Here is a 144179-nt window from a genome sequence, read left to right as displayed (position 1 = left end):
AATGCACAAGGAATAAGTCAGCACTGGATTTGGCTCATTGTGCTATAGTATTCATCATTCATTACAACCCTAATCAGAAGACAGATGGCTAAATTATGGTCTCAGTTATTCCTTTGCAACCCCCCTGAAGCCAACCCAATAGTATAGGTATAAATCAAAGGATCAGATCACTTAGAATCAAAATTGCTGCCAGAATTGCCTGAAACAAAGTAACTTTGAAGTTACTGAGATAGTGCATTCCAACTGAAACTGAAGATACTGGGTGTAATTTAGAAGTGCTGTATAAGATGATGTATGTTAGATTCCTTATATTAGACCCCATTAAGTTCAGCTATCCTTAGACTCTCTCTGTCAATGTGAGTGTAACTTGTAAATCAAGCAGATGGTAGAAGATGTAAAGAGGTGTACTTTAAAGTGGGGGATTATGTTGCACCCAATTAACCTCTCTTATACCTCTGAGGAGTGGTCTAATTTATACCCTTCTCTCCACTTTTCTCTTTGGCCCACTAACTAAATCTTAAACTACACAGAAATAGATCTATGGCTCAAGACATTTGTTTCTGAAGCTTTGGTTACATTTATTTCATGTAGTACGTCTTCAGTTTCCTGCCTTCATCCATTTCAATAACTGATAGCTATGAACTCCAAAATCTTGATCATTACTGGCCAAGAGCTCAAATCTTTTTATACACATGCATAGTTCCATTGACAATGAATTGAGATGAGCCTATAGATCCCTAAAAGAATCCCAGGGACAGAAGGAGAAAATAAACCAGAAAAGATTTTAGACAGTTCCTCCTTAGATTTATTTCAGAGTGTTATTTGCGTTAGTCTGTATCAGTAAAAAGAACAAGGAGTACTTGTGGCACCTTAGAGACTAACAAATGTATTTGAGCATAAGCTTTCATGGGCTAAAACCCACTTCATCGGATGCATGCAGTGGAAAATACAGTAGGAAGATATATATACACACAGAGGACATGAAAAAATAGGTATTTCTATACTAACTATAACGAGAGTAATCAGTTAAGGTGGGCTATTATCAGCAGGAGAAAAAAAAAAACTTTTGTAGTGATAATCATAATGGGCCACCCCATAATGGGCCATTCTGATTATCATGACAAACGTTTTTTTTCTCCTGCTGATAATAGCCCACCTTAACGGATTACTCTAATTTAAGGTAGTATGGCAACACCCATTTTTTCATGTCCTCTGTGTATATGTATCGTCCTATTGTATTTTCCACTGCATGCATCTGATGAAGTGGGTTTTAGCTCACGAAAGCTTATGTTCAAATAAATTTGTTAGTCTCTAAGGTGCCACAAATACTCCTCGTTCTTAGATTTGTTTCTTTTATGATTATGAGAGCTAGCAAACACAATTCTTACAACAAAATAGACTTAAGGAGGCCAAAGAACAAAAGTGCTTTCAACATAGTGCAGTTGTTATGGTACATGTAATTCATGAAAACACAGTATGCTTCCAAACATATGACAAGTCAATGATGAAAACCCATGACGCAGCCAGGGAATTATATTTTGTATTCTACCGCCTCAACACAAATCCTGTCATTCTACCCTGTTTGCCAATTACATTCCAGTAGGAAAACTGACCAGCCAGTACTTTTCCAGAATATGCCATTGCCAGTTACTGAAATTACAGCCTTTCGCCATATGACATCCAAAACCAAAACAACAACAAAAGGAAACCAGTCAGGGCACTGCTGTTATTTGTAGAGCTTTATGGAACTAAGCCAATCAGGCTAAATTCAACTGTCACCCAGTCAACTGTGCCATAGCAACTGAACTGTTTTAGGCTAACAATTCTGCAGAAGAATCCATCTGCCTGGAGTCCCACTGTTCTCTTTGTACTCTTTGCATGTGTAAGAGTTCATGCAGGTGCATCCCTTTGGACAGGGCCGGCTTTAGGAAGTGCGGGGCCCAATTCGAACATTTTCGGTGGGGCCCCGACAGGGATTACTTTAAAAAAAAAAAAACACGTAAAAAACACCTTTCATTTCTTCCACGTATTATTTACTTTCCATAACTATATAAATAATAAAATTATATATTACATACATTGCGTAATGTATGTGGATGCATGCTAAGCCTACCTAAAGTTATTGACACACACCCCGGGACCCCTGCCCCATCCACCCCCTTCCCTGTCCCCTACTGTCCCCTGCCACTCCATCCAACCCTTCCTCTCATTCCTGATGGCCCACTGGGACCCCTGCCCCATCCAACCACCCCTTCTCCCTGTCCCCTGACTGCCCCTGGAACCCCTGCCCCTGACTGCCCCCCACCGCCCAACCCAACCCCTGCTCCTTCCTGACTGCCCCCCCAGGACCCTTGCCCCCATTCAATCCCCCTGTTCCCTGCCCTCTGACTGCCCAACCCCTATCCACCCCCACACAACCCTCCGAACTCCCCTGTCCTCTTCCAACACCTGCTCCCTGCCCCCTAACCGCGCTGCCTGGAGCTGCTCGGCCAGGTCTGGGTCCGGGCCGGGTCCGCTCGGTCCGGGCTGGGTCCAGGGCCAGGTCCGGGTCTGGACTGGGTCTGCTCGGCCCGGGCCTGGGGCTGGGTCTGGGCCTGGGCCGGGTCCGCTCGGTCTGGGCCTGGGTCTGGGTCTGGGCCTGGGCCGGGTCCGCTCGGTCTGGGCCTGGGCCGGAGCCGCTGGGCCAGGGCCAGGCCGGAGCCTCTCGGTCCGCGCTGGCGCCGGCGCCGCAGGGCCCGAGCTGAGCCAGGCCAGAGCCGCTCGGCCAGGTCCACGTCCGGGCCGGGGCCGGGCCCGGGGCCGCCAGGCCGGAGCCTCTCGGGCCGGGCCGGCGCCACTTGGTTGGGGCCGGCGCCGCAGGGCCCCAGCTGAGCCGGGCCAGAGCCACTCGGCCAGGTCCACGTCCGGGCCGGGGCTGGGCCCGGGGCCGGGCCGGAGCCTCTCGGGCCGGGCCGGGCCGGCGCCACAGGGCCCGAACTGAGCCGGGCCGGAGCCTCTCTAGCAAACAGGATTCCAAGATCAAAAGATGTATGCTTTTTAATTAAATAAAATGGTAATTGTTTTGGTGCAAAAAAATCTCCCAGAAGTAAATGGCGCCTGAATAGATGAATGAATCGCCTGTGGGTTCCTCTTTGGTTGATTTGCATTCTATTCATACTCTCCCCCCCCCCCATCCTCAGCATAAAAACACAATTCTTCCTTCAGTAAGGGAAAGATGGTAGTTGTATCCATTAGTTAGATTAAATTGTGGAAAATTAGAAAGCACTACCTGATCCTTAGGTGCAGATTCTAGCAGATTATCAAACAAATCAGATTTCAGGTTAAATAACATCCGTATACCCATCTAGTGGATGTGAAAGCTTACATACTTGAAATGAATAAGTGCAACTGACAGCAGAAGATTTTTCTTTACTGGTTTCACTTAAAATTAGCAAACTTTAAAATGCTTAGAGCAGGTACATTCTACTTTCTTTATACTGTATTGTGACCCTAAGTGTCCATTTATGCCAACGGGAGAAGGGCACACTGTGGTTATGTAACAATACATGCCAGACAATCTCACTATGCCCAAGAAACTGCTGTCAGAATATTTAGCCAGACAGTGTCTTGTAAGGTATCAGAGGCTAAATGGTGGTACACTGGTCACAGATATCATTGTGTGGTATATGTATGGGTTGTGTATAAAGAGTTATGTATGTGTTCTGGAAATATGTTCTTAAAATGTTTTGGAGGCAGTTGATAAAAAAAAGTCTGCCATAGATCAAGGAATATGAATTTACCTGGTCTGCAGCAATCAAGCTAAAAAGGAAGGAGAGAAGAAAACAGCATGGCTTGATTACAAGCATAGGACAGTGAAAGTACATTTGCATCTAAAATAAACAAAGTGATCAAGCCAATCAAGAAAGCAAATTTACCAGAGGATGAAGAAGGGGCTTAGTGCCTGCACACTGCAGAACAAGCAGCAGGATAGAGGTCTTGAGGAGTTTGCTGGTGAGGCAGACAGACTGGCATGACAGGGAGCTGAGACACAGTTGAAGCTCTAGAAGACCTCTCTCTCTTGCTGAAACAAAGGGGTAACACAGCAACTTAATGGTGCTGGGTCCCCTGAGAGAGCATCACATGTACTAACAAAGACTTATGTATCATCGCAGCCCCTAGGTCCTCAGTCATGGTACAGGATGCAGTTGTGCTAGGTTCTGCACAATCACAGAACAAAGAGACAGTCCCTGGCCCAAAGAGCTTACAATCTAAGTATAAGACAAAAGACAACAAATGCATTCAAAGAGAACTATGGGGAAGCACAAGGAAACAATGAGACAGTACTGGTCAGCATGAGAGGCAGTGGTTTCAGCACACCAGCTACCTAACCATTGTTAAGTTTTTTATGCTTCTTGGCAAAGGAGAGTTTTAAGGAGGGATTTGAAGGAAGGCAATGAAGTGATTTTGCAGATATATAGGAGGAGTACCTCCAAAAGTGAGGAGCAGCATGGGAAAAAAGTGCAAAGGTGCTTGTTTGAAAGTTTAACAAGTGGCATCATGGACAGATGGAAGGTGGGAGTCAACCTTTCAGAACTGAATGAGAGACGATAGATAGGGAGGGACATGCTGTGAAGGGCCTTGAAAGTGATGACAAGTAACTTATGTTTGATACGATAGAGAAGAGGAAGTGAGTGCAGGGATGCAAAGAGGGTCAAAAGAAATGGGAAGTGTACACTATATTTAGCGATATCACAGCAAAGGACCATAATGACTGGCCCATAAGACCTAATTCCTAAAGTGCGTTCTGCAAATGATATTTCTAAGCTTAGTGCAAAACCATTGGGGCATTCTACAAAATTTCATTCATGCTGATAATAAGGATATGTTGGACTGCAAAGGAATGGTCATAAGGGAGGAAGAAAAAACAGAAAAATAATGCTAGTAGAGAATGATTTTCTCAGAAATCAATCGTTTGGATTATATTCCTTGGAAGTGCTTTTAAAAATTGCAGTCAACTATTTTTTATTTGCTTATCTTTTTAATAGTAGCAAAACCCACCTAAAAGACTTTGCCTCCTTTAATCATATCTCATTGGTACCAATCACCATCACTTTATAAATATTATATATATATCAATTTAGACAGCACTCAAATACAAGCTAGATCCTTTATAGAGCAAATAAGACAAGACACAGAGCTGGCCCAAATGCTGACCTATGTAATTAGCTTCACCACAGAAAGCAATCATCATGCTATTATTTTTGTAATCATTTTTCTGTGGAACTAAACCAATCTTATTAACCTATTTAGTAAGTAAACTTTCACATTCAGTCAACATGCTCTCAGTGCAAGGAGTTTCTTGGCACCCTGCCAGCCAGCACAGCATACTTCTCCCTGTGTGCCTGGCCAGCTTGTGGCAATATTAAAGAAGGTACTAACAGTGATTCTCCCAAGTGACAGTGACCCCCTCATAATTTGTCCCCCACACTTTAAAATCCAACAGTTTCACCAAGTACAAAAATCTCTTGTGTCTTCTGTTAAAACTTGTAAGCTACTGTCTGTAGAAACCATTGATTGTATCTGTCCTGTGAAAGATACTTTATTACTATGTAAAACTTACAAACAAATTAATTGACTTTGTTCTTGAAGTAATTGATACAATGTAAATGAACACTATAAACCGTTAAGTGACTTTCACTTCATAGTAACAGCAACGGCTTCTAGGAACAGAGCCCCACCCTCTGTGATGAATTTAGCACACACCCCGAAAGTGGTGGAGACACTAAATTAAAATATGGTTAAGATATGGAATGTATGTTGATGAATGCTTGATGTACATAAATGGTTAGGGAGGTGCCAGCCTAGAAAGGAGTATCCATCGGCCGAAGAATGTGTCAAGTAGGACCACCAGACAACCCCCTGAGGGTAAACTGGGATCCACCCGATCACCTGGAAGGATGAGAAACACAAACTTTGGACAGTGTGGAGCCACCAGGAATCTGCCACTTTGGACAGGAATGTGCCATCTGCTGGTTGAGTCAGCAACAGCAGGATGAAACAGTTCCCATAGACTAACATAGGAATTAATTCCTATAAGAATGGACTGTAAAGACTGATGACTTTGAGTCTCTGGTTCTGCTGCCAACCCCCAGGAGCATCAGGTGCACCTGACACAGACTTGGCTCCATCCTCATGGCCAAGATACCTGGCCAGTAACTTGGTATGAGCAACTTCTAGGCTGGTAACTATAACACCTATACAGAACTTAAATGACTTAAATGAACGATTGTGTAAATGAATATATATATGTATGTATGTATATATGTGTGTGTGTGTGTGTGTGTGTGTGTGTGTGTGTGTGTGTGTGTGTGTGTGTGTGTGTGTGTGTGTGTAAGGAATAAATAGTGATAGGAATAAGTAGTCAAACGACGTTGTTTACTTTTATCTTTTGCTTTATCATTATATTTACAATAAATGTGGCATCTTTGCCTTATCCCTCTTAATAAGATCCTGCTGGTTTTTATTCTATTGGTATAACAAGCTTGGCTAACTGATGCTGAGCTGAGTGGATCTATGGCCCTGTCTACACACAGTTCTCTTTAAGATGGCCAGCTCTCAAAGTGCTACAAGAATGGAGCAAGTCCTGCATCCCGGGGAGCGCTAGAAACATATTGTGCCCAATGACTGCAAATTTGCAGTAGTTGTGGGAAAAATCTTCTGGCACCCTTCTCTCCCGTGCTCTTTGTCTGAGCCGCTGGGCAAAATTTGGCCATATATTTAAAAGTTTATTTTGGATCTATTACTCTCAGAATGAGGAGCAGAACTTTAAGTCTCCCCCTCCCCCCCTAAAAAAACACCAAGACTCAGTATTGTGCAAGTTGCGAATATAAATAGATATGCTGCTGCCTGCAGCTGGTTTAGACACCAGGTGTGAAGTATGGGCCCTACTGAAGTTAATGGCAAAACTCTCATTGACTTCATTAAAGCCAGAATTCCTGTTGTATATAGGAAATTTGAAGAAAAGATTATGTACATTTTACAAAATAAATTATACAATTTACAATGCATATGACTTTCAGTGTAAGGTACATCAGAATATAGGCAACCAGCAGCTATGGTACTATACAGAGACAATCACAGTTTACTAGTGATTGCAAATTACATTGGGCCAGCAATGGAGTTGATACACAAATGAATGGTCTGACATGATTAACAGAGGTGATCAGATGAGATTAGGGGACCATCAATTAAGTGTCGCCATTCTACTCATCCTTTAAGTTTCACTGATTGGCCTATAATGACAGTTTTTATTTTAGTTAATGTTTAAATTTAGACTGAATAATCTACAATATTTGCAATGATTATGAGGTTATGGTTGAACATATATTATAGATGTGTGGCCTAATTTTCATGCGTGTTTGCTGCACAATTACCTTTATTACATAAACAAGCCAGATACCAAATGAACCTAATTAGCCATTTATACCAGATTTGGAAACAGAAGCTTTGAGACAACCTTATCCATGCTAAATACAAAGCTGCAGCTTACCAGTGACCACCAGTATAAAATACCCCAATCATACATTTGTAGCTCAATGATCGGTGCTTCAGAGATATCATTTGCCAATCTTGGATTTAAAGTATCATAGCATCCTAAACTTGCTGCCTTTGAGCCCAAATTCACTCGAGATGCTATTTCTTGGAGCTACCCTGGACAAAAAAAGTGATCACTTCAAATTCAGTCAACTTTTAGGTGAAATACAGTAGCCATTCTGCAATACTATACCCATGGTTTTACAAAACAAAGTGAAGAATAATTTTTCCTGTTGAAACTGCAAAGGAGACTTTTAGATGCAGTACAATAGATTTAATACTTGGAAGTTATTCAGGATATCACAGTGAAAAAAACTCTTAGTCTTGGGAAAAGCCTAATGTAGGATATAATTATCACAAGTTCTCAGGTCTCCAGATTAAGGGCTTATTTGAAAGATGGAGGAAAATCAAAATGCAGAGTAGTGGAGACCAAATAATAAAAAGATTACAGTGTAAAATAACTATTGTGTATAGTACAAAGCCATATATAGATGTGAATCGGGACAAATGTTCATTCATTGGGAGACAAATCAGTAGCTTCTTTATTATTTCTTTTTGTTGTGTAGAATAAAGGTATAGAATTTTATCTCTGTTATAACAGTGTTAGGATCTGAGAGCCATGTACATGCAAATAGGACTTGTTTGTCAGAGACGAAAAATGTTCTTGCAAGCAACTACCATGCTAATTAGAAGCCATCTGGGTTCATGAAATAACATAATACTTCCAAGATATACACAGGCCAAAAAGATGCATTTTTCGGTTACACCAATAGAAACACTTATGCCTATATATTAAAGCTCTGATAATTAATATACAAAATTAACTGTATCCTGTTGCATGTTCACTGGGCCTCTCAAGGAAAAGAAACAAATGAAAACTATTGACATGCTAGTGTCAAACTATAAAAGACTGTTCAAAATGAACAGCTACTCAACAAACACACATTTACCTGGCAAAATCACGTTGGCACGTTACATCTTTTATCTTCCATGCAGCTCTCTCTCTCATACACACACACACAGTAGAGCTTCTGAAAAGAAAATGCACTATATTGATGCTCATACTTATATAACACACACTTGCTAGTGGGTTAAAGTCCCCTCTGTGTCCAGTGTACAAAAGATGTGAATTTATTATACCCCTGTGACACTCTGCACCCCATATTCACCATAGGGGTATGATTATGAAATGCTTATGACATAATTATGATGCACGTTGTACAAAATGTGTCATGTAAGGTGTCAACGGAAAAGTTATGATTTGCTGAATATGATTATCCTATTTGTATGCCTGTATCATTTTGGTATCTGTAGTATGAATATTGACTATGCATCTGTATTTCAAATGTGCTTGCTCTGGGTAACACCCACAAAGCTTTACTTCTGGTCTGGCCAGCACATTGTGAAGGAACTATTCAAGTTGAATGGCCCATCAAAGAACACTTACCTCACAATGGATCATGGAAGAAGCCTATCCACACCTGATGGACCTTCCTGAGGATGTTCTAGCTAGAATATGAATATTGACCCCTGCTAGGAATCAGCAAAGCATGTAAGGGCATAGGACTAGACCACATGATACTTAACTCCATTTTGGTACCTGTATTTTTCCACAAACTAGGCTGGAAACTTAGCTTGGAATAAAGGGGTTCCCGCCCTATGGAAGAAACTATAAAAGGGATCTCACTCCCTCTACAACTCAACACCTGGAAACACCTTAGGAACAAAGACTGAACTGGGGGAAGTGCTGGTCCCAGGCAGGAAAGAAGACAGACCTGCGTGTGTATGAAACTACTTGTACGATCTAACAGGGTGAGACACTGCTTGATTCAAATCCTGTCTAGTGTATGAGACGTAAATTGTGATTTTGCTTATTTATTAGGTAATGTTCTCATCTGTACGCTATTACTTATAATCACTTAACATCTATTTTTCTGTAGTTAATAAATCTATTTATATGTTTTACCTAAAACAGTGTGGTTTGAGTGAAGTGTTTGGGGGAAAACCTCAGCTCAGTTTAGTGCATGTCCATTTTACCAGTCAGGCTTTTATGAGGGCAGGATGGTACAGATCTGCGGTCCGAAGGTGGGGAGCTGGGCATATTTTGGTTAGAGCCTCTCTATTGTTGGTTCATGCAGTGGCTGGCATAGAATTCATGAACACAGCTGGGTGTGCCCCTGCCTCTGGATGTTTGTGTGAGGGCAAGCTTGGAGGGCTTTGCAGCTTGTCACAATGTCACAGTGTGAGAGAGAACCCAGATTGATAAAACAGTGGGCTCAGCAGTACCCCAGTTCAAGGTTGTACCTGGGGGAGGGGAGGAGGGGACTGTTACAACCCCTAGCTATAAAGCTTTAGCCAGCTGATCCTTTTAGCTCTGAAGGTCCCATTTCAATCCCCAGTGTATCAGCAAGATGGCAGCTGTCCCATGTTCAATACTGATATTTGTTTGCAAATGTCAGTGGGGCTGATCAGACAGTAAATAGAAAAGAAGACAAGAAAAAAAACTACGATTTTTTTTTTTAAGGAAACATGTCAGAGAACAAAAGCTTTTAAAGTTACTTTACTTGTAGTTACCACATTTCAGGACTATATAATTTGAGTTGACTTTTAAATATCTCCTTATAAAACGGTACTTTCAAAGTGTGATATACAGGGAAACTGAAACAATTTGTCTGACACATATCCCTCCTTAGTCCCTTGAATTTTCAAATTTTAAGGTAAAATAACCCTTTAAATGGAGTTGCTGTAGACTATCTAGAAAGCGATTATTAATCTACATTTCAACTAGTTTGTGATGAGACCATCACAAATAGCTTTGTTAGCCAAGGAACACAGCCTAAATCACGGTTGGTAGATTTCACCAGGGCCTGAGGAAATGCATCCTAGAATACTAAAGTTTCAGAGTTGTTAGGCTCTAAGGTACCACAAGTACTCCTGTTCTTCTTTTTTTAGAATACTCAAGGAGCTGACCGATAAGATATCTGAGACCTTTAGTGATTATCTTTAAGAAGTCATGGAAGATGGGAGAGATTCCAGAAGACTGGAAAAGTATAGTGCCCATCTATAAAAAGGGAAATAAGAAAAACCTAGGGAATTACAGAGCAGTAAGTAACTTCTGTACCCGGAAAGATAATGGAGCAAATAATTAAGCAATCAATTTGCAAACATCTAGAAAATAATAAGGTGATAAGTAACAGTCAGCATGGATTTGTCAAAAACAAAATCATGTCAAACCAACCTGATAGTTTCTTTGACAGGGTAACAAGCCTTCTGGATGCGGGGAAGCGGTAGACGTGGTATATCTGGATTTTAGTAAAGTTTTTGATACTGTCCCTCAGGACCTTCTCATAAATAAACTAGCGAAATGCATTCTGGATGGAGCTACTATAAGGTGGGTGCAAAACTGGTTGGAAAACCATTTCCACAGAGTAGTTATCAGTGGTTCACAGTCACGCTGAAAATTGCATAATGAGTGGGGTCCCGCAGGGATCAGTTTTGAGTCTGGTTCTGTTCAATATCTTCATCAATGATTTAGATAATGGCATACAGAGTACACTTATAAAGTTTGTGGATGATACCAAGCTGAGAGGGGTTGTAAAATGATCTGGACAAACTGGAGAAATGGGCTGAAGTAAATAGGATGAAATTCAATAATGACAAATGCAAAGTACTCTATTTAGGAAGGAACAATCAGTTGCACACACAAAATGGGAAATGACTGCCTAGGAAGGAGTACTGCAGAAAGGGATCTGTGGGTCATAGTGGACTACAAGCTACATATGAGTCAACAGTGTAATGCTGTTGCAAAAAAAGCGAACATCATTCTGGGATATATTAGCAGGAGTGTTGTAAGCAAGACACGAGAAGTAATTTTTCCACTCTACTCCAAGCTGATTAGGTCTCAACTGGAGTATTGTGTCCAGTTCTGAGCACCATATTTCAGGAAGGATGTGGACAAGTTGGAGATTGTCCAGAGAAGAACAATAAAAATGATTAAAGGTCTAGAAAACATGACGAATGAGAAAAGATTGAAAAAATGTCAGGAATGGTCTAGATAATTAGTCCTGCCACAAGAGCAGGGAACCTGACTAGGTGACCCCTCAAGGTTCCTTCCAGTTTTATGATTATTCTCTTTACGAAAAAAAAAAAGTATCCCTAAAACAACAACAAAAAGCTGCAATGTTGGAAAAGAATTTAAATGCTGAAGTCAGGAAATTATCAGAATTTGCACCTACAATATATAATTGTGCTTTTTTGGATTCACATCTACTTTTGCTGTATAAAATTCTTCAGCTCAATTTCAGAGTTCACTTCTCAGTTGGTCAAAGAAAAAACTTAAATGCAGTTTGAGGTTGTATTACTGATTTATTCTGGTTAACTGTAGTCTGCCCTTAGGGATTGAGAGAAGAGTTATTAAAATGTTTAATCACGATGACTCTTTGTAATTATCAGTAGGTGGTGACTTCTCTGGCTGGACAAAAGATCCAGTTCTCAATCTCGTATCCGGCCCAGGTGTTTCCAACTTGAGAGAAGTCATTTGCTGAAGGCATCAGACAATGTTTTCATTCAGTTTGGATGAAAGGCCTACTGACTCCTTTGGAAAAGTGGTTATGGACTTCTTCTTCTTAGCATATGTGCAATGTGCCTAATGGGGCAAGTGACCAGTATTCATCATCAAATTTGGTCTTCTGGTTGGATCATTAGCTTCCCCAAGCTGGGATGGATACTGACGGGGAGTAAGATGTGAATGCTGATGTTATAGACTAAATCAGCATGGACTAAATAAGCTTTCTAGGAAAAGTTAATGTGGTCCAGAGTACAAGCTGTCCTTTATATCTGACTTTTTCCATAATCCATTGAAGATACAGGGTATTTCTTTTGTATTTTTAAGTGATTATAATTACCATGAGTCTTACTTCCAGCTTTCACAATTTATAAATCTCCACATGCCAACCTCTCGGAATATCTCACCTCTGGAATTTTGACAAGTTTAAGCAACTGATAAACAAATTCAGCCTGTGTTCAGTTGGAGCTCCCTGTTTTGAAGTTATTCTGTTTGGTAGGGTGTAACCTCTTTGGCTGACATTGCAAAATTCTGCAATTCCTCTAATACACAAAGGTCCCTTGGGTACAAAGAGAATTGTGGAATTTTCTGGTCTTTATGCAAGACATCTCTACTCATTCAGTAACAGTTTTATAGTCTATGTAACTGCATTGCAATTGTGACAGACCCAGACCAGTGGGGTACAGGAGTCTGGTAGAGGGCAAATATACTGGTCACTGGATGAGTAGTTTTCTGTTCCCTGAGTGACCAGAGAAGGGGCTGCACTAGAGTAATCAGGAACCTGCTAGAACCAGTTCAGACAGGCAGGCTAATTAGGACACCTGGAGCCAATTAAGAAGCTGCTAGAATCAATTAAGGCAGGCTAATCAAGGCACCTGGGTTTTAAAAGGAGCTCACTTCAGTTTGTGGTGCGAGTGTGAGGAACTGGGAGCAAGAGGTGCAAGGAGCTGAGAGTGAGAGGGTGTGCTGCTGGAGGACTGAGGAGCACAAGCATTATCAGACACCAGGAGGAAGGTCCTGTGGTGAGAATAAGGAAGGTGTTTGGAGGAGGCCATGGAGAAGTAGCCCAGGGAGTTGTAGCTGTCATGCAGCTGTTACAGGAGGCACTATAGACAGCTGCAGTCCACAGGGCCCTGGGCTGGAACCCGGAGTAGAGGGTGGGCCCGGGTTCCCCCCAAACCTCCCAATTGACCTGGACTGTGGGTTCTTCCAGAGGAGAAGGTCTCTGGGCTGTTCCCCAACCCACATAGTGAATCTCTGCGGCAAGAAAATCTGCCAATAAGTGCAGGACCCACCAAGATAGAGGAGGAACTTTGTCACACAATATAAAGGCATTTGAGTAATGTGTCTGCCCATTGGCTAAGCTTGGTTCAACACCGGCCAGATGTCATAGCTGAATAAATGATTAACTTTGGTTTCAATTTCTATTTGTTCCCTTTCTTCATAGATGACATTGAATCACTTCTCCACGTACTTCTGATCCCCGTGAATATTTACATCTTAATGAAGCAAATGACAAACCTTTAAAGCCATTAAGTTCCCTATGACATGTTTTGGCTGGATTTACTTTGAAGATGTACACTTCACATTGACTTTTCAACATAATGTTTTACCCAACCTGAAATATAAAACAAATATACTGTCCACAGCCAACATTCATTACCGTGTTCATTATCTGTTATTCAATGCTATTTCAAATATGGAAAGATATATATTTTATGAGATATGGTCTCTTAGCTTCTGTTTAAAACTAACTCATTTTAAGGCTTGTGTGCAGAATGCTTTAAAATTTTAAATACTTAAGTCTCAATGTTTTAAATCCATCTAAAACTTCTGTACAATCATACTTTCTTAGTAATATTTAATTATTTCCATTCACCAACTGCATATGTTTTAAAAAAGTATTAAATTATTATTCCATATCTCTTAACAAGAGATTATGTGGGTAACTAAAATAAGACAAAAAGGAAGTTTAATGATAACCTTGCAGTTTAGCCAGTTATTTCTCGCTTTAAAATATCAGTGAATTTATGGGTCAGATTGTGGCTAGCTCTGTTTAAATAGCCCAGGTGGCACAGAAAGCACAAGGACCCTTTACTTCCTCATTGTGCTCTGTGGAGAGGCAGCATTGCCATAAATTTCCCAAAAAATGCCAGGAAAGGGAGGTGTTAGATGGGCTGCTACGAAAGGGGGAGCATGCTGCATCCTTTCATGGGAGAATACAAGAAAGAGAATTACCATGGCCTTTCCTCAAGAGGAATTCTGGATAATGAGGTACCATTCATATTTGGACTCCCACTCCAGCAGGGCCCACCTACATACCCTGCAGTGTAAGCTGTGGATTTAAGAACATCTACTGTATTCTCTATTCCGAACTGGTCAAAAATATATGAATTTCCACACCACTTTTTGTCAAAATTTTGACCAGCTGTAGTCCTGCATTTTTTGCACCACAGAAGACTTGACACTTGTGTAGTGTTTACAATAATACTATAGATACAGTGGTGATGCATACTATTAGTAAATAAAATGAACACTTCATCTCCACTGTGATCTAGCTAAAGCCCATTTTTAGAGTTAGCAAATGCAAAGGACTATTCCCCTTTATGATAGAAAAATCTAAGGATTTTATATTTCCACCCATCACTGTAGCATGAGAGGAATCATAAATCAAGAGGGTGTTTTTCTAGTGGGGTCATAAGAAAATAAAAACGGTCATACTGGGTCAGACCAAAGGTCCACCTAGCCCAGTATCCAGTTTTCCAACAGTGGTTAATGCCAGGTGCCCCAGAGGGAATGAACAAAACAGGTAATCATCAAGTGATCCAGGGACCTGCAGAGCTCAGTTCTTGGCTCTATGCTATTTAACGTTTGTATCAATGACCTGGAGGAAATCATAACCGATACAGTTTGCAGATAAAACAAAAATAGGGGGAGTGGTAAACAATGAAGAGGACAGGTCACTGACACGGAGCAATCCGGATCATTTGCTAGCAAATAATAACCATTTTAATACAGCTCAATGGATGTGTATATATCTAGGAACAAAACATGTAGGTCATACTTACACAGTGGAGAGGTTCAATCCTGGGAAGCAGTGACTCTGAAAAAGATTTGGGTGTCATGGAGAATAATCAGTTGAACATGAATTCCTAGTGCAATGCTATGGCCAAAAGAACTAATTCATCCTTGGCTGCATAAACAGGAGAATCTCCACTAGGAGTAAAAAGGTTATTTTCCCTCTATATTTGGCACTGAGTGCAACTACTGCTAGAATACTATGTCCAGTGCTCGTGTTCACAATTCAAGAAAGATGTTTATAAATTGAAGAAGATTCACAGACGAGCCACGAGAATGATTAAAGGATTCATAAACATGCCTTATAGAATAGAGTTGATAGGCTCAATCTATTTAGCTTAATAAAGAGAAGGTTAAGGGGTGACTCAGTTACGGTTTGTAAGCAACTGCATGAGGAACAAATATTTGATAATCATCTCTTCAATCTAGCAGAGAAAGGTATAGCATGGTCCAATGGATGAAAGCTGAAGCTAGACAAATTCAGACTGTAAATAAGGTGTACATTTTTAACAGTGAGGTTAATTAACCATTGGAACAATTTACCAAGGATTGTGGCAGGTTTCAGAGTAGCAGCCATGTTAGTCTGTATCCGCAAAAAGAACAGGAGTACTTGTGGCACCTTAGAGACTAACAAATTTATTAGAGCATAAGCTTTCGTGGACTACAGCCCACTTCTTCGGATGCATACCAAGGATTGTGGGGGATTCTCAATCACTGACAATTTTAAAATTAAGATTGGATATGTTTTCTAAGAGATACACCCCAGGAATTATTTTGGGCACATTCTTTGGGCCTGTATTATACATGAAGTCAGACTAGATGTTAACAATGGCCCTTTACGGCCTTGGAATCTTTGAATCGATATAAAATCAATACCTGTCATAGACCAAATTGTAGACGGTCAGACCTAGTGGTCATAACAGTGGTGGTTAGGTCAGGAGTCAGCAGCCAGGAACTGGGGATGAGAGCCAAAGCCAGAGTCAGGAGTCAAGCCAATGGTCAGAGCCAGAGTCAATAGCCAGGGTGTAAAGTTTATTTATTGTCTATGCAGGGTTTATTTCTTTATGAGAGGCAGCCCATGTCCCATTTATTTGCACTCGCGTTGCGAGCCAAGATCTATCACGGTTACTTACCTAAAAGATCATCTCCTATATCCAGATCCATGTTCCTCCTGTGTCCCACCAGAGCACAGTTGAAGGTCCGGATTTGACTGGTAGCTGTGGCAGATATAAGACACGTCCAGCTGTCTGTTCATCTCCAGCAGTGCACCAGAAATCATCTACCTATAAATAAAGTTCTGTCAGGAAGCTCACAGTTTGTTAAGGGTTTATAGTGGGTCCTTGGCTTCATTGCCTTTGGGAACAAACAATGAGCTGTTTTACAATTTCCTGTCATACTGTTAAATTTGTCTTGTCTCTTCCCAATAAATCTCTTTTAGGTTTTTACCTTAACATTGAGTTCGTATGTAGAGATACTATTCCTGAGTCCAGAAAACAGCATTTCATTCTGTTTAATTTCCCTTGATAAGAAGGGATGGGGCATACAAGCAGGAACAAAGGAGGAACCAGAAACAGTACAGGAAGGCAGGACTCAGGAATCGGGTGAGAAGGCAGGGTCCACTGCAACAACCAGATACAGATTTATCTAGTTTCTCAGCAACTTCCTGTGCCTCCTTCTGGTTAAATAGTGAGTCTGAGCCTATTGGAGGGGCCAGCCAACTCCTCCAGTTTGGAGTTTCATGGGCAGGGCTATGGTGAGATGGAGTCCACCAGCCCATGCTCCTTGCGGATATCAGTGAGCTATCAGGTGATGGCTGCAATGTGAGGACTCCTGGGGACCTGGGTTGGAGACCAGTGCTCTCTTGCAATAGCAGCATCCCAAATATAATTTATGCTTCTGAATCCCAAGGAGACTCCTAGGAATTTTAGGCTCAGCAGATTTTCTCCCCAGAAATCTCCAGGCAGTGATAGAGAAATTCATCACCATTTCTCTTTCCCATGTATAAAGTTATTGTACAAGAAAAAAATCCAGCTTCTGGATTCATCATTCTCAGATTTTCAATTCTAGCCTGGTTGTCAAGATCATCCATTTTATACAGATATTTTCTCCTAAGCAATTAATTAAATATTTAGCTATATCCAACATGGAAAGTTGGAGCTATTTAGTTTTCAACATTTTGTAATATCTGGGGAAAGGATGCCATTTGTTTATGATGAACTTGCAGGGAGTCTATTATTTTTAGGAAGTAAATGCCTGATACAAACCACACTGAAGTCAAGGGAAAGACTTCCAATTGGCTCTGGATTAGGTCCTAAATCCATTCTCTTCATTAGAACTTGTTTTAAACCCAGCTGCCTTTCCCATAGCCCGGAGTACTTAAAATGGAGGCAGCTCTAACTGAAAGCTCTTTTTTTTCCCCATTATTGTCTGTTTGAATTTGAAAAAAATGAAAAATAAAGACATTTTGGTGCCAGTTGAGTCTTATTTCCCAGTATTTGGCTAACCAGAGGCATTGAAATTCAATCATCCCCTCCATTTCCGTCACTGGCCTCAGGAACCCTGAAGAGAAAATAGCAACAAAGAGACAGAAGGTACATCTACGTCCCAATGTATGCTTCCATAATCTGAATTTAAGCTCTGATCCTGGTAATTGATATATGTGAGTGGACCATTTCATCCACAGAGAGTGCAATTCACTTTTATGGGACTCCAGCTAGGTGTAAGGTCCAACCACGCAGATCAGATTGCAGGACTGGGGCATTAAAACATGTATTCATTAATAATTAAAATATCAATCCTTCATACGTTTACATGACAAGATATATGGATTTTCAAAGTTTTTCAATTGCCAGTTTTCTTTTCATATCAAAGTGACACAAATTCATAAATGATGTGAACTGGCAGGAAGATATTACTTGAAGCTTTAGAACTGCATACCATTGTTAAGCTTGACCCAAATTGATAGACATAATTGGCTCAAGAAGGAGAGACTATATTTGTACTAATTTTCTATACTAGAAGATGGAATCTCTACTCAGCACTACGTAGAAAAGTAAAATATAACTTATAATGGCAGCCTAAGTTCTGTCTTTTCACTTGACTATCATTCCTTTGAAAAATGTAAATGTAAAAGGTTTCTTCATCCCCTTTTTTGGCTTAAAAACTAGAGACACCAGTTATCCTATAATATCCTTGGTTATACCCACTCATCATTGACCTGTACTTTACTGCTCATTTCATTTTCAATTGTTGATGCTCATTATTTCACAGTGGACATTCATCATACCTATTGCAAACAGAAAGTCACTCAATACTGGAGCATTTCTAAAAATCCTGTTACCAATTATACTAGGAACTATAAATAGGAAATAACCTAATCCCAGTCATTGTAACTCATCTAGGGTGAAATTCTGGCACTGTCAAAGTCAATGGGAATTTTACCAATGATTTCAATAGGGCCAAGATTAATACACTTTCTTCATTCCAGCTTCAAATATTTAGGTTTTTTTTTTTTTTTGGTGAATAGTAATTTGAATTAGCTATAACTGTGCAGATGAGAGCTACCTTAAAGCCCCAAATCAGAATATTTTGACATTTCATTCCCTGTAAATCAGACTTTATGTAATTAGCCTCTTACCAGCCAGCCAGCACCCAGGAGTCCCCGGTGTTCTGATTTTTCCAATGGTGTTCTCTTAAGAAGCTGTCAAAATGTATCTTGTTCAATAGATGAAGAGATTAATTTTCCTGTCAATGGAATATTTAATTATACTGGGGTGTTTTTCCTTTAAAAGAAAATACTATGAAGAAAATGGTATCTGACAAAGAAACATGGTACAGTAACTCCTCACTTAACGTTGTAGTTATATTCCTGAAAAATACAAATTTAAGTGAAACGATGTTAAGCGAATCCGATTTCCCCATAAGAATTAATGTAAATGAGGGGGTTAGGTTCCAGGGAAATTTGTTTCACTAGACAAAAGACTATATATATATATATATACACATACATACACACACACACACACACACAGAGTATAAGATTTAAACAAACAATTTAATACTGGTGTTGCCGGCCCAAAAGGCCCGAGGGGGCAACAGGGTTCGTTGCCCGGTGTACGTCGCACCAATAGACACACCACGGTGGAGAAGCAAACCAAATTTGTTCAAGAGCTCTGAATAGGCACTAGGAGACCAGCATGTCTCAAATCAAGCGCAGCAAATACAAGCAAGTTTCTCATTTTATATTCCAAGCTGTTTGTGTGCAAGCTTTTGTTCTGTTCCCCCCCCTACACCTCCCTTCCCAACAGCAGTTACAGCAGGCATTACATTGTGGCGTGTTAGAAAAGTTCTCGTCTGCATGTTTATCTTTGGCCTTGCAAGATCTACATAGTAGGCCTCTCCCTCCTCCTTCCCCCCTCGTTATCACTACTGCTTCTGCTAGTGTGAGCGAAACTGCAGCTGTCTGCTAAAAAAAGCTGACCGTTACATATTCTGCTTCAGCATTTAGGCTGTTAGCATGGAGGCTGGTTAAAGTTCACAAGATGGAGTTACTGTGGCTCACTTAGACCCAGAGCAGGGGGGTTTCATCGGCACTTAGGGCCTTCCACCCCTCCGAGTTACCTGGTAGCTATGCCTAGTGACGCCAACAATTGTACACAGTGATGATGATTGTGAAGCTTGGTTGAGGTGGAGGAGTCAGAGGGTGGGATATTTTCCTTACTGCTAAATGATGAACTAGCAATTGGCTGAGAACTCAAGGGTTAACTCTCTCTCTACACAAGGCAGCAGGAATGGAGTGAGATATGCACATTTCCCTTAAGTACACTTCCTTGTTAATTAGATCAGCTTGCTGAGATGCAGCTACTGCAAGCTCCCTCCCTCCTGAGTCCTGTCTGTCCCCCCTGCTCTATGGAAGATGGGGTAAGTGGAGTGCAGGAGCAGGGGGGAGGGGGACACCCTGACATTAGCCCCCCTCTTTCTTCCCGTCCCTCTCCCCCCGCTCAGCAAGCAGGAGTCTCGGGGAGCAGCTCCAAGGCAGAGGGCAGGAGCAGCACATGGCAGTGGGAGGAGGGGGACTGCTGAACTCCAGGCAGCTGCTGCACAGGGAACTTAGGGGAGCGGGGAGTTGATAGGGGGCTGCTGATCCACCCTGGTTCCAAGCCCCCACCAGCTAGCTGCAACGGGCTGCTCTTCCTGCAAGCAGTAGACAAAGCAGGCGGCTGCCAAACGACATTAGAAGGGAGCATTACACAACTTTAAACGAGTATGTTCCCTAATTGATCAGCAACGTAACAATGAAACAACATTAACCAGGATGACTTTAAGTGAGAAGTTACTGTATTACTTTTATGTACATTTTATATTATGTTATTACACACAAAAAAGGGTGTGGCATTCTTTTAATTAAAGTTTGCATCTGTTGTCATTTGGGATTATTTTGGGATAAATCAGGAGTGGTTTTGGCTCAAGATACCTTTTGTAGATTTCTCTCTCACATGGGGGGGGGGGTGTGTAGAGAGCGAGAGAGAGAGAGAGCACACACGCGAATATGAAGGCTACAAAGTTATCTTGCTCCCAGAAGCAAAATACCAGCCCTCCCACATACATACACGCTCGTGCAGATGGTGACAAATTGCTGTAATGTGCTTCCTGAGGCTAATTCATCCAAGCAGGCACACAGATTTATGCTGCACCAACTGAAACCCAGCATCACAGAGTATACCACATAATTCAATCCACAGGCCACATAAGCATGAATAACTGTTTTGAGGCTCAGATCAGAGAAACATGGCCATATGTCTTATCATATGCATATGAAAAAAGGCATTTTGGTCACTTATGCCATTTTAGCTTCCTGTGGTATATGAGAATACCAAACTGCAATCTTGCATCACAAATGAAGGGTAGGAACATTTTTTAAGACCCTTCCCTTAACATACGAGCATCACCTCATTCTTGCCTGAATTAAGATCTCACCATCTCTATCTCATCCCAGTTCAAGTTTCTGCAAAGCAGTGGGAAAACAAAAACCTCACACCATCTGGATCTGATGAAAACAAGACTGAGCTGTATGTAGTTTGCATACTGATCACTTGAATAGATACAGGTTCACATACCGTATATTTGCTTGAATAAAAGCCATTAATTTGCTTTGCTGTTGCTTACAGGTTTTTTTTCAATTTACAGGTTAAGGACATAGAAACAATTGGTGAGATCACTAGATTCAAGAGACTGCTTATTGAGCAAGGATTTAACAACTGTTTGCTTGAGGACTATCTATCCTGACTAGTAAAATAATGTAGAGTTATTGGAAGACCTTAGGCTACCAACCCCACTTCTTTCTACTAGCCAAGTATTGTAAGATTCCAATTCCCATGTCACAAGGTTCCCCAGAAATCTAGAACCTCAATTTGTGACACTGCTTTAAATTCAGTCAGTCCAGACCAAATCCAGGCAGGTTTGTCCATGTAGCACAATAAATAGAAAACTTCTCCCAATCAGAATAGTCCAATATTTTTTCCAAATGGAAACAGTAAAAATTTACCAAGCTGTCAACTACCTGGAACAGTTCTGCTGGCAGGATTTCACAGACACATTGTTGTGTTTGAGAACTAGATGGTGTGGCAGAGGTTAAGAAAACTAGGAGCATAGGATTATAAATACTTGTCATGCCATAATTAATTTGAATTAGAGCATTATCCCTGAAGGATCATACTGAAGGACCAATGCCTCCATGAGTGTAGATGATCTGTCTCAATCTGTTATTTTAGGCTAATTTCAAAAATATCAATGTTAATAACAAACTTTACACTTTCAGAGCAATAACACTGGTCTACAATTTTTGAGAAGTCGTCTGCTTCAGAGATAAAATGTGCTATTTATTATGTATTTTGATGTGCTGAATTCAAATATGACAATTAAAACAACTGATTGGCTATTGTTTCTAAGATATTGATGTTTTTACATTTTATGTCTATGTATATTGTGTAGATAGTAGAGTTTTAATCATAAATTGTAAACCTAGGTCTTTTCATGTGTTTATGGTTGCTTTACATGATAATATTTCACCTGTCCTGTTTATGTAACACTTTAAAAATCAGCAGAAGGGCTATATAAATAAAATTTATTATGAAACAAAAGGCAAAAAACTATTCTGTACATACTTTAGTCCTATTCAGTGTCTATTTGGTGCTTCTTGGCTTGTCTCTTGTATTCATTCAATGGAGCATCTCTTGTCACTGTCCAGCAATAGTCTGCAAGCATTGATGGGCTCCATTTGCCCTGATAGCATTTCTCCATTGTTGCAATGTCCTGGTGAAATCGCTCGCCGTGCTCGTCGCTCACTGCTCCGCAGTTCGGTGGAAAAAAATCTAGATGAGAGTGCAAAAAATGTATCTTTAGTGACATGTTGCAACCAAGGCTTTTGTATGCCTTGAGGAGGTTTTCCACCAACAACCTGTAGTTGACTGCCTTGTTGTTTCCGAGAAAATTTATTGCCACTAACTGGAAGGCTTTCCATGCCATCTTTTCCTTGCCACGCAGTGCATGGTCAAATGCATCATCTCGAAGAAGTTCACAAATCTGAGGACCAACAAAGACATCTTCCTTTATCTTAGCTTCACTTAACCTTGGAAATTTTCCATGGAGGTTCTTGAAAGCTGCTTGTGTTTTGTCCATGGCCTTGACAAAGTTCTTCATCAGACCCAGCTTGATGTGTAAGGGTGGTAACAAAATCTTCCTTGATTCAACAAGTGGTGGATGCTGAACACTTTTCCTCCCAGGCTCCAATGACTGTCAGAGTGGCCAGTCTTTCTTGATGTAGTGGGAATCTCTTGCACGACTATCCCATTCATAGAGAAAACAGCAGTACTTTGTGTATCCAATCTGCAGACCAAGCAAGAGAGCAACAACCTTCAAATCGCCATAAAGCTGCCACTGATATTGGTGATAGTTTATGCACCTCAAAAGTTGTTTCATGTTGTCCTAGGTTTCCTTCATATGGACTGCATGACCAACTGGAATTGATGGCAAAACATTGCCATTATGCAGTAATGACTCGTCTTCAATGAATCAATGAACAGTCTCCACTCATCTGGATCGTGAACAATGGTGAGGGCTGCCATCACACCATCGATGTTGTTACAGACTACAAGGTCACCTTCCATGAAGAAGAATGGGACAAGATCCTTTTGACGGTCACGGAACATGGAAACCCTAACATCACCTGCCAGCAGATTCCACTGCTGTAGTGTGGATCCCAACAGCTCTGCCTTTCTCTTGGGTAATTCCAAATCCCTGACAAGGTCATTCAGTTCACCTTGTGTTATGAGGTGTGGGTTCAGAGGAGGAGGATGGGAGAAAATGTGGGTCCTGTGACATTGATGGTTCAGGACCAGAAGTTTCATCCTCTTCCTCGTCTGACTCAAGTGAGAATGATTCTGGTGCATCAGGAACCGGCAGTCCTTCTCCGTGGGGTACTGGGCGTATAGCTGATGGAATGTTTGGATAATGCACAGCCCACTTTTTCTTCTTTGACACACCTTTCCCAACTGGATGCACCATGCAGAAGTAACAATTGCTGGTATGATCTGTTGGCTCTCTCCAAACCATTGGCACTGCAAAAGACATAGATTTTCTTTTCCTGTTCAACCACTGGCGGGCGAAGATTTGTTGCACAAGTGTTGCAGCATATGTGTGGGGCCCACCTCTTGTCCTGATCTCCAATTTTGCAACCAAAATAAAGGTGATAGGCTTTCTTAACCATAGTGGTTATACTGCGCTTTTGTGATGGAAAAGTCACTTCACCACAATCGTAGTAGAAGTTATCTGCACTGTTGACACAAGTACGAGGCATCTCTGCTCACTTTGTCTAAACAGAAATGTGTCCGTTTGCAAAATCAAACACTGACAAATAAGAGAGCACCACACTGTATGATTTCTAGCTCTGATATAGGGCAATTTGTTCAGCAGAGTGATGTAAGCTTCATTATGATTGCATCATCCATGATTTCTAGGAATAACATGATGCAATTCATATCATGTATGACGCAATACCAGCTTCAGATTGCATCATGCATTGTTTTGCCTAAAAAGTAAGTACTGTCCAAACCCAGTCATAGATTTATTCATAGATCCAGTCAAAGATGTATTTTAGTCATTTCTGGTTTAAATTCCTTCCCTTTTTAACTCACTTATCCTCCGCTGTTCCCAAGTCAAGGGTTGTATATACTGACCTAATAGCATATCTTGAAAACCAGAGCCAATCAACAATTTTAAGCATCATTTTCATTCTCAGTGACCCAGAATTAGTAAAGTTTGACTACATTTATTTCAGAAGCATTTTTGCTGTAGAGCAGTTAATTAGTGTCTCCCAAGGACCTAGAAAGGTGAATGAGCAAGGCCACAACAAATTCAAATACAGCAATATAATTAGGTACTTTGAAAGCATTCAGTAATTACATTCTTATAAAGAACTGGTATTGCTATCATGTAATATTCACTCTAGGTATGAAAATATATAGCTTAGAATTGTAGATGGATGAAATGATGCAAGTTGTTACAGTTTATACCACTAAAGTAGCATAACATTTTGTTTGTTTTTTTTCTTGCCCATAGCAGAGCAAGACAAATTCATTTAACATGACTAGATGTACAACAGATTTCTGGGTCACATTTTATCAGGTTTCAAACCATTTCTTGGATCAGTACATGACAAGAGAAATTCTTCATCAATATCCCCAAACATTTATTACAGAAGATAGGTAGATTTGAATTGAATGCTTACATTTTCTGAGGTTCTTTGAGTTAAAATTGCAGTGACCTGTATGTGCAAAAGGTAACTAGACAATAACCACTTCACAACTTATTTGCTAGAAAAGAGTTAAACTAACAGACATCACACTATATAATATAAAAAACTACTCTGGTGACATTGATGTTCCAATACCATTAACCTGGATTTCCAGTTTATACATATGATAGACATTTCAAATAAGATAAAAAGCAGTAGATGATTAAGAACTGGTTACAAAACAAATTTCAAATGAGGGAATGTACAGAATAAATATCATGGGGGTAATAAATGAAACTGTGCAGAATCAGTATCTGGGCTGTATCCTGGTGCAGGGATCATTAACTATCTGTTCTGTTCTATATAGGCTTTAATGTACCAGGCGCCTCACAGTAGTATCTGTGCAACTTCTAGTAATGCATTAAGCAACATGGCTGCATATCTGTCACGTGTTATTTGTTTTCTCATCCTCTCCCCAGAAGTAGTTGCATGTGTAGTGCTTTGGTCTCTCTCTCTCTCTCTCTCTCACACACACACACACACACACACACACACACACACACACACACACACACACACTTTAGCCCAGTGGGTAAGTGAGAGAGCCGCATGGTTGAATCTCCACCCCAGTGAAGGGACTGGACCTCAACTCCCCACCCTGGTGTACATTTTGTTCTCAATCTCTCCTGCTGAAGCTCTTCCGCTTTGCATAAGTATAGTCATATTAATTAGGTCCAAGAGAGAGAACGAGAGTGTTTTATAGCCTGGTGATTAAGGCACTCACCTGGGAGGCAGGGGATGGAAATTCAAATTTCAATTTTCAGGTGAGTGCCTTAATCAAAGGCCATACAGATGCTCTCACTCTCTTTCACGTTGTATAAATACTCTTTGGCTTCAACAGAAGTGACTGAGAGTAACTGAACCTACAACAGCTTGTAGCCTGGCATTTAGGATATGCACCTAAGAGGGGAAAGATCTGAGTTCAAGTCCCTGCTTGATTCAGACCTGGGTCTTCCACATGCTAGGCAAATATCCTGACATCTAGGCAAAAGGTTACAGGGGAATACACACTTCTCCAATTTGCCAAAAAAATCCAAATATTTTCTGAACCGAATATTTTTTCTGATTTGAGGGGTGAGGGGAGCATGGGATTGCTGGTCAATCAATCAAACAAAAAAAATCAACAATTCACGCAGCTCTATTCAGCAGTGTATATCTCAGTTTATAGTGGCATTGCCTATCTCAAGTTTGCACGGATGCATCTGTACCTGTGTTTTGTCACCAATGCCTGTAACCACAGCAAATCTCTAGAGTTAATAAGGACTAAGTGAAACTCAAAAGAATTCACTATTTCAATTATTATACTCGGTCATATTATGACATGTCAGTAGTAATCATGGATCTTATTCTATTACTGGCATCTTATGAAATAATATAAAAATAATATAAAATTGCGGGAGGGGGCGGGGAGACAAAATAAATGTTGAAACAAGAATTTAGAATCTCAAAATGATTTTTTAATCAAAATAATTTTTTTCCAGAAATTCTGCTTCAGAGGAAAGTTGGGAAATCTCTTTTCATTCCACTTCAACCTAATTTTGATTTTCAAAATATTTGTTTCCTGTGAGCCAGAACTTCTGAGTTTTGATCAGTTGCTGCCCTGTTCAAGTGGCGTACCCAGACTTGTAGGGATTCCCTATTGGCAAGAGGTAAGCTCAGACTCAATGGCTCAGGGCCTCAAAGTGATTAGCACCTTGCTTTGAGGATCTGGGCTAAGTCAAGGACATTTTTGAAGCACATGCAGAATTGTGCCGAGAGAGGGGAGACCATTTCATTGTGCTTGCAATCCCCACTGCCAATCGACCATCAACCTTTCACATGCCACAGATCCCACTAATTCCTGGCCCTCCAGCCACAAAGGGTATGTCTACACAGCAGAGAAAAACCCACAACCGGCCCATGCCAGCCGACAAGGGCTCACGGGGCTCAGGCTGTGGGGCTGTTTCATTCCTCTGTAGATGTCTGGGATCAGGCTGGAGCTAGAGCTCTGGAACCCTCCCATCCTGCAGGGTCCTGTATAGACTGTCCAAAGACTGACTGCCAGCATCTGTTCTTAACTCCTCCTCTCCAAGCAAGAGGAGTCACCTCTATGATACCTTCATTTGCCCTTCCCCAACAGAACTGTAGCATGCCCAGGGGTTCCCTGGTCCCTCTCCAACTGCTTCTTGTAATTTCTGAAGTGATGAGTCTCATGACCCAGTGATTTAAGTTTAATGGATATGTGCTGCCTACACCTACTGTTACAAGTCAGTGCTGTGTTACCACCCCACTATCAGCCTTCCTAACTAAGGGGCTCCTCTCTTATAGCTGGAGCTGGTGAAGTGTTTGTACTTCTTAGGAATGGCATAACTGACACAACTGATGCAGTGTTTGGAGCTACCTTAAATGGGGGATATGGCTTTACAGGAGTAGTGAGGGTTGGAAAATATTGCCACCTGAGCACTCATTTTTGTCCCAGTATTGCTTTGGGCATCCAGCACTTGGAGCAAATTTTCAGAGCTGAGCATCACCCATTTTTGGCTTTGAAAATTACCTTTTGGGTCTGAGCACCCAATATGTATGATGCCTCTGATTTTCAAAAGTGCTGAACAACCACAGAGCCTATGAACTTCAACTGGTGCTCTCTGTCTCTAATATCAAGTTCACTCTGCACACCCAAACAAGAAAATCCCCCTCCACTTAAATGCTTCTTGAAGCCATTCTCAATTGGCATCTGCTAGGTAGTTTTGCGTGGCAGTTTTTATAATTAAGTGGGATTGGGTTAGAAAAACCAAACCCAATGACAAAGGAAAATCAATGCTGATTGCTCAGTTTTGTATAACAAATGTTTTCTGAATATTATTGCATTGTAATTGGATAAGTTTTTTGTCTGAATGGAATGTGAACAATATCCTCAGCAAATGGACTGGTAAATCCTTTTAAGTTATGGTCTTTATCCCAGCAGATGAAATACATTTTGTAATGCCTAGTGTGAAATACCTGGAAATGGATGAAAGCCTTCTTTTGCATCTCTCTGTTCCAACTTCTGCGAGTAGTACCAATCCAATCACTTGCAGCACTGGCTTGGGAACACTTGAGGTTTTCAGTGAGCGGCTGACAGTTTATTGCTTTCTGGTGAATGCAAATTCATATTAAGGAACCCATGTGTCCTGGAGGCATGCATAGTGAGTGACAGAATATCAGGCTCCAATACTGGTGTGTCTCTGTAAAATTCCACTGGATAATACTTTCACTGATTGTAAACAGTGTGTAACAGAACATGTGCCATGAAAGCTGACAGGTTCCACAGCACTAACATATGCCCCAGAATTTTTAAAGAGATTTCTACAGATTGAAGTGCATTAGAGTCCACAATATTTCCAGTACATGAATGGTCTATCTAGAGATCTTTGCTCAAACTTTAGTTTTGAACACAAAATCTTATTTTTAAAGATAAAAATTGCTCTCTGCCTCACAATGGCACGTGCAAAATGGCTCAGCACACTGTGCACTCAGCGCAGGGCCCAGGTGTCAGCTGCAGTGTGCATCTAGCTATGACATGCAAGCCCACTAATTACAAGATCATTGTATGCACAGTCCATGTGTTCCTGCTTAAATGTGGTCAGGCTATGACCAGTGTGCCTTGCCTTCCACCAGCCCAGCTTCATAGACTATGTGTTTGGGGATGCCAAAGATAGAAAGGTGGTAGAACTGACTTTCCCCCTTCTGAAATTATATTAATTATTGTGGGCATTGTGGTCACATCCAGGAGCCCCAGTGATGGCCTATGACCCTTTTGTGCTAGGCACTGTGCAAACACAGAACAAATGGATGGTCCCTGCCCTAAAGTGCTTACAATCTAAACTAAGTTTATAGGAATCTGTTTGCTATATGGGTGTAAGGGGGCTGCTTCTGTGAGGTGCTGAGAACACTTTAGAATGCTCAGCACCTTTCAGAAGGTGTAGTCCACCTCACAGGATTGGGTTTAACAAATCTAACTGGAGGGATTAGAAGCCAACTCACCATCTGGACCCAAAATTTCTCCCAATTCAATAGGAATTTGGAAATGATTTCAACAGGCTCAGAAGCAGTGCCTTTGTGTCAACATATTGTAGAGTGTGTTCATTACTTACCACATTTTACTTTTTTTTCTTGTTCCAAGCCAATACAGTGCCTTTCTTCCTCATTCTTCTCTTAGGTTGTGCTACTATCTCTTCCTACTTTGTTCCTGTAGCCTGGAATGACGGGGTTGTTTTCATACAGGAGAAATACATCTACAGAATAAGTCTAGCAGGTTGAAACTTCAGTATTTTTAGCTGTGTTGCTAAGATTATGAATGCCCTGGCTGGACCATTTTCCATATTGGGAAGGAGCTTATTAATATATTAATATTCAACATGAAGGTTTACACCTTCCAGCCACATCCAGCAATTGTCACTGTCAGAGGTAGAGCCCAAACTAGATGGGTTAATTAACTATTTGCCATTGTGGCCACTGTGAATATCTGAGGTTCTGTGTATTCTTAAAAGTAAATGAAAATTCTATGAGGTGACTTTAAAGATGTTAAACTGTGTCTACATTAGATAGTAAGAGGAGTTCAAACTGGGTTAGCCATCTTGAGATACCCAATTTGATTTTTAATATCTTAGGAAGACCAGGCCTGATCAGGTCTGATTCTCCATTACCCTACCCATTGTGCAGTCACCCACACATGTGCAAATTGGGTTAGAGTTACTAGTGAATGGAAGTGGGTCTGGTCCTGGAAGATACCAAGCACTTTCTGAGGGCCTTCAACTCCACTGACATCAGTGGGAGTTTAGGGTGCTGAGCAGCTCACTGCATTAGGACAGAAGAGCCTGATCTTGTGCCTGCTGAAGTCAGATGAAGTCAATGGAAAGTCTCCTGTTTACTTTAGTGGGCACTGGATTCATTTTTAGTAAGTAACAGCTTAAGTTGGGTACCTCAATTTAGGGGAAATAAGTTGGGATAATAATCTTTGCATTTTGTCATTATGGTCTTTTATTAGTGTCCACCTGCTAGTGAAACTATAGTTAAAGCTGCTAAACAATTTCTGGTATGACCCTCTGTTTTCACTTGCTCATAAAAGTTTTTAAAAAAATATTTGAGGGCTGAAATTTAACATGCTTTTTCCTCAACTGAAAAGGGTTAGTAGGGCAGGTTCCACTGAACGGTGACTACACAAAGACCATCTGGCCATTTTTGAGAGACTGAAAGACTATGGATCTCCCAAATTCATTAAAAAAATTGCTAGACATTCCTGCTCCCTACTCCCTCAAGCCACTCCAAACAGACAAATACTTAAAACTTGAAATAAGATCTATAAGAAGCGCCTGTTGAGGTTTCTGTCCATCTTTTCATCAAAGCTGATTAGATGAAAGGGTTCTAAGTGAGAGAAAAATTATTTGGCATTTTCACAGTTCTATTCTGTTCTGCATAGGTTCCATACTATCTGAGACCAGATCCACATACAGACTTATATTGCTATAACTATGTCACTGAAGGATGTGAAAAATGCACACCCCTGAGCAATGTAGTTACACTGCCCTAACCCCCAATGTAGATAGCGCTGTGTTGGTGAGAGCATTTCTCCTGTCAACATAGGGTAGGTGGCTTAACTACGATGATGGGAGAAGCTCTCCCATCGGCATAGAAGCATCTTCACTTAAGTGCTACAGTGGAACAGCTTCATCAGTACAGCTGCACTGATGCAGCATTTTAAGTGTAGACCTGCCCTGAGTAGCCCCATAACAAACATTTTAATTCCCCTCCTGAGCCTAAGGGACATAGGCTGCTAGAATGATTTGCAAAAGGGATATTTATCTTATAGAAATATACACAGCAGAAGTCTTCCTTAAAATAAAATAAAATTTAAAAGTGCTGACTGAACACGGGGAACGAAATCACAATTTTTAATTTTAGCACCTATCATTTTAAGGTCTCCACAATTACTGCTACATTCTGCTATGTGATGAAATTTCTTCACTTCCTTCTTTCTCAACTGTCAAGATGCATCCATTGTAGGGCTTGTCTATAATAGAGTTGTTTTTAAGCTGATTGCCAATTAACTCAAATTAACTAATAGTTGTATGTGCTAGTTTGGATACTGCAACGTCTCTAAAGCTAATAAGACTATTTCTGTGAGTAAAACCATATGGAAGTGCTTATAGAATCAGGGCCTAGACCAATGTTGTACATACCTATATAAAAGCAATCAGATTAGGCTTTGGGTACAAATTTATCTTGCAGACAAGTCTTCAATATATGAATTGTTTCATTACTGCCTAGATGCCAAATATGCCAAGAAATATCAGACAAAACACACCACTTGTGTGTTCCATTGAGATTTTAGTGGAACATCAGAACAAAGGAACGTGAAAACAAAAATGCAGGAGAGCAACTAATAATGTCTCCCTTGGCACATGAAACACACACAGTGCAGTGACCTTAGCTCTGAGAGTAAAGAAATTAAATTAATCCAATCAGCCAGAGAACTTCATTTGAGCTCAAATACTTAAACAGTAAGGGTAACCTCTTGTTCTGTGTAGCATCAAATTTCATTTTTAAGTATGGTCTATGGTGTGTGTGTGTGTGTGTAAGTAAATGTAGGACTGAGTACTTCCCTCAATCCACCTCAGAACCCCCTCTAATGTCAATAATATATTTAAACAAAGATCTGGGGTAGAATATGGCTTTTATGCAGTAACTAAAACTTTCCATTGTTATCAGTATTTGTTCAGTATCTTGCTGCTGCATTCAGTATCACTCAATGAGAAAATATGCTCACCTTAAGATTACTGCTACCTCTGATATTGGTCCTCTTCCTTCCCCATTCTCAGGGGAATAGCTAAGCAGGGGCTACGCCACTACACCACTGAATTGGTGGTTTTACAAGTGAATGGAGAGAGTAGCTCAGTGATACCTTCCGTGACAGTTCAAAGTCCTTCGGTATGGAGCAAGGAAATCAAAAGAACAATGATGCTTCCTCACTCCCCAATATAAAATTATATTCTGCACCACACCAAGAGAAGCAAAACAAAGTCATTAACTTGTTTAATTTCTTTATGTCCAAACTCAAACATTCTTTTCATTATAAATATCATTGAACTCAAAACCACAGGATCCAGAGACCAGAGCTGGGGTTTTGTGGTACTCTTGTGCCAGGGCGTGTCATGGTTTGGAAGTGTTTTGGAAGTTTTTTTTGTGTGCAATTGCAGCTGTTAGATTTGTTCTTCATTTACACAGTAGAATTTAGGGGCTGGAGCAAAAATTGGAAAGAACAAACGGTGCAGTTCACACCAAGATTCTTGGGTTAAGGAAACAAAAAGTTTCCCCTGCAACAATAATGGCAGCAACAATACTGCTGCTTTTCACTCACATCACAATAGTAAATCTAAACATTGATTTATAGCAGACAGAGGAAGCCCCCACAAACAGTCATGCATATGCACTGTCCCTTGTATGGGAGCTTAATAGGTCTGACAAACAATATATTTAAGCAAGTGTTGCAGACATGGACATTGCCAGACTGCGTGGTATTGTTGACACATCTTCAATTACATCTGAGCCTTGAGCTGTCTGTGCACACACACACCAGGTCTTTTAACTCACTTGAGTGATTTTCCTAGCGACTTAAGTGTAGCACAGACAGCATACATAGTTGTGATGTCCAAGCCTCTGGAGCAGAGCAGGTCCTTGGGTGGTTTAAACCCTGACGTGATTGATTTCTGGTGCAAGGGAGGCCTACTGGGTGAGGGTGGCAGTTAGGGCTCCCCGCCCCCAAACTGGAATCCAAGGACTCCTTTCCCACTCTCTTTTTTCCCCAGATTTGGGCAAGTTGGCTTTCCTCTGCAGCTGCTGGTTCCAATTTGTTGGTAATGATTGTTTGGACATTACAGGGAAGAGAGTTGGCTTCTCTATGACTTTGGTAGCTGAGGTTAACTAAATGGGTTCACTCCTAACGAAGCTGAGTGCTTCACGTTAACTGGGCTCCTCCTGCTGAGAAGCAAAATGGTGGGGTTTTCCCCCTCTCCTACCCCTGCAGAGAGAACTGGGGGGAGAGGCTGCATCTCCTTCTGCTGCTGGAAGCTGACTCTCTTGCTTCCCCCTCTCCCCTCCCAAGCACTGTGCTGATTTGGGCTAGCTGCCCAGGTTTGGATGTTCTTTACCTCGTGTAGGCTATTCTGGGTGTTAGGCTGATTGCTTAGGCATGTCCATCAGGCTCCTATCCCAGCAACAACTTCTCTCTTTCTCTGCTTCAGCTCCCACTGAGAGCCTGGGTCTCAATCACACAGGTTAGGCAGTTTCAGTTTCCCCAACCACTGACCCAGTGCTTCTGATATGGGAACTGCTTTTCTCAAGAATCTCCAATGGAAAGTGGGTTAACAAATGGGTTTACATTTATTATTATATATTGTGGTAGCCTCTGTGGGTCCCAGTTATGAATTGGTAGATGCAGTAACACATGTAATTAAAAAGACACAGTCTGTGCCTCAAAGAACTTACTGTCTTAGAATATAATAGAGAAACAAGAGGTGGAAACAGAAACAGGGCAAAATTAACACCATGATATTGTGATGTTTAGTACAATAAACAGCAGTCACAGCATCTCGATTCCCTAGTCATTCTCAATTGTTCTGTAGGCTTCCCATTAGAGGTGAGTTTTAAGAAAGGGTGTGAAGGAGGTTAAGATGTTGGCTTTACAGACTTTTATGGGGAGCTACTGCCAAGTGCAAGGTGCAGTATGGGAGAAAGCATGAAGGCACTTGTGGAAATATTTGTCTAATGGATGATGAAGACTGGCATCACGGGCCAAATGAAGATAAGGCCAGGGCAACAGCTTGATAATAAATTGCAGTTTATACACAGGGTAAGGTGGAGCAGCAGAATTTTGAAGTGACCCAAGAGGGTCAAAATTGCATTTGCTGAGTCAAGAAAGGAGGAGGTAGCAGTAGTCAAGATGCAAGATGGCAAAGTCATGAAGGCTTGGATAGCAAGGGAAGAAAGAGTGGGAATGAGAGCAATGCTGAAGGAGACAAGGTAATGGTCAGAAAAGGAATTCTATAGCAGCAGTGGAGAGTGGGCCGGAGAGCTGATCCCAGTTTGTAGGTTGTATCAGGAGGTGAGGGTGAGGAGATAGGCTTGGGGTCAGATGGGAAATTTCTTTGTACAAAGTTTGGAATTGCACAATTTTATAAGATCCGTGATAACTCAGAAAACTCTTCATTTTTGCTACATTAACTGGAAAGTTCGTGGGTGTCAACAGGGACCTATTATGTAAAGAGGGAGAGAGGCCAAGCAAACACAAAACTAAGACCTGATCCTTGTTTGCAAGACAGTGATTCTGCAAAGCACAACAAAAGCAGATCTATACACAATTCTGAAATGTTCAGTATTTTGTTTTGTTTCCTTCGTGCTGGAGGGTTAGACAGCATCTTAACACAGTCACTGATGTGTTAACCAACTTATTACAGGAAGTGAGTGACACCTACATGTCTTCCCAACACCCTACAGTAGTTACCCAGCCTATCCTCCCTTCATTGTTACTCTGCATGTTCCCCATATCTCCACCTTTCTTCCCTCTACATTTCCTTTTCTCCGGCAACTCTCACTCCTACCCCACTAAAATAGTCAGCACTGAAATAATAATTTTTGACATTTAACACATCACTGTTAGGCTCTAGAGATAACACCCCAAAGATATTCATGGAGGATGAGATAAACAATCACTCTGAGAAGTGTGACTAAGTTGTCTGAAGAATCAGGGAATCAGATAGAATCCATTTACACCTTGCTTCTATTTGGATGGGCTTACATTGCAACCATGAGTCCTAGAAACTTACTTCTTTCATAGTGACTTATTTTATTTTAATGAAAGCTGAGATTCTGTGGACTTGGAACATGTTGTTTGCGCCAGGGAAATACAAGGAGTGATTGGTTGACACTATCACCTAAAAGGAAGTACAAAGCACTACAGCCAACAAAAACAAAAACCCCTCAACACTATTGTAATTCCACTTGGTACAAAAAAAACACCATGAGAAATAAGCAAGTTGGGTTGAAATCTTGTCTATATTAGAAAAATTGCACCCGGTTAACTAAATTGATTTAATTAAACTAGTGCAAACCTAAAATGTAAACACACATAAATCAGTTTAACTCTTGCTTATATCAGTATAGCTTACATCAGTAAGCTAGAGTTAAGTAAACTGATTTACCCAGAAGTTAAATCAGCTTAAGTGCATCTACATTAGGGTTTTACACCACTTTAACTAGATCAGTTTGAATTCAATTTAGTCAAACAGATGAAACTTTATTAATATAGTCCAGCCCTCAGTCTAGTTCTGAGAGGACAAGTTTCAAGTTCATAAATATCTCCAGTGCCACACTTAGCACTCTTGTGAGTATTAGCAGAGAAGCATAGGCAATCTTTCACTGCTGTTCTTTGTGTTGTACTTTTATTGTGGGTGTTCTATATACAGCTGGTTGAAATGTTTTAGACAGAAGTTTTCTGTCAAAAATAGGCAGTTTTGTCAAACATCAAAGGTTTTTGTGGGAATATACTGATTTTGATGAAACTTTTGAAGGGGAAAAGGTGAAACTTTTTGTTTTGGCAATGTCAAAATGTTTCATTTCATTTTTACTTTTACATAATATGAACATATTTATTTCAATATACTATATCATATTTATATATTATATTTAATATTCCATGTATATAATAGAACCTTTTAATATATTATAAAGGGTGAAATGTTGGAGGGCAGGGGTGATTCTAAAGTATTTGTTTGCTTCCGCTTTCCTGAAAGTGGAATATTGAGTATAACCTTGTAGAAACAGGTTGGTAAATTTCTGTGTAAGGTTGTTTTGCTTCAGTAAATGAAAACATTTTCTTAAAACTCAAGGTAAGAAATTATTATACATTGTTTTATGTATCTTTATATAAAAAGTTACAAGTAGCAAGCATATGACACAAAGAAATGGAACAGTAACAACAGTAATTGTGAATGCATGCTTTTTACAATGTATCTAATAAAAGAGATTTTTTTTGCCAACTCAAATATTCAGTAACATACATGCAGATTATTTTCTCAGTGGTCAAATTCAGTCATTTTGCTAGATGCATATCCAACAAACATTTCTATTGAAGTGATTATGAATGGCTAAATACCTGATTTCAATAAATTGTTCCTGAAATTGGGTATCTTACTTCGTAATCAAATTTAAAGAGAGGAAAAAAAGAAAAAGAAAAATGACTAATAATGATAATATTTAGAGTCTTATTGCCATCTAATAATTTTACTCAGTACAGTTTGCTGAACTTTATCATATCATGATATCATGAGAAAAGGTGATCAGAGAGTCCATAAAACCTCTAGCTGGTGTTTCCATGGTCCATAGTTTCACATTTCATTGTAGCATGTTCAAAATCACTCAGGAGCGCACTATTCTCAAGCAGTCTATATAATGAAAACAATGTACATATAACAAAAGTTCAATGTATAATCATCTTCTTTCACGTATTACACAATAGACAAGCTGATAAAGACATAAATGTATTAACTGAAATAATACTAACATAAAAAGTAAAACTAGGATAGTTTCAGCCAGGAACTAATTTCTTCTTCAAGTTTCCAGTAAATCTCAAAATGTATTTAAAAACTAAGGAGCACTTTGTGGCCAGCAACGAAATTACAAAAGAAACATGTTATTATGCAATGGGAATATCTTGCTGAGGAAGTAAGAAACGTCTATAACTCTTAGGTTTGGATAAAGGCAGTGGAATGAAATTTAGAAATATATCCACTTTTTTTCCAGACAGTTGAAATAATTCACTATAGATTTTTCTTTTCACAGTCCCCATGTTTGTGTAAATAGTTCTTCTCTGAAAACAAAACACAGTTAAGACATTTTCTCCCTATAAAGGAAAACATAGGTACACAAATATATTTATCTATGTAAAAAACATTAAAGCATTTACACTTTCTCCCTACAAAATAGATATTTACACTTATAAACATCTGTATAATAATTGTATATATAACAATTGTGTATAGCCTATAATCTAGCTGTAACTTCATTATGAAAGTTGAGATGATATTTATTCAGATAAATGGTGGTGGTAATAAATTAATTTCCAATGAACAGCCTAATAAATGACAAGTAAAATGATCTGCAAATGGTAAATATTAAAATGACACCACTGACTCCCAAAACTAACAAAACTCTGCCTCACCACACTTGACTGTTGAATTATTCAAATGAATTGACAACAGGTAGCTTCATATCTTCATAACTAAAATAAGTTAGGCTGCCAGATTTTACATACTGTATCACATGATAGGACTTTTAAAATGTAATTTTCATAAATGAAACATGAAACACCACATCCATGCAAAGCATCTGTCTTTATAATGTGCTTAAAATGCAGATCATAGTTAGCAGTGGGATGTAACAAAGCTATCAAGTATAAGAATTTTAATAGATGTAATGTTTAGTTTATATCGTTAAGCAGTCATCTGCAATTTTAAATTCTCTCTATATATACACATTAAAAACTGACTCTCTATATACAAAGATTTTACCTCGCTAGCATATATCTTAAAAACTATCAAACTTTTTCAAATAAAACAATATATAATGGAATGCAACAGATGGTGCACGTGGCATTCATGTATGTTTACTTACCTTGAATTTGTCTTTTAGACCCTAGTTGTGTTGTACTCAGACTCATGTTTGCTTAGAGACCCAATGAGGCAGAACCTGGAATGTTATGGCTATTTCATTCAACATAATAATGTTTGCATAGAAAAAAAGAAATATATGCATATATACACTTAATAAAAAATATATATCTTGATAATTTCATCAATTTGTACCAATAGCGTGAAGCGATTTACACTGGCATGCAACTAGATTAAAGTAACAGATGAGTTTTTAAGAGACGTAGATAGCTTAAATGTGCATGCGCAAACACACACACACACACACACACACACACCATGTAGGGCATATAAAACACAAAAGCACAACAATAATGTATGCAAGGCAAAACACAAATACATATAAAAAGTTTCTGAGTACTCTTTTCCAAATAAGTCATTCATAAGTGTTTCTGTTTTCCTTTTTCTTTACTTGTAAACTTTTAATCATTCTTATTTACAGGCATTCAAGATGCAATACACAGTAAAAATAGCTTCTGTATTTAAATAATGCCAGACTTTGCTTTTTTTCATTGATTAGAAAGACTCTTCTCAACAACATTTTTATATGTAAATATATAAGAATATTCTATAAGCATTGAAATGTCTCATTTTAAGTGTGTGTGTGAGAGAGATATTAATATGACAAGCAGCAATCTCCTGGTTAATAACAGAACAAGTATTGTAATTTTTCAAAATATTGTCATTCAATTTATAGAAAACAGTGTTTCATAAGAAAGTGGGTTTCCTTCTCTCTGAAGAGTGTTTTGCATTGGTCTGTCATGCACCAAAATAAGTCAAAATTCCCCTTTTTTACTCATTTGGATGTTACTCTTGGATTATGGACAGTACTCAAGGCCACCTCTTAGCTATAAGGAAACCACATGCATGTAGTTCTTTCAAAAAACTAGATTTTATCAAAAACTTCTTTGGTTTAGTAAACATTGTACCCACTCTTAGTTGAGAGGTAGGGGGTGTGTGTGTGTGAGTGAGAAAGAAAGAAAGAAAGAAAGAAAGAAAGAAAGAAAGAAAGAAAGAAAGGGGTGAGGGGCTTCAGGAAGGGAGAAAGTGGAGATAGAGAGAGGGGGGAAAAAAGAGAGAGAGGAGAGAGAGAGAGGAGAAAATATAATGGCCTAACCTACAAATAAAAGAAACACATAAAAAAATGAGGAAAACAAGAATATTTTAGGGGCAATCAAGTCCTTATGCAATAGTCTTCATCAAAAATCTATTGATACTGACCGCTGGACAGATTTATCATGTCTTGACAGCCTGTGACTTGTAGTTGGTACCTCTTCAATTTCATCTATCTCAGACGCATCTGCAGCATCTTGTGAGTAGCTATGCTTCATGACAAGGATATTTCTCCTGTTCATGGGCTGGATGAGGGGCTTTACAGGCTGGGGTTGTATTTCTGTCAAGATAGAAGCATCTCTTGTGCTGAGGTTACTACGGCTGCCCTTAGTGCTAGACAGTTGTGATCCACAGTGATGGTCATGAATGCATTTTGAAGATGATCGCCGCAGTTTATGATAATTTTCAAAGTCATCTGCAACATCTGCAAGGTCAGCTGCAGCCCCTGTCCCTCTAAGAGTACATAACTCATAATGAGGAGGTTCAAACACCTCCTGGAATACTGTTTGATCAAAGTCTGTTTTCCTTTGGACAAATTTTTTACGAGGTTGTTTGATCTGTACTATAACAGAGATAACAAGGAGGATGATCACAATGCAAGAGGTCACCCCAATTATAGTCCCACTGGTATTGGTAAGTTGGTCCAAAATGTTAGCCTTTCTTTTTTCTGTGTAAAGAAGAAAAGCACAGCATTAATATCCAATTTAAAAAGAAACACAGCCATCACAGTTTTGATGCTTAGCATAATGTTGTTTCTATTCTGTGTTTGAGTTTACAGAAGCAATTTTGTAAAAACAATTAAAATGTGGTATTAATAAAAGATAAAGCAATCATATAGAGATACCACAACCTTTCCCCTTTGCCAAGTGATAATCAGGATGTAACCAAACTCAAAGATATGAAAGGCTAATTTCGTTTTTAAACACTGTCTTCAGTTTCATCCCCAAATCCCCATTGTATTCCAAAACAAATCATGAGTCCGCTACACAACACTTCTGTTTTACTTCCATCTCCCCTCACTAGATATAGGAGATTGGGAAATGAGATCAATGAAAGCAGGAACAGTTTATGGGGATTTAAAAATAAATATTTATTTGCATTTGGAACTCATCTGAACTCCTAATATTAATGAGCTGAGCTGATGGTATTCAAAGATTGAGCTGAATCAGGAGAAAACGGAGGAGTTAATCAAAATAAGATTTCCAGGAAAAATCCTCTATCAGCCATTATTTATTTTATTTCCTATAACCGGCTTAATGAGTATGAGCCTTCAGAACACCACTGGCCCCAACTCAAAGGTTGATCCTACACACTATCTGTACCTTACTATGGGCTGCCAAGTGCCTATCTCGCCCATTGTTACTATAGGGAAGAAAGAGAAATTCTCCCTGCCTGCTAAAATACCTGTCCCAGCATTCAGTGGACTCTCAGAAAGGGAATTTAATTTCATCTCCCTTTTCTATGTATTCCTCTGTGGTTTGCTTCCTAATTTACAGGTGCCTGGGTGGGCTGATGATGGAGCTCAATGGGAGTTGAAAGAGTTCAGCACCTCTCACTAACAGGAACTTTAGGTACATGACTTTCAGTGGGAAATAGTGAATAAGGTTTAACTTTTAATTCAGCCTCATTTCTACTGTCATGCATTGGTGTTACTTCAAAATCAAAAGCATTCACAACAAATCAGCGACACCCACTGCTTGGCCTGCAAGCACCTTTTCTTGTGGCCTTCATGGTATTCAAAGTGATGCTTCACTCCCCATTGGACTGCTACTGTAAATTGGTTCCAGGGTCCTCCAACCAAGTGAAGAAGACCTGGCAGCAGCACCAGATTCAAAAAGCAGAAGCACCACAATCAGCCTATTTGTTTGCTGGATCCAGCAAATCTACTTCTCTAGTAGTAAGAAATATAATGGGGAATAAATAAAACCATGAATTAGTGGTAACGGTACAGCTTCAGCATGGCACGTAGACAGTGGGAGATGAGATTCATTCTAGAAATTAAAGGGAGGAGTGGGTCTCCCCCCTCTTGTTTTTAACTTATGAAGAAAAAAGAAAAGTGATATAGCTTTTCCTCAACTGTAAGCCTAGCTTCTGCAAGGAATATTACTCATTTTAAGTGCCTCATTGTGTTCATTGCCGGTATGAGTCCATTTACATTTTATTTTCTTTCTTTGCTTGTCAGAGGATTTTACAGACTTCAGTGGACTTATAAGCTGACTGTTAAGCCACCCTCATTTTTTCCCCTTGATTGGTTCCTAAATTTGGCTTATCCCATGTTTCCAGGATCAAATCTGCAGTGACAGAATAAGCAAATGGTGTCCACAGCCTCAAAGGAGAGTTAGTTAAATTATTTTTTCTGAAGAAAACAAATGCTGAATTTTTCAAAAGTAAAGGGAATCTGACATAGGCCACCTGGAAATCAATGCCACCACCTGATCAGGAGTGCCAATATCTCTCCATGACATAGACATCATGCCTGCTTTCCTGTATCTATTCTTTACATTTCAACTTGACTGTGAGATTATACATGGATTTGGCTATTTGATACAGAATTACTCCTGCTGCGCCTGGGGTTTCAGTGCTGCTGTTATTAGCAACAGGCATCACAACTGGAAAAACTGATTTCAAACATGATAAGGGATGCTTTTTCCCTTCTTCCCCAGCCATCCACATTGATGTCAAAGTAGCTAGTGATAGCTTAAACCAGGGATCGGCAACGTTCGGCATGCAGCTCGCCAGGGTAAGCACCCTAGCAGGCCGGGCCAGTTTATTTACCTGCTGACGCGGCAGGTTCGGCTGATCGCGGCCCCCACTCGCCGCGGTTCGCTGTCCCTGGCCAATGGGGGCGGCGAGAAGCGGCGCGGACCGAGGAATGTGCTGGCTGCGGCTTCCCGCCGCCCCCATTGGCCCGGGATGGTGAACTGCGGCCAGTGGGGGCCGCAATCGGCCGAATCTGTCACGTCAGCAGGTAAATAAACTGGCCTGGCCCTCTAGGGTTCTTATGCTAGCGAGCCGCGTGCCTAACGTCGCCGACCCCTGGCTTAAACCTTTCTTTCTCCTCCTAGCCCACTTCATAAAAGAGCAAATACACCTTTATGCCCCACCTCCTGCCCCACTACTGTAAAGGTATCTATGACATGGACTCCAAAGCAGAACAACAGACTTTAAACCTCACATATACATGAGAGACAGCCAATGGGTCACAAGCTATATAACCAAGTTAAAAGCAAAGCAAAATGGCAACATTTTATGCAGGTTCACCAGTGTTTTCATCCCTTTACTTTTTCTTGGTTGCCTGCTGTATACTGCACCCTATTTGCCCTTGCTTGAAGCCTTAACCCATAGGTCTGGCACATAGGTTAATAAGTCACTGAGTATAATCATGCTGTTCCCTACATAGTTAAATATCTTGACAATTCCAGTTTTATATACCTATAAATTACCTTTACAGTGGTTCTCATCCCAAGGATACACACAGTTCTGGAGTCCATTGCAGACCAATGTATTATTAATACACATATTACTATGGCAAAAAAATGAGTTGGCTTCACAGGGGGCTAAAAACAAAAAGAAGGAAAACCAATATTAAGCAGTAAGTCACTCACCTTTCAATACTAAGAACACCTAGGAATGACGTAATCTTAAACAGCAATTAACTATATGACAGAGGTTCCTCAGAAGCAGTAATTCTTTATTATACTAGTTGCACCACTTAACTCTCAAATCATTCACAGCATACTAATCTGGGGCACAGGATTTCTCTCATGTTTAAGATGGATGGGACTACTGCCCAATTTTTTTTTATTCTAATAAATATTTCAGTTTAGAATGTGTAGAAACTCAGTTCTAGATAAAATACTGATATTAATGCTTTAAGAGATTGATCTACCTATGTACTTATTTGACTTATATTACCAGCATCTGAACATAGCCATTCCACAGGAGATAAAATACTCTGAATGATAAGAAAGGAGAACTACAATGCAAATTCGTCCTTCTGATAACACATGTACAAAGATTATAAAGCTCTATGAGCCAGGAGTAGTGCATAGTTCCTCTAAGGTGCATAGGCTGGTGGGATCAAGTCAATAATACTACTAAAGTCTCAAGATGAAAGTTGTTCTGAAGGCCATATACTATCAGTTTGCACATGCAAAATCAGTGCCATCAACAGGAATTGTACATGCTTATAAATGAACTATGCCATTCAACTGCTGAAAGTCCTCGTGTATTAGGCTGGTAAGAATTCTCCTTCAAAATGCTTTAAAATGGTAAAATTAAAATATTTAATGCTATATACATAAAATGTCATTTCAGTAACATTTCTTTTATTAAAAGAAGAAATTCAAAGAATGTTTTAGCATTTTTAATGGCAATTGTTTAGTTATATCAGAGTAAAACCAATATAAACACATTAGTTTAAGCAAATGTTTGTGGTCATATAACACTGAAAGCATTTGCTTAAAAAAACTGAAAGTTGTTAAATGATCTAATCACGTTGATTAATCTGAAAGGATTGTGATGGTCACAATAATGACTTTAGAAGTCAACTGCTGTTCTCATGAGAGCATGTGTCCTATGCTTTTTTTAAGTAGGATTTATGGTCACACACATGCTTGGTATTGAGACAGACGTATTTTAGAGCAGTTGCAGATTTACAGACTAAGAACAGTAGAAAAGGATTTATACTGTGGAACTTCATGACTTTCTATATCACATAAAAAGAAATCCACTTTTTAAAAAGTGCCTAACTGCAGATTTCCATAATTGACTGTAACGGCTTCTTCAGAGCTGTTACAGTCTGTTAAGCAAATAATAAATGTTATCAAAACTTGTACATTTCCCAAAAAAATACAGTCACCCAATAGAACATAACAGCTATAATCTGTATTTTTAATTTTAGCACATACACCAAAAGCGACTTAATTAGCCAAGCAGATTATAATGACTCCAATAAAGCAGGTATGCTCCATCAGCTAAATAATATGCCTTTTAAAAAAGCATAAATATGTATCTGTCTGATCATAAATATGTATTTCTGTGATAGCACCTTAATGTTTTTAAAAGGTCTTTCATGTTTACCCTCAGACTTCCCCCCCCCGCCTTGTTTTCATCATCGTGTTGCTCTTAAAAAAAGCCAACCCTATAAATTGGTACAGTAAAATGTACAATACTTGTCAAAGTACAGCTGGGTGAAAACTTGCCCTACTTGGCTTACATGGACTCCAGAGGTTGGGGGATCTATACTTCTGTTTGAATCGTTGAAGGTTCCACCCCCATGACCATTTGAGTTTGGAATTTAAACACCACATTTCATAACCAAAGTTCAGCTAAGCTGAAATGGCTGGATTTCACCTGGCTTCCACAGAAAACCAACAGACCAGAGCAGCTTTGCTAAAATCTTAGTCCAGTTTGTTCAAAAGGTTGGGAAAAACTTCCCAACCTTGCCATGGCCCCAGGCTGAGTTTTAAGTTTGTTACAAGGAGGTTGATATTCTAAATTAGACAGAAACACCACAATAGCTGATCATCAAGCTTGAGAGCAGTAAGAGTGAGAGACTGTGTTGCAGTAGCACATACCTGCTGGTAGGGATGCACACCTATCAGCAGATATGTGCTACTGCCGTAGTCTCTCTCTCTCTCTGCTGCTACTGTTGTGTGGAGCCACCTGGCGGTGAGGGCTGGTGGAGACACCATGTTATGTCAAACAATTGCCTCCATCTGAGATATTATTGCATTTGTACATTATAGCATCAGTCAGAGATCCCAATCAAAATAAGGAGCCCTATTGTACTGGGAGCTATACACTGTATATATACAAAGACAGTCCCTGATTCTAAGAGCTTATGCTCCAAGGAAAAAAAATTCACACAGCCAGGCATGCTGAGGTATGTAGATATATGGCAAGGAGGAAGTAGAACACAGGGGAAGGGGACCAAAAAAGAATAGATTGGGAGAGAAGAAAACAGGAAGGGAAAGGAGAGACAGTAAGAAGTTTGAAACAACAAATTAGAATAATCAAAACCTGTGGTGAGAAAAGAACAGCAAAGCTAGTCTCAGAGCATGGAGAGAAAGGTCTAAAGCAGCATTCTGTCCCTGAGAGTGTAGAAACACTTAGATGCCTATGTCTTGTTCTGGCCTTAGTAAATCCTAGCTGCTGTGGTCCTAAGCACCAGAGAGGAGACTAATGATGGAAAATCAACCCCAATAAGGGGAATTTGAGGAGTGGTTTGAGGGAAGAATGGGATGTCACAACGCACAGAAATAGAGGCAGATCCAAGTGTGAGAATGGAGGGGGGGGGGATAAAGAGTGCAAGGAGGAGATAAAAGCAGCATTAAGGAGAGAGAGAGGAGCATGGGGTACACCAGAAAAAAAGCTAGGCAGAAGTGACAGCTGAGATGTAGGCAGGGCTGGAAAGGGGATGACAAGAATTTTATATAGAATGAAACAGGAAATCATTGAAGAAATTCAAGGATGGGAGACAATATGGTGAGAGAAGCAGCAGAAGATAATTTCTAGCAGCAGAATTTTAAATAAACTAGAGCAAAAAGAGGTGAGAAACATGGAGGCTAGAAATTAATAAGTTACAGTTGTCAAGGGATAGACAAGACAAGCCTTAGTGTTTCAGGACAGAAGTTCAGGACAGGGGTTAGTCTATGGGGCTGAAGGTAACAGACAGATCTAGGAGGAGTATGTAGAAGAGACCTTTAAACTGGACAGGAAGGACATCATTAGTGATGCCCCTACTGAGGGCAGTTTCAGAAAAGCAGCAAGGGTGAGGAACAGGTTAGAGGCTTTCAAAGTGAGGCTGGGACTTTAGTGTACTAAGAACCAGTATGTTAAGAAGCTTAAAAGTGAAATGGAGGAGGAGCTGAACAAGGGTTTTTTAAAGGCAGAGGAAACAAGATCAAACTAAGGAAAAGAGAAAGGAGTAAGAGGCTGAGAATAAAAGAAAGAACAGCTGAGCGATGGAACTATGGAGGAAGGAGGAAGCAGGTGGAGGATAGGTCATGGGGTTAAATGTGTAGAAAAGAAGGACAGCCTCAGAGCCAGTCTAGATGAAGATGAACACAGTAACAGCAATCAGAAACCCAAATGTAACAAATTCATAAATCTAAAAAATAAGAATATACACCATGTTTTAGATGTTTAAAGTAGTCAGCTTCTCAATATGATGCCCTGAATTTTGGGAAAAGCGTAAAACAGTCAATTAATCTTTGGGATTTTTTGATTAGCAGTTCTTCTGGGAGCAAAGGATGAGATCTAGCAACATTGAGGGTTTATCACTCCCCCAGTACATAGGGGAATTTGCTCCAAAGTGACTTCTGCATTTTAAAGAGATAGAGCAGTGAAACTCAGCAGAGGACTTTCTGAGCCTCACTACTCCAGAATGTGGGCATCTCAGTCACTCCAGAAAGTAAAAGAGAAGACTAGGGCTGACTGGGCCTGATATGGCATCCCCTGAATATAGTGAAGAGATTTAGCTGGTCATTAGAGTCCCCTGAAGAAGATGGCACAGAAGATAGAATGAAGATGGCATCAGGTAGAGTGAGATGGTTGATCATAGGATTTGATGAGATGCCTGAAAGTTTCAGAAATTGACAGTGAAATAGATCAGAGTTCATGTTGTGTGTTACTAATGTTAGGGGAGATTTTAAATTTGGGGGTAGAGTTTTATTGCTCACAAAAAAGTAGCTTTTTATATCACCAGCTACAGCTAAGTGCAATGTGAGAAAACATAGCACATGCTTCTCCACACAACTCTGCAAATGCTCCTGTAAAATGCTTGCTATTCCAGACTGGAACCTCTCACTGCAGACTTCCAAGTTAGGTGTGATTCCATTAGTTCCCAAATGAAAATTGAATAGTAGACTGACATACCCACACTTATTTTCCCCCTGCATCCCAGAAAAGACTTAGATAAAGATCTCAGAAGGAGATTGGACTAGAAGTTCATAATGTATACTCATTTAGCACAATGACCAAATTATAACACAACCCATCATATTAGCTAACTTGCTCTATTTTTCTTTTGTAACTTTAAAACTTTACAATTTTAACTCAAAACACAAGAAAATTCTAGTTTTAAATAGTCCATATCAAACTAATGCACCAGTTAAAGGCAGTTTTAAAACCAATACTTTTCCCAACTGCCATTTGAATTGCTGCCCAGTCATTTAAGCATTATTTCACTGCAGTGCTACAATGTATGCCATGTTACAAACACAGAGAATCTTTGCTTTCTGCTTGATTCACATCCTCTCAGCTATTGAAAATGTTGGACACAAGATGGTGCACTAACACCAGAGGATCTAAAAACACATTCAACGCTCAGAATATGAAGTAAATGGGTGACCTCGCAGAAAGAAAAAAAAATAAACCGTTTCTTCTTACAGCACTCGTTAGGGACAATGACTAAAACCCCAATATATAAAAGGTACAAAATGGCCTCTCCCCTGCAGGCCTAGTGTTTGGGGGTACTCATCTGCAAAGTTGGACACCCAAGTTCGAATCTCTGCTACCGAATCAGGCACCACCTCCTTCTGTTTTGTAAATGGAGCCTAAGTCCCCTTGTGAATCTACTCTGTTTTCCCCAAAAAACTATTCAGTAAATTTGTGTCAAATTATTAAATATTTTGGTCAACATCAAACTACACTTTTCAGCAAATAAACCAATCGTCCAAAATTTTTTGCACAGCTCTAATTGAGAGTCATTCCATATGCCCAGTTTACATAATACAAAACAAATGAAAGCAGTATTTTTTTATTTGTTCAAAGCCTAATTTGCTGCTTTTACCTCTAGATAAGGTAAAGTAAAGCAAACAGTCCTCTCAGAAAGAAACATTTTATATATAATTCAAGCAACTATGATTCAGGAATCGCCTAAACCTCTACTACAATCCAAAGAGTATATGATACACACACATTTATATGCAGTATATTTGATGTCTATGTATAATGTGAGTGAAATATACTATTTACCTTCCCTTCACCAAATTTCTCTAAGTTTACATGGCTATTCTAAAAAACAAACACTATTATACAGCAGTGTCAAAATATTTGTACAAGGTCAAATCCTGACTTGTCATTGAACGGGGGGGTGGGGGGCAGAGCTTCACAACTGAGCTGAGCTCAGTTACCATGGAATGGATAGTGAATTCTCAGAGGCTTGCCCTCTTCAGGAAAAGCAATGGGGCAGCTCGGCCTCATCCTCCCCCTGCCATCTCTCTTCTCCTAGGATATTTCTTCACTGCACAGTTAACCCAGACTCTTACCTGTGTTCTAGCCCAAACCTCCCGCCTAACTATCCACACAAAAAAGCCTCTGACTCAGGTTTGGAGGTGCTTTAATACTGGGCCAGCTGGGGGTGTGGGTTAGAATCTGTGCTCTGCTTTAAACTCAGACTGGAACCCCCCACTTTGTGGTCAGGATGCAGGCTAAATCACTCAAGAGCCAACTGTCCTCCAGCACTTTTACATAATTCTCCTGAAGGACAGACCAACTGGTTCTCTTGTAACTGATAGTTGACTGGAAAAGAATCAAAGTCTTAACACAAAGAACCATGAGATACGCCCTGAGACAAAGCTGAATGTAGAAATAATGGTAGGGTTTTGCAATGGGATTCCTATACACAGGTGCTCAAACCAAGGTGTCGGTCACCAGGGTGATCTCTGCAGTGAAGATGAAAGCCCAGAAGCTGAGCTAGTGACTCTATCCCCCACTACAGCACATAGCATTGGGGGTGTTGGGAATCATAGAATATCAGGGTTGGAAGGGACCTCAGGAGGTCACCTAGGCCAACCCCCTGCTCAAAAGGCCAATCCCCAGACAGATTTTTTGCCCCAGAACCCTAAATAGCCCCCTCAAGGATTGAACTCACAACCCTGGATTTAGCAGGCCAATGCTCAACCCCCTGAGCTATTCCTCCCACCGAAGTGAGTTCACATTTCACACAACCCCCCCTTGAGCATCAAATAAGTCACAGCACTGTGCACAAGATATTTACATTTAGCCAACAGCTCAATTGGGGCTGTTTATTCCTCACTCCTCCTTACTGGAGAAGGACGACTTTCTTTTTGCAAGATCATGAGAAGAAAAATCTTTCAGGTATTCTTTCCACCATCCTTGAAACAGCGAGTAAAGGTTTTTCCTTCATACTCCGGAGAAAAAATGCTATACATCTTCCACTTCATTTATGCCATTCAAATTGTTAAAATAGCACACACTACAATACACTTGTTTTTAATCATGAAGGTGATATAACCTGTATTTTCCTTTCCTAACATTAATGACAGCATACTACAAAAAAAAAAAAAAAAAAAAAAAAAAACCCAACCCAACACCTTCATTGCCATTAGGAACTTGTCAATAACAATATTTTACTTAATGCCAATCTGTCTTGTTTATGGCCACCCTGAAGCACCTTTAGTCAGTTTACATATTATTTTATTATTGGTTTGATAGTACTCAAAGCCCCAGTCAGGGACCAGGACCCCATTATGCTAAGTAACGTACAAATACAGGACAGAAATACTGTGTTTGCCCCAAAGAGTTTACAATTTAAGTAAAAGGGAATTTTGCTAAGGGTTAGCAGTAGATATACATCAGTGTTTAGGGTTTTTTTTAATTTAATTTAATTTGTAACTGTTTGATTAACATTAAATAATGTGGATTATGGTCAAGATTCTGCCACTCTTACATGATAGGTCAGGTATCAATTTTGATGGCATAAATAGGCCCAAAGAGTCAAAGGTGTTAACATGATTCTGTCCAACACTTTTAAATAAGAATCACGGTTTGGTATACAAAGGCCTCAGCCTGCTTAGTGCCATGGCAAACAAATCATGACAAATCCTTTTAACCCTTTAATAAAGATACTGAAAAAGAAGGAAAAACAGGTAAAACCATTGTAATGTAAAGTATTAACAAAGGTTTTCATTTTAACAACACCCCTTATTCCCTTTCCCTCCTGTTATGGAGAGATTTTAGAAGGAAATCCTTATAATAGTTTGAGATGGTGTTAAAGGTGATAACTTTATTTTTTTGCGTGGGAGAAGAGATGAAGTTATTGGAGATGGGATGGAGATGTTGTTATTCATGCTGCTGTTAAAGTTTAGTCCCAGTTTCTAGAAGACAAAACAAAACAAATACAAAGGGAAGGGAAAAGACAGTAAATGCAGCTTTTTCTCTGGTGTTGACCTATTTTCAACCTTACTACTGGAAAGCCAGAGGCACAGCACTCAGCCTTAAGAGCCACTCCAGGGCCTGGGAAACTTGTACCAGCATCAGGCTATTTAGAGCATTGCTTTTAGCTACCTCTTTTTCTTTACAGGCTTCCAGAAATGTTGCAAAATATACAGTCATGGCTGGCTAAGCCAGACTCTTATTAGACAGAAGGCACAAGGCAAGAGATAGGAAAGAAGAAATTAGGTAAGGAAGTAAAAGGACACATGGAGGTGGGGGAGCAACAAAGTCTCACATCCCAGATGCTGTTTGGGATTTAGCAAGAGCTAGTGGTGTCATCTGACTCTCTGGTCAGAACATCCCTCAGGATTAGGCTGAGAAAGGTCCAACATTGTTACAGTGTATCTTGGGGGTCCCAGGAGATCGCAGAAATGGCAGCCAGGATGGTGAAGCTCAATCTTTTCACTTGTTTCAGTCAGCAATTGTTGCATTCGCTTCCATCAAAGTTTCTTCCAAAGTCTCCTTTTTGGAGAACCACAAAAGGGAGTGATGGGTGAAATAGGTCATCTTTCTTTATTTTGTCCACCAATTAGGCCTATTTTCTAACACACCAATTTTGGTTCATTGACTTCCAGTCCCACGTTTGTCTTGTTTATAAGGCATAATTCAAGGACTATGTTAAGATCATATCAGTAGGCCTTTTTGTTTAGACTAATTCAGTCTGTCTCCCTTTTACACCTTTTCCCACCACCATTTATTGTTATAGGGTATTGTGAAAATTTATAAATCCACTTTCCCAGAGCTGGCTCATGAGTTGGATAGGCCAATTATCACTACAGCCATTCTTTATTCCATTAATAGTCCCATGGAGACCAACAGAACTATGTGCCGCATACTACTTAATGTGGGTTATGGTAGCAGAATCATGTCCTGAGTAAGGAAATGGAAAACCCTAAGAGGACAAACTCTGCCCTAAGTTATGTGCATGCAACCTGACTGAAGCCAATGGTGTTGCAAGAGTGTAAATCTGGGCAGAATATGGCCCATAAGACTTCAAAATTCTCCTCAGATACATCCCTGATTCTCTCATTGAAGTCAACTGGGAAGACAGAATCGAGCCTATTGTATATTAAAGTATATTTTTAATAGCATAACTAGTAACCCAAAATACTAGGGAATGCAGCCACATGGGATAAGAGAGTGAAACCTCATTGAAGTCAAGAGGGTTGCATCAATGTAACTGTCAGCAGAACCTGGACTCTCATCTCTCAGTTCCTCTGTACTCCCACAGTGCAGAGTCAACACTTCAGCATCCATTACACTGGTCTACTATTTTTGAGAAGTCGTCTGCTTCAGAGATAAAATGTGCTATTTATTATGTATTTTGATGTGCTGAATTCAAATATGACAATTAAAACAACTGATTGGCTACTGTTTCTAAGATATTTATGTTTTTACATTTTATGTCTATGTATATTGTGTAGATAGTAGAGTTTTAATCATAAATTATAAACCTAGGTCTTTTCATGTGATTATGGTTGCTTTACATGATAATATTTCACCTGTCCTGTTTATGTAACACTTTAAAAATCAGCAAAAGGGTTATATAAATAAAATTTATTATGAAACAAAAGGCAAAAAACTATTATGTACATAGTTTAGTCCTATTCAGTGTCTACTCGGCGCTTCTTGGCTTGTCTCTTGTATTCATTCAATGGAGCATCTCTTGTCACTGTCCAGCAATAGTCTGCAAGCATTGATGGGCTACATTTGCCCTGATAGCGTTTCTCCATTGTTGCAATATCCTGGTGAAATCACTCGCCGTGCTCGTCGCTCACTGCTCCACAGTTCAGTGGAAAAAAATCTAGATGAGAGTGCAAAAAATGTATCTTTAGTGATATGTTGCAACCAAGGCTTTTGTATGCCTTGAGGAGGTTTTCCACCAACAACCTGTAGTTGTCTGCCTTGTTGTTTCCGAGAAAATGTATTGCCACTAACTGGAAGGCTTTCCATGCCGTCTTTTCCTTGCCACGTAGTGCATGGTCAAATGCATCATCTCGAAGAAGTTCACGAATCTGAGGACCAACAAAGACACCTTCCTTTATCTTAGCTTCACTTAACTTTGGAAATTTTCCATGGAGGTACTTGAAAGCTGCTTGTATTTTGTCAATGGCCTTGACAAAGTACTTCATCAGACCCAGCTTGATGTGTAAGGGTGGTAACAAAATCTTCCTTGATTCAACAAGTGGTGGATGCTGAACACTTTTCCTCCCAGGCTCCAATGACTGTCGGAGTGGCCAGTCTTTCTTGAAGTAGTGGGAATCTCTTGCAAAACTATTCACAGAGAAAACAGCAGTACTTTGTGTATCCAGTCTGCAGATCAAGCAAGAAAGCAACAACCTTCAAATCGCTATAAAGCTGCCACTGATGTTGGTCATAGTTTATGCACCTCCAAAGTTGTTTCATGTTGTCCTAGGTTTACTTCATATGGACTGCATGACCAACTGGAATTGATGGCAAAACATTGCCATTATGCAGTAAAACAGCTTTAAGACTCGTCTTCGATAAATCAATGAACAGTCTCCACTCATCTGGGTCGTGAACGATGTTGAGGGCTGCCATCAACCATCGATGTTGTTGCAGGCTACAAGATCACCTTCCATGAAGAAGAATGGGACAAGATCCTTTTGACGGTCACGGAACATGGAAACCCTAACATCACCTGCCAGGAGATTCCACTGCTGTAGTCTGGAGCCCAACAGCTCTGCCTTACTCTTGGGTAGTTCCAAATCCCTGACAAGGTCATTCAGTTCACCTTGCGTTATGAGGTGTGGTTCAGAGGAGGAGGATTGGAGAAAATGTGGGTCCTGTGACATTGATGGTTCAGGACCAGAAATTTCATCCTCTTCCTCTTCCTCGTCTGACTCAAGTGAGAATGATTCTGGTGCATCAGGAACCGGCAGTCCTTCTCTGTGGGGTACTGGGCGTATAGCTGATGGAATGTTTGGATAAAGCACAGTCCACTTTCTCTTCTTTGACACACCTTTCCCAACTGGAGGCACCATGCAGAAGTAACAATTGCTGGTATGATGTGTTGGCTCTCTCCAAATCATTGGCACTGCAAAAGGCACAGATTTCCTTTTCCTGTTCAACCACTGGCGGGCGAAGATTTGTTGCACAAGTGTTGCAGCATATGTGTGGGACCCACCTCTTGTCCTGATCTCCAATTTTGCAACCAAAATAAAGGTGATAGGCTTTCTTAACCATAGAGGTTATACTGCGCTTTTGTGATGCAAAAATCACTTCACCACAAACATAGCAGAAGTTATCTGCACAGTTCACACAAGTACGAGGCATCTCTGCTCACTTTGGCTAAACAGAAATGTGTCCCTTTGCAAAATCAAACACTGACAAATAAGAGAGCACCACACTGTATGATTTCTAGAGCTGATATAGGACAATTTGTTCAGCAGAGTGATGTAGGCTTCGTTATGATTGCATCATCCATGACTTCTAGGAATAACATGATGCAATTCATATCATGTATGATGCAATACCAGCTTCAGATTGCATCATGCATTGTTTTGCCTAAAAAGCAAGTACTGTCCAAACCCAGTCATAGATTTATTCATAGATCCAGTCAAAGCTGTATTTTAGTCATTTCTGGTTTAAATTGAGATCCCTTCCCTTTATAACTCACTTATCCTCCGCCATTCCCAAGTCAAGGGTCGTATATACTGACCCAATAGCATTTCTTGAAAACTAGAGCCAATCAACCATTTTAAGCATCATCTTCGTTCTCAGTGACCCAGAATTAGTAAAGTTTGACTACATTTATTTCAGAAGCATTTTGGCTGTAGAGCAGTGTTATTGATTTGATCTTTGGTTTAGTTTTATAAATTGGGCTAGAAATGAGAAGTTTCTCTCTTTTGCGCCATGCCTGAGAAAAAACTGTCTTTCCATTTTCTCCAGCTGATGGATGTAATGAATATTTTATTTTTCACCATCTGCATAACTCAAAAATAGGTGAACAGATTTCACTCAACTTTCTTAAAATGCTCCAAATATGGAAAATTTCAGCTTGGAAGAGGAGAATTTTTCAGAAAGCTGGGAGCTTCTGAAGAATAATCTCTGTGCAGCCTCAACTACCATACATGCACACAAACATTTGGTTCAGAAATGTTCTGCATATCTACATACACGTTTATTGTAATACACACATGCATATGGACTATTTATATTGACACACACAGAGTCTATGTCTAGATCATGACATTTGATTTTTTTTTCAGAAGAATTAGATGTTATAACCTAGCTCCTGGGGTTTGATTGTTTTGCACAGAGTGTAGGTCGAGAGAGTGCATACAAAGGTGGCTTAATTTATCCCCAAAGGGACAAAGATCAGTTGAGGATCAGTCTAGCAAAGGGAGTCCCAAACATTCCCTCTTTCTCCTACTATGCTAGTGGGAAGGAGTGAGAGTAGCAGGAGTTTTGTCTATTTAACACTAAGTTCTTCAGCGCAGAGACTTTTTCTTACTATGTACATTTTACAGTGATTAACACACACTTGGTTATGAACTAACATAATAAACAATAAAGTCCCTACACTGTCTCTATCCGATTGGAGGATTGCCTTTACACTGGGCAATCCTTTTTGGGCAGGCTAGTTTGGCTGGAAGGACGGATTTGGCTGGTAGCAGTGCACAAGTAAATCAGGTCCTATATTCCACTGTCAGAATATGTTTGGGTTTAGAGAAGGAAACTAGGAAGAATTGTAGAGCCTCCTTTAAGACAGCCAAGCATAATAGGTCTTCTAAAAGGCTCAGTGCAATCCTTTTTTAAACTGAGGATGGTGATAAAGGGAGGTGAAAGAATGATATTTTCTGATGGGGGTTGGATGAAGGAGATTCCCTTATTGGCAAGCATGTCCAGTGCACTCAGGATTATGGATAGAGGGATGCAGTACTAATAAATAGCTGTCAGAAGTGATAGAATGAGCATCTTGTCTGTTGTGCATACAGAGGGATTTTCTCTTATCCATATATCCAGGTTCTGAGAGTCTGCTTTTAGGTTAAAGTGTAGGTATGGCTATTCAGAAGCAAAGCTCACTGAAGGGGCTGTAGCTGTCTGTAGAAAGTATGTCTGTCATTAATCAGGCTGGAGATCACTGTCAGAGTTAAGGTAGGTGAAGTGAACAGTCAGTCAGTGGGGGAGAAAACACCTATAGTATTTATAAGGATAGTTCAGGGGAAAATAATTTTTCAAGTCTCACCTGAACATGCAAACAAACATCTTTTTTTTTTTAAACTTTTTTGCCCTTTCATTACGCTCCTGTTATTCCAATTTTAAATATAAATTAAAATTTATATTTAAAGTATGCAGCAGTCACTGACCATCACATTTAGGAATTATTAAGTACTATTGGGGCATGGTAAAAGGGCGTTTTAAAATGAAGTCATATTTTGAAAGAATACAAAATGGGATTGGACCATAGCCAGATGAATTGAACAGACAGAGCTTAAATGGACAAAACTCAATATTTGATACAGCTGATGATTCTACTCACTGAATACTGAGTTAATATTGAGTTAATACTGACGTGTTAAGAGTCATATTAGAATCAGTCACTCAGTTCTGTTGGTACAATCCATTTAGACTCGCTTTGTATGCCCTTACTTCAGACACTAGTGTCCAATTGTGATACCACTGTCATTCCTCTGCAGAACAACAGCAAATGTTCAGGGTCTTGCAGGACTGCTTCCTACTGGAGGAGAAACCAGTGATGCAGAGTTTGTGTATATTCTAAAGCATAAACTTGTTTTAGTTACACATATACGCCAGTCCTGGTACACAGGTACTTAAACAGCATGCAGGCAGAGCCTTCTTTCAGATTTCTCTACCTAGAATTAATGCCCAGTTCCCAGGGAGCTACTGTGACTAAATAATTGATTCTAATGAGAAACTGAGGCAGAAAGCAAATTCTCCTGCTACTTGCAAACCATCAAGACCACTGCCATTAACAAACCCTTGCATAACAAAAACATGCAATTTGGAGGGATAGCTCAGTGGTTTGAGCATTGGCCTGCTAAACCCAGGGTTGTGAGTTCAATCCTTGAGGGGGCCACTTAGGGATCTGGGGCAAAATCAGTACTTAGTCCTGCTAGTGAAGGCAGGGGACTGGACTTGATGACATTTCAAGGTCCCTTCCAGTTCTAGGAGATAGTATTAAATTTAAATTTATAGAGATATCCTATCACATTATATGGTCCAAAGCGTGAACATTGCACACTAAGAAATGGAACGTGAAAGGCTTTGTGTCACAGTGCCATTTGGTGACCCCTACCATAATATGTAAGAACATTCTACTTTGCCACTCTTTCATCATTTTATTTTGTCTAAGCACATGTGAAATTAATAATAATAATGCGAAACCCTTACTAAAATGAGATCAATGAGGAAGACCCATGGCACAGTGAAATGCCACCTGCCCAGCTAAGGAATTGCCTTTTTTCCCCTTCCTTCTTGGCTCTGAGTGAATAGAACAGCTATTTCTCGGTTAGTCTCACAGCACTGACCAAGGTGTCCCCTCCGATCCTTGTGGCTTCCCTTTCCCTGATCTTTATGTTGCGCGCCTATGAAAGCTGCAAATCTCATCCTCTGTGTGTGGATGATCTCATCATTTCCATGTGCTGCTAAAAGATTTAGACTTTTCATCCCCACATGTTGTGTCTTATAGTTGGCATATCAGATATCTGCTTTAACTTTGAACTCAGACACAACAATCTTCTATGTACATAACCATCTCTGGACAACTGATGTGGTACATGTATCTGATGGCAGAATTTAGCCTTTAATGTGTCCTAAGATTTTAACATGTCAATGACAGTTTAGAGGAAATTGACCAGTTAATATGACATGGAAATATTTTAAACTGTCCTGCCAGAATATGGTTTAACACCTGATGATGTTTATTATAAAGTGGCTACTCACCAGTTGTTTTTTTGGGGGGGGGGGGGAGGAGAAGAGGGCTGAGCAATGTTTACGGACCTGTTTCCAGGTTTCATGGAATACAAATTTAAAAAAATGGTTTTCCATGGCTATGATTGAATTTCAAAGCCTTGTAAACATATACTTGCTCAAATCTTGGTCATAAATTGATGATCGTATGCATTACTCTTTGGTTCTTTAGAAGCAGTGAATCCTCAATGCCTATTTCTCTGTTTCTAAGGTAACAGAGAAAGACTTTTTTTTTTTCTTTTTTTCCAGTGAATCAGACCTTGAATATTCAAGACTTCTCCAGCCAGGGAAACAAAGCAAAAAGCGGTAATATCTCAATAGAGGATTCTCTCTATATTTTAGACACAGGCTTGATTTATAGACTAGAGAAACACAAACTACCCTTAAGGCTGCAATGTGAGAGAACTGTGACAAACACAGTTGCAGGTCAGTAGAGCGTCAGGAATTTTTAATCAGAGTCAAATTAAGGAATTACAAAGGCTCACCGCTACTGTCTCATTGCTTCATCATAGGGTACATACAGAATGCAGATGAAGAATGTATTTGATGGGATTATGCACACATTCTAGTCACTGATTGCATTCTGGTAAACCAAATCTTTTTATTTGTGGAACTCTGGCTATCTGGCTTCATGTTATTGCTATTGCCTATATTCGTGTTACCTACCCTTTCCTCCCCAGGACACTTATTACTTACTTCACCGTACTGTACATCAGATGTGAGATGCAAAGCACTAAAGATTATATTTTTGAATATAGCATTAATCATTATTTATAAATAAATAAATAACATATAGTTTCCTAAAAAACAACCATGTTATTTTCATTAATCAAAAACATATGCTCTTATCACAACTGGTTTAAATTAATCATTTTTGGTAGCTGGCAGTGTTGATTCTATTTTCCTCTTACTTTGAGTGCAAGAGTTGTTGCTGTTTTTATTCTACAAATTAAACAACAAGAAGCTGCCAAAAATGAATATTATTCAAATTTAAGTTTTTGTATCTTTTATAAACCATAACTTCATGTAAAGTTTCTGGATAACTTCTATGGTTACTAAAAAATTAAATCAAAGGATTTAAACCATCATCCCTTGCTTAACAGGAGATGATGTACCTGCTTGTTAATAATATACACATCATCTAGTGATAAAATAATTATATTGCAGTTCTCCAGTGCCCTTCATCTTAATATATCAAAGCACTTTGTAAACAGTCAGTGATTAGGCCTCACAGAAACCTCTGTTCAGTTTGATCAGCCTCGCCTTAAATAAATGAAAACTGAGGTAGCCAGAGGTTAAGAGACTTGCCCGAGGTCATAGAACAACTGAGTTTTAAAATTAATATCCAGACGTTCTGCTTCCCAGTCCTGTACTCTAACCACTGTCTCACTAATCATCACACAGTGTAACATATGAAATAAAAACCTGGTTTGCAATTTTAATAGTTTGTTAAGGAACTTCTTTCAGTTCTTACTCTGTATGAAGAAAGTGTCATTAACAGTTTATGAGACTTGTATTATTTGACATATTGAAACATAGAGTGCTTAGAGTCTTACGTTCTTGGAAAGATGTGAAGAGCATCTGGAATCGGCTGTTTCGACTGCCTTCGTCTGCCCACATGCGGATTACCCCAAGACCTGTACGCAGCATCACATCATTAGCAACAGTGCTACAAAATTTAGCTTTTAAATCCTCCACCGAGCTACTTCCATCATAGACAGCCACAAAATTCCTTTTGCATTCATTTGAATTCTGCATTTCATAGTCCAAGAATCGTAAATAGATCTACAAAAGAACAAAACAAAAAAGAACTGTATAAACCAAAATAGGAACAAGAACAATTAAACAGCACTTCTCCCTGTGGTGAAAAATAGACACTTGAACTATATTCAGATCACGACCTTTTTGTTATTAGAGGTGACAAAACACAGGCCACTTTTATTATTTTTGCATTAATACAGTAACTGAGTACTGTTTATTCTTCATCACATTTTGCTTTGTTCTAAAGTCTAGTCCAGAGGAGGTCCAAATGCTTCTTTTTTTGCCTATTCTGAGACCCCCGGCTTCCAATTTAAACTCCTAAATGTATTCCTTTTAGGAGAAGCAAGTGTGTCCTCTAATCATCCAGCCTGATGACAGTCAGAAACTTCTTCCTGTACTGACACAATATTGCTCAATTACTCACCCAGCAAGAAGAATAATAAGGCAAATACTTGCAGCTCCCTCCAGCGAGTCAATGTGTGTCATCCTTGTGACATGGCTAAGCTCCACTGACTCAGGAAGTGAGAATCTAGAAACCATTCAGAACCCAAACATTAATCTTTTCATGTTTCCTCAAGCAGTCTGGTCACCATCTCGGTCTTTTTCAACAAAGCTCATTAAGTCAACAGGGATGAAACCAACAGTGTTCCAGAGAAATTAATCTAAAACCCTATGAGGCTTTAATAAGAAAGGAATATCTTTTTCTGAACTTTAAGCCATCTTATCAAATGTAACTAAAATAATCATCCTGCCTAAAGAATCCAGTAAATTTGTTTATTAATTTTAAGGAAAACTTATTCTCAATTAAAATCTATATGACCTCCAATAGAGGAAGCCATATTACTGATTTGAGAGCCTTTCCTAATAAATTAAAGCAAAATCAAACATACCAGTATTACAGAAAGTAAATTAGAGGTTAGGCAGGCACATGATATACAACTAGACCATACAGGATAACTAGCACACCTTAGGCAAATATTGAAGAAAGCTAGATTACAGCAGAAATAATAAAAAATAAAAATAAAAATCAATCTATACATGTATTTGAACCCAATGATTGAATGTATTCCAAAGCTGCATCTTTATTTTGAAACAAAAACAAACAAAAAGGACCCCTCCGACTGAAGTAGCAATCAGCATTACTTCTCTCTCCAATGAACTTTCTGCACAAAAAAATCTCGACTTCAAACAGTTCTTCCCATGAAAAGACAGAAGGGGAGGAGCACGATCTCTCTAGTTTTGTGGCTTCAAGCAAGTATATAAGCACAACTCCTCCCAGACAACATGGAGGAATCTAGATGTTACGACACTCATGTTTCAAAACTCCTATTGCTTATGTAAGCAGAGTCAGGATGAGCTTTACCCTGACATCTTGTGGTGAATTATGGCGAGTGTGGAAAAGAACTCCAGGGGCTGATCTTGTTTGCATAGGCACACCCACTCACCTGGCATGAAACAACAGCAACTGAAAGTGGTTACTTTGGCTGGTGTGGGATCCCCAGTTTTCTCTATTGTTGGGGCAGGAAGAATAAAGTTTTGTTACCCTGATTCTGTGAATCAAGGCCAGTGGAACTGTTATATGACAGAAGGACTGAGTGAGTCCTTCACCATTACCTAAGTAGCACTTGCTTGACAAGGGACATGGGTTACAAAACCAAGTAAATTGAGAGAGGACGGGAACAGGTATTTGTACTGGATGGCATGGGCCCCCTCTGAGGGTTTGAAACACCAATTGTACTATCTCCTCTCTCCACTGTTGAATGCCAGAGCTAACTTTGATTCCATTAGGAGTCTAGTTACAGGCTGCTGAGCTGAATTCACTTTGGGCCAATGGTGCACCAGCACTGGGGCTCCCCTACTATGAGCTGAAATTGCTAAGAGCTGAAATCACAAAAGAGCTAAAGTTATTAAGAGCTGAGATCACTGAGTGCTGTGTTAACTAGTGGGGGAGCCTGAAACTATATTGCTAAGCAGCTGGCGGAGCAATTTGTGGGGACGATTGGAGGAGCAGCGAGCGGCACGGAGCCTTTCGGGGCTGGTTGGAGCGGCCCAAGGAACGGTGAGCGGAGCTGTTTGCAGGGACGGGTGGAGCGGCTCACAGGTCGGTGAGCAGAGCGGAGCAACTTGCAGAGCGGAGCAGTTTGTGGGACGGCGGGAAGTGGACTGGCTCGTGGTGAAGGCTGTGGCGGAACCCCACGGAGAGACGGCCAGCCGGCCTCAGATCACGTAAGGTGCCCCTTAACACCCTGCATCCCCCCCCCCCTTTTACTCTGGGGCTGCACTGACCAAGGACAGAGACTTTGGGGTCTGTTGCACTTTTGGGACTTTGGGTGGTTGCTGGACCCAAGAGACATTGGGGGTGTTGGACTTTGGGGACTCTGGGTGATTTTTGGGTTGCTGGATTCAAGAACCAAAGGGAAAGGACACAGCCCAATTTGCTGGGGTGGGTTTTTTGCTCATGGTTTGTGTTACGAATCCTGTTTGTGGTGTTTTTCCAATTTAATGCTGATGTCGTCTACCTCATGTTATTAAACATTTTCTGTTACACTCAGACTCCGTGCTTGCGAGAGGGGAAGTATTGCCTCTTAGAGGCACCCAGGGGGTGGTATGTAATTATCCCAGGTCACTGGGTGGGGGCTCGAGCCGGTTTTGCATTGCGTTATTGAAATGGAACCCCTAGATACAGAACCCGGCCCTTGTTGCTGCCAACTTAGATGGGCAGAAGGGTTACATTTAGAATGAATGGGCACTATTTAACAGCCTCCCACTTCACAGTGTATATTTCCAAATCACCTATTAATTTTTTTAGATACTATATTGGAATCCATTGGTACTTTTTATGCCTGACAAGTAGTCTCTCTTTAGAGAATGCAATAGAGATTCCTGTGGCACCTTTAAGACTAACAGATGTATTGGAGCATAAGCTTTCGTGGGTGAATGCCCACTTCGTCGGACGTGCAAATTGGCAAAGACAGTTACCAGCCATACTGTACTGTCTGTTGCTTTGCAAGTTGGCAAAGATGGTTACCAGTTATACTGTACCGTCTGCTGCGGGTCATGGGTGCTCCTGGCCGGCCTCAGTGAGGTTGGTCGGGGGCGCCTGGACAAAAATGGGAATGATTCCCCAGGTCATTCTCTTCTTTAAGTTTTGTCTAATGGAGAGTCAGTCCTGCCTAGAATATCAGGCAAGCCTACTAAAGAACCAGAGAGGCAAACGGCCGCTCCGGGTCAGAGCCCCAGACATCCCGCAGAAATGATGAGCTGCATGCCATTCTAGGGGGTGCCCCTACAACAACCCCACCCATTGCTTCCCTCCACTCCTACCCCTCCCGGGCTACCTTGGCAGTTATCCCCCCATTTGTGTGATGAAATAATAAAGAATTCATGAATTTGAAACAACACTGACTTTATTGCCTCAGCAAGCAGAGATCAAAGGGGGGAGGGGAGCACAGCTGGTTTACAGCGAAGTTGAGTGAACCACCATTCTGCACTTGCTCAGCCTATAGCTGAAAATGGGAATCTGTGATAAGCACTAGGATAGAAGCACAGGCAAGACTGAATCTCCATTTGTGTGTGGGCCTTTGGTTGACACTGGTAAAATATAAAATGTCCCAGGATATGTATGTTGGGGGACAGTTCTAAATGGCAGCTTAATTTTTTTATTTGCAGCAAAATGTAGAGGTCTAAGTATCTGATTGTGAGCCCTGGGAGCAAGGGGTAGGTGCGACTGCGTGGTGCTGCCAACTGGGAGAGCAGCCTGAGGCAGAAGCCTCCAGCTGGCATGATATTCCAGGCAGGACTGAAGCTCCATTATACAAAACTTAGAGAAGAGAATGACCTGGAGTCATTCCCTTTTTTGTCTAGGCGCCCCCGACCGACCTCACCAAGGCCAGCCAGGAGCACCCATGGGACGATGATGATGGTTACCAGTCATACTGCACCGTCTGCCGTCTGCAAGACAAGGCAAGGGGATGCTGCTGTGTAGCGCTGCAGCACCGCGTCTGCCAGCAGCATCCAGTAGACATACGGTGACAGTGAAAAAAGGCGAGAAACCATTTTTTCCTCTTTGCTTACATGGGTGGTGGTGGTGGCTGACAACATACACCCTGAACCACCCGCGACAATGTTTTTGACCCTTCAGGCATTGGGAGCTCAACCCAGAATTCAAATGGTTTTCGGAGAGTGCGGGAACTGAGGGATAGCTACAGTCATCAGTCGCCCCTCCCTCCACGAGCGTCCATTTCATTCTTTGGCTTTCTGGTACACTTGTCTCAGCTCCTTAAGTTTCATGCAGCACTGTGTTGAGTCCCTGTTGTGGCCTCTGTCTATCATGGCCTTGGAGATTTTTTCAAATGTTTTGGCATTTCGTCTTTTGGAACGGAGTTCTGATAGAACAGATTCATCTCCCCATACAGAGATCAGATTTAGTATCTCCTGTATGGTCCATGCTGGAGCTCTTTTTTGATTCTGGGACTGCATGGTCACCTGTGCCGATGAGTTCTGCATGGTCACCTGTGCTGATCAGCTTGCCACGCTGGGCAAACAGGAAATGAAATTCAAAAGTTCGCGGGGCTTTTCCTGTCTACCGGGCCAGTGCATCCGAGTTCAGATTGCTGTCCAGAGTGGTCACAACAGTGCACTGTGGGATAGCTCCTGGAGGCCAATACCATTGAATTGTGTCCACACTAACCCTAATTCAAACCGGCAATGTCGATTTCAGCGCTATTCCCCTCATTGGGGAGGAGTACAGAAATCGATTTTAAGAGCCCTTTATGTCGACAAAAATGGCTTCGTTATGTGGACGGGTGCATGGTTAATTCGATTTAATGCTGCTAAATTCGATCTAAACTCATAGTGTAGAGCAGGCCTTTGTATCCAGTAGTCTTTTACAAGCTCCAGGCTTCTCTTTGCCAGGAAGACTCAGCATATCTGTAAGAGGAGCTATAAACAAGCAAGAGAGTCACCAACAAGCACCCAGTCAGATCTCTACAGGCCACCAGCAGATGACTGCGAATCCTGGGCAACTACTTTTCTTTTAAAAGGCCAGATTGTGAGTGACTCCTGGCATTCCTGTGGAGCAAGGAGAAGCAAACAAGAATCCTTCCGCCTCCCTGCATGGTTGTGAAGGGCCTCTCAACAGTAGCAGCCCATATGCTCTGGAAGCATATGCCCCTGCCAAAGTAAGACTCTGGAAAAAAAGGGGTGGGTGGGATAGACAGGGTCATGCCACTTCTGTACTGATGGCTCGTACACTGTGGAGAACAATCTGTCACATGCTACTGAATAGAGCAGATTGCTCGCCCCCTGTGCACAAGGAGAAGCACAACAGAAATTGAAGCACAATCCCCACCAGTGCTCGTCCTGCACTGGTGTAGTTCTGCATGAACTCCTGCTCAGGATGGAGACGTAAATGTTTATCTTACTTTCCTATGCTCCTCCACCTTAGACGGGTACTATGGCTACAGGTTATGGTAAAGGAGCTCTGATAGCCTTCATCACATCATTGCAGTTAATAACTATATTTGTACCCCAACTGCACTCTCCACCAGGAAACAGCATTTGAAAGCATGGCTGAATCTTTCACACCAACTACTCTCCCATTCCAAAAAAATACACAAATACATTATTGTAAAAGCTAAATAATCATAGTAAGGCTAGTTTAGGGGTAACAACTTTCATTCCCAACAACAAAATCAGGGGCAATTTTCATCACTTTTACATACTACCATTCTCACAATATGTTGTAACACTCAGTGCAATTTCTTCATCCCTTCACTATAGGCATTCACTTCACATGTTCCTCTATTTCTGCAGGCTTCTGTTTTAAAGACCTCCAGTGGCCTACCATCCTTTAGCCTTATAAAAAAAACTAGCCTGTTTCTGAAAGTAGGTTAATATGGCAGCAGACAAGGAACAAAAAGCATGGTAATGTGGATTTTCACCTCCCTGTTGTTTACAAACAAGCTAACAATCTGAACTTCATAAATGAAATATATTTGTTTCCTAGTCCCAATTCTGTTTTCAGTCACAGGACTTCAGCTCTGGCATTACCGGTGTATCTGGGAGCACGGTTTGGCATAGTAAATATAGATTGGTCAGAAATCAACATTGATGCATTGGATTCAAATAATTAGCTTAAAACTGCATGTCAACTGTGCAAAAGAAAGAGCAGCTCCAAAAACAAAATGCAGATTTGTACATTAAAGCCAAGGAGGACCTGGTCCTGTGAGTTTCCATTCTCAATGACCATCACAGGAGTTGAGTGCATTCAGAACTTCACATGAGGAAACCAAGGCTTGATCCAAAGCTTATTGAAATCAATCAGGGCCGTTCATTTGACTTCAGTTGGGTTTGGATCAGTCCCACAATGCTTCTCAAGATCAAAGACCTACATTATTCAGTGCATGACTAAAAATTGAATCCCAATTAAAAAGACTCTGACAACTTGGTATCTGGTCAGCTAAAAAAAAGAGCTAAAAGTAATCTCAGGTACTAGACCCGCTCCTTCATGCCTCTACCAATTTGTGTTGTTTTATGATTATATATTTCTATATTTCTCTAACCTGATGTGTGAAACACCCACACAAATAGTGGAAGCTGACTAGCAAACTGAATATGCTGGAAGAAAGAGTAAAACTGACTGTGCTATCTAATTCACAATGCTCATGATCGAAAACCCCAGTCAGCAGCAAGATTTTTACTGAACTTTGGGTCAGGCTTAAAGTGATCCAACTGAAAATGAGAATTTTTTTCTTATTTTTCTAATCTCATTTATTCTGATTTTAAGTGCTATTTGTAATGCCAGAACATAAGAAACTTTCACACAAAAGTTAACAGAGTCCTTTAAAATAAATGTAAGGCCTGCTCTATCCTCCATTCAGGTTTGGGAGTTTTGCCATTGATTTCAATGTGGAATAACTAGGTTGCTAGTATTTTAAGTAAGCACTTGCACATGACCATATTAAGCATTATGAGGTCTTTTCTTAATTAACAACACAATATGCTATAAAGTAGAAACATAACCATTGTATCTTCTTTTTCCACATTTATGTCAGAAAATGTCAATGAAACCCTTTTCTTCAAACCACCAATTCCATGTTATATTGGAGGGTGGGGAGAAATGTACCAGCACAGTTTTAGAGCATTCGTTTTTACAGAGCATTGAGATGTCGCTGCAAATGCCAATGCTATTAGCAACAAAAATGATAAAGCTTCACTGCAGCTGTGGCATATATAATTTATATCCCCTGATCGCATTATGGTTTAAATAATTGTCTTGTCACCTTTAAGTTTGTATTTTTATCATAATAATGAAAAAAGAAATGTTGGTTAAATTGTACTGTTTTTTATTTAGCTTTGAAAGTAACGGAAAGCCCTGACTGAATATATTAAAGGAAAAGAGAGATTGTAAACTATGAATAATATATAACTTCAGTAAAAAAGTCAGATTATAATCTCTTCATTGTGAATCACTTTTGATGAGTTCTTTTTTAATCATTCACCAAAGGTTTGGTCTGACAATGTGATTGATTAGGCAGGTTAGGAAAAGCTTCAAACCACTTCCCAGAATAACTGCCTTAATACTTGTGTGCAGAAAATCAGTTCTTTATAAGGCACCAAAACAAAGCTCATAATAAAGAAAGTATTTGTTCAACTGCCAAGAATAATGTATGTGAAAGAAAAGCTCCTTTCAGTCTAGATCTGACTTCAAAATCCTGTACACCTGTCTCTCTGCTGCAGCTAATTCCCCTGGTGTCTAGGTGGTGTAGGTGGGCCTATGCCACTCTCCTGTGCAGCTCCTGGAATAGGACCGTATCAAGGATGAGGAGAGGTGAGTGGCTGGAGCACTTTGCATTCTGGCTATTCTGAACTGTGGAACAAAACAAAGGCATCGGTGCAAAGCTGCTATAAATCAGAGCAGCATTGGGAGCTGCCCTAACTTATTCTGCAGGTTATGCCAGCTCCAGAAGCAGCCCAGAATTAGTGAAGCACAAATGTCTTTTTTTTATGATACACCTATCAATAACTAATTTCACAGTATGGTGCAATAATCATTTTCAGTCTACACATTCAACATCAGTCATAGCTCTTTATTCTGGCAGAGAACGGGAATCCCGTCTATTTAGTGGAAAACCTGTATTTATATTGCAATTATATGAAAATAACCTAATAAATAGGAGCTTAAAGTGGGTATCTGCAATAATCCTGTTCCATCCTTTGCCACACAACTATTCCAAATTTCCTCCAAACTTTCATTGAATAGAGAAATGCTGCCACGAATCTGTCATCTAATTTTATGTAACTCTTGGGCAACTTTTCATTTTGGGTACTGAATGCCAAATGTTATAATAGATAGGTACATTGTGTTCATTCTGTTCCGTAATAACACACAAAATGATCTATCTCTCAGCTTTCCAAAGTTGGTGTGCACATAGACTCTAGTTTGCAAAGCCTGGACTCTTTGCAGTTCTGCTGAGGGGGTAGTGCCCTCACATCACTGGTAAAAGACATTTTTGGAACCTCAACTGCTGTGCTGCCTTTAGAAGATGTGTATGAAAATAGGTGACGAGCGCAAAGTTATTCCACTCCAGAAGAGAGGAGAAATGGTGTGCTAGCCATCTGTAATTAATCCAAGTGTTCACTGATGAGTAAGCTGCAAAAATAATGTAATGGTGGCTGAAAGATAAAACCAAAAAAAAAAAAATTGTTTACGGTTAAACCCTAACTGAATGTTTTATTACTATTTTGTTTCATTTTAACCATTTTGTTTTTTTTTCTTTTTTAAAATAAAACTAGCTAAATTTCAAAACATTGAAACACTGGCTTGAAACTAAAAGTCAAGATGTTTCATTTCAAAAACATCAAAATGAAACATCTTGACTTTGAAAAAAGTCATCAAAGCTATTAGTTAAATTCAATCTAAATTTCTGAATATTTTTTGTTGATCTCAAACTGGGTGAATCAACTATTTATCTGAAAAAAATTGTCCAGCTCTACTGAGTTGGGCCTGGACAAATGAGACACTATAATAAAACCAAAGAAGGAACCCACTGGATTAAGGGGGAAACATCCTTTTTCTATATTTTATTTGAGAAACAATGACAAAAACATTGACAACTGTGGAGGAAAAGTAAGAATGGGGAGTCTATTCATCAGTGGCTCATTCTCAGAAGTATAGGGCTCAGACTAAAGATATATGAATTTACCGTGGCTCTGTTTTCACTGATTTCTAGAACGACAAACAGAAGATGATACTATTGGATTTGGCAATGTTTTTTAAACATTACATATTCTGACCACATGATCTTAGTGTCAACATAAAGATGGGATATAAAATATGGAAAATAAAGGGATACATCACCTCACAGTTAACGAGCTCTCCTGATTCTTTAAAGCTCAGAGTAAAGACGTGTTGGAGAAAATTACCCATTATGCTGCCCACATTGTTATTTATAGCAAATGAAGGTTACTGTGACAGTGAGGTGACAAATTACCTTCCAATGCTGAAGGAAAATAACAGTTTAAAAGTTCAACACTTAGAAATTGCTAAGCAAGACCCGTGTGTACAAAGAAATATACACCATATTCGTATTCTTAAATTAAGTGCCAAATCAGTGAGCAGATGCAGGACTGACCTTGGATCGTGGTGGTGCTCGGATGTACCATTTACAGTCAACCGCCTCCGTATCAGAAGCTTTTCCTTCCTTCACAATTTGCACAGATTCCACAATTCCTTCAGGTCCTCCCATCTCAAACTCACAAACTGAATAACAAAATACCACAAAAATGAAACCTGAACAGCAAGCAAAAAATATTTTCTACAGCAGAAGGCAAAGTCCTCCAAGTTTTATGAAATATCTAGCATACCAACCTGGCAATGGTTTCAAAACTCCCAGGTCCTTAAAGTCCGGATCTTAAAAATTTAGAAAGGAGAAAATCAGTCTCGTTCAATATTTTGGTTATAACATTTTGTTGAGTTTCATTAGAATATTACAAGCAATTGTGGGAGAATCTCTCTACACTTATTTCCCAGAAACTTTTAAAGACCACAGCAACAATTGATAATGCAAAACATGTTGCCAGTTTACTATTAAGCTCTTTTTATTTTCCATTATGAAAATCTGCTATAGGCATAATTTTCTTTGTCTCCATCCCAATTTCTTATCACTAAACACGAGAGATGTTTTCAGGATACACCAGTGGGCAAGAGCACCAGACAGCCATCCCTTTGGTGTTTTGATGCAGCTATCTAATGCAAGTGGTTATCTTTCCAGACATTGCACACCGGATCCCTTTGCCTACTTCACAAACCCTTGCACAGCATGGTTACCATAGCTAAAGGAACTCACACTGCAGTTTATGATATCTGAATGATCTGTGACCCCAATTGATAGTGCACTAGTTGAGCCACTGTCTTTGCCAAAAATCAGCCCTGTGGCTGTTAATAAATAAATACCAGTTTGCCACGGGATACATTGAGTGAACAAAGTTAATGAATATAATGCAGCTTGCTGTTTTAGTGCATACACACACAACTATCTTTAATCTCTGAGAAACTTTGTACCCTATTTATAGCCAAGTGCATGATTTACATAAAACGAGATTGGTCTCAGCCCTGTGCCCTAGTAGACAAGTGTCCACATTATACAAATCAGCATTTCACAAAGTTTGGCACAGTCCGAAGACACTGTTCAAGAGAAGCCCAAAACTGAAATGTGAAAGGACTAAAATATTTCAAGACAGGATAATCCCTTGAGATTAGATTAGTCATTGTTCAGGAATCAATCATCATTCTCCTTGACATGCATATTCCAGCTTCCAATAGGCTGTCTCTTTATCTTCATGAGAAAGAAAACAAGAAAAAAAAAAAAAGGTGCGGGTCTTGATATTTTTGTCAAAATTCATAAGATTTGGTCTCCCCAGATTGGTGACAAATACTTATGACACACACTTTGTCACAACTTCTCCTGGACTTTTTAGAATTCTGAGCCACCTTTTGCCCAGACTTCATTGGAATAGTTCAAGATATAAGCTCTGATAGAGTTTGAATCTATGTATTCAATAGATTTTATTTTATTGTCTCAGAATTAGATCACTGTATCAAAAGCTTAAAAGCATGAAAAAATGTCTTCAGAAATATGGAAATGCTGTGCAATTTCTGCAATGCCATCTCAACCAGGGCTAGTCCATACAAGGAGAAGAAGAACAAGAAAGAATGTTCAGTATATTGGATCAGTTACAATATATTGGCTTTAAAAATTAAATGCGTAAAATCACCTTGTGACACCATGTGTCTGTACACTTTAGTGTGTGCTTATGTTCTTTGCAATGATCTTTTGTTGTTTCAGAATATAGGTCTTAGTTACATGCCCATAAACTAAAGGGACTGCAAATATATCTCAGCAGACAATCAGCATTAATTGTTAAGAAGACATTTAAAAAAAAAAAACCCTAAATTTAATTAAATATACCAGTTAATGAATTTAGATACCAATACCTATAGCTGAAAGCAGGACATTTATATAACTGGAATCTATTTAATTAAACTACAAACTCAAATTAACATCCGAAACCAGAGAGTCCTATGTACAATGCAGCCATTCAGTTTTCTCTAACAGATGGTTTTAAATCTTCATGGGCTGGATTCTCAGGTCTGCTGAGGCAACTTTAAGGCCACTTTGTGTTGCTTATGTGGTGCACTGTGCCAGGAGAAGGGCAGTAGAGAATTCTTCCTGTACCAGTTAACTCTTGAGTGGCAGAGGTGACTCTGTCACCTCCTGCTCCAGATGCCCCCTCACAACGTAAGGAGGGGAGGAGCATGATGTAGGTGGGAGAGAGCCTGGCAAAGATGAACTCTGTTACACAAATCCTTGTAGGCATAAGTTACGGCTGCCCCTATGCACACACATTTCGCTTAAGGGCTGAGAGACTCTGAATCACGGAGCAACAACAACTTGCCCGGGGACCCTATCTCAGATGGAGTGGAGACTCAGGTCCAAGCGGTTTTATTAATTTTAATCTACAAGTGGGGGGTTATTTGGAATATTCATAAGAAGATTTAAATAAGTTGGGGCAGTACAAGTGTCCATCAAGGCCTCATCAACTTCTTGTCTTCAGTTAGCAACAGGGAGCACCACCATACCCACACATACACCCTTCTTGAGGGTTGCCACAGCTGCTCCCAGAATGAGGGTCATTCTGGTCATATGTTATGTTTGCTGAGGATAGGGGGCAGGCCCCTCAAGGCCTCTCTTGCCCCTCCCCAGAGTCTCTGACAGTTCCATACACTTTTACAGAGGTGGCAAGAGGCAGAAATGTGGCAAGATTTCCAAGCTGGAAGGAAAAAAAAAAACATTTTTTCTTTTTTTTTTCTCTCGACCCCTTCTCCCCCCGCCCCAACTGAACTTCTAAACTGGAAGATAATAGCACCGGTCTAAATGTATCAAGATAAAGTGGGACACTTCTGTAGTTTCTTGATGTAAAACTCACTCCACATGCTATTTCACTAGATGACCTTCTCCTGTGTTACTTGTTCTTTCTTTCGAGTGGCTTGTAGATTTTAAGGCCAGAAGGGACCATAATGATCATCTAGCCTGATCTGCTGCATAACACAGGCCCAGTAATTTCACCCAGTAATTCTTGTATCAAGTCCAATCAAAGCCAGAGTACAGGCTCACTTGTTCCAACAGGATTTTAATTAACTCATGTGGAAGTTCCTTCGGCTTGATTTTCAGAGACGCTGGAAACCTGTGGCTCCCATTGACATCTACAGGAGATGTGGCTGCTCAGGACTTTTGAAAGCTTTATTCTGAAGCTTTTCTGTAGCAAAATAATGAGGTTTGATTTTGAGATTAAAGAAAAACTAAGGTGCTCAAGTGCTACTCCACATAGGCTCCATAAAATATAAATATTGGATACACAAATACATAATAAATAAATAAAGCAACAACCTAGAATAGAAGTTATACATTATAGATGAGGCTGAAATTTGAACCATGTTCAAACAGTTTGTTATTTGAATAACAAATAGCTAGTAGATTTATTATTTGTTTTTGAAGTAATATAACACTAAATGGCTTATTTTAGAGACTGCTGTTTATGATTTAATAAAACAGATGGTGCTTGTTTTATTATTAGTTCTGCTCAGTCAGAGTAAAGCAGAGCAGAACCTTTGTTAAGTTATTTATATACTGAGTGGCCAAACCTTCTGATTGGTGACAAACATCCTGTTGCTTGCAGCTGGAAGAAACAATGGGAAAATCCAGGAGGATCTACAAGGCAGCAAAACAGGATAGGATAGAGGAATCATTAAGCAGGTCCTCAAGGAATCAATTCTGAAGCACTTAGAGGAGAGGAAAGTGATCAGGAACAATCAGCATGGATTCACCAAGGGCAAGTCATGCCTGACTAACCTAATTGCCTTCTATGAGGAGATAACTGACTCTGTGGATGAGGGGAAAGCAGTGGATGTGTTATTCCTTGACTTTAGCAAAGCTTTTGATATGGTCTCCCACAGTATTCTTGCCACCAAGTTAAAGAAGTATGGGATGGATGAATGGACTATAAGGTGGATAGAAAGCTGGCTAGATCATTGGGCTCAATGGGTAGTGATCAACAGCTCCATGTCTAGCTGGCAGCCAGTTTCAAGTGGAATGCCCCAGGGGTCGGTCCTGGGACCGGTTTTGTTCAATATCTTCATTAATGATCTGGAGGATGGCATGGACTGCACTCTCAGCAAGTTTTCAGATGACACTAAACTGGGAAGAGTGGTAGATACGCTGGAGGGTAGGTATAGGATACAGAGGGACCTAGACAAATTAGAGGATTGGGCCAAAAGAAACCTGATGAGGTTCAACAAAGACAAGTGCAGAGTCCTGCACTTAGGACGGAAGAATCCCATGCACTGTTGCAGACTAGGGACCGAATGGCTAGGAAGCAGTTCTGTAGAAAAGGACCTAGGGGTTACAGTGGATGAGAAGCTGGATATGAGTCAACAGTGTGCTCTTGTTGCCAAGAAGGCTAACAGCATTTTGGGCTATATAAGTAGAGGCATTGCCAGCAGATCGAGGGATGTGATCGTTCCCCTCTATTCGACATTGGTGAGGCCTCATCTGGAGTACTGTGTCCAGTTTTGGGCCCCACACTACAAGAAGGATGTGGAAAAATTGGAAAGAGTCCAGTGGAGGGCAACAAAAATGATTGGGGGCTGGAGCACATGACTTATGAGGAGAGGCTGAGGGAACTGGGATTGTTTAGTCTGCAGAAGAGAAGAATGAGGGGGGATTTGATAGCTGCTTTCAACTACCTGAAAAGGGGTTCCAAAGAGGATGGATCTAAACTGTTCTCAGTGGTACCTGATGACAGACCAAGGAGTAATGGTCTCAAGTTTCAGTTGGGGATATTAGGATTCAGGTTGGATATTAGGAAAAACTTTTTCACTAGGAGGGTGGTGAAGCACTGAAATGGGTTACCTAGGGAGGTGGTGGAATCTCCTTCCTTAGAGGTTTTTAAGGTCAGGCTTGACAAAGCCCTGGCTGGGATGATTTAGTTGCGAATTGGTCCTGCTTTGAGCAGGGGGTTGGACTAGGTGACCTCCTGAGGTCCCTTCCAACTGTGATATTCTATGATTCTATGAACCTTTAAGGGAAATTGGAATGCATCAGAAAGTCTCTGGAGGGGCAGATGTCTTGCAATCTCTATAAATATAGCATGGAGAAAAGCATGAAGAATCTCCATGGGAGGGTGCAGGAATGCATTTGAGTCTGTAAACGGAAAGTTTTGTTGCATATTGGGTTTGCTTTAAAAAAAGATCATATTGAGTATTTACAGGAGCAGCAAAGGTCTCTGAAAGGAATGAGAGGTGTCAAGGCACCTTTAAAGTGAATGGTGTTGCAGCCCATTTCACAATTAATGGAATTCCTAGAAATCAAATACATATAATACTCACTGGAAAGACTGAGGAGCAGAAGTACAGCTATGGCTTCTTATGAGAGAGTAAAGGAGAGATTTGAGATGTTTACAGTCGGTTGCAGGAGAACAAGAAAGGTGTGGGAGTTCATCGGGATCCATAAAGAGAGGGTGGGGGTTATCTATGGAATTTGTAAAAAATGGATTACAACTCTTACATAGGAGGTGTATGAGAACACTGTGGATCTCAATAGGAGACAGGGGAGGAGAACATTTAAGGTATTTCCACAGGCAGGAGCTTATCAAGGATCACAATAGTGGGCATGTCAGTTAATTCTTCAAAAACTTAAATCAACATCATCATTTTTTCCAGACAGTTTAAGCAAACTGTAGCCTCCCGTGCAGCTCTATAGCCACACACATGCACACCCATAGCAGGTCACTGCAGCCTGGCCAATAACTAAACTGCCTAGTTAATGTTTTGGTCAGACAACTTATGAAGTAATGCCTGATTCACTTTTTTTTTTACTCATAACAAAATAAATCTAGGGCCAAATCCCATGCGGTGATGAGTGTTTTCAACTCCCGCTGACTTCAGTAGATGCCAAGCACCCACAGCACTTCACAAGAGTGTTCAAAATTAGCAACTTCACACAGTTTCAAACTTCACATACTTATACCAAGAAGACATGATGGACAACATTGTTATTTACTTATTATTTAAACATATATGTAGCAAATTCAGCAACAAAAATGTACAATTACTATAATGTCATAATATGCAAGCAAAACAAACTCTCCAAAACATGTTCAAAATAATTCTGCACCAACTCAACATTCTGGAGGAAAAAAGTACAAAATATGCCCAATATAACTTTTCAATGGATACACACCACAGATTCCACAATGCCTACTGTAGATGTTTCTCCACTGTGCTGAACTAAAACCAAAGTTTCACATAACACACACCACCACAAAGGAGACATCGCTCATGACAACAAGCAGCATAACACCAGATTCCATGTTGTATACAAATTTGAAAAACAAACATATTTCACATTACAGCACAGATTTCACAGACTTTCCAAATTCAAAAACAAACATTTGGTATATATTCTGGAATTTGTATAACTGCATGCTTTATGTTAATGTATGATGTATTTGGAGCATGTGTTGGGAAAAAGTTGGGAGAAAGTAAAAACTATTTTGCAACTGCATTATGGAATCTATCTTGCTGTTATTTCTACATTCTTTCCAACAAGAAAGCAACATATCTGGCTTCTTAAATGCTTGGAAACTATGACATTTAAATACAAGGAGGGGTAAGCAATGAGCTAGGCCAATGGCTTGGATTTGAAATGGTGTGGTCATACATTAGAATGTGTTGCTCAGACATCTTATGAAATACCTGGTTCACCATCTCTTATTTGTAAAACTCTAGGGACAAGTGACCTTCACTCCCATTGACTTCAGCGTGAACAGTTTGGTTCTGTTCAGGTAGTGACTAACGCCCTTCTGATAATCAGGGTATGGAAGACAGTTTCCTGCCTATCTGATGTGGTTGGGGAGGAGGGTGGTAAACACAGATGAATGGTCTGGTTAATATGAAATTGAGAAGCTACTTTAGGTAGAAACTTAGGGTATGGTCATAATGAGATCTTTTCCTTGAAGAACATTGTAAAGCCCCCAGTTGTCCAATCTTCTAGGCAGATAAACATAAACAGATGTAGCAATTCACACACATCTAATGGCTTGAAAGGATGTTTCATAAAGCAACTAAGAATAAGATTCAAATCCCATATTGGAATAGGTTCTCTAATCTGTGGGAAAAGATTATCAATCCTCAGAGGAATCTTGATATTGTGGGGTGAGTAAAAATGGAAAAGCCATCAACAAGAGCAGGAAAGGCTGTTAGAGCCGCCAAGTGAACCTGATAACAGACCTGATTTTTTTTTAAATGTCAGCAGATAGTTTATGATGGTGGGAAGAGAAGAATGAACAGGAGAAATGTGTCAGCTGGTACACCAAAGATATCTCATTCACTTTAGAAGATGATATTGTCTCAGACACTGTTTTTTACCACCATCTCTTGCACCTCTATTGAACAGGAAGTGTCAATCATCAATTTACAGAACTTTCAGATTAGGATGAAGTGTCTGACTGGCATGCTGAGACAACAAATGGCAAATGATTGGAAGTTTCATTGGTGGATGAGAAATAAATTCAAATGTCCAGCTTGATCTTGTTCAATACTCTCAAGAGTAATGGAATTGGTGGATATGCGTAAAGAAGACCATTTGTCCATAAAATAAGGAAAGCATCCTCCAATAATTGAGGGTCCGATCTTGAGAAAAAATGCACTTTGGGTTGATGGCAGTGGCAAAGAGGTCCACTTCGGGAAACCCCTATGATTGAAATATGTTGCTGAAGATCCATGAGACCAACTCACATTTGAAATTCTATGAGAAATGTCTGCTGAGGTAGTTGGCCACGTTACAAGGAAGTAGGAAGCAGAGATGACGATCTGATTGGCTACACACCAATTCCAGAGAGTTTTATTGCTTTAGCACAAAGCGCCACCCTAGCATTTGATGCAGAACATGCAGGCCACATTGTCTCTTATGACCTTGATGGACTTGGCTCTGATCAGAGGGAGGAAATGAGTGCAAGAATTTTGGACTGATCTCAATTCTAAAAGTGAAGACAAAACTCTTGTGGAGACCATTTGCCCAAGATAGTGTGTGACCCTAGATATACCACGCATCCTAAGAGGTATGTGTCCAATATTATAATGATGATAGGAGGAGCCATAATGAAAGAGACTACCACACAAACCTTGGAAGGGTCTTTCACCAATTGAGTGAGTCCAGAACCTGACAGGGAACAGACAGTTGCTAGTCCAGATTGTGATTCTTGGTTCATAAATTGAAGCTGTAACCAAAGCAGCACCGGTGATGCAATCATCTCAGGCTATGAAGGTACAAGCTGCCATAGGACTGAATAGTTGGAGACAATTTCTTGCTGAGGTTTGAGAACTTATCTGAATCCTTGAAATTGGATTTTTAGGGGTGTGAATCTGTCACACTGTCCAGTGAAACTCCGAACAAATCTATCTGGTGTACTGGTGTCAAAACGGACTTTTCAAAATGGAGTCAAAGGTTTAAATTATGGAACAGAGACCTTATAATTTGTATTGCCAATAGGACCTCTTGGTCAGATTGACTCCTAAGTAGCCAATTGTTGAGATAAGAGAAGATGATTATCCTTAGTTGACCTAGAGGGCAGCTACAACTACCATGATCTTTGAGAACACCTTTGGGGCAGAGGAGAGGCCAAACAGGGGCACATGGTACTAGAATGGTCATGGTCAACTATAAAATTAAGAAACTTTATGAGAGGAGTGAATCACAACATGAAAATATACATCCTGAAGTTTGAGAGTTACAGAAAGGGAAATATAGCTGCAAGAGTCACCATCCTGAATTTCTGTTGTTCCACATAATTGTTTAGATGACTAAGATCTAACATTGGTCTCCATTCCCCATTCTTTTTTGGGGAACAGAAAGTACTTGGATCAGAAACTCTTTCCCTTGTACTGGGCTGGAACTGGTACTATGGCTCTTAAGTGTAGAAGAGATGCAACTTCCTGTGTCAGCAACCGATCATGAGAAGGGTTCCTGAAAAGGGACAGGAAAGAGGGGCGATGGCAGGGAGGGATAGAAGTGAAATGGATGGAATAACCAGATGTTATGACTGCCAAACCCCATTTATCAGATGTTATTCTCTTGCATGCAGGTTGGAAATGGGAAAAATGGTATCCAAAGAGGGGGAAGGAAAGTGGAATGATGCAGCAGTGGATTCCTGGAGAGTGGATGGTTTGGACTCTTGACCAAGCCATCAAAACTAGCATTTAGATGATGTGGATGGCTGAGATGAAGTAGTAGTGACAGAAGCTGACTTCCTTTTTTTGAATATTGTGGTCTCTTAGATGATAGTTCAGTTGGTCTATAAAAACTAGAGAAATGAGCTAGGTGAGATCTCTGTGCTGTTTGAGACCTGCTAAATTCTTTTATTTGCAGGTGTATAAATCCTAAGGAATCTAGGCATGAACATCAAATCCTTCAAGATATGAAGAAAGTGGTCCGTAGAATCTCAAAACAACTTGTGATCATCAGAAAGAAGATTCTTGTCAGTACTTGTACCTCCCTAGGGAAGCTGGACAACTAAAGCCAGGATGCTTGCTGCATCATGGTCATAGTGGAAGTGGACTAGGCTGCAGTATTGGCTTTATCTAAGTGGTAAACATTGTGTTATGCATCCACTGTGTTTATTAACCACTTCTACAACCAGAGAATTTGGTGTCAGGTGTTAAAAAAAAAAAAAAATCTCAGAGTCCTTGGCCGGAACATAATATTTTTTGTCAGCACATTTACAAGTAGGAGGTGCCATAGCAGGATGATTTTAGCAGGCTCTGGTAAAGCTTCATTTACAGGAAGGGCCACACGTGCAGAAGCTGAAGTATGTAAAATGTCAGGAGCTAATGATGACAGTCCTGGACCTCCTCCAGAAGAATCTGCAGCATATCATTGATGCCCTTCATCAGCTCCTGGAATTGTCTAAAGGCTATGGAAGATGGTCGAGGCATTACAGCCTCATCTGACAGTGATAAAAAAAATATCTGTTTGAGGAGTTGCTTCCTTTTCAGCTCTTTCCTCCTACTCCTCAAAGTGCTCCTCCACTGATTCTGGTAGGTGAGGTGGGAGTGAAGTCTGAGGAGAATGGGACTGCCTATGCTCCCTGCGAAAATGACTGGGGTCCCTTAGAAATTGCTGACACTACATGGCCCAGAAGTCCCAATAAGGCTACTGGGGGGGCCCACACTGAAAAGGAGGTGGCATCCACTGCTGGTCATACCATATAGACAGAAAATGAGGTTGTCTTCCCTCACTCTCATACGTATTCTGAGAGAAGGGATTTCCCACAATGTAGACAAGAGATCCCTGAACCAAAATATGTGAGTCAGAGGAGTCTTCCTCAACATATTCTAAGGGCGGTGTTCACTATTCACCCTGGATAGTTGAAGTTGGTGAAGTAGTGGGTCTGAATGAAAAACGTGGAGGTGGTGACTCAGAAGTCCTTGGTGAAGAAAGGTGTTTCAGTACCAGTAAATAATGGAGACTCTCAGCTCCTTCAACACAAGATCTTTTGAATACTAAATTCCTGCTATACCAATGGTGCATAGACAGGAGTTGAATGTGATTCTGTGGACTCTGGCTTTGGTACCGACACAGTCACCTGTGTGGAATGCTTTGAAGCTATGGGCACCGAATGCTTCCAACCAGAATCAGATTCCATTATAGAAGTCTGGGGTACCGACATAGGTACTTAGGTGTGCATGGTGTAGTTCTCGCTTTTATGGTCATGAGCACTCGAAGCAGAAGTGGTCCTCAGAACCAAATCTCACTTTGGAGAAGCATGACTCATAGAAGTAGCTTTAGATGACATCCCAGTACCAGAATCACTTGGACCCTCAATAGTACTTCCTTGGAACTGAGGTTTCTGGAGCCTTCTTTGGAGTTGGTGACTCCTGCTCTTCTTGTCAGTACCTGTCCACTTTTGTGGGGCTCTCAGTACCAGGGACACAGACAAAGCCACATTCCCCGAGGCTTTTGGTGACCAAGGCTCTGAAGTAAATAAAATACTAATTACGGAGTTCCTCGAGGCTCTCAGTGAATGGGATCCAGAGATAGAAAGGACACTAAATGTGCTCAGTAGCCATGTTACAGGAGGGTTCTTGGAGCCTGGGTAAAAGCTAGTCATAGGGCTTGCTCCATCATTAAGACCTTGAACCTTATCTCCCTAGTTTTACAAGATCTGCTCTTGAATGAGGAGCAGATCTTACACTTAGCTGCTATATGCATGTCCCTCAAACTTCGGAGACAGCGAGAATGTCCATGACTCACTGGAATAGCCTCCCAGCAGGAAAGACAATGTTTAAAGCCTGGGGATCCCAGCTTACCCCAGAGAGTAAAAGGCCAGAATAACCCCTCAAACAGAGAAGAACAATCACAGGGAAAACACCAACAACAAACGCCATCTATAGCAATTAAACTAAGCTAAACTATGCTATGAAAATCTCAGGCTAAAGGTTGAGGGTGGTTCTCCTGACCTACCCTATATAGCTTCAGTATGGGCCATGAGGATGTGGAGAGGGCATGTGCAGGCCAAACAGGCACTGCTACTGAAAATCACTGGTCAAAGGCGCAGCAGGGCACATAATCATAAGGAAACTACTCAAGGAAAAGCTGTAACTTACTGAAGTTGCTAGTTGAGTTGTCACTTGCATATAAACAAAAATTGAACCAATTTGTTATTCATTTTTAAAAGATAAGTAAAACATATCATCTAGTTTCTACATGTAAAAAAACAGCAGGCTGCTAATGATAAATAAGGAAACCATTCAATTTGACTCATTAAATCATGAGCTAAAAATAAGCATTTAATTTTGCCCTGATTGAAAAACTGAAAAGCAATAAGTATTCTAGCTTATATCAAGCAGCTGGTAACAAATTCCAGTAGTTACATGTACTTGTCTATCATGGAACTTAGAGAGCAGGTCTTACGTACAAATGCTCATAGTGAGATTAAATGTTTGGAAATAATTTTAAGAGTAATTTGTTCTACACTCTCCAGTGGAAGTATCATAATACTCCTGTGTAAAAATCACAGAGCTTGTGCAATTCAATATAGAATAGTAGGATTATTTTAAGATATTTCATGTTGTTGTAGCTTGGCATTTGAGGATACAAAGAAAATACTGCCTGTAAAACTGATGACAAATTCAGAAGATTTTAAGGGACAACTGAAAGCATGTTAAAGCAATCTCAGAAGCAATTCAGATATAGCAGAAGAGCCCTGAAAAGAAAACATCTCTTTTGTGAATTGTACAAATAAGGGGACTGGGCTGTACTATAAGAAAGAGAAAAAGCTCCTGTAAGTAAAGCAATCGCCCACCCACCCACTAATTTAAAAACATCACCTTCTCAATCTAAATTCCAGCTGTTATTGGTGTGGGATGTTTTAAAGGGAATTTGTTCTTATGGTTCTTTCCAGTTGTACAGTCATACTTTAATTCCAAGAAATACCCCTGCATGTTAGTGTATGGTACCAGGAAATCTTCACAAGAAAGAATGTTGTGCTTTTACTAAGAATTCATCCTAGAGTCCTTATGGAATTACCTGAAGCAATCTCAGAACCATTAGCAGTTGTCTTTGAGAACTCATGGGGGACAGGTGAGGTCCCAGAGGACTCGAGAATGGCAAATATAGTACCTATTTTTAAAATGGGGAACAAAGAGCATCTGGGGAATTATAGAGCAGTCAGTCTACATTGATACTTTGAAAGATACTGGAACAAATTATTAAAAACAAACAAACAATTGGTGAGCATCTTGAGGATAATAGAGTAATAAGGAATAGCCAGTATGGAATTCATGCCAAACCAACTTAACTTTCTTCTTTGACAAAGTTACTGGTCTAGTGGATTCAGGGAAGCAGCAGACATGACATACCTTGATTTTAGTAAGGCTTTTGACATAGTCCTACCTTACATTCTCATAAGCAAACTAGGGAAATGTGATCTAGATGGAATCACCATAAGGTGCGTGATTGAAAAACTACTCAAAAAAGGTAATTATCAATGTTTTGTGGTCAAATTGGGAGGGCATATCTACTGGGATCCCACAGGGGTCAATCCTGGGTCCAGTACTTATCAATATTTTCATTAACAATTTAGATAATGAAGCAACAAGCATGCGAATAAACTGTGCACACAACAGCAAGCTGGGAGTGGCTGCAAGCACTTTGGAAGACTGAGGGTGAGAATTCAAAACAACCTTGACAAATTAGAGCATTGGTCTGAATTCAACAAAATGAAATTCAATAAAGACAAGTGCAAAGTGCTACACTTAGGAAGCAAAAATCAAATGCACAACCACAAAATGGGGAATAACTAGTTAACTAGTATTACTGCTTAAAAGGAACTGGGGATTACAGTGGATCATAAACTAAATGAGTCAACAATGTGATGCAGTTGCAAAAAAGGCAAATATTCTGGGGTACATTAACAGCAGAGTCTTATGTAAGACATGGGATGTAACAGGCCCATTCTACTCACCACTGGTGAGGCTTTAGCTGGAGTATTGTGGTCCAATTCTGGGTGCCACAATTTAGGAAAGATGTGGACTAATTAGAGAGAGTCAAGAGGAGAGCAACAAAAATGCTAAAAGGTTTAGAAAACTTGGCCTAAGAGGAAAGGATAAAAAAAAATCACTGTACTTGACCTTTCGAGATCTCTTCCAACCCAAGATTTCTGTGATTCTCTTCAACAGAAACCCTGGGAAACGTCTAAAATCATTACAGCTGGTAATAACCATAAGCTGGTGTTTCATCTTTGTTTCCTGTGTACCATGTCTAAGATCCGTGTTGTATGCTGGCCTAGTAGATGTATCTTGCTAAAGGAAAAAGACACACGCCCAGTACTTTCACAGGGATATCTTAATTTTGTCTTTCTTTTTGGGGTGTTTGAAGTGTCATTGAACGGAGAGTACAAAGATTCTCTTTGTTTATCGGAAGCATAACAAATGAATGCTGCAAAGTCCTGTGGAAATGAAAATGATTTGATATGTTATGTGACAAATTACGTTTCATTAACAGAAACACAGCCCATTACTTGTGAATGACAAATATGAAACAGTTATTTTAAAAAGACTGAAGCAATGCTTTTATATATTTATTTCATCATATTTCTTATGAAATTGTCAAAATAGCTCCAACTTTCAATTTAAAAAGGAGCTTTTAAACTTCCAAAATAAAAGTGTTGGCCTCAGTTTGATTTCCTTGTCTCACCTTTCCTGATCTTGACCCACTTTCATCATCAAAAACTGAATTGCATTGTGCCCTGACGTACATCTTGTACAACTCCACTGACTTCAATGGGATTGTACAGACTGCGTCAGGCAGCATTCAGTCATATACATATAGAGTGGTGTTTTTTTTTATTATTCTTGGTCCTTTGATATTGATGTTTCTAAATGAAAAATTTGAATGGTATGAAAAAAAAATTATTTCCTCTAGCCAACTCCTCAGCTCTGTTTATTTGACCACCTAATGCAGCTATATTATTAGGCTGACCTACTCAGGCCATTGAATCAATTCCATGGGGACCAAGTGCAGAGTGGATTGCAGGGGCAGTAAGATCATGCCCTAAGGCTCTTGAGGGGAAGAGAGCGGGACCAAGTCTGGGGTCCCCAACATTAAATCAAGACCAAAAATATTACCTGGATGGGGCTCCCTTGGGAGATATAAATATTTAACAATGACAATAACTTGTATTGCCATAACACTCAGAGGCCCAGTCAGGGATCAGATCCTCTAATGCTACCCACTGTTCAAACACATGGAAAGATGGCCCCATGCCGAAAAATGTGGGGCCATGTGCCCTTTCATCCTCTGATCTACTGATCGGTGTTATCTGTCAGCCTTAATGAGCCCAAGACTCTGTTCTACTTCAAAAAACTGTACATCTACACTATAGCAGCACAGCTACGGCACTGCAGCTGTGCCTCTGTAGCATAGATGCTTCCTACACAGACAGAAGGGAGCTTTCCATCAACGTAGGATGGTGTAGGGAGATAAAAGGAAGAATTCTTCTGTTGGCCTAGCAGTGTCTACAGTGGGGTTTGGTCATCCTATGTTACGCAGGGTCTGAACATTTTTCACAGTCCTGAGTGAAGTTGCAAGTCAACTAAAGTTTTAGGTGTAGATCAGGTCTGAGCCAGTAGATCACTCTTGGGACTATACAGCCCATTTTGTCTCCCTGACTGGCAATCAATAGAGGAGCAAGTCACACATGTGAATACTGGGGAGGCACTGAACATACCGAGTATCTCTTCAAGATAATATCCCACTTGTCAGGTGTCCTGGAGTAATGGACTCTGAACCTGGTCTTGGAGAATGTTGGACAACCTGAAAGGCTGTATACAGCCATATCTAAATGGCATTAACCCTTCAGAATGGAAGACATTATAGAGTATGGCTGAACTATGTATCTTCAGCTGTTCTAATATCGAGAAACCAACAGGGCTCAAGATTTGGCTCATTCACTTTTTAGGGACAAACTAGGCTTCTCTAAGAAAAGTGGCATGGTTGAGGTGGGAATAGTGGTTCATTAATGCCTACATATCCAGGACAACAGGCATACAGTACAGAGATAAATGGCACAGGGTGGCTGCCATAGCCATCTGCTAGGCATTGCTTCTCTAAGATGGATCAGTTTGCCCAGGAGTTCTGCTAAAGTCTTGACCTATGTACTGCTACCAGCAGTATATGCTATTGGACTGACAGCTGGGCATTTGCCCTAGCCTGTAGATCGAACTGCCAGGGCTTTGGCACATGAGCTACATATGGCCTCATAGGAAATTACTGAGGTTGTTGAGTGGATTCTGCCTGGTTACTTTATTAGAAGGAAAAGGCAGGCGCTCTCCCAATTGAGCTTTACAGAGAAGGATTTAGACTTTGGAAAACATTAATGGGAACCTATAAACAGCACAAACCATAAATTCATCACAATGCTCTAATTCCTTTGAAGGGCTATATATGAACACAATTGACCCATTTTAACAGTTTAGAATAGCCAATTATATTTACGAATATCTGGGTGGGTTCAAATAGCACTGCCTAATCTGGTGCTGACCCTGTAATGAGACCCAATCCCAGAAGGGACAAGCTGAGGTGCCAGTTGATGTTTCCTGATCATGCGCCAGTGCCATGTCATGTGGAATAAGAGCAGCTTCATACCAACTACGAGCTCTGTGGTAAAAATGGAGCCTCAAGGTGAATCGAGAGATTTCACCTAGCTTCTCAGCTTGAGTTGGGCACCTCACATTTTTCCTCCCACACTTTAACAGGAACACTGATGCACTATTCCCCTAAGTCAAAGCTGGTATCTGCATTTGTGGAGAATGTCCCCTTATTCTCACCCCAACTTTTCACCTAGGAGGCATAGCAGAGCAGCTCACAATGAACATTTGATCTGAAGTGAAGGGTCCAGTTGAATAGCACTGCAAGGGATCCCAAATGTGTATGAACCACCCCGATTACAATATTTGCATTAAAGGTATGTATATTTGCCTCATCTTATGGTAGTACAATATACAGCATAGTTGATTAAAATAGACATATTGCTCCTGAAAGTAGGACCAAGAGAGGTGGTGAAGACTCCCTAACTCCTGCAGACCTTTGGACTCAAAGGCACTTTAAGAATATTCATAGGTGAGAAAATACTTGTTAATTATTTCAGTGTGTAACAAGGTTGGATTTTAAAAAGTTACAGTACGTACTGCACCATAGAACCCTCTTATAACCAAGTTATGTCATACTCCCCAAAACCAGCATCATAGGCCGTGCAGGTTTACTCTCCATCAGAAATAGAAATCTGCACATGCACATCACTGAAGAATTCTGTACTGTCATTCTACTTCACTGAGATGCAAATTCTCTCCTCCCAAACACAATATCTTAGCAGAAGAGACAAACTGTTATTCAACTCGATGAGTTCATCTCTAGTTCTCAACACATGTGCCCTTTGCAAGTTGAGGGAGGAAGGTTTAGCCAGCCCATACAGTGAGCTACAAGTGCAGCTTTAAAAGCTGTGGACTGAAGAATCTGCAGAGGAAAAGAAGCCCATTCTCATAGACTCCAGAAACATCTGCAGGGAAACCCAGACCCTCTGCACTGCTGTTCCTGCTGTACCCTGGCAGTACAGCTTTCTCAGAAGCCATGCCAAGGTTCTCATTGGCTCTCTCCCCTATCGTTGGTCACTACCCATTCTGCTACTGTATAAATTTCTTCTTTAAATCATTTGGTGATTGAGAGGGCCCTGTAGCAGGCGTTCTCTTGCATATCTCCCCAAAGCTTAGAAAGCTCCAGCAAGAGAAGGAGAGCACAGAAAGGTTTCCATAAACTATAAAGGGAGAGGATCTGCCCGGAATTCTTTTTGACAAAATGCCATTTCATCGAAAAGTGCCAATTTGTCAAAACAAACTCTTTGCAAGAAAGGGTCCCTTTCAACAAATTGTCTGACTCCAAAAAAATATTGAAAGTTTACAAATTCATGTAGATATTTTCTAAATGAAAAAGTTGTGGTATTTTGGTTCAGAATTACTTTTTATTTTGGAATGTAACTTAATTTACACAATCAATAGGTTAAAAAGAAAAAAGGTCATAATCAAAAGAAAATATTTCATAATTATCAAAATGAAACAGATCACCTCAGAGATGGTCACAGCTTAAGATGAGACATTGGACAGGTGGGCCATGGCTCTGAGGTGGCACCGCGCATTCTCTCTCTCAGGATACTTGGCTGTCTGGGTCTTGCTCACATGAGCAAGGTCTCCCGGATCGCGATATGTGGGGCTGGAAAGGAATTTCCCCCCAGTTCAGACTGGTAGGGATCTTGAGGCTTCTTTGCCTTCCTCTGCTGTGTGAGAGTGCAGGTTACTTGCCAGTAAGGTGACCAGATGTCCCAATTTTATACGGACAATCCCGATTTTGGGGTCTTTTTCTTATATAGGTGAAAACATCCAATCAATGTGCAGCTGCAGTCAAAAAAGCTAACAGAATGTTGGAAATCATTAAGAAAGGGATATATAATAAGATAGAAAATATCATATTGCCTCTATATAAATTCATGGTACACCCACATACTGCACTCAGATCTGGTTGCCCCATCTAAAAAAGGATATATTGGAATTGGAAAAGGTACAGAAAAGGGCAACAAAAATTATTAGGAGAATGAAACAGCTTCTATATGAGGAGAGATTAATAAGACTCGGACTTTTCAGCTTGGAAAAGAGATGATTAAGGGAGAATATGATAGAGGTCTATAAAATCATGACGGTGTGAAGAAAGTAAATAAGGAAGTTTTATTTACTCCTTCTCAGAACACAAGGTCACCAAATGAAATTAGAGGTCACCAAATTAAATTAATAGGCAACAGGTTTAAAAACAAATAAAAGGAAGTATTTCTTCACACAACACACAGTCAACCTGTGGAACTCTTTGCCAGAGGATGTTGTGAAAGCCAAAATTATAACACCATTCAAAAAAGAACTAGATATTGTTCATGGAGGACAGGGCCATCAATGGCTATTAGGGATCGTGTCCCTAGTCTCTCTTTGCCGGAAGCTGGGAATGGGCGACAGGGGATTGATCGCTTGATAATTGCCCTCTTCTGTTCATTCCTTCTGAAGCACCTGGCATTGGCGAATGTCAGAAGACAGGATACTGTACTAGATGGACCTTTGCTCTGACTCAGTATGGCTGTTCTTATGATCAGATACGTGGCTATCCAGGATTTTATGAGTTGATTGTACTTATGCTCATTTTGGCCACTTGTAAATCCATGGGAATAGTCTGGAGAGAACTCATAATTAACTTAGAATGGATAATCTATCTACAAGGTCACTGTTGTTATCCCTATTTTACAGATGGGGAAACTGAGGCACAGGGAGGGCTGTGACTTGCCCAAAAAAAGAGTTCCATTTGCAAACACCATAAAATGGCAATTGTAGGACAAGGCCATTTTTTTCCAAATGACAATATTCATAATTTGTTTGTGTACTATTCATCAAAAAAGGATATAGACCTCTACCCCGATATAACGTGACCCGATATAACATGAATTCGGATATAACGTGGTAAAGCAGTGCTTGGGGGGGCAGGGCTGCGCACTCCGGTGGATCAAAGCAAGTTCGATATAACGCGGTTTCACCTATAACCCGGTAAGATTTTTTGGCTCCCAAGGACAGCGTTATATAGGGGTAGCGGTGTATTTAATAAAGTAGCAGATTAGACAGGCAAATTATCTTCTCTTTGGTAGTGTTTACAAGGAAACTGAGGAAGGAAATACATTTTCATTTTCAGCATCAGGTCAAACATTCTAGCCCATCAGCGCACTCAGGAGTTTTAAGTGTAGGTCAGCAGCTTATCCAGTGGGAAGGCAATAAATTAAATTTCACTCGACCAGATCAGGATTTTGGCTGCCAAACAATAGGATTTTGTCCTAGCTTGATCTAAAAGTCTCATTTAAAACTACAATAATAATTTCACTTTTAAATAAAACATTTAATTTAAAAGCATGTCACAAACTCTTGATCCATACATAAAACATCATTGTGATACATCCACCAAGCTCACAGCAAGCTATGTTAATGCTAAATATTGTTATTATTATGGTATTAGAACCTACGAATCCAGAGATTCTAAACAACCAAACCTGGCATTTAAACTTCTAAGCCACCCTCCACCTAGTACACATTTCATATACATTATAATTACAATGTCTTATTTCAAAACTACTTTATACTGAAGTTTATGGCCAGTATCAGTAATAACAATTTCCCTAATCCCTATAATGAAATCTATATATGACTTCTATAACAAAAAACTTTTCCAGAAAATTGTCCTCTATTCCCTTTTTTAAAATGTTCATGTATCAGACAGAAAACAACTACAGTAAAGAGAGAGGGTGGGGTGGGATCCAAGTAGTAATAGTATCATACAATCTTTTATTAATCCACATACTGCAACCAGCAGATCTGATAACATTGCCTCTGGAGCTTCAACTACTAGATAACATCTGGCAAATGATGTTTGTAAGTCCTGTTACACAACATCTTCTGGCTTTTCAGTGTCATCTAGGGGACTGATATGTGACTAGAATAACACATTTTACACTGCCTGCTTTTGCCATGTTAGTAAGGATTTTTTAATAATAGATGTGCCAGGGTGATTTTTTTTTTTTAATATTAGTTCTTTAAGATTCCTTGGTAGTACAATTTTTATAATTTTGTCCAGGAATTCAAAACTGTTAATGCCAAGGCCATACTAGGTATTAGATCTAGTCTTTCACTATCAATGTATTCACATAATCTTGCTAAATCTTTAACGTGTAATGACTTTTGAAGCAGTCTTTTTAAAATGCCGGTCAGGAACATTTTGTAAATTGCTTATATCTTTGGCATTTTTATAGGAATTGCATTCCCTTAGGATGGCTTTTTGAGTTGTTTAGTAGCAAGAGCTTTTATTAACCTAAACATTGCAATATTTCTGCTAGTCTAGTACATATTTTAGCTTGTACACTACATTTCACTACAGCTTAATTCTCACCAACAAATGAATTCCAGCACAAATATGCAAGACACTCCTTCCCTTTGAATAGCAGACCATGATCATGAAAACAGTGCAAATTTCACACAATTAAGTCCAGTCATCGGAGCCTGACACTCTCAATTTAAAGAGGTAGCAAAATTATTTGTTGTATTGATTATGCTATGCATTTTTAACATTAAATGGCTCTCTAAGGGAAGGACTAATGCTGTTGACAGTTATATTACAGGTTTTATTTGCATACCACTGGAATATTCTGAATGAAAGGTTCTGTATTAGTAGCTATAGCAATGTATTATACACATACAATTTTCAATTCACTTTTTAGTCAGATTGGAAGGACCACTCATACAACAATTGATGAGCAGTAAGCACATACAATGGGTTTGTAGATGAACAAACAGTTTTTTCATTCATCCATCCCTTCCCTTCCGGGGTCCGTGTTCTTTTTGTTTTTAAAGAAAAGCTTTCCTGTGAGCCAAATTCAAACCTGGCATAAATGGGAACCATTCCATTAGTGCCAAGTGGGTTGTACCCACCACACAAGCAGTGAACATATTGTTGTGAGTTTTATACTTTGTCACAATGATTCATGAAACTTTATGAAACTCACGATTGTATTAACATATTAATTATTTTAAAATTATTTTGCCAAACTGTTGTATTTCAACAGTAAAAGATACAGGGCCAAATTCAACTTGACTGAAAGTAGGTCCAACTCAGTTGCTGTCAATGGACTTGCACTTACTTACATCAGAGAAGAATTTGGCCAACCTGGCTGTCTGGAAATCCGCACAAGGCACTTTGCAACCAGTGAATTTGCAGTTCTCCAGCAATGTTCTTGTACACCATGATTTTAATTAGAAGAACTAGCTACAGAAAAGCTGGAGGAAGGCTTTAAGAGGGCATGAAGAAATCTGCATGCCTGATCTAATAATCACTAGTCCCAGTTTTGATGCTAGCTTTAAATACCTGGGTATATTTTTGGCCTTTAAAAAATTATATTTCTACTTTGAATTTTTGTTTAAACTTTAGAATGTGTAATTACTAATATTTAAAAGAGGGTTTTTTCCCCAAAAGGTTCAAATGAAAAGCAAACAAAAAAAAAAAAACAAAAAAACGTACACAACCATAGACGCATCAAAGATATAGATGAAAAATAATTGGAGAAAGGAAGTCTTCCTAGATGTCTGTACAATGCTGAGCACAAGAACTATGCATAGTATGTAGTAAATTATGAATAAATAAATGATAGAAAATAGGTCATCTAGGCCAGTTCCTTCTAAATGAAGGATTGTTCCTTGCAGTTCAATATACTCGGGTGCTTTATCCATTCCAGTTTTAAATATCTCAATTGGCAATGCAATGTTATTCCAAAAAATACCATAGCAAGGGAAAGAATATAAAAGTTTACAGCAAAGCTTATTTTATATTCAGTTCACAAAATTCCAGCAGACGGGCAAATAAATAAACACAAATTGTTGCTGTAATGAGTATCACTTAATTTTACAAATACTGTAATAAAAGCTGATGTACTAACTGTGTTTAGAATTAAAAAAAACAAAAACTAAAACAAATAAACAACTAAGCCTAGCAGTGAATTTAGCTATAAAAACAGTTGCTGTAAATGCCACCTATTTGCATGTAGAGAACAGAGACATTTCTGAGATCTCTTTCAAAGGCTAGGATTTCTAGAAGAAGGATAGCACGTGAAGACAGACAAATCAATAACTTCTGGTGATTCATCCACCAAGAAAATTCTATTTGCCCTCTTATACACAGAATAAACTGAAAACGAGAATATGGAAATGCTGGGGATTGAATGATTAAGTAGAACAAGACCCTGTTAATATATGGTTGTGAATGAAAAGGCAAATATAGTATGGATATATATCAATCCATGTGATTTGAATAAGGCCATAAAACAAATTATCTGATGGAAACCATTCAAGAAATGGTAGCCAAGTTCTCAGAAACAGAAAGATATTTTCAGAATTTGGGCCTTAATTGAGTCATTTGTCCTACTCAGCGAATCATAGAATATCAGGGTTGGAAGGTACCTCAGGAGGTCATCTAGTGCAACCCCCTGCTCAAAGCAAAACCAATCCCCAACTAAATCATCCCACCCAGGGCTTTGTCAAGCCTGACCTTAAAAACATCTAAGGAAGGAAATTCCACCTCCTCCCTAGGTAACCCATTCCAGTGCACTGAAGTGCACAGCAAAGCACTGAAACCAATGTGCTAAATCTCAGTGACTTCAGTGGGAGTTAGGCACATGCCTAATTTTAAGCACATGCTCAAGTGCTTGCTACATTAGTGACTTGGTTGTTTTAAGCTTAAGAGAATGCTCCTTGGTTTTAACCCGAGGTATATAAAAAAAGCCTTTCTAGCCTGTGTGTTAAATTATAGCAATTGATTTTCTGATTTGCTATATGGGCCTCAGAGGGCACAGGATTTAGGCAAGTTTTACGGAGAGCACAATAATGACCCCAAAGAAACTAACAGTTAAAAAAATCATTGTACTGAATGTAATTTGAGCAAAGATGTTTTAAATAGAGCTGGCTATGAAACTGTTTTCCTCTCCTGACAAAATTTTCAAGATTTCATTTTTTCTCCTGTTCCACATTGGGATGAAAAACGGGGACCTTTTGCAATTTTAGTGAAAAACCAGAGAGAGAAAGCCATCCATCCCAGAATAGGCAATAGCCCAGTGGTTAGTGTACTCAGCTGGGATGTAATACACCTAAGTTCAAGTTCCTACTCTGCTTGATTTGGAGTATAGACCTGAAGACATCCCAACTGAGGGCAAGGCTATTGACTTTTTGGGGAGCCAGGGCCTCTCTCAGACAAGAAATTACATATTAGGCCTGGAAAATCTTCCCAACAGAAGTTTTATCGAAAAGGACCTTTTCCTGCAAAAAAGTTTTGGTTTTGATGAATTAGAATTTTCTGATCAAAAGCCATAATGTCAAAAAATTTCAGACTATGTCTAGTCTTAATTTTACAACCCAGATTAAAGAAAAGCAATTTTTGAAATACCAACACTCAGCATGTTAAAAAGATCTTCAGATATTTACAGGAACAAAAAATGATCTGCTAAATTTAATTTCAAAGATACCTATAGCCAATAAATACTGAAAAGAAACAGTGGGAAATGACATTGCCTGGCATTAGGAAGACATACTATAAAAGGATGGCAGACTCTAAGACCCTGTACTGAGGTGATGTCTGTAGTGTCATCCTGATATTTGGTACTTGACTCTTGCATGAAAATGCAGCGAATTACTGCTGTCATATTAGCAGATAGATCTTGCTATCTACACTAGGGTTTGAGAGAGCTGTGTCTGGACTAAGGGCACTAGGGTTGGGGGGAGAACGCATTCTTAAAACTTAATTGAACTTAGTTTGGGACCACAAACACTGAAACATATTCATCACAAAGGTATGTTTGTTTAATGGCACCATAGCAGGGCAAACTTAATGCTGTCTGGATGCCTTAACTATACATTTCCATACTCAACATACACGGCACTGGTGAGACTTCATCTGGAATATTGTGGGCAATTACGGTCTCCCATGTTTAAGAAAGATCAATTAAAACTGGAACAGGTGCAGAGAAGGGCTACTAAGATGATCAGAGTAAGGGAGAGCCTACCTTTCAAGAGGTGATTTAAGGAGCTTGGCTTGTTTAGCCTCACCAAAGGCTGAGGGGAGATATGATTGCTCTCTATAAATACAAAAGATTAATCAACACTAGGGAGGGAGAGGAATTGTTTAAGGCCGAATGTTGGTACTAGAACAAACCAATATAAACTTGCCCTCAATAAGTTTAGGTTTGAAAAGTAGACAAAGGTTCCTAACCACCAGAGGAGTGAAGTTCTGAAACAGTCTTCTAAAGGGAGTAATGAGATCAACAAAATCTAACTTGTTTCAAAACGGATCTTGATAAGTTTATGGAGGGCATGGTAGGATGATTTCCTACAATGGCATATGGTCCATCTGCAACTATTATTAGCAAGTATTTCCAACTGCCAAAGATGGGATACTAGATGGTAAGGACTCAGTTACTACAGAGAATTCTTTCCCAGTCATTTGGTTGGTGAGTCTCACTCACAAACTCAGGGTCTAATTGACTGCCATATTTAGGGTCAGGAAGGAATTTTACCCCAGGTCAGATTGGCAGAAACCTTGGAGGTTTTCACCTTCCTCTACAGAATGGGGTACAGGTTGCTTGCTGGTTTGAATTAGAATAAATGGTGGATTCTCTGTGACTTGAAGTCTTTAAATCAAGATTTGAGGACTTCAGAAACTCAGCCAGAGGTTATGGGTCTATTACAGGAGTGGGTGGGTGAGGTTCTGTGGCCTGTGAAGTGCAGGTCAGTCTAGATCAGGGGTCGGCAATGTTTGGCACGCGGCTAGCCATGGTAAGCACCCTGGTGGGCTGGGCCAGTTTATTTACCTGCTGACGCAGCAGGTTCGGCTGATCGTGGCCCCCACTGGCTGCAGTTCGGCGTCCCGGGCCAATGAGGATGGCAGGAAGCCGCGGCCAGCACATCCCTCACCCGCGCCACTTCCCACCGCCCCCATTGGCTCGGGACGCCGAACCGCGGCCAGTGGGGGCCACGATCGGCCGAACCTGCCGCGTCAGCAGGTAAATAAACTGGCCCAGCCCACCAGGGTGCTTACCCTGGTGAGCCGCATGCCAAACGTTGCCGACCCCTGGTCTAGATGCTCATGATGGTCCCTTCTGGCCTTAAAGTCTACGAGCCTACATTTGGCTCTCTTTTGAGTTTAACTTAAAAGCTTTGAATTTTCTTGATTAGTAATACTTGTGTTTGGGACAGTAACATCCCTGTATATTTTTTTACCCTCAAGTTACTGAGATGTACTCTCAACCTTAGCTCCCTGCTCTTAATATATATTAAGTTTGAGTACGTCTCAGTAATTTATAGTTGGATATATTTATGGAGAGAAAAGACTTGGCAAGAGGAAGGATAAATTGTACTTCCACCCTCACAGCTGAGTTATGTGGTTAACTATATTAAAGATTGTGAGGTGCTCATATACTATGGTAATGGATAGATATGAGAGAGAGCGAAACATGATATATCCCAAAATCTCCTACCAGCCAGGTAAAAGTTTGTTTAAAAATGGTTTGGGGCGAATCCTGGTGCTACCGAAGTCCATGTAAAAGTTTCTGTGAATATGATTTGGGTCTTTGTCTTTAGTTCCATGGGAACTCAAATGTAGTAGTGAAGTTGAAAGAATTACATTTAGTGGATACTTCAACAGGTTGGTAGGCAGAGCCACACTAATATCATTAGTGAGATTGATGAATAGGATATTCATGTGATGAGGCACATACCTATTACTGCTTCCAAATTTAGTTGTGTTTCATGTTGAACCATTTTGCAGAAAGGTTTTTGTAAGGATCCCCAAAAGAGCTAAGTCACATTGACAGTAACTGAGCCAACATAGGCAATTTAATGAATAAATTAGTGAGGACGATATTTTGATAAAAGGAGAAAGCTGAACAAAAATGCTCACTAACAGTTATCTAAATATTGAAAAATGTAAGGAAAGGACAAGAGATGCCCTGGGATGAGCGCTCACATAACTATATTCTTAAATCACGCACACTGTAGGGTCATGAAATCCCAGAGAAAATGTAGCAAAGTTTAGAAAACAAATCTGAATTTGACAAACATTATTAATTGATTACTACACTAAATTCATGGGCATTTCAACACTATCAAACAACTAGCAGTGACAATTATCTTTATAAAAGTCACTGTAAACAGGATGTAGAAAATCAGAAATTTTGACTGCTGGCAAAAGACTTCCAATTCTCAGGTGTGGAGTTTTAGAAATTTTCTAAGTCTCACCACAGTTTGCACACATCACGTCCTTCTCAAAATAACCATGGAGTAATAGGAACTCCAGAATAGCTACTCAAAGTGAAACATTTATCAAAGAAAGCTAAACATGTCAGTAAGGAGCCATAGCTATCCTTGTTGGATCTTAAAAACTGTCATGGTTTCAGGGTAATCACACCGGTATTTTGATAAAATGTTCCACCAGGGGCACCCACTTTAGGCTTCTGGCTCCCAGATGTCTCTTCTCTTGGACAGAGACACACGTCTCACTCCCACTGACTGGGGACTTTAAAGCTGCATGGCTCCCCACCTTGCTGTGATACCCCAGCAAGCCAGATTGCCAAAAAAAAGGCCAGCACGTGTGCTTTGTTTTCTCTTTGAGGGCTAAGACCAGTTCTAAGTTACCAAACAGCTCTTTCTAAGGAAGTACATTAATTTCTAAGACAAAGAATTATAGAGAAAATAAAAACCCTACATGCATACTAAAAATCTCACCAGAGGTTACCTCAACTCCAACCTGGTAGGTTTTAGTCCTTCATAACCCTCATAGCTGTGTTTTCTATGGTTACAAGTTACATCCCTCTTAAATCCAGAACCAGAACTTAGAGTGGTCAGATCAGCCATTTCTTTACACTGCTTTGATCTTGGCCTTCTGTAACGGGTAATCAACAGACAATGACCCACTCCTCTGGGCATGGTTTCAAAAGGCTGGGTACTTGCATAACCAGAGTTGGGGAAGTTGCATTAACCTCTCTCTAGGGATTCCCCAGAAAAATCCACTTAACACTTATTGTTCCAAAAGTCCATACTTGTCTGGCACATTTTCTGTATAATCTTTTGAACTCCCAGGTTCCACATCTATCACATCTCCCACCTTGAAAGGTTACGTGCAATCCTGACACAATAATACCTAAACCTAATTCAAAAAGATCTTTGTAGCATATTGCAGGAGATTATGTGTCTGTCACATACATCAACAGAGGAACAGACGCTAATGGAAACATGAACAAAGTCTTTATGTCCCACAAGACCTCAGCTACTCAGACCTAAGCAAATACCAGATTTACTAATATAACTGGAAGAAAGATAAGGAGATACAAAAAAAAATATCTTTGGCAGGCATACAAAACCACTGTCTTCTAAATGGACAGCCTGACAACCAGTCCATAAGAAAATTGAGTGCAACAGCTTAAAATGAGCAAGAGATATTACCCTCCTTTGCTCCTGCAGAAGGGCCACAATCATGTGTGTAGAAAATAGACCGTCAGAAGTACAAGGGCAACTGTCAAGCCTTACTTGCAGTCTTTGCGGCATCGGGGATATCTGTTGATACAGGACATCAGAGTGAAAACTCAACTTCTTAAAGAAGTCATAAGTGGGGAAGGAAAAAGAACTGCCTGAGTTCCAGCAGAATCATTGCAGACATCCACATCACCAAGTGTAGAATTACCATACACCACAGCAGTACCAGGATGAAACTACAACATAATCATCCTGGAGTAGTTCTGGTAAGGGTTATTAGAAAAAAGAAAAACTTGCCAGATATGGGAGTGATGTGAACTGTAACTAAGTGACTTTGAAAAGTATTCAGAATCTATTAACCAAATATATGTTAGGTTAAAAGTATTGTCTTAGAAGAAATAAAGTAACTTTTAAAAAGGGGAAGGGGAGAGGTCAGGAACGATAACTAATAACTAGAGTGGGGGTGACCATGCTAATACATATTAAGCCTCTGAAAATACTCATTAAGAACTAGGTTTTTTCAGAAGCCTGAAAAAACACACTGCACAGGCTTCCCATGCAGTTGATGCTAAACCATTCTTACTTGCTTATTAAACATTGGGGCAAAATGAGAGTCAATGAGAAGACACAGCACAGGAGAGACATGGTTTTAAAACAGAGATGAGCAACCCACAACATTAAGCTGTGTATCCAGATTTACAAATCAAACTTACCACAAGCCCCTGAGCTGTTCAAATCTGGGGTTTAGGTTCAGGCCCACCTCTAGTTTGAAACTGTACTTAGCTATTATGCACTTGACTGACATTCATGCAGCAGGATGCAAGTGATGCCACTTCCTCCCCCTGTATCTCTCCCCCTCCCCCCAACACACAAAAATGAGGGAAGCAGTTATGTGGTGAGCAGTATTATGATATTTTGAAACAGTGACAGAACACTGCTGTACCCACACAGCTCATTCTAGAAATTGGATGTTTTTGAAGATACTAGATGTGTTTTCAGACGTATTTCTGAGTTCATTCAAGAGTTATTCTCTTTTGAAGTGTCAGACTGCTGATCTGAGGAATGGGGATTCTATTCCTTTGTAGGTAGCACCTAGTAACATGGTAGTATGGTTCCATATATTAGGCCAAACTCTACTCTACTCCCTAACTCTGGGAAAAGTCGGGTATCATAAGAATCTTAACAGAAAAATGGTCATACTGAATTAGACCAATGGTCCACCTAGTCCACTATCCTGTCTTTCAACAGTGGCAGATGCAAGATGCTTCTGAGGGAATGATCAGAACAAGGCAATTACTGAATGATCCATCCCTTCCAGTCCAGTCCCAGTATCCAGGAATCAGAGGCTTAGAGGCATCCAGAGCATAGCCATTGATAGCCTTATCCCCCATGAACTAATAGAATTCATTTTTCAACCCAATGATACTTGTTGCCTTTCTCTGTACCTTTTCCAATTCTAATACATCCTTTTTCAGATAGGTCAACTGGAACTGCACACAGTGTTCAAGGTGCAGGTGTACCATGCATTTATTTAGAGGCATTATGATATTTTCTGTCTTATTAGCTATCCTTTTCCTAATGAACACTGAATTTCACCTGCTATTTTGTTCCCTATTCACCCAGTTTTGTGAGATTCCTTTGTAACTCTTTGCAGTAAGCTTTGGACCTAACTAGGGTGACCAGATGTCCCGATTTTTAGGGACAGTCCCAATTTTGGGGTCTTTTTCCTATATAGGCTCCTATTACCCCCCACCCCCGTCCTGATTTTTCACACTTACTGTCTGGTCACCCTAGACTTAACAATCTTGAGTAATTTTGTATTGTCTGCAGACTTTGCCACCTCACTGTTTACCCCTATTTCCAGATCATTTCTAAATATATTGAATTGCCCTGGTCTCAGTACAGATCCTTCGGGGACCCCTGCTATTTACTCCTAACCTTTGTTTCCTGTCTTATACCCAGTTACTGATCCATGAGAGGACCTTCCTTATCTGATTTAGGTATTTCTAAAACACTTACTATATTAGTGTTTGAGTGCAACAGAGGCTTTCATGCCCATGTTTTTATTTTTAAACCCAGCTCAAGTCAGGGAGAATTTATAGTTCTTCCAGACCTTTAAACTTTCGGGAACACCACTCAACTACTGCTGGGACTTGCTGTATTGAGAGGCCCTTTTACACAAGGAGAAGGGAGGCTTCTCCTGTGGGCTTTTGTCTGCTGCCATGAGGCTGTGTAAGGGCATCTCGGGATCAGGCCCTGTATCTATACATATCATCTACATTAAGCAGTGATATAGGACCTGATTCTGCAGTTGCTCCCCATATGGGCCAACACTACAGAACACAGTGAATAATATGTGATTCATACAGAACTTGGAGAAAAGTCTCTGCAGGTGAATCATGATTTTTATTACAACATGCAAATACAAAATGCCTTATTCATCAAAGTGAAATTCACTCCCTTGTGGAAAGCCATCACAAGGTCTATGCACCTCAATCTCTCTAAACAGGATTTAAATGGCACTGAGGTAGTGTATTGTCCTTCTGCAAATGTATAACCTGAAAAAGCTATTTATAACCATTTGAATTTCTGTGCATTAGAGTACTGTAAATCTTTCCAAAATGAGATTAATACAAATTCACTCATTTTTCCCCCCATCAGAACTAATTTGCAGTCCCTGACATTCAAAAAAAAAAATGTTTGGGTTCCACTTAACCCATTTTCCGTATTTCCATACTCATTGTGAACCTTTGGGTGATGAACAGTTTCATCCAGGTTTGCATGGCTTTGTGATGACTCTTTATTTTTCCAGAAACTGATTGGAATTAGTGGCTCTCAAGATTTCCCTTTAAGAGCTAGACCCAGCTTAGCTGAACAGATATATTAGGGGGAGCTGTGAGCAGTTCTGAGACAACCACCTAAGCAGTAACACCGTACTCAGAGTCACTGAGCTGAATATATATAAACTATATATTGTGATCTTCCTAAAGTCCTGACTGAGTTCCCTTGTGAAAAACCCCAAAACTCCACAGTGGCCATACTGAAAAATATCCTGGTTGGTTTAGAGTCAGAAAGGAAAGAGGCACATCTAAAATATGGAGAGAGAAAACTAAAAATAAAAAGCCGAAAGAAATATACACATACACAAACTTGAAAATCAGTATGGAGGAAGACTATATAGAGTAACTACCTAAGATGGCATAGAAGGTGCAATGGTGGTGACAGGTGGTGGTGAAAATCCTGCCCCTGCTGCACACAAGGGTGAAATTCGACTGAAGATTGAGTTTTGCCATTGACTTCAATGGGACCAGGATTTCACCCAAGGTACGGAGTGAGGTCGACTACTTTGCTGTAACTTGACATTTGCTGGAGCTTGTCTTAGTGCTGTAGTCACTGCCACAATGTATTTAGCCGTGGCCTAGAGAACAGTGTGAGAACCATAATTCCATACTTGGGGGGGGGGGGGGGGGGGGGGGGAGAGGGGGGGAGGCGGAGAGGAGCTGGGCAAGAAACTGTGGAGATGTTGGAAGGTTAGGTTGGTGAAATTAACTATATTATAGCATCAGGAAGGCTGCAGATCTCAGAGGCTTTGTCTATACTAGGAAATTGCATTGTTTTATAACAATGTTAGATGTTAGCTAACTAATTGTTCCTTGTAGACAACGATAAGTCAGTTAACATCATGCTATTAATGTGTCTTAATGTAATAAGGTTTTCTAAACAAGATGAGTCCAAAGAAGTGCACAGCCACAGCAGCTCCAAGGTCGGGATGGAGAATGGGTCTGTGTGATGTAACCAAACACAGAGGATAGATGAGAGAGAATTTCAGAAAAGGTACACTATATGGAAGGAGGAAAAGGCTTTGACGGTACAACGGGAGCCATAAATGGGAGTAGTCAGTGATTGTCTGACCATGTTAAAATACCACCCTTTAGGAAATCAGTGGGTAGTCTGTACAGGGTGACCCCACCAAAAACATATGCACAAGTTGAGACACCTTTCCAGACAATAGCAGCTTCAACATGCTCAGGGCTCTAAAAATTGAGTACAACATTTATCATTCAGTTTTCATGAACATTTTGCAAACAAACAAAAAAATTTAAAAAAGAGTGAAAACACTGGTTTGTGAATTTGGAAGAACTCCACAGATTCACAGTGCTCCATGTAGGCCTAAACTAAAACAGCTAGAGAATTAAAAAATAAAATTGAAAGAGTGGGCAATGAGTACATTTATTTAAAAAATATATCTTACGTGTCTCAAAATGCTTCAACATTTGTATAACCACCTTGCATTCTGTTATCTCAAATATTTAGTCATAAGACATTTAACAGAAAAGCAGTGTAACTTTTTTTTTCAGCCCAAATATCTGAAATTTTAAAAGTAAAAAACAAAGAAATAAACTAGGAGTTTGTACATATGACTTCATTAATCCACATTTTGCTTTTCTACTATTTCTTAGAAAAGATTTATTTGCAAAATGCAGTAATTTGAAAGATTTCTCTCAGTTAGTAGTGAGAAATAGACAGGCAGGTCTGTGTGTACCATCATATTTGTAGTGTGCTTATTTCTGAGTTTATTCATGCTGAAAGCTTTACATTATACTTGTAATTTCAGAGTACTAATTAGAAGAAAATAGCTACAGTTCCATTTAAATAGTATGACAATGGTATCATTTGTCACAAGATGCCAGACCACCCTCTCCCCACAAAAAAAAAAAAAGAAGAAAAAAGCAAAAACTGTTAATGAATAAAATCCACAAGAGTCTTCTGAAGTTTACACTGGAACCTTTACATTAAACAGCTACAGCAGAGTCTGTGTGCAAAAATTTAGGTTTCCAAATACCTCCTGGGCAGCTCTCTCTCTTTCTCTCTCTTGAATCAAAGAAGTTGGAGACAGAAAAGGTCCAATACTAGTAAATTATTAATCCATTCCTCCGCCAGGATTGTTCTATATCATTTCCTTTCTAGTACTTCATCCAACCTAGATTTAAAATATCTCAACTAATGGGGCTTCTATAATTTCCCCAGACTAATAGATTTTACCATTAGGAAGTTTGTTTGTCCTGATATTCAGCCCTATTTCTCTTTTCTTAACTTAATCCCTTTTGGCCTGGTTACACACCCTTTAGACAACCTAAACAATTCCTCTCCCTCCTCATGCATACAACTTTCAAGTAATTATAATCAGTTGTGTTTTTATTATTTAGCCAAGTTAAACACAGTTCCTTCTTTCAATCTTTCTTTATAAATCAGTCCCTACATTATAATCACCTTTGTTTTAGTTCTCTAAATGCCCCTCAAATTTGTCTGCATTGTTTTGGTACTGAGATGCCCAGCACTGAATGCAGCATTCTTGAGGCAATCCAGATGCAAAGAGGAATTTTAGTCTCCCATTATCACGTGAAACCTCTGCACTGAAAGCTCTGATTGCATCTATTGCATTTTCCACCAAACCACAATGCAAGCTCCAATCTCATTTGCTGTCCATTATAATCCTGACATCTCTTTATGTATCAATGTTTTCCAAGTGTCCCTCTGTTTAAATCTCTTTGTTTTCTGCTGATTTGTTTGCAAGCCTTGTTGTCAGTTTTCCCTTGATCCTTACTTTGTAAAAAAAAAAAAGTGAGTATCAGAGACAGTTATGGCACAGGAAGAGTATAATTTCAGTGACATTAGAGGCTCAGATGTGCAATTTACAGAGGCACATGAGCCAGCCACTCCTCCCTTTGCTCCTCTTTAACACTCCCCTGGGGTTATCAGTCTTTATGGCCGAGCTGCCAATTGCCTCTCCCTATGCCCCACCCACACATTCAGGCTACAGATCTTGAGAAATCCAGCTCTGATCCCTCACACAAACATCGGAAGTGGGGAAAAGGAGAAAAAAATTCACCTTTCATGGAAGCCAGCCCTGTTGCATAGTATTATCACACCCTAATCACCTCTCCAAGTTGGTAATAGAAGACCTATAATCCTCAACCCTACTTCTCCTGTGTTGCTGATGAGCTTCTCTCTGCTTCCCCTCCTCAGTCCCAGTCCCCCAGCTAAAAACATGAGGTAGATCTGATTTATATTATATATATATATATATATACACACACACACACACACACACACACACACACAGTATATAAGTTCTAAGATGTAGCTTCATCTTCATCCAGGAAGATAGGAGTGGGAACCCCTACATCCCACTCTTTTAAGTTATAACTGACTATGGATCTAACTATCCCTGACCTTCAAAATACACAAATCAAAGGTAAGGAAGACGACAACACTATTCTGAATTGTGTCCAGATGAATTATACTTTTATTTATGGCCTGTATTCCTAGACTCGCTTATTTTTTCCAAGTGCTCATATAGAAGGCTATCAAAAAAAGAGCTATTCCACCTGAAGTCTGGAGTAATTTATGCTGCTACAGCAATTTACTGGCATTGATTTTTAGTCAGAAAAAAACTCACATCAGTGGAAGAGGAATGAGGAATAGAACATGATACCTGAAATAGTTTTTTTTTTTTTTTTTTTTTTTCAGTTGGGAAGTTTTTAGATGGAATAAGTTTGTGGATTGTGCTAACACCATCCCTTTCAACCAAAGCACCATAGCTCCTTTGAAAGATGAGGAATATGGAGATCTAGAATTAAGTACTTTTTCTGAAGCAGGGAGGTGAGGGAATATGCTAGAAGCCCACATAGCCTCTGTTACTGACAGATCACAGCTAATCCAATTTTTAAGAGAGAAGCACATGTGGCTCTTCAGTAAAATTTCAAAGGAATATTGTTCTGTCCATTCACAATTGTTTATAGAAAAACAAACAAATGGCTATATACGCCCACCAGCTTACTGAAGAATTTCCCACAGACATCAATAAGTAGTCCTTCTATTGTGTATGTGAAATTCATGTCCTGTAGGTACATTTTCCCCTTCAAGAGACAATATCCTTCCGCTTAATATGTAGTTGAAACCCAGTTAATTGTATGTTATCTCTTGTACTTGTTTCAGATAAATAAAACTGTGTAAGAGCCCTTTGAGGTTAACTCCTGCTTGCTTTAGTTACACACAGGTAGTCCTATTAACTTCTATGGTACCACTGGAATAAGGAAGCAAGCAGGATTTGTGTCGGACTGATTTTGCTCATGTTCTAAAAGAATATTGCTGCACCCAATACAATTTAACTGAAACATTGGTTACATAATTGACAAAATTACATAAATAATTACAAGTACAACCTCTCTGATCAAACTATACTAAAATATGAGTTATTGCTCCATATGTCAGAGACCCTATAGAATGCCATGAAATCCTAAAGACTGCAGTGCAGTGCTACTGAAGCCAAAAAATAAAATAAATAATTTTTTTTATTGTAATGATCTGAGGCAACATTTAACTGGAAGCATGACTAGAAATCTTTATTTCACTCTAATAAATTAAACAGACAAACTGACAAAGAAAGTGTAATTGTACAACTGCAAATGAGATTTGGAAACATCTTTCGCTGGAACACTTAGCTGAACACATTATTCTTTGGATCTTAAACTTCCTTCTGGAATGCAAGCAGCAGTTTGCCAGTTATCTCCCCTAATAAGCAGAGGTATAGGGTAGTCCCTCTCCAATAAAGCAAAGTAAAAAAGCAGTGATGTAATTTTCTGAGAATTCCTTTTTTTAAATTAAAATACTTTTTATTGCTGATCACTTCGAAGGAAAAACAAAACAGTGTAACGATCAAATATAAACTGTATACTTCCTGATAAAGGATTTTAAATGATTTCCTATAATAGAATTCTGTTGAAAACAATGTGTTTTACAATTATACAAGTCCTTCTGCTCAAGATGTCTAGCTATCATAAAAAATGTACTGAAAAATAACCTTTGTGAAAAAAGCTGGGTGTGTTGTGCAAAATGGATAAACAAACTGGGCATCAGGAGTTTAAATAAAAAAATATATTTTCTTTGAAATTAAAATATATTCCCATTAAAAATATTGAAGTGTGTCACAATTCTACATTACCACCAAAGCAAGCTGTAAAAATCAAACCTTTTGCCAAAAGTGTAACGCTTTGTACTCACCAGGTGTGAAATTATATCGAGCAGAAAAACCCATAGATTCCAGCTCACCATCAGCAAAAAATTTAATCCACAGGAATCTGCCACTAGATTTTATCATAGGTGGATTTTGCTGTCCACAGAAACGTCCAATGATTGGGGAAAAGCCAAAAGGTCCATCTCGCACTTCAATGTGATCAAATTTACACTCCCAAGAAGGCTCTACAGAATATTTTTCATCAAAGTGTAGCTCAATACATTGTCGAGGGGCAGCTAGAGGGGGAAAGAAAACAAAATTTGTGCAGTTAAAAATTGCTAATTTTTTACTTTCAGAATTTTGATAAATTTATACATTCTAGTTTTTCTATAAACTATTACCTTTTTTTTCTAAATCAATGGTTCTGGTCAGTATCTGAAAATTATGACATCTTCAGTAGCCTAACTACATTTCACTACATTAATTTACATGCCTATTCTTTTCCTTTGAAAAAGCATTTCCAACACTATTTCTTAAGTAAGCTAAGAAAACCATCTATGTAGAAAAGCAAATTATGACTTGGCAATAGTTCGTTCACAGAGAAGTTCTGAAGGAATTCAATTAATGGGTGAAAATGTCTCTTCCGACAACTTAAGGAAGATCTACTTATTTTTTCAGTGCTTATGAAGATGAGGAATTCCTTTTCCAGAACTAGAGTATAAACTAAAGACAAATTCTGTCCCCAGATGCGCTGAAGTCAATGAGAGGCCTGTGTATAAATCCTACAACAAAATTTGGCCTTAAATAATTTTACCATTTTATTTGAAACATAACCTTAAATACAGAGAAACATCATTTATGAAACCACCCAAAGAGCAAGAAAATTAGTTACCTTAAACAATATGCTACTGGAAACCTTGAAGATACTTTAAAATGGTCACTTAATCAAAGTATTGAAGAGATACTAAATTCATAGCTTTTTATGGCCAGTACAGATCATTTTGATCATCTAGTCAGCAACGTTTGGTGTGCGGCTTGCCAGGGTAAGCACCCTGGCGGGCCGGGCCAGTTTATTTACCTGCTGATGGGGCAGGTTCGGCCGATCGCGGCCCCCACTCGCCGCGGTTCACCGTCCTGGGCCAATGGGGGCGGCGGGAAGTGGCGTGGGCGAGGGATGTGCTGGCCGCGGTTTCTCGACTCCCTCATTGGCCCGGGACAGCAAACCGCGGCCAGTGGGGGCCGCGATCGGCCGAACCTGACGCGTCAGCAGGGTGCTTACCCTGGCGAGCTGTGTGCCAAATGTTGCCGACTCCTGATCTAGTCTGACCTCCTGTAAAACAAAGACAAGAGAATTTCACCCAGTAATTTGCACATGAAGTCCAATAGATTGTGGTTGAACTACAGCATCTCTCTTAGAAAGACTTTTTAAAATCAAAGATTGCAAGTAATGGAGAATCCATTTAGTTGAGTTTTCCCAAGTGTTAATTACCCTTACAGTTAAAAATGTGTGCCTTGTTTTCAATTTGAATTTCTCCAGCTTTGATTTCCAACTACTGGATCTTGCTATGCCTCTGTTAGATTAGAGAACCCTGTACTATCAGACATTTTCTGAGACAATTTTATTAAGTTCCTCTTATTAGGTCATGTCCTGGATTCTACACATACAACTCTCATTGAAGTCCAAAGGATATTTGCATGCTTTTTACAATCAGAACTTTAGAGCCAAATTCTGGGCCTAGTGCATAATTTGAGTATGGAAACTAAATACACCTCTACCCCGATATAACGCGACCCGATATAACACGAATTCGGATATAACGCAGTAAAGCAGCACGCTGGGGGGGAGGGGCTGCGCACTCCAGTGGATCAAAGCAAGTATGATATAACACGGTTTCACCTATAACTCAGTAAGATTTTTTGGCTCCTGAGGACAGCGTTATATTGGGGTAGAGGTGTACAGACAGGATTCTAATCCTGGTGTATCTTTCACCCCTTTATCCACGGGAAGGGTTCATGGTGGAGTGACAAGAAAATGTTAGAAAACAGTTTCACAAACAAAACCTAAAAAACACACAACTTTTTAGTCATTTAAAAAGGAGAGCTTTTGAGAAAGACTCACTACTCACTTCAGAAAGCAGGCTAATTACAATTACTACATACTAAGGAACAATATTCAATAAGAATCACTTGTGATTTGAGATATTATTCTATTCATAAAGGAGAGGCACAGCTATAGGAAAAAATATAGCACAATGTATGAGAACTTAATTATATGAGAATCTGAGAAAAAAGTTCATATGTAGGTTATAGTTATTTAAGGAGAAATATTCTTTATGGTGAAATATACTGACGTAAATTTTTCATCTAAAAATGTGCTTCATGTTTACTGTGAAATTATTTAAAATTGAAAAAACTTACCTATCTTCAAATTTGACATTTACAATCAGGAAACTATTAATTATAGATACACTCACGCACACTTTTTTCAGCCTATTACCCCTGTGCAGAAAACAACAGGAGCAGACCTATATCTTTACCTAGAAATGAACCGCGTTCACAGTTCCTGGGAATGAAAATCTGAATATGACAAAGACTATAAAATTGAAACAAAATCATGTTTTAATCTATTGTTTGTAAAGAAAGTTTTATTAATCTATTCTGAATAAGGTCAAAGACAAAAATCTTTTCAATTATAGTGATGAACAGAATAACTTGAAAATATCATTAATTAATTTTGTTTAGACTTTTTTTACCATTGACTTCACATAAGGTAGGGTTTATATCAATATTTGTTAACTAACTGTTATGCTAGAGCAGCTGAGAGGAATCAGCACTTTGAAAAATTGGGACCATATTTTGCATGTTAATGTTGGATTTAAGGGGATATTTAGAGACCAACTCTCAATTCATTTATGGACTGCAGGATCAGGCCCTGGCATTTTTAAGTTGACGGTGTGCCTTTAAATCACAATAAAAATGGTCACTGATAACTTGAACAACATCTTTTATCCATGTTATTCATATGTAATTCTATTAAACTTCTTGCAACTTGTTTAAAAAACAGACAATGAATTGTTAATTCAGGTAGGGCCAGGTTCTGACACCTTTATTCATGTTTCACAGAGCTTCTGCATGCATGGCCACATTTCCTTAATCGGCAGTGCCCCTGAAGACAAGGATCTGGCTCTATGTGGGCCCTCCGCTTTTGTTTCTGGGAGCATGACATTAATTTCATGTATTGTTTGTTTTTAATTAAACTGCCTATGTTAGAAAACTCTTTCTCCATCACGCCAATACATCCTACAAGAAATCTTGCCAGTGATGATTCATAGTCAAACAAATGCTTGACCAAACATTGTTTGATTTCCAAGGATTATTAAACGTATTGTGAGAGAAACTGCAGGGAGGATTCTGACTTACACCAAGACCTTTTTATACTGCTTTGTCATTGATAAGTAAATTACACTGCCAAAGTGGTGTAAAAGGTAACTGAGAATCAGACCTGCAGTCCTGACTCCTTTAAAACTCCCATTGGCGTCAGTGGGAGCTCTGCTTGACTCAGGAGTCCAACATTTAGTTCACTCTGTACAACAGCATTCTGAATCTTATATCAATATTGGTTTTAGGATTTGAATATTGCTACTGTTTATTTTCCTCTCCTATTTATTTTTAAACCGAGTCTAGACTGTTTTGTCTATCTGAGTATGTAGCTCTGAATAGAGGTTGCGCAGGGCCCCATTGCCTCCTGGCTTGTTCAGGGAGGCATTGTGTTCACGCTGAATTCTTCTGTTACAGAACATGCACTGGCTGCTCTAAGGATGGAACATCTACTATTCCTATTATGCCCAGCCTACGAGATAGCCCAGTACAGAGGAGGACAGAGCTTTCACCCTCGCTTTCTCTATTTGGGATGCAGCACTTTGTGGACCCCAAACTGTAAGGACTGTGATTATCCCTAATTCTTGCAGGGGGTATGCCAAGTTAGGAAGGGGTCCCATTCTCCTGTCCAGCCACACAAAGGCCAAGAACAATTTGGCCCTTAACTGTTTCAGACCGTATTATATTTTGCTTTTAAATGCATCACCTTTTTTGGATACTGTGCTTAGAGTTAAAGATCAAAGTTTCAGGCTGACTACATCCCATCTGAGCAACAAAGTGATCCAAATGTTCCTGAAAATAGCTCTGGATGATTGAAAAAGCCACAGCTCAAATCATTACTTCTGGTTAAATACTGAAGGGCAAACACAAGAGTATGATTTCTACAAAACTTCCTTTTTGCTTATAGCAAGCAGGTTTTCTAGGAAGCCCTTTCTGTGTCCTAGCTTACTGCACAGCAACACAGTTTCTGCTCTCAAACAGACCCATCACAACTATTAGATGATACTTTCCCTCACAATGTACAGGAAAACGTACTAGTTACTGGGAGGGTCAATCTTGGAATTCCCAGTCATGTGTAAAGTCCACTGATGGCCATAGGAATTTTGCCTATAGTTACAGTGTAGGCAAAAGATGGGAGTAAAAACACTGCTGGTGTCTCATCAAATCTTAAAAATCTTCTTTATTAAGCTTCTAATTATCTTTCTTCTGAGACTTTTAATACCATGGAAAGATTGCTTAAAATGCTTGCATGTCTTGTCATCTCTTTAATTTAATTAGCGTACACAAGTGCTGTCTTTAGATTTTACATTTGCTGGGGAAAAAAAGACATTGGTTGCTAACTAGTTCTAACAGTTGCAGCAAAACACACACAATTAAGGTTTTAATTCTGAGCAGCTGTAAGTCTGTGTAACTGACAACTAAAGTTAAGAAAAAAAATCTGTTTAATTTAGCAGATTGTCTGGAAATGAGACAATGATCTAAACATCTACCCCTCAGAAATGTGAATTGCTGCAGGACTAATGGATTTGCTTAATCCTTGGTATCTCCAGTTGTTCAGATCCTTTTTTTGGGGGGGAAATTAAATTATGAAACTCCATGAAATATACTATGTAAATGCACTTATGTTGTTATTCAAGCAGACTGTTTTTAGTATAGTGAAATATGACAGCCCTACACCATTTATATATAAAGAAAGAGTATACAAGAAAGTTAATAATCTTTGGGAAAGCATGGATGGCCTCCAACAGATCTACCATTAATTTTCTATTGATAATAAATGAAACATGCAGGCAATATTAACACCCAAATATATATTGGAAGATTTAATTGACAACTCTTCTCAAGTTCATAAAAATGATTCCAGGCACTTCCTCCTTATATTTATAAATACACATTTAATTAGAGAATTATTGAAGTGATCTAAATACACAAGTAATATTCTACACTTCTAGCACAAAAGTTGAAATATATTGTATAACGTTTGGCTGTGTCATTCTCAGAATATATTTAACACAAGTAAAAGACTTAGTTCTTGAAGGTGTACCATGTGCACAATTCCTGTTGAAATCAATGGGACAAATTCATTGCTGGCAAAAGCAAGTGCAGTTACTGGAGTTATTCCTGAATATGCCAGCAGTGAATTTTGACCAACAGGAGTTGTGCATGTGTGATGCACATGCAGGATCTATCCCAATATGAAATTAAGAAGCACACTGAACTTTCTTTGTCCACTAAAGAAGGCAAGACCACGCCCATATCACTAGATTTTATGGCCAAATGGGACTGGTCTGATCTTCTAGTCTGATTTCCATAACACAGGTCATAGAACTTCATGCAGAAATTCCTGCATTGAGCCCATAATCTCTTTTAGAAAACATCCAAACTTTAAATCAAGATTTCTAGTGATGGAGAAACCACCACATCCCTAGTTGTTCCAATGGTTAATTACCCTGACTCTTAAAATAATTACATCCTATTTCTAGTCTAAATTTGTGTGGCTTCAGCTTCCAGCTGTTGGATGTTGTTACATCTTTGAAAGCTAGATTAAAGAACTGTCTAACAGACTCCCCCTCCCTCCCCCATTTAGGTACTATTGGCACCTATTGTGGACACCTATTCTTTATCAAAGCAATTTTAAAATGCTAAAAGAGTGGCATACATTTAAGATGAGCTACAGTATTTTGAAACTCTATTTTACAGCAAAATGAAATACCATTTCAGTACAACAGGACAAATTCTGAAGCTCTTACTCAGTCCCATTAAAGTCAGTGGAAATTTTGCCTCAGAGACTTCAGGATTTGTGCTATTGTTTTTATTGCCCTATTATATTTTTATGTATTATTTATTATATTATTATATTGGAATTGAAAGAATACTTTTAAATATATTATTCTGTGAAACTCATTGTCACAAGTTACATCAGATAGGATAACAATGTATAAGGCACATAAGGGCTTTGAATACAAAGGCATAAATCATCCACAGAGATAGAGATTAGCTTGAACCTTCCCCTACGTGCACTTTATTCCTTACTATTCATTATAGGGATTCTAGCACTGTTGTCTGAAGTTTCTGGTAGTTGCTGCTGTTGAAGACAAGATACCAAATTAGATGGATCTCGTATGGGAATTCTACATTACTACGTCCTATTTGTAAGCTTTAGAGAGATTTCCACAGAATAGACAGTGTCATCTGCATGATGTGGGTTAAATGGCATTACCAAATTTACCAGCCATTCGTTCATTTAAAACAAACACATTTCCCTTATATGCAGTGTTTTTGTAACCATACTGTTCCCAGGATATTAGAGAGACAAAATTAAAAGATATTACCTCACCCACACCTTGTCTCTAATATATACTGTATGTAACTTTAAATGTTCTTATCCATATCAATGTCTAATCTTTGTTTTGAAAACCCTCAACATCTTGTGACAAGGAGTTTCATGGAGTAATATGATATTTAAAAGTATTCTTTCAGTTTCATTGACTGTCATGCTTATGTCTTGTAGAAAGAGTAAAAAAGGAACACACAATGTACTTTTTCTGTGCCATTATTTTATAGAGTGCTATCCTGTCCCCATTTATTTGTCTCTTCTCTAAGCAATTACAATTTTTTTCAGTTTCTCTTATTATGGAAATCTTACCACTCCTCTACTCATTGTGGTGCCCACCATTTGACTTGTTCTTGTCCTGCCTCTTTATTTATTTTTAAGACCAAGAGAAAGAGCGAGACCAGGACTGACCACAGCATTGAAGGGGAGAGCTTATTATCATATTCCATAATGTCATCATAAGGCCTCAGCAATTTTTTTCCCCCATCTCGTTCCATGTACATCCTAATATTCAGGTTTTTGTTTGTTTAAAAACAAACAAACAGCAGTTGTGCATTAAGGAGAGAACTTAAGTGTGCTGTATACAAGGACACCTAGGTTTGTGCTTTGTTTTGTTAGTTAGCTACATCCAATTTAGAACCCAGTAATGTGTATGAATTCAAATTATTCCTTACACTCTACATTCCACGGTATCTGTATCTTGCAACCTATTTGCCTATCTTAGTTACATGCTTCTCAAATTCCACATGCTTCTGCAGTTTTGACTGTCCTAAATCATTTTATGTAAACTGCATATTTTGTCTCAGTACTGTCCACTCCCATTTTCCAGATCATTTGTAAATATATTCAAATAATAATGGCCGATCCTTTGGGTACCCCATTGTTCAGAGAAAAGATAGTCTTGTGGTAAGGCACCAGACTAGAGCTTTGGTCTCACCTCTTCCACAAGCTTCCTCTGTAAATTTGAGAAATGGCACTGTGCCTCCATTCATCTCCAGTCCAATGGGGATAAGAAACCTCAAAAGGATGTGGTGAGGATGCATACCTTAATGTATGCAAGAAGCTCAGATTCTAGGAGCATAAGTATCACAGTAACTGAAAGAAGTGAAATAACCTTTTACATTTTCAAAACTGACCTACTTTTGTTTTTCTCTTAGCCAATTTCTAATCTATGACAGAACTTAACCTGTTACTTCATGACTGCTTAGTTTCCTTAACAGATTCTTGAGCAGGAAGAATTCTAGTTGATTTGAGAAGCCCAGTTTTCCTTTATAGAAGTCATGCTTGTTTGTCCCCATATCATATTCATCTTGGCATTTTATAATTCTCTCTAATTCTTGTTTTAATAAATTTACCTGGTAAAGTAAAGCTCAGTAGTCTGGCGCTCTCAAGATCCTCTCTACCACCTGGTTTAAGAAGAGTTCTATGAAAGCTTGTCTCTTGCACCAACAGGAGTTGGGCCAATAAAAGATATTACCTCCCACACCTTGTCTCACTTATTTTTCAAAAATAAAAATATTGATACAACATTTGCTGCCCTTCAGTCTCCTAGTATGGTAGCAGATTTTTATAAGATAGCATACTATTAGCATCTCTGGGTCAACATTTTTAAAGTATGTAGGTGCCTAAATATGCAGACAGGTGCCTAACCCCATTGAAATCAGTGGTATCCTAGGTGGTTTTCAAAATCCCATTAGACACCTATCTGCATTTAAGTAGATTTATATATCTGGCCCTCAGTTACTTCATTCTTATCTAATGTTTCTATCTATCTAGATAGTCATAGGACTGTAGCATCTTGATTGCCTTCTCAATTCTTACATGAAACTGATTCTTATGACTTATCAGTTTGTTCCTGCACCCACCTGTAAACGGACAGTACCTCAATCTTTATTACCTTCCCCAGACCTCATCTTTTCAAGTATCTTTGCTGCAAAGGAAAGAATTCATGTAGTTTGTGTGTAATGCCCTTAATTGCTTTCTTTGAAACTTCCTGCTTCTAATGAACTTACATAATTTCTTAGCTGTTTTGAAATCTTTGGCTATTCATTCTTCTAAATCCCATGTTACCTGCCATAGCGTATAACCCTTTTTATTGGAATCACTTTACTTTTATTATTAATTCTTTTTTAATTACAGGCACCTGTTTGGGTTGAATAAGCTCCTTTCACACACATACTTTTTTGTTCAGCTGCATTGGGTTGGTTTTGAATCTTGCCTTCTTGCTACCCTTTTTATGTATACCTTCCATGATTCAGTTATTGTATGTTTAAGAAGCTTCCATGATGAGTCAAAGGATTTTAATTTCTTTTTATTCTAGGGTCTCTTAATGTGATGGTACTGATTTTAGATACAGTCAGTTCCCCAAGTGAGTTTACATAATTGCATTGTAGTCATTATTCGCTAGTGAGTTATCCATAGATAACCGTGTGTTGCTTCAGATTTAGTCAAGACTTCACTTGTGCGCACTACAAGTACCTTTCCCACAAAGCAATCATTTAAGATGTCAAGGAATTGCTTCTCTAAATCTTTTCTCCCAATTGACCAAACTATCAAACATATTTTCCAATGTTTAGAATTATCATACACAAATTCCCAGAAACATATGAGATGAAAGACATTATTTGTCAAAAACCCAGTTAATCTCAGAAGAATGGGAGTCACTTGCTGGTCACCTTCTATAATGTAGATGCACTCTCTGTCAGGAGGATACTTGTTGGGGTAATTGGGAGAAGTGAAGATGCCTCCTTCTGCATATTTTGTCCAAGTTCCACACTGCACTGGTTTCTGCCCTTCTGAAGTGGTTTGCTTTTCTGCTTAAAATGGGGGAGGGGGAGAATCACATCACACAAAGTATTTAGTACACTTATAAACTATTTAAGGTAATAAGTTCCTATTAAGGGCCTAAACCTGCTTACAACATTGAAGCCAATGGGAGTTTGACCATTGACTTCAGTGGGAACAGGGTTGGGCTCCAGGGCTTGAATGGATAGTCCTTACTAGGCTGTCAAACAATTAAAAAATTAATCATGATTAATTGCATTCTTAAACAATAATAGAATACTATTTATATAAATATTTTGGATGTTTTCCACATTTTCAAATATATTGATTTCAATTACAAACACATAATGCAAAGTGTACAGTGATCACTTTCTTTTTTATTATAAATATTTGCATTGTAAAAATAAAAGAAATAGTATTTTCAATTCATCTAATACAAGTACAGTAGTGCAATATCTCTATCATAAAAGTTGAACTTTCGAATGTAGAATTATGTACAAGAAATAACTGCATTCAGAAATAAAACAATGTAAAACTTTAGAGCCAACAAGTCCACTCAGACCTACTTCTTGTTCAGCCAATCACTCAGACAAACAAGTTTGATTACATTTGCAGGAGATAATACTAGGGTGACCAGATAGCAAATGTGAAAAATTGGGACAGGGGGTGGGGGAGTAATAGGTGCCTTTATAAGAAAAAGTCCCAAATATCAGAACTGTCCCTATAAAATCAGGACATCTGGTCACCCTAGATAATGCTGCCTGCTTCTTGTTTCTGCTGTCTCCTGAAAATGAGAACAGGTGTTCACATGGCACTGTTGTAGCCAGTGTTGCAAGATATTTACATGCCAGATGCGCTAACAATTCACATGTCCCTTCATACTTCAACCACCATTCCAGAGGACGTGTCCATACTGATGATGGGTTCTGCTTAATAACTATCCAAAGCAGTGCAGACCAACACATGTTCATTTTCCATCATCTCAGTCAGATGCCACCAGCAGAGGGCTGATTTTCTTTTTTGGTGGTTTGGGTTTTGTAGTTTCTGCAATGGAGTGTTGCTCTTTTAAGACTTCTGAAAGCATGCTTCACACCCCATCCTGATCAGATTTTGGAAGACACTTCAGATTCTTAGATCTTTAGAAATCTCACATTGGTACCTTCTTTGAGTTTTGTCAAATCTGCAGTGAAAGTGTGCTGAGTCATCATCCGAGACTGCTCTCACATGAAATATATGGCAGAATGTAGGTAAAACACAGAGGAGGAGACATACAATTCTCCCTCAAGGAGTACAGTCACAAATTTAATTAACACATTAATTTTTTTTAACAAGCACTATCAGCATGGAAGCATGTCCTCTGGAATGGTGGCTAAAGCATGAAGAGGCATACAAAAGTTTAGCATATCTGGCACATAAATACCTTGCAATGCCTGCTATAAGAGTTCCATGCAAACATCTGTTCTCATTTTCAGGTGAGACTGTAAACAAGAAGTAGGCAGAATTATCTCCTGAAAATGTAAAAAAACTTGTTTGTCTGAGCAATTGGCTGAACAAGAAGTAGGACCGAGTGGACTTGCAGGCGCTAAAGTTTTACATATTTTTGCTTTTGAGTGCAGTAACAAACAAAAAAAAAATCTACCTTTGTAAATTGCACTTTCATGATAAAGAGATTGCACTACAGTATTTGTATGAGATGAATTGAAAAATATTATTTCTTTTATCATTTTTACAGTGCAAATATTTGTAATTAACATAATATAAAGTGGCACCTTAAAGACTAACAGATTTATTTGGGCCTAAGCTTTTGTGGGTAAAAAGCCCACTTCTTCAGATGCATGCAGTGAAAATTACAGATACAGGCATAAATATACTGGCACATGAAGAGAAGGGAGTTACCTTACAAGTGAAGAATCAGTATTGACAAGGCCAATTCAGTCAGGATGGATGTGGTCCACTCCCAATAATTGATGAGGAGGTGTCAATATTAAGAGGGGAAAATTGCTTTTGTAGTGAGAGCCAGCCACTCCCAATCCCTAGTCAAGCCTAAATTAATGGTGTTAAATTTGCAAATGAATTGTAGCTCTGCAGTTTCTCTTTGAAGTCTGTTTTTGAAGTTTTTTTGTTGAAGGATGGCTACTTTTAAATCTGCTATTGAGTGTCCAGGGAGATTGAAGTGTTCTCCTACTTGCTTTTGTAGGTTACTATTCCTGATGTCTGATTTGTGTTTTTGTGGATACAGACTAACACAGCTATCCCTCTGATAACATAAAGTGAGTACTGGTACACTTTGTATTCAGCATAAAAATATTTGAAAAATGTAGAAAAACATTTTTTTTTAATTGTGATAAATTTTTTTGAGTTAATCGCGTGAGTTAACTATGATTAATCGACAATGCTAGTCCTTACTCAGAATAACCTCCCATAGCATTAGATGACCCTGTGCCTGCTCTTGCAATTTGCAAATTTATAAAATAATTTTTATTTGAATTTTCATCAGTTCACTTTATTGATGCAAAAAATACATACAAGTACACTATGAAATATTTAAATATCTAAACAGGTATCCAGAAATTGAGACTATACCCCATAAATAACATAACATACCTGTTCCTTTTTTTGTTGCCCCAGACAGATGTAGGATGATTAGACTTGCTACAACTGAAAGACAAAAATATATTGGGTACAACATGAGGTTACTGCCTGCAATTAAAGCAACTGGAACAATCTGTCTCAAGATAATACAATTTAAAGATATCCACAGTACAAAAACAGACTGTTTTGTGGTAGCATTACAACATTTTAATAATATGTCTATTTACAATTTAAAAGTATAAAAGTGTATTTATCCTGATAAAAGTGTCTAGGTAAAGATTAAATATGTAGTTTAAAAGACATTTCCCAATATTTGGGTTCCCCCTCCTTCTCCCCACCCCCCCTTTTCAATCTTCAAATAAGACACTGGACTGCCAATATTTACTTTTTTTTGTATGTTCATGTTTTGGGATTCAATAAAAAGGCAAGTGACTACTACAAACACAGTGAGAAGAAAGACTGCTATAAAGGGTTGTTGCACAAGTCTCATTTCAAATCTGCTTTGTTGTGGCATAGACAGGTTTGGCCTTACGGTGGACAACATTGATGACTGCCCAGGGCACTGTGGTCAAGAGGCAAGGAATGGGGCAGGCCTGGAGTGTGAGGCCATGGAAGGGAGCTCAATGCAATGGGGAGGTATCAGGGCCTGGGGATGCCAAAAGACAAGGTCCCACTGCGTGCCATTTTCCCTAAGGCCAGCCATGCATAAAGAACTTTTGAAAACTAATGTGGTTGTGCAAGAAGGAGAAATTTTTTTTTCACATCACGACCAAAAGCATCCGTAAAGTCCCACTTACAGGAACTGTTCTGAGTGTGTGTGTTTGTGTGTGGGGGGGGAGGGGAGTGGAGGGGGAAAATGGTAGATCTGGTTTATTTGAATTTTCTTACTGAGGCAATTGTTTCTTGCTGTGAGAATTTGCAACTTCTTTTGCTGATAAAATTAGCTGAATCTGGACCAAAATATCTGCATCCATAGCGGCAGATCAAATCTGGTGAAAACCAACAAAGTCTTTTTTGCTTCAGTTCAAGCTGCTGATGCTTCCTGAGTTTCTAGAAGTTGCAGACTAGGAGTTAAATTCATGGCACTTTAGACTGGAGAAGGCTAGTAAGGAGATACTGTGGCCATTGTCAGAAACACTGTCTCTCTTCAGAAAAGCAAGGGACAGTTTCTTTAAAGGTGATTGTTAGACCTTTGCTCAAGAAATCATCTCTTGATATTGACAGTTTCTATAGTTATCACCTTGTCTTGGATCATCTTGGGGGGATCGTGACTCTACAACTGAGTAGAGAACAGCTTCAGCAGTACCTGTTATGCTCAGGTCTTTTCCACCCTAGTCCATTCGGTATTCATAGAATCATAGAAGATTATGGTTGGAAGAGACCTCAGGAGGTCATCTAGTCCAACCCCCTGCTCAAAGCAGGACCAATCCCAACTAAATCCTCGCAGCCAGGACTTTGTTGAGCCTGGCCTTAAACACCTCTAAGGATAGAGATTCCACTGCTTCCCTAGGTAACCCATTCCAGTGCTTCCCCACTCTCCTAGTGAAATAGTTTTTCCTAATATCCAACCTAGACTTCCCCAACTGCAACTTGAGACTGTTGCTCCTTGTTCTGTTATCTGCCACCACTGAGAACAGCGTAGCTCAGGGATCGTCAACCTTTGGCACGCTGCTCGCCAGGGTAAGCACCCTGGAGGGGCAGGCCAGTTTGTTTACCTGCTGTGTCCACAGGTTCAGCTGATCGCGGCTCCCACTGGCCGCGGGTCACCGTCTCAGGCCGATGGGGGCGGCGAGAAATGGCGCAGGCCGAGGGTTGTGCTGGCCGCCGCTTCCCGCTGCCCCCATTAGCCTGGAGTGGCGAACCTTGGCCAGTGGGAGTCGCAATCGGCCAAACCTGCGGACATGACAGGTAAACAAACCGGCCCGGCCCACCAGAGTGTTTAGCCTGGCGGGCCACATGCCAAAGGTTGCCAATCCCTGGCCTAGTTCATCCTCCTTGGAACCCCCCTTCAGATAGTTGAAGGCTGCTATCAAATCCCCCCTCACTGTTCTCTTCTACAGACTAAATAAGCCCAGTTCCCTCAGCCTTTCCTCATAAGTCATGTGCCCCAGCCCCCTAATCATTTCTGTTGCCCTTTCCTGGACTCTCTCCAATTTGTCCACCTCCCTTCTGTAGTGGGGGTCCCTAAAACTGGACAATACTCCAGATGTGTCCTCACCAGTGCGGAATAGAGGGGAATAGTCACTTCCCTCGATCTGCTGGCAACGCTCCTACTAATGCAGCCCAATAAGCCGTTAGCCTTCTTGGCAACACATCCAGCTTCTCATCCACTGTAATCCCCAGGTCCTTTTCTGCAGAACTGTCACTTAGCCAGTCAGTCCCCAGACGTTAGCACTGCATGGAATTCTTCCATCCTAAGTGCAGGACTCTGCACTTCTCCTTGTTGAACCTCATCAGATTTCTTTTGGCCCAATCTTCCAATTTGTCTAGGACACTGGAGTGTAGGGACAGGGTCCGGAGCGAATCTACCTCTTCCCCCAGCTTAGTGTCATCTGTGAACTTGCTGAGGGTGCAATTCATCCGATCATCTAGATCATTAATGAAGATGTTGAACAAAACTGGCCCCAGGACAGACCCCTGTGGCACTCCGCTTGATACTGGCTGCCAACTAGACATCAAGCCGTTGATCACTATCCATTGAGCCCGAAGATCTAGCAAGTTTTCTATCCATGTTTTAGCCTATTTATCCAATCCATACTTTAACTTACTTGCAAGAATACTGTGGGAGACCATATCAAAAGCTTTGCTAAAGTCAAGATATATCGTGTCCACTGCTTTCCTCATACCCACAGAGCCAGTCATCTCATCATAGAAGGCAATTAGGTTAGTAAGGCATGACTTGCCCTTGGTGAATCCTCATTGACTGTTCCTGATCACCTTCCTCTCCTCCAAGTGCTTCAAAATGGATTCCTTGAGGACCTGCTCCCTGATTTTTCCAGGATCTGAGGTGAGGCTGACCCGTCTGTAGTTCCCCAGATTCCCCATCTTCCGTTTTTTCAGCCTGGGCATCATACAAAGACTGTACAGGTTTGTCTCCTGGTTATTAATGAAGATTGAGTATTCATCCTGATCATTTTAGATCTATCAGCTGTCATTGATACTGCTGACCATGAGAATGTTTTGATATATTCATGGGTCACAGTAAATCTAAATAAGGTTGCTTTTGAATAGCTTCCTTCCTTTTTGTCCTGATAACACTGGGAAATTGCCATCTACATCAATAACCCTTTCATACAGAGTTCCACACTGTTTTCTGTTTTGTCACATTTTGTGCTCAATGTGTAAATGAAACCATTAGGACAGTTGGAGAGAAAATATAGTCTGTGGTGCTTTCAGTATCCTGATGACACCCAGACCTGTATTTCTAGGTCTTCCGACCCGAGCCTTGCAGAGGTTTGTGGCAAAGTTTAGTCTCAAACAAAGGAAGACTGAAGTGATGAAAAACGCAATCCACTGGGAGCATATCCACCACAACTGTCTTGTTGGATCCCCAGTTGCTACTGGATATTCAGGTAGAAGTTGCAAATGGTGTAAAGCATTCTTAATTTAGCAAGAAAATTGCAGCTTTTCAGATATGGATCTCTCCAGTCATCCATGGCCTTACTGCAACATGTTGTACATGTACTACATGTTCAAACCCCTCAGAATGCGGAGCTAGTGTGAAATGCAGCTGCTCATTCACTAAAGCTGTGTTCCATGCAGGAAGCACATCTCCATTGGTTGCCAGCTAATTTATGGATAGTGTAAGATGTTGGTTTAGACTTACAATATGAAGCTAATGGCAAAGGCTCTTTCTGTCCTCATGAATCCATGGCAATTGCAATCTAAGGTACTCAAGCCAATAGGTCCATGGATAAAATGGGAGGAATCTGCTAGCAGGGTATTGATGTGAGGGGACCCAACTCCTTAATATTTCCCTCCCTCTATCTGCCAGAACCCAGATATGGTGAAGTCCAGGTCATGCTATAGGGTGTCCCTGTTTCCCCTGGCTTTCCTGGAGCGAAGATCGCATATTGCCTGAGAGTGAGGTTGAATGGCACATGTGTAAATGTCTTTTCTTCTGCGACAGTTTATAAGTTATTTATTTATTACTATTTTAATTCTAAGTGTATATATTTTGAGACTCTGGAGCTGCGCATTTTCTAAATGTAAATAAAATAGCATTTGAAAGACCTATGCTCTGCAAAGAGAATGGGAATCATTGATGAGTCAATGGAGAGGGAGTATGCTCTTCACCCAACCCCCTAAACTAGTAAACCTTTTAGCTCTCTCAGAAGACACTGCTTATTAGAAAATTAACAAACACCACCTTATCCTTATATAGCACCTTCTATTGGAGGACCTCAACACACTTAAATATTAACATCCCTGCTCTACAGATGTAGGAACTGAGGCACAGAGAAGCCAGGCGAAGGGTCCCAGGTCCCAGTGACGTTGTAGCAAAGATGAGTGGAGAACCCAGGTCACTTAAATCCCAGCTTTCAGTTCTAACCACTAGAAACAATGCTTTTTAATTCACTTACCTACATTGCTCCAAAATGGAGAGCTATGCTTACCACTTGGCATGATGGTATTGACAACAAACAGTAAAGAATAAACTTGGAATAAAATATAATAAAAAACAAGAAAAGCTTAAGGAGACTCTGCTTAATCCTGATACACTGTATCCAACACAGCTGTACTGTTCAAGTGAAATACTTGTTCCCTTTACTTTTAGTAGAGTAATTTGGATTGGGGGCTTTAAAGCCAACATCACAAAAAATACTTAGATTGCCACAAAACCCACTTCTTTCTTCAGTGCTTAAAGAATTATGGAAACATACCCCTTAAAACTTCAAGGCAAAGACTCAATAATATATTTCTGTCAAGCAGAAGAACGTTAACCAGTGGAGAAACTTCTCAAGATGAATATGCTTATCTGTCAATGGGTTAAATTTACTGGATTACAAACACAATATTTTGCAATAAACTGATTCCTTCCCCTTTTCCCCACCTCTTATTGCAGGACAAACACAATATTTCCCATATTTTTTTAAGCCAAAAGAAGAGCCTGATCCTGCAATCTTTACTCAGGCAAAACTGCTAGTCAGGGAGTTTTGCTGAAAGGAAGACAACAATATCAGCAATCATGTAGGTTTGGGGATTTTTAAAAATCAGGATCTCACCTAATTTCTTGTTGATCTCCCCTCTTCCCCCATTCCTCATCATCTAGTCTAATTGTAATTAGGCTTATTAGTGCTCCTCTGATTATGGACCTGTGCATATTTCCATTATACATCAATATTTGAAGAGGTTTATCATTTGGCCATAACAGTTGCTGGAGAATGTAACTTGACATGTAAGGTCTAACCCAGTAAAGAATTTTGAAAACAAGTTCTAAAAAATATTATTGCTATTTTACGAGTTAGCAATGGATATTGTTTCAGAGTACTGTTCCAGAGGCTTCAGTTTAAACCACCAACCCTTCACACCTTCTCTTATCTTGGGGGGAGGGTAGAAAAATGACACTTTCCGGACCACCCAAAGTCATACTGTGCAATAGGCCTCACTGATATTTTCCACACAAGAACTCGTGTTTCAAATGGCCTCGGTACTGAGGCTTTTGTTTGTTTTACACAGGTCCTGTTCAGCGAGTACATCTCCTCGCGCCCCTTACTATTCCTATCTGGACAGGTTATTATTACGGAACGCGTACCATTGTCAGTGCGCAACTTACAGCATTCACGTAACGATGCTCTACAAGAGTAACATGCTCTCCTGCTAAAGATTAGCAGATTTTGGATGGAGAACGCTGCAGCGTTAGAAGAGATTCAGAACCAAGAGCAAGTCACCAGGGCTTTTGATTCCTTCCCATTGATGATTCCCAAATCAATAGAGAACATAGATTAGCATCCAGAATAAACCGTCCCTAACACTGAAAATCGCATTTAAGGGTCTGATGGGGGGTGGGGGGGGGGGGGAGTAAACTCCGAGTTGTGACTGAAACTATCCTTTAATCCTCCACATTGTGTTTAATTATTTTGATTACCATGGGCCAAACATAGATCTCTGTGACACCGGCGAGAATCCGGAGTACTGCCACTGAAATCAGTGGAGCTATTCTGGATTAACGTCGACGTGATTTAGGAGGAGAGCAGAATTTAGCTCCGTGTTTGAAGATCCCTCGGGTCTGTCATTTGAGGGTTCAAACCCAAGCCTCAGGGTTAACCCTGGTTAAAATCCCACACGCAAGGAGATCTCAATCAAGACTGAAATAGTGACAGGTGGTATATCCTGTAATACCTATCAGTTCCTACAGCACCCTTTTGTGGCTAGTTTTGCACCGCCACTGGTTACTTTGAAAGCTACTATCTCTCTATATAATTACAGGTATACTCAGTCCTCCCTACTATCACCACAAACTCAATAAACGAGTGCATGTGTCACTGCAAACGCCAGGCTATATCTACGTCTTTCTTGCACCTCTTTCAATTATACTGCATTGAGGGCGGAGGGGGGGGGGGGAGAAAGTTTAAACCCACGCCTTGAAGCTGGGAGCCTCCCAGTTTTAACCGTCCTACAATGTCTCCACCTGTGCTGTTGGAAGAAGGAAAAATAGTTGCCCCGCGAAGCAGAGCAGCTTCAGGAAAGATACTTACTGTGAAACAAACTGCGCCCATGGATCATGTCTGTTCCTTACACAAGGGGCTTCGATCTCCACTAATTCCATTTAGATACGGGAGGACTTCCAGTGGTGGGGAGAGGATGGAGTAGGAAAATTGAAGCCCACACACACAGCGAAGGGTAGTAGCAGCAGTAGCAGCCCTTCCTTTCTCTCCTCCTCGCCTCCAAACAATCACCGCCGTCTCAACCCCATCACACCAGAGCGATCATCATCAACACCCTCATCTTTGAATCATATCAAAAGCAGCAGGCGCCGAGTACGACAGAGAGTCTGCATAACTGGCGGCGACGGGCCAGAGAGAGAGAGACCGGAGGACAAGCACCTGGCAAAGAGCACATCAAAAGGGGCCAGGAAAGAGGCAGGGGCAAATGAGTAGGGGGTTCGCTCGCACAACCCCTCCCCCCTAATCACCAGTTTCATACAAAACCAAAAGCCGGTCGAAGCATTTCCTGTAGGATTTCAAGCCCAACGTTTCCCAGACCTTTGGGTTCTTTTGATGCATTGAAGGAAGGATTAATGGGTCCGTCATCAGCTCCCTGGGCTTGCTCCTCTGAAGGGGTGGAGGGAGGGAGCCCGAAGGGGAGGGGGCAGGAAGATTTACCAAACAGGAGATTTAGTCATATTTGTGGGCAATGCAATCCTTATTAGAGAAGAAATCCTTTAAAATCGAACAAATCCATTTTTGCAAAACCCTCTCTCTGCGTGTTGCATGGTATCAGGCAGCGGCAGCAAGCGGCTGAAAGCACATTGCACCGCCTCAAATCCTCCCGGAGATGGATGGAGAGATAGAGAGATGGATGTACGTAGAGAGAGATCCCCTCACTCCTATAGTCCAGGGCGAAGAGCAGAAGAAAATCCCGGAGATTCTTCCGTTCATTTCACGGCTGGGGGGAGGAGTATGCTGTAGATTCTTGAGGGGGGGGAGGAGAGGAGAGTTTTTTCCTCCTTCACTTTATGTCCTAAAGAAAATGTTCATTGTTCCCCACCCCACCAACTGCATCTGTCAAAAGGAAACAAGACACGTTCCCTCTTTGAGCGGAGACTTCCCCCATTTACTTACACACACAGCACAGAGGCTGCAATAAAAGTTTAGCTGTTAATCCTTCGGCTGCAGATACGATCGCCTCTTCCAATCAACCCCCCGACAGGCAGGGAAATCTTTCACCCCCACTCTTCCCCCTCTTTTAGCGCCCTCCCCAGCCAGCTCTCAGCCCAAACACAGGCAGCAGAGGAATACTGGGGAAAAGGAGGGAGAGAAGGAGAAAATCTAGAGGAGAAGAGGACGACTAAGGAAGGTGGAAAGAAAGAAATGTAAACGCAAGGGAAGAGGAGGAAAGGAGCTGCAGTCTCCTCCCCCGCTCCTGGTCCTGCCAGCAGCGGGGAGCTCCCACCGCAGCAGTCCTGGGCTAAGTCAGCAACACCAGCTCCTTCTACACAGGGTCCTCCAGTCTGCACCCTTTGCCTCCTCCCTGGCACCCTCAAGACACCCGCGCAGGAGGAAATGGAGGAGGGAACAAAGGGGGAGGCGCGGGGGGGGCAATGCAAAAGAGAAAGAACAGCGGTGTTTGCCCGAAGTGAGAAAGGATGATGGGGTGTTCCCACCCCTGGTCCTGTTGCTCCCACGCCTGCTGCACCAACGAAGCTGAGGCATGGAAAGAGAGCGTGTATCGCCTCCTCCTTTCTCCCTCTGGGCTTGGGGTGAGGAAGAGGGAGATGAACAGGCTGCTGGAGAGGGAAGGTCCTGACCACAGTATAGCCAGGATCAGACAGAAAACCCCAACCCTCTTTTCCAGGCTGCCAAAAGAAAAATAGACCGAATGCAAAAAGCAAAAGCCCCTAATTTCCGTACCTCACACTCATGCCATCTGCAAAGAGAAAAGTGTTCACCCCCTGCCTTGAGGGAAAGGGGATAGAGAGACAATAACTAAACAGATTGAGGGTCGGCTTTGGAGTGGAATGGGGAGAGAGATCATTAATATTAATTAAATGTAAACGTCGTTATGTCTCCAACCGATGCAAATTTGCTGGTGCTTCTAAAATGCCCCATGAAGATTGATTTTGCACTTCTGTTTTGCGAGCAGCCTTGCAGAAGAACGTGGGTGGCTATTTCCCCAAATCAGTTGCCTCCCAGTTTTTCTGGGGAGGCTTTAATGCAACCTCTGTAGTGTCATGACTAATGCGTGATCGTGAAGAGTTAATTGTCCTTAAATGGCCGCACACGTTGCAGGGTAAATAGATTATCAGGTGCTGATGCGTGATATACTGACTTGGGTCCTTTAAAAAAATACATATCTTTTTAGTAAAGCAGGTCTCTGTATTACCTTTAGGACACCATTGAATCGCATAGCTGTTAAGCCCAAAAGGTGAATAACAAGAAACTTGATTTTACAGCAAACCAGCTGGATTTATCAACGATCCTCTTTTCCCCTTTCATTTTTTCCAATTGTCCCGTGGATCCTCTGCTGTGTAATCTGGAGCTAGGAAAGTATCTGCCATAGAGAGTTAAATATGCAGTCTGTCAGCTCCAGCTCCATACACAAGAAGAGTGTGAAGTAATCTTGGCTGATGGGATTCGCACATCAATCCATCCATTTTGCCTGACTATGTATTTTAAAATCCTGCTGGGTGAGGAGGACACAGCAGCGAACTACTCGTATTAAGGAATACAGAGGAAACAAGACTGGCAAGGAGACTGTTCACCTGATACTCACTAGGTTTTTCTGTTACTCATCTTACTAGAGGCAAAAATCAAGAAGGCAGTTGTTACTCTTAATAAATTGGCAACACTCGCACTGTCTGCTCGCTCTCCCTCCTCAGTCAGAAAGAACCTAATCTGCGGTGTATTTGCGAGTCAGCTGAGGATCAACTTCCATCATGCAGATAAGCAGAGTCTTGCTTTCTTAGACAAGCAACATGTAGAGCAATTGAAAAGGGAGGGCTTGGAAACAAACTGTAATAAGGTTGTTTATAAGCAGATTGGCCGCATCTCCAGCAGGGCAATGCAGACATCCATATGGCTAAGTTTCAAGCTATAATTACTTACAAAAGGTTAAGGTACAAGTAGACACAAAACAGCTGATTTTGCTGTTCTGGGAAAATGTGCTGTGTCACATTTTACAACGCTAAGCTTCCATATTCTACTTCTTGCTAGATGCATTCTTTATTTTGCCACACAGGTGTTGGTTGGTTTAAAGCTCCCTTAGCTTCTTGATCTGTGAAACTGTTTAATTTGAGAGCACTATCACAATATTATTGTTTATATAGCACCTGGTTTGGATGCAGTGAAGTGTGAGAAAAAAGTAACAGGTCTCTGCTCCCAAGGAACCTTTAGGGGGAAGGCACAGAACAAATACAGAATGGCATGTGTTCATTTTAGCCAGAACACTGTTCAGAATAGCTGGGTTTTGGAAATTAACAGCAATGAAGTGACAGTCATAGTATCCCTCAACTACTATGAATCATAGAATATCAGGATTGGAAGGGACCTCAGGAGGTCATCTAGTCCAACCCCCTGCTAAAACCAGGACCAATCCCCAACTAAATCAATGGACTATCTTATAGTAGTATTTTCATTTCAGGAATTCTGCAATTAGGTTAGATGGTACAATAAAAGAAGTAGTATGTTTCTACAAATAGATTTAGAAAAATTGAAGCTGTTAGAGGAAAAAGTATATGTGGAAGTGTCATAATTAGAAGCTAGCCACAAATCAGTTTCTGCTGGAGTAGATTCTTTTTAGATAGCCTTGAAAGATGTAAACCTCGAGCCACTACAGTAATCTTCACCTTTTAATTTCCTCTCTTGGGTGGATGTATGTTTTATCTAACATTTTGCAGATTATAGTTGCAAAACCTATTATGTATATGTACATAATCAGTTTAAGGAATGTGGTAACTTTACTGGGCTAGCATAACCTTTCATTACACAAGCTTTTATTTATACAGGTAAATAGTTTACATAATAAATGCCTAATGTATTTATATTGGCCTCTGTCTGGACAGCCTATCAAGCCAAATGGGGTGAGCAGTGTGATAATTACTGTCAAAAAGCCTGAGTGAAGGAGCCACACATAATGGCACTTCCCCACCCTAAACACAGAATCATAGGACTGGAAGAGACTTCGAGAGGTCATCTAGTCCAGTCCCCTGCACTCATGGCAAGACTAAGTTTTATCTAGACCATCCTTGGCAGGTGTTTCTCTAACCTGTTCTTAAAAATCTCCAATGATGGAGATTTCATGACCGCCCTAGGCAATTTATTCCCATGCTTAACTACTCTGATAGGTAGTTTTTCCTAATGATGAGTCTAAACTGCCCTTGCTACAATTTAAGCCCATTGATTCTTGTCCTATCCTCGGAGGTTAATGAGAACATTTTTTTCCTCCCTCCTCCTTGTAACAACCTCTTATCTACTTGAAAACTGTTATCATCTCCGCTCTCAGTCTTCTCTTTTCCAGAAAAAACAAACCCAATTTTTTCAGTCTTCCCTCATAGGTCATGTTTTCTAGACCTTTAATCATTTTTGTTGTTCTCCTCTGGACTTTCTCCAATTTGTCCACATCTTTCCTGAAATGTGGACACAATACTCCAGTTGAGGCCTAATCAACACGGAGTAGAGCAGAAGAATTATTTCTCGTGTCTTGCTTACAACACTCTTGCTAATACATCCCAGAATGATGTTCACTTTTTTAGCAACAGTATTACACTGTTGACTCATATTTAGCTTGTGGTCCACTATGGCCCCCAGATCCTTTACCACAGTACTCCTTCCTAAGCAGTCATTTCCCATTTTGTATGCGTGCAACTGATTGTTCCTTCATAAATGAAGTACTTTGCATTTGTCCTTATTGAATTTCATCCTATTTACTTCAGACCATTTCTCCAGTTGGTTCAGATCATTTTGAATTTTAATCCTGTCCTCCAAAGCATTTACAACCCCTCCCATCTTGGTATCATCCGCAAACTTTATAAGTGTCCTCTCTATATCATTATCTAAATCATTGATGAAGATATTGAATAGAACTGATCCCTGCTGTACCCCATTCGTTATGCTCTTCCAGCATGACTGTGAACCACTGATAATTACTCTCTGGGAATGGTTTTCCAACCAGTTTTGCAGTAGCTCCATCTAGGTTGCATTTCCCTAGTTTGTTTACGAGAAGGTCATGTGATACAGTATCAAAAGCTTCCCCCCATCTCCAAGGCTTGTTACCCTGTCAAAGAAAGCTATCAGGTTGGTTTGACATGATTTGTTCTTAACAAATCCATGCTGACTGTTACTTATCATCTTATTATCTTCTAGATGTTTGCAAATTGATTGCTTAATTATTTGTTCCATTATCTTTCTGGGTACAGAAGTTAAGCTGACTGTTCTGTAATTTCCCGGGTTGTCCCTATTTCCCTTTTGATAGATGGGCAAATATATTTTCCCTTTTCCAATCATCTGGAATCTCTCCCGTCTTCCATGACTTTTCAAAGATAATCACTAATGGCTCAGATATTGCCTCAGTCAGCTCCTTGAGTATTGAGGATGCATTTAATCAGGCCCTGGTGACATGAAGACATCTAACTTGTCTAAATAATTTTTAACTTGTTCTTTTCCTATTTTAGCCTCTGATTCTATCTCATTTTCACTGACATTCACTATGTTAGATGTTCAATCACCACCAGCCTTCTATCATTAACAGGGTAGAAAAGTTCTGCTGAATGTGGGATCAACATACAGCAGTGTTTGTTTTTGATGAAGAGTCAGTAGATTTAGATCTTCATATTCCAATTATGGGGGACCCTTTAACCATGGTAGTTAACATGTAACCAATCTTTAATAAAGAAATTTGGGTAGAAACTAATTGTATTGTACAATGCAAGGTCAAATGTGTGTGTGTTCCCTTCTGATTGTTCTATTATGTAATTTCATAAAAACATAAAATGCTGCATCATTTATAGTATCAAGTACTACGTTACTGATAACTGCTTCTCCAACATCTTTGTAATAACTTTATGCTTAAATCTCCTGCCTCCACTTTCCTGGAGTATGATAGATGAAAATTAATATTTTCAAACATCCTCACATCATCTCTTTAAGGTAGGAAAATAACTATTGTTACTTCCCAAATTGAAGCACAGAGCAGTTAATCACAACCTTATGATGAAACAGTGACACAATCAATCCATAACACAACTCACTGGTTCTTGAGTTTCAGATCTATGGTGCCCCTAATCTGAGACATCCTTAACAAAGGCATCTTAATCTGTAAAGCTTCACTTTACTAAACAGCACTAACGTAAGTGTAGCACATGCACACAAACCCTAATGTGCAAAAATTAGATTTAATTTTATTCATACTGGAATCATAGGCACCAACTTCTCAGGTGGGTGCTCGACCACCCCTTGCCCCTGTCCCACCTCCCCTGCCCCAACTCTGCCCCCTCCCTTCCCCTATTGGACTCCTTCCCCAAATCCCCGCCCAGCCCCACCTCTTCCCTGCCTCCTCCCCTGAGTGCACCGTATTCCCGCTTCTCCCCACTCCTTCCCACAGCTTGTTAAGCCGTGAAACAGCTGTTTCATGGCAGCAAGCGCTGGGAGGAGAAGCGGGGACGCGGCGCGCTCAGGGGAGGAGGGTGAGGTGAGCTGGAGAGGGGCGGGGAGCTTGGCTGCCGGTGGGTGCAGAACAATTTTTCCCTGTGGGTGCTCCAGCCCCGGAGCACCCATGGAGTCAGTGCCTGTGACTGGAATTGTTCTTACCTTCTGCAATGAGGACTTTAAAACAAGCACTGAAAATTATATTTCCATCTATTTATGAGTTACATCAGTTCAAATATGAAGATATAACAAAGCAGAACATACTGGAGGAGCTCATTTTCATATTTGCATAACTCCAAAAGGCATATATGAAAATGAGCTCCTGCATACATTTTGCTCAAACTTTTTTAAAAAGTCACATCTGGGATGAGACCAACTGAGGAAAGTATCAAAAGCAACGTATTTAGCAAAATTATAAAGAACAAAACTGGAAGAAGGAAATTGTGGTCTGGATTCTCTATTAAAATCTGTCCCCTTTCCTTGTTTTTTAGGAGATGTAAAGTGTCTGGGAATTGGCCAAATATAGCCAAAAGAGAATTCCCATGAAATAGGAGAAGTCCCAGCTGGGGGTAAGTGTGCCACCTCTGGGCCTGCTGTCCCCTACCGCCTGGAGTTGGGGAATGCCAAGCAGGAGTCTGGCAGAGAAGAGAATATGCTTCTATAATACACATTTAACTACAGAGTGTAGTATTTGCAGTAACTAGACAGAGTACTCTTTTGTCTATCTGTCTTTGAGATGTGAATGAAAAATGTTTTCAATGGGTCTTGGTCCATTAAGGTTGATTAATTGACTTATGGCCTAACTATATAAGTTTTAAAGACTAACATTATTTACAGGATATTGTATTTTATGCAGCATCACATGTCCATATTTTAATAACTTACTACATACTTGATCCAACTGTGCTTACTATTCATAGACTCATAGACTCATAGACTTTAAGGTCAGAAGGGACCATTATGATCATCTGGTCTGACCCCCTGCATGCTGCAGGCCGCAAGACCCTTCCCTGGACTCTGCCGTTGAAGTCCCCAATCCTGTGTTTTAGTGACTTCAATCGGCTGAGACCCTCCTGCTAGTGATCCCTGCCTCATGCTGCGGAGGAAGGCGAAAAACCTCCAGAGGCTCAGCCAATCTACCCTGGAGGAAAATTCCTTCCCGACCCCAAATATGGCGATCAGTAATACCCCGAGCATATAGGCAAGAGTCTCTAGCCTGACCCTTGTTGGCCATTATGCTATTCATGTACCATTGCTTGGTTTTCCTTGGCTACTATGTTTTACCATTAAACCATTCCCTCCATAAACTTATCCAACTTAATCTTAAAACCAGACAGGTCCGTCGCCCCCACCGTTTCCCTCGGAAGGCCGTTCCAATATTTCACCCCTCTGACGGTCAGAAACCTTCGTCTAATTTCAAGCCTGAACTTCCCCCCGGACAGTTTGTATCCATTCGTTCTCGTGTCCACATTAGTACTAAGCTGGAATAATTCCTCTCCCTCCCTTGTATTACCCCCTCTGATATATTTGAAGATAGCAATCATATCCCCCCTCAGCCTTCGCTTTGTCAGACTAAACAACCCAAGCTCCTATAATCTCTTTTCATACGACAGGTTTTCCATTCCTCTGATCATCTTAGTCGCCCTTCTCTGCACCCGTTCCAGTTTGAGTTCATCTTTTTTAAACATTGGAGACCAGAACTGCACACAGTACTCCAAATGAGGTCTCACCAGCACCTTATACAATGGAAGCAGGACCTCCCTATCCCTACTAGATATACCTCGCCTAATACATCCCAAGACCGCATTGGCTTTTTTCACCGCCACGTCACATTGTCGACTCATAGTCATCCTGCGGTCCACAAGGACCCCTAGGTCCTTCTCCTCTTCCGTTACTTCTAACCAATGCGTTCCCATCTTGTAACTAAAATTTTTATTAGTCATCCCCAAGTGCATCACCTTACACTTTTCACTATTAAATTTCATCCTATTTCTGACACTCCAATTCACAAGCTCATTTAAGTCTCCCTGCAGAATATCCCTATTGACACAGCTCATTACAGCCTTGCTTGCATTCCAGTTCCAATGGGTACATTTGTATGAAAAAATGCCAAATGTCAAGTGGTGGTTGGAACTGGAAATTTTGTTTTAAAAAATAATTTGGTATAACTAGAGACAAAGAATTTACAGTAAAATTACCTGTTCTGTCCTATACCTTAGGGCAAAACTTACTATTCAATTAAGGATACAGTAGAGCCTCAGAGTTACAAACACTTTGGGAATGGAGATTGTTTGTACTCAAATCCTGCTTTTAACCATCTTAATTTAAATGAAGCAAGCACAGAAACAGATTCTTTACCTTATTTTTTTTTTAAAAACTTTCCCTTTATTTTTTAGTAATTTATATTTAACATAGTATTTTACAGTATTTTCTTCCCACCCCTCCACTTTGTCTCTGCTGCCCAATTTGCAAACTTTTGCCCGGTTCCAAACGAGGTGTGTAGTTGACCAGTCAGTTCGTAATTCTGGTGTTCGTAACTGAGGTTCTACTGTACATAGTTTTTTCCACTGTTGCTTATTATACAATTTCTTTAGTCTTTGACAAAAAATCTACCTATTTTTATTAGGATAAACTACACTGATATAACTAATTCATATTACAGAATCCTAAAAGCACTTAATTGAAAAATTCAACTAATTTTTATTTCATCAGTTTTCTGGTGGGAATATCTTAATTACATTTTCCAGGGGATTGTTAATAGGATTTTATTTAAATTTTAGAACAAATACTTTCCCCTCACTCTAGGGAGAAAAAATAGGTCCTTTTTATTATTTTAAATAAAGTAGACTGTTCATAGTATCGTATGGTAGATAGAGGACTGTAGAAATCCTGTGGACCTGCTAAAAACTTCAACTTCAGACACAGTAAATGGGATAGTGATAGACCAAACAGCCCACTGATTCTTGGACTCAAATTAGTTGTTGGTTGGTGCCCTGAAAAACACTCATTTCTACACATATTGCTGAAGGCACTAGTTTGTATTCTTAACTCTAGAGAAAAAGAAGTTTGAATGGTACATGTTATTTAATTTTTTTTCTGCACCTAGAATTGCACCATTATGTGACAAAATTAATGTAACTGGATGGTGTACCAGTAAGTATGCTGAAGCAATTGTCAATGAGGAAGGGTTCTATTCGTGTGTTGAACGGGTTGCATATCTTTGGTTAGTTTTTCAGCTGGTACGTATCAATACAGTTCCACTGAGGTCAATGGAGATGCACTGATTTACACCAGCTAAGGTGCTAGCTTCACTTTCCAGACACACAGCTACTTTAGACTTGAGGTTCGGTATTGTTGAGGAATGAGGCAGGGAAGAAAGAAGGAGATGAATAGAAGGGAAGAATTCAGAAAGGAATTTAGGTGCCTAAATCCAAAATGTAGATAATCAAAACTCCTGCTCAGCCTCTGCCTAACCCAGTAGGTACCTAACATCCCTGGGAAACTAAGTTTTGCTGGTGAAGTCCCCTAGGCACCTATATTTCTGTTACTGGGCATGTGCAGAGCTATCTATGTCCTAACACCAGGGCACATAGTTCACGCCTAAGACCTGGAACGAGGTCTTCCCCTGCCTATCTTGCCTACAGAGCCCAATCCAATAGGTGTGTTCTGAGCAAGCCTAATGTATTGGACTTTGCACAAAACAAGGCCAAAGGAGATGGTGTCCCCCATAAATCTTTAGCCCAGTGTTTGGTTTCATTCACACAGGATGTGGGAGATCCAGGTTCAAATCTGCCTGATGTGGAATAAGGATTTGAACTTAGGTCACCCATCTCCCAGCTGAGTGCCCTAACCACAAGGTATTCTGGGGTGTTGAAGCTGTTCCACTTTGTATAAATGAATTAAATGGTTATTGTGGCAGAGCATGTGAGTGCCTGATGGTTAGGCCACTCACCTGGAAAGTGGGAAAACCAAGTTCAAGTCCCCATTCCAATGGCTTTATTTATACAAAGTGGAGCAGCTTCAACAGGAGAGATTGAGATCCCTCTTGCATACCAGAATATCCCATAGCCCAGTAGTCAGGACACTCAGCTGACTGGCAGGGGACCTAGGTTCAGAGTCCCTGCACCACAGCAGGTAGAGGGGGGATTGGAATTTAGGTCTTCCAAATCCCAGGTGAGTGCTCTAACCACTGGGCTAAAGGTTATCATGGGAATACCTGTTCCTCCTCCATTTTTTGCAAGAAAGACCTTAGGCACTGAATTTTTGGAAAGGGTTAACAGCTATGAATATCAAGTAGAGATAGGAACCTCGGACCACCCTGGATTTAGACACCTACATTCTGTGAAGAGATGGAGTTTAGGTCTCACCCCTCTCCTCAGCATTTTCTTTCTATTGGCTAGCTTAGGCAGCTCTCCACTCAGCTTGCTGGGCTTTGTACAAAACATTTTTAGGTGCCCATATCTCTGCATGCATTATATTGGGAGACCTGGATGCCTAACTTGGTATCATGGATTCCACTAGGTTTCAGGGTGCCTAAACATTAGGCATGACAATGCTGAATCTAAGTCTCCTTTGTGAATAAAGCCCTGGGAGTCTTTCCATTGACTTCACTGGGTGTTGTCTCTGTGAGACTATTAAGGATGGTGTCACCAAATAAGGAATGCAGCACCAAGCCTTTAGATTTCTACTCGAGAAAGGGAGACTCAAAAATCCGCAAGTGACCATGTGGAGTAGGGGTGGGCTCCACACAGGCTGTGTGCTGCACAGATATTCCTTGAGCTTTCAGCGGCTAGCACTGAGGTGAACAATGGAGGTAGACCAAGAGAGGTCTACCATGTTCATGTTTACCAAGCAAATGATAGGGTTGCTACAAGTGGGACCAGACCCAGTAAAATAGATACACATAGGAGTAGAGGGAAGCTTCACGCTGTATCTCTGAACTCTTGCATTTGGTTGCAGGGGAAAGGGGAACAGATTTCATCTCCCTATCTCCACTGCACTGAAACAGTGTAAAAGCCTTTTCACACTGGCTTTACCCTGGTGAAAGGAATTTCACCCAAAGTGACAGCAGTTTATGACAGGAACAAAATATGCAGGAAAGTTTGAAGACAAAACCAGAGGCAAACTAGTGACACAAAATATTGCTAATAGTTTTTCCCATTAAGAAGAAGTTTAGTTTTAAGCTGTTACTGAATTGTATATGTTGAAAGGATTTTTTCAAGCAACAGCCTAGAAAAAAGCTTCTTAATTAAAGCAGATGTTTGCCTTGTTCTGCATACATGAAGCTTTTAGGAAACTGATATGAAACACAGTGCTCTGAATAAGGTAAGCCAATATAAGTTATATTTTCCAGAAATAAAATGTTTGACAATTTTGTTGTGGTTGCAATCTCTCCAAGATTAACTATATATAGAATTATTTTATGAATATTGTTTACATGAATGAGTAGTTACATGATTAAACCTTTTCATAACGTTTTATTTAAAATGCTTGCTTTGATATACAGCTGCTATAATCTGTCTCTGTACGACAGCAAATTTGGTTATAAAAACTCCTTTTGTAGCACATATTTTCTGTAAAATGCAAACTACTTGGTCTATGGAGGGATAATCAGCTGTATTTCAAGACCTTGTTGGAGAAAAATTTATTAACATTAGGTCACTAATGTTAAAATTAGCTTTGATTTCTATCTTTTGAACAACCTTTCACTCAAAGCTCACATATGCAAATTCCACCGAGGTTTTCATGTTTAAGATGAATAGTGCATATTTGTACATGACAATTATAGTTCAGCTTACTCAATGTATTCTGCATCAGCTTTCTAAAAATGAACAGCCTCCTGTTCAGATATTCAGTTGCAAAACTGCCAAACACTGTGTTAGTAAAACAGAGAAGCAATTCAAGAAGTAATTAATTCTAAGGCTCAGAGTAAACTGCTATTTTAATTAAAAGAACACTAAATACTAAAGTCCTGCTGCTCTCTACTTACAGCCCGAGAAAACCCATTTGAGGTCTAGACTATGTTTCTTGAAAAAAAAAAATTAAAAATAAAAATAAAAAATGTTCCAGAACCTCATGCTTACAAGCCAGAAGTACTCAACTAAATTCAAAGAAAAATTCTAAAGATAGAAGAGAAAATAAGTGTAGAGCATGGACCTGAACATCGTATCACTGAATTTAACGGGAGTTGAGAGGATCAGGCACAATGTTTCTTAATTATGCTATGGGACTTCTCTCATTAATCTCCTTCCAACTCACTATGAGCAAATCAACTGGTATATAGCCCTTCCCTTCAGGCCATTCACTCTACAGGAGGAATTAGTCCCCAATTGTGAAATTCTACTAATTGCTTTTTTACAAGTTCACAGAGAGGGTAAAACATAGGACAAGTCTTCCCTAGAAGCATTGAGTTAAAATGATCTCCATCCTGTTTAAATTACAACTGCTTCAGGTTACTCAAAGTGTAAGTTACACAGCAGTAATGGCGTCTGCATCCAAAAGAGTCTGAACGTGAGGGGGGAATAAGTTTCTCCGATTGACTAGGGGGCTCCATCTTATCCCAGTTATTTATGCCTAAGTCACATCTCAATTGGACTACAGCAATACAGTATACCTGGATACAAAGCCTTCAGTGCGTAGAAAACTCCAACTGGTGCAGAACACTGCAGCACATTCCCTTAGCAACACAGGCAAACATGAATGCATCAGACCTGTTCTCTGCTCTCTACACAGGCTTCCTCTAGAATCTCAAATCAAATGCAAGGTCTCTGTTTCTATCTTCCAAGTTCTCAATGGCTCGGGCCCAGGATATCTAAACAAATGAAAAACTCTGGATGAAGACAGTGGTTGATAATTTTACCTCTCTACTACAATGGGACATTCTACAATATGAGTAAAGCTCATCTGTATGGGAGACAGATATTTCTTGGGGGTCAGTCAGAATGGTGGCGTGAACTGCCACAGGAACTAAGCACCACCACAAATCTCACCATCCGCTGCTCCAAGTGGAAGCTGCATTTGTGACCTGCCTTCTCAAACAGAGCAACATGTGTGCACATATATATTATACAAATATTCTAAAACAAAAAAACTCCACAGCACACAACAGAGAGGAGGCGAGAACAAACACATGACAGATGTTAGTCCATTGCTTGATGTACTACTCATTGGAAAGCACCTTGGGTACATGTACACATGGGCTGGTGTGGCTTGGGCAGCCAGGCTGTAAAATTACCGTATAGACATTGGGGCTCAGGCTGGATCCTGAACTCATGGGGCAGATCCCAGATCCTGGGGTCCAGCTTGAGCACAAACCTCCACACTGCAATTTTTAGCTCTGCAGCCTGAGTCAGCTGACCCAACCAGCTGCAGCTATGCCCCGGGACTTTTATTCTAGACATACCCTCAGATACTGTGGTGATCAGCACAGTATAAAAATCTGTATAGGATATACATAAACCTATGTTAACGGACCTTTAAGGTTGCAAAGTCAAACATTCAAAATTTAGGAAATGCCAGATGTAAAGTTACCTCTGAAACTGTAATTTGCCACCTGTGTGTGTATGTGTTATGATACAGTCTTTAATTACATAATCACTTTTTCCTCCCCAACACAGGAAAAATGCATACTGGGAAAACAAATTTCAACATGTGGCATCATATTGGCACCCACATGCTTCAGCAGCAGGGTTGGAATGTTCAGATCCACTGTAAAGACCTCTAACACTTGTGCTAACACAGTAACTGATGGCAGTAAGAGGTTGTAATCCTCTATGTGGGTCAGCACTAGAGGGGTATGGTACACTTTTTTAGTGAATTTCAGAGATATTTGTTGACAGCAGAGTTGGTCACACCTGGGGGTCTTGGGTTCCATTCCAGGCTATGGAGGAGAACATGCAGACTCTTCTGCCCATTCCTCCCAAGCTTGACACCTTGTGTCCTGTCTGTTCCAACAGGTCCCTGTCCTAGTCCTGTCTCTACTAGCTTCTCACCCCAGTCCCATTCTCCTCAGGCTTCTTCTCCCAGTCCCAGTTTTTTTTGCCCAGCAAATCCTAGTCTGAACTCCTTCAGATGCCCAGCCCTAGACTTCTCCTCTCTCTCTCTCTCTCTCTCTCCCCCCAGTCTCCTTCCCAAGTTATTGCCAGTTCCCTCCCCCACTCATTCTCCAGTTGCACACCTTCCTCACATTCTCTGCCCCCACTGACTCCTAGTCCCTATCTACCTTCATGGCCTTCTCATCCAATCTCAGTGTCCTCACCTCCCTTAGCAACCCATCCCTATCTCTTCACCCAGTCAGTCCCAATTCTCCCCCTGCACATTGGCTCCTTGTTAAGTCTGCCAGTCCCTGTCTCTCCCAGCTCATCATTTTATCTCTGGCTTCTACAGCTGGTCTCCTTGCCTAGTTCTCTACCCCTTGGACTCCTTATCCCAATTTTCTCGCCTGGCCCTCCCTTGTAAGTCTCTGTCTGGCTGCTGTTCCTTTGTATTTGAATCAAATGGCTGCTTCCTCCATGCTTCTGGGTGCCAGCAGCGGAGACACGGAGAGCACAAACACAGTGACAAACTCTTTGCTTTCAGTTCTGTACCTAGATACACCTGCAGCCCAGCTCTAGTCCTGACTGACTGACACCAGGAAGGGCAGAGAAGCTATATATATATATATATATATATATATAAAATATGTTTGTTTTTAAAAGAATGTCAAAAAAATCTTCAAGGCCAGTTTGGTTATAACTTCAAGATGAGATTTTAGCCCAACTTTTCATTTATCTAACTGATGCCCTTCCCTATGTAAAATAGTGTTGTTCATTTCAACTGTTTATTGTCTCTCAATACAACCTTGTAAAAAGCTCCCCAAAGGCTATATTAAAAAGAGGGGGGGAAATGAAATTAACTTTAATGGTATGACGTGCACATACAAATGGAAGGAAATTCTATTAATTCAGAAGTTTTGTTGTTAATTGTTTCTCTTCTGCACTACATGTTTACAGGTGTCTGTGATTCATTAAATGCATGATCCAGTGATCTTACAGTACCTGACACACTGCTATCTAGACACTATAAAAGTGAGTTAAAGACGGATTAAGACTGAGACTCTTAATCCTATTCTGTCAACCCATATCCTAGTCTGAATTTGCTTTCTTTACTTGATTTAGCACAAACTTGTAATTACTACTTGTGTTTTTTCACTCATGTTAACTTATTGGTTGTATGGAGGAATAACTTTTCAACTACTCTTTTAGTTTGGGATATTGCAGTTTATACAGGACACTGCTTTCTATTTGTATGAATGAACAAATAAAGTGACAGTAGGATAAAACTGAAATCACAATAGAGATGTTAGTGGGTTTTTTTTTATTTCATACAGATGTAGTAAATGAAAGAGAGTGTTTGTTTCTCAGTGAAACTGACATTATCAAGAATTGTGTTCACAAGATTTGGCTGCACTCCAGAGTAAGTAGAGCTTTTCTCCGGAGTGCCTCTGACAACTGTGCATACATAATTCTTATACAGTGAAAAAGAGACCTTTTCTCGAACAGCTTATCTAACTAGCTAATCTACCCTACCTAAAGTACAGTATGATATAACCACAGCCCAGTTAGAAGAGTTCTTATTGTTTACAGCTAAACAAACATGCTTAAAACAGTGTATGTGCATCTTTGTTGACACTGAATAATTAATCATCTGAACTGTGGTGCTATAAACATAAAAAATTAGTAAATTAGAAGCATTTTTGAATGAAAGGTGGTGGGTGGAGTACTTCTGCAGGTTCCAAAACTTGAGTGTTTCACGGGTTTCTAAAAACCAAAATGACAATGTTGGCTGGAGGAGGAAAAAGTGCTTGGGGTGAAATTTTGAATAGCTCTGAATGGATAGACATCACACAATGTACCAGAAATGGTGAAAGCATTTTTTTAGCCTTGATCTAACATTAGGATGTTTCAAAGACATCATAAAAGGAAAGCTTGAATGAGGCTGGATAATCATTTCCTCATTATGTATATAAGCAGAGAAGCACAAGATGGCCATAATACTTAAAGTTGCAAAATCCTGACATGCATCATAAAAGACCCCAAACTGAGGAAACTGCATGCCAAGATGGACTGGCTGAGCCATCAACTTATGCACCTGCTGAAATGCAGCCTAAAGAAGCAATATTCAGATCTTCCACACAGCTGTACTAGTCAGTTGATTGCATGGTTACCAGACTCCACAAGGAGATTAAATTATTATTTGAAGACCTGATGACTAAAACTAGGACTTGGATCATGGAATCTTTTTCCCCGGCTGCGCATACTGAGGGTACAAGGCGGGAAAAATACATTGGGGGAGAGCCATTCTGATAACAGTGATGGTAATAATTTTATACTAACTAAAACAAGCCTGTTCCCCTGACCTTGAGGTAATGACTGGTGACTAATCAGTCTTCTTTGCTTTGCATCTACAGTCCACCATCCTAGGGCAGGTGTTTCATTGCAGTTTGTCTCTGTATTCTGTAGTGGTTTGAAAAATGAGAGGATAAGACATACATATAATGTATATGGCCAAATGCTGATGTGGGAAAAAAGGAACCTTACTTTGTCAGATGCAGTAGCATGATGTTGGAGGTACTAAATCAGAGTATTCTAGGGTATAACAAAATATAGGTGTGCAAAAAAAATAGACTACTCTCTGCAGAATACTCTCAAGCAAAATATAGTACCATTCCTACAGGGAAAAAAAAAGGCACAAAGCCTCTCCAAAAGTAATCAAAGAGACAGGCAAGAGTTCATTTACCAATTTCACCAGCTCACATTAGCCATGGAATCTCTTACCTAGTATTGAATGATATAGGTGGTAAGAATAAAAGCTCTCTAGAAATAGTGAAATATTGACAAAGAAAGTAGGAAAAACAGTTACCATCAAATGGTCTGAGGATACATAAAAGTTGCCAATGATGCATTAACTTTGAAGAGGGCAAATATTAGTCAAGTTGGTCAAGAATATATAATGGGATGGATATCAGGACTTCGGTCTGTTAGGACTTACAATAAGGAACCACTTTATTTTCCAATATCTTATGAATCATCAAGGTTAAAAGTCAATGCCTCTGGGAAGCTGTCATAGAATCTTATCTCTAGTTCTAAGGGACTGCAAGTAGAGCAGACCTCAGGGTCAGATTCCAGGTTACAAGCAACTTTCAAAAAATAAATTCATTCTGAATTGGACTAAAACCAAAACCTGAATACGTGTCACTCTATAGCAGTGTTTCTCAAACTGGGGTCGCCGCTTGTGTAGGGAAAGCCCCTGGCGGGCCAGGCCGGTTTGTTTACCTGCCCTGTCCACAGGTCCAGCCGATCGCGTCTCCCACTGGCCATGGTTCGCTGCTCCAGGCCAATGGGAGCTGCTGGAAGCGGCAGCCAGTATGTCCCTCAGGTAGTTGAAAGCAGCTATCAAATCCCCCCTCATTCTTCTCTTCTGCAGACTAAACAATTCCTGTTCCCTGTTTCCCTCTGCTGGACTCTTTCCAATTTTTCCACATCCTTCTTGTAGTGTGGGGCCCAAAACGGGACACAGTACTCCAGATGAGGCCTCACCAATGTCGAATAGAGGGGAATGATCATGTCCCTCGATCTGCTGGCAATGCCTCTACTTATACAGCCCAAAATGCCGTTAGCCTTTTCGGCAACAAGGGCACACTGTCGACTCATATCCAGCTTCTCATCCACTGTAACCTCTAGGTCCTTTTCTGCAGAACTGCTGCCTAGCCATTCGGTCCCTAGTCTGTAGCAGTGAATGGGATTCTTCCATCCTAAGTGCAGGACTCTGCTCTTGTCCTTGTTGAACTTAATCAGATTTCTTTTGGCCCAATCCTCTAATTTGTCTAGGTCCCGTTGTATCTATCCCTATGCTCCAGCATATCTACCACTCCTCCCAGTTTAGTGTCATCTGAAAACTTGCTGAGGGTGCAATCCACGCCATCCTCCAGATCATTAATGAAGATATTGAATAAAACCGGCCCTAGGACCGACCCTTGGGGGCACTCCGCTTGATACCGACTGCCAACTAGACATGGAGCTATTGATCACTACCCATTGAGCCCGATGATCTACCCAGCTTTCTATCCCCCTTATAGTCCATTCATCCAGCCCATACTTCTTTAACTTGCTGGCAAGTATACTGTGGGAGACCGTATCAAAAGCATTGCTAAGGTCAAGAAATAACACATGCACTGCTTTCCCCTCATCCACAGAGCCAGTTATCTCATCATAGAAGGCAATTAGGTTAGTCAGACATGACTTGCCCTTGGTGAATCCATGCTGACTGTTCCTGATCACTTTCCTCTCCTCTAAGTGCTTCAGAATTGATTCCTTGAGGACCTGCTCCATGATTTTTCTTGGGACTGAGGTGAGGCTGACTGGCCTGTAGTTCCCTGGATCCTCTTTCTTCCCCTTTTTAAAGATGTCATTCTGATTACTTTCTTGCCTTTCCTCTCAAACTTAATCCTATTCTATCAAATTTTTGTGGCTATTCTCTGAAGATCTGTAAAGGTTACAACCCATACTGCAAGTTAAGCTATCTGTAAACTTTAGTTGCTATACTCATTTTGGATAAATCTCTGTGTAAATTTAGGCTGCAGAATAAACTAAGGAGACTATTCAGTGTTTGCTTGATGGATAATTGCAGTCTGAAGGGGAAAGCAACATTAAACTAATGCAGAGGGAAAATGTTATATCCGATTAAGGAAACATCTGTACAAAATATTTGAAACTCCATGATGAGAGAGTTTTTTCCCCAACAGGTTTCATTTGAAAAATTCAATGTACCAAATATTTGCCCTAGCAGCACCCTTGATGTGGTGATCTCAGTAGCTCCTTGATCTATATAGGGTTGATCTGCAGGGATGCTTCTACTGTTCCTGAAAGGGGGCTCTCTGTAAGGCAGGGATATAGATTATATATCCATCTAACCCTCCTTTCCATTTCAATTTTTGTCCAGTGTGAAGGAGGAGTCAGTAACTTAGGACACTAAATGGGTATCATGGTCAAGAAAGGTGTTCTTGTAATATTCTAGAGATCACTGAGGAAGATTTTAGGATAACTTATTTAGCTAACCAGTAAAAAGTTATAAAGTAAACACAATACTTTTGCTGAACAAAAATAGACTTATATGCACTAATAAAGAACACCTTTTAAAAAGTGTTGTAGCCTCACCCTCTTGATTTTTTTACTCCATGCATACTGTAAGCATCTAAGTTATCCTTCAAACTTTCATTCACAGGCTAAAAATCCCTTTAGTTTGGGTCCAGCACTTCCACCTGTTCAGTCTTTGTTCCTCAGGTGTTTCCAGGAGTCTTATTGTATGGGGAGCGAAGAACACCAGATGTCACTCCCTGCCTTATATAGCAGGAACTCTTTGCTCCCAAAGCTTGGTTCCCAGACCAGTCTGTGGAAAAATACTGACATCCCAAGATAGAGTCTAAAGACATGTGGGCTCATCACATATCCTTGTAGAGTCACAGCAGCCATTACTCGGAGGCTGCCTGTAGCATTCTCAGGAAGGCACCCCAGGTGGGCAATAAGCTTCTCCTAAGGTCTGTTGTTTTTTCCTAATGGCCAACTGCCCTGGATAGGCCCTTCCCCACCCACTATCTAGACAGAAAGCATCTTGTCTAGCGGGCATTACCCAGGTATAACCACATTTGAAATCCAGATACATAGTCAATATTCATAACTTTGGATACAAAAATGATATATGCACACAAATACAATAATCATATTCAGCAAATAATAACTTTTCCAATGACACCTTACATGACTTATCTTGCATAAATTATAATTATGTCATAAATCATCATAATATCACTGTGAAGAATATGGAGTGCAGTGTCACACCCACATTCCCAATACACATCCTCACGGCCTTACAGTGAGCTCACCTGATTTGTACAAGTCCTCGAGCCAACTATCCCTTACAGAGAAAGTCAATTCCATCGTGGAAGAAGAGGGAGGGAGGTTGTCTGCCCAGGCACAAATCTCTGATGCCCAGTGTAATCATCTGCTGCACGCTCTCACCATCTGGTCACCCTAATTTCTTCTACTTTCAGTCACTCAGACTCACTGCATTTCCACTGCAGTCAACTTCAGCAGAGTTTCAGTGTCTGAAACTTCAGTCACCCTGTTTCTAGCCACATTGCAATAGCTATTTCACCATTCTGTACTGCTGAAATATGGCAAACCTACCCTAACTTCTGCTTTTTCAGCTATAAATGAATTGACAATGTAGTGGTTTTGTCAGCTAAATGCCCATTCTGGCCCAAAAGTTAATGGGAACATTTGTATTGACTTTATTAGGAGAGTAGGATTGGTCCCTTGGGCTATGTCTACAAAGCACACTAAGTCCAGGCTCTGTGACAAGTTTGAGGCCAAGCCCCCTTTCTGTAGAGACACTAATCAGTTTGACTTGGGTCAGCAAGCACTGAGGACTCAGATCCTAGGACCCTGCTGGGGGGGAGTCAGAGCCCAAGCCCTGTTGTGACTCGGGTCCAAGCCCTGTTGTGACTCTGGTCCAAGCCCTGTCATTTTGCCATGTGGATGCAGCTCAAGCCACATTCTGAGTCAGAATGGCTATGTAACGCAGCCTGGATGTGTGGTACAGTTGAGAGACTCGGGTAGAGCAAT

General features: G+C 40.1%; 1 protein-coding gene across 11 annotated transcripts; it reads right to left on the bottom strand.

Annotated features, from left to right (window-relative positions):
• Positions 1-35966: 35966 nt before the first annotated feature.
• On the bottom strand, positions 35967-124470 carry NETO1 (neuropilin and tolloid like 1). 11 transcript variants are annotated; one of them, XR_004644688.1, is made up of 11 exons: positions 122914-124470; positions 116228-116281; positions 113515-113655; positions 104175-104423; positions 68730-68771; positions 68494-68621; positions 58654-58882; positions 42340-42453; positions 39005-39563; positions 37749-37837; positions 35967-36978 (listed from the first exon to the last, which is right to left on the bottom strand). XR_004644688.1 is itself a non-coding variant. In XM_034762526.1 (11 exons), the coding sequence occupies exons 1-10, from the start codon at positions 122939-122941 to the stop codon at positions 37763-37765; spliced, it is 1581 nt and encodes a 526-aa protein (XP_034618417.1). In that variant the 5' UTR covers positions 122942-124470; the 3' UTR covers positions 35967-36978; positions 37749-37762. The 11 variants fall into 11 exon arrangements, 8 of the variants coding, with proteins under 8 accessions (XP_034618417.1, XP_034618418.1, XP_034618419.1 ...); XR_004644687.1 differs by having other exon boundaries at positions 35967-36945; XR_004644689.1 differs by having other exon boundaries at positions 35967-36520.
• Between the last annotated feature and the right edge of the window lie 19709 nt (positions 124471-144179).

The sequence above is a fragment of the Trachemys scripta genome, chromosome 2, assembly GCF_013100865.1.
Source record: "Trachemys scripta elegans isolate TJP31775 chromosome 2, CAS_Tse_1.0, whole genome shotgun sequence".
In the NCBI taxonomy this organism is placed as follows: Eukaryota; Metazoa; Chordata; order Testudines; family Emydidae; genus Trachemys; species Trachemys scripta.
Note: the sequence above shows the minus strand (reverse complement) of the source record. Positions and strands in the feature narration are given on the sequence as shown.

Bases quoted from the DNA above. Each gene is read 5' to 3' on its own strand.
- NETO1 (XM_034762529.1), bottom strand. From the start codon at position 122,941: ATGATCCATGGGCGCAGTTTGTTTCACA. The intron at 116,282-122,913 runs GTAAGTATCTTT...TTTGTCTTTCAG, and splicing joins TGGGCGCAGTTTGTTTCACA to TTGTAGCAAGTCTAATCATC. The intron at 39,564-42,339 runs GTAATTTATAGG...TTCTTTACACAG, and splicing joins GGATGAGAACCACTGTAAAG to AAAAAAGAAAGGCTAACATT.